Source organism: Suncus etruscus, chromosome 20, assembly GCF_024139225.1.
Source record: "Suncus etruscus isolate mSunEtr1 chromosome 20, mSunEtr1.pri.cur, whole genome shotgun sequence".
Classification (NCBI taxonomy): Eukaryota; Metazoa; Chordata; class Mammalia; order Eulipotyphla; family Soricidae; genus Suncus; species Suncus etruscus.
In genome coordinates this window covers 37386743-37530921 of record NC_064867.1, presented here as the reverse complement: position 1 = coordinate 37530921, position 144179 = coordinate 37386743, and the positions used below count along the sequence as shown (strand labels likewise).

The following is a 144179-nucleotide window of genomic DNA, read 5'->3' as shown; positions in this document are numbered from 1 at the left end:
AAGAAAGTCTCTGGGGGTGGCACAGGGAGGACCCACATGCATCAGCCATGTGCCATCTACATGGGAAGACCTGCATGCAATAGCCATGTGGTGTTAAATCCATGTGATATGTGAGGCCAGAGCAACTGAACACTTTTTGGGGAAGGATTCTGAACCCTCTGTCCCTGGTTGCTGCTGGGCTGTGAATAACTTTTGAGAAAGAAATGAGGGCCTGAGTCTTTTTCCACTCAGCTTCCAGGAAAGCTGCTCTCTGCCTGTGGAGCTGTTTCCAAGCCAATTTCCATTAAAATCCCCCCTCGGCCCACGCAGGACCCTTAGTCTCAGCTCCAGCTCGGCTTCTTGCTTGAGGAAGAAACCAGCAACTCTGCCCTCTTCTCTAGGAAGCAAACTGGGAACAGGATATGCTTGGCTGGAACCCTGGGGCTCTGGGCCCCGCACTCAGGGGCTTCCCAAGGCCAGGACAGCCTCTCCCTGGGCCCTTCCCAAAACTCTGGGTCCTGCCTGTCCATGATCTCTTGGAAGCTGACAGTTGTGTGTTCTTGGGGCATATCTGGTAATATTCGGGACTATGCCTGGCTCTGTGCTCAGGGGTCACACGACAGCACTTCGGGGACTAGAAGTGGTGCAAAGGATCAAATCAGCATCAGCCACATACAAAGCAAGTGATGTTGAGGACCTAAGACCAGGGACCCAGTGCAGGAGGGGAGCTGGTTATGTCTGATCTGATTCATGTGTGATTCATGAATGAACCACAAGGTCAGCTACAGAGTGGCTCTGAGGAGTGCTAAGAGGGAAGGTGAGGACAGAGAAGGCCAGAAAAGGGAAGGAAGGAGTGGAGTGGGAAAGAAGAGTTGGGGGCGGGGGGTGAGGAGGTTAGGGGAGAGAAAGAAGGGAGGGCTGGCAAAAAGGGGAAAAGAAGAGGAGGAGAGGGAAGGAGGAGGGAGGAGGAAAACTGGGGAAGAAAGAGGGAGGAGAGGAAGGTGGAGGAGAGGGGAGGGGAGCAGGGGAAGGAAAAAAGAGGGGAGGAAGAAGGAGGAGGAGAAGGGAGGGGGGAGGAAAAGGGCTAAGGATGGGGTCCCAGGTGGGGTTTTGCTGCTCTCTCCACATGGGTGCATTCTGGGATGTGGCACCAACCTAAACAACAGCACCCGATGTTCCCCAGCTTTTCATTACTGTTCAACTCTGTCTCCACAGATGCCCAAGAAATGACACCTGAATTTGAGTGACCTGAAACCCCAAAGCTCTGGGTTCTTTTCTGAGGGGGAGTCCCAAGTCTTCAACCAGAGAAAGAGCCAAGAGAGATGATAATACAGTGTGTAGGGTACTTGCCTTGCACACAGCTGACCCAAGTTCAATACCTGGCATCCTATAGTCTCCCAAGTCTTCTAGAAGCAATTCCTGAGTGCAGAGCCAGGAGTAAGCCCTGAGAATCTCTAAGTGTGGATACACCCCAAAGTACCAAAAAAAAACTTAAAACCAAGTGCTTGGACATCCAGTGTGTCCCCATGTGTGCTGAGCATGGTCCCCGAGTCCATACCATAGACTGCATGCTGGGACCACAGATAGACATGGGTGGAACTTGTAGGCAACTTAGTGCTGGGGTGGGATGGGGTGTAAGAGATGCAGGAAAAGAGGCTTCATCATAGACTGAAAGTAAAAGCAAACCCAAGATGGGAAATACAAGTTGACATTCCAGAACCTGGAGTAACAGCTCTGGGCTCAGGACTTGTGGTCAGTATAAGTGGGGGGCCCAGTTCCATCCCTGGTACCACACGGGACTCTTGCACTGATCGATCTGGTCCAAGTATCTGTTTGCTTCTCATGGCCAACTCCCACAAAAAAAGTAAAATCCTAAAAGTTTCAAACATCTAGAAGAAATACAAAAAAAAAAAATTGTATGACTTTAAAGTCATCAAAATGTGAAGCTAGCTCTAGTTGTTCCTTTCTTGTTTTGTTTTGTGTTTTGGTTTTGGGCCACACCCAGTGACGCCCAGAGTTTACTCCTGGCTCTGTGCTCAGAAATTGCTCCTGGCCTGGGGAACCATATGGGGATATTAGGGGATCGACCTCAGGTCCATCCTAGGTCAGCTGCGTACAAGGCGAAATGCCCTACCGATGTGCCACCTACTCCATCCCCTCTGGTTGTTCTTGTTTTTTCCGATGTGTTCCAATTCTCTGTGGTATGAAACAATACCTTACTGTTTCAATTTACATCATCAATCATTTATGATGATTAATGAGATGTGGAACATTTTTTTCATGTGCCTTTTGGCTATCTGTATTTCTTCTTGGAGGAAATGTTCATTTCTTCTCCCCATTTTTGGATAGGGTTAGATGTTTTTCTTGTTAAATTCTACCAATGCTTTGTATATATATAATCTCTTAGTAGGTGGGTTTGGGGTGAATAGTTTTTCCCCTACAGTGGGCAGACTTTGTATTCTACTCACCATTTCCTGAGAGGTGCAGAAGCTTCATATTTGTATGCAGTCCCATTTATTTTTCTTTGTTTTCACTTGCTTTCATCCTTGATGATGCCCGTTAGTTTTCAATGTCAGGAGAGTTCTGCCTACATTTTCCTCTCTGTACCTTAATATCAAGGTCTTTAATCATTCGGATTTGACTTTTGTACATGGTGTTAAAGAGAGGTCTGGAGCCCGAGAGATAGCATGGAGGTAGAAGCATTTGCCTTGCATGCAGAAGGATGGTGGTTCAAATCCAGCATCCCATATGGTCCCCCACGTCTGCCAGGAGCGATTTCCTGAGTGGAGAGTCAGAAGTAATCCCTGAGCGCTGCCGGGTGTGACCCAAAAACCAAAAACCGAAACCAACCCCCCCCCTCCAAAATAAGAGAGAGAGGAGTCTAAATTCACTTTTTTTAAAATTATCTTTATTTAAACACCGTGATCACAAATTATCTAGAGTTCACTTTTCACAGGTAGTTAGCCAATTTTTCAGCACCACTTGTTGAAGAGACTTTCCTTGCTCCACTTCATATTTCTTGCCCTTTTATCACTACTCTCTCCCCAGCTCTCTCTCTAACACACACACACACACAAGAGAGAAACAAACACACTATGTGTGTGTGTCTTTCTTTCTCCCTCAACCCCTTTTAACAAGAGATTTCTTAGCCCCTACACTTGTTATGAGTGTATCAGTTCCTAACACTCTGACTTTAGGGTCGGTCTCAAAATCTTCAAATCTATTCCATTGATCTGAGGGTCTGTCTTTCTTCCAATGCCATGCTGTTTTAATGACTATTGCTTTTTAGTACAATTTAAAGTTGAGGATGGTGATCCTCTCATATTATTTTTCCTAAGGGTTGCTCTAGCTATTCATGAAGGTTTATTATTCCATATGAATTTCAGGAGTGTTTGATCTATTTCTTTGAAAAAATGTCATGAATACCCATAGAGAGGTTACATTAAGTCTATACAACGCTTTGGGAAATATTGCCATTTTAATTATGTTAATTCTCCCAATCCAAGAACTAGTGCTGACATGGATGCAGGGAGAAAAAGACTCTCATTTGCTGTTGGTGGGCATGTGCAGCCTTTTTGGAAAATAATATGGATCTTCCTCAAAAAAATTAGAAATATATATATATTTCTATATATATAATATATATATTAGAAAATATAACTCAGAAATACTACTCCTAAGAATATACCCTAGGAGGCCAAAAATACAATGCAGAAAAGTCCTCTGCATTCCTATGTTTATCACAGAACTATTCCCAATATCCAGAATCTAGAAACAACCCAAGTGCCCAAGAACAAATGAGTGGATAAAGAAACTGTGGTACATCTACACAATGGAATACTACAAAGCTATTAGGAAGAATGATGTCATGACATTTGCTTGTATATGGGTTGATATGAAGAGCATTATACAGAGTGAAATGAGTCAGAGGGAAGGGATAGACAGAGAATGATCACATTTACTTGTGGGATATATAAGAAAAAAGATAGTATTGTAATAGTATCCAGCGACAAGAGAAATGAGGTTGGTAGGAAGCTTGAAACAAATAGCAGGGGAGTGCATTTTACACCTTCAGCAATCACAGTGTCTAAAAGAAAAAATAAAAGGAGAGAGAGAGAGGGAGAGAGAGAGGAGAGGGAGAGAGAGAGAGAGAGAGAGAGAGAGAGAGAGAGAGAGAAGAAAAATGTCTGCCCTAGAGTCAAGCAGCGTGGAGAAGGATAGGGAAACTGGGGGCATTATTAGTGGGAAATATGCAGTGTTGTACATTGTATGATTGAAACTCAATCATTAACAACTTTGCAATTGTGAAAGAAAACAACTGTATTTTGAATAATCTTGTAACCGTGGTGTTTAAATAAAGTAATTAATTAAAATTATTTAATCATTGCTAAACAAGTAGGTTGTTGAGAGTATATTTAAAACAGTCATATTCAACATTTAGCTTGTTTGAATTTTGCCCCCCCCTTTTTTTCTTTTTTCTTTTTTCTTTTTCTTTCCTTCTAACAGAACCACATAACTTGAACCATCTTGTTCTGTCTCACAAATTGGAGGAGAAATAATGGAGGATACCAAGACCAAACAGTCGTTTGAACATGGAGTAGAAATCAAAATTGATAAGACTTGAACACCAAATCCAAAGCCAACAACAACAAAATCGAATTCCAATCTACAACAAGCTAGACACAGAGGGGACCACTTATACTAGCAGCCTGGGGGGCAAAGGAGGGGGATATGGGTTGCATGTTGGGAACATAGGTGGAGGGAGGACAACATTGGATGGTGGGAATGCCCCTAATACAATGTCACTATGTACCTAAAATATTACTGTGGAAGATTTGTAATCCACTGTGGTCAAAATAAAAATTATTTTAAAAATAATCATCTAACCAAAATTTGGGGCCAGCGTAATAGTTCAATGGATTGAACATTGGCTTTGCATTCAGCAGACCCAACTTCAATCCCCCGCATCCCATATGTTTTCCCAAGCACCAACAGGAGTAACTTCTGAGTGCAGAGCCAGGAGTAATCCTTGAGCACCACCAGGTTTGACCCAAAACAATAAACAAAATGATAAAGTAGCCAATATTTATGGAACAAGAAGTGATGAAGCACTGGCCATTAACTGTCCTTTAACTGGGATCCTCCAAATCAAATTGCTCTGCTTCTTTTTTCATTATGATGACCATAAACAAGGTGCAGAGGGGAGCAAGCAGCTTTCCCAGAACCAAGAAATCAAAACATGTGCAGGCATCATGCTCAAAGAAGAGCATCAACAAGTCAATGGACCAGTCAACTTCTGAAAAAAGTCACACTCTTCAAGAATCACTGCTCCACCAGTGAAGAATAATTGAATTGAACGATAGTGAATAAAGATCACATAAAAATACTAAATAGGATAAATGGCCCAGCTCCTCTGCCAACCTCATAAAAGTAGTCATGTCCAAACTGATCCCTCTGTGGCATTCTCAGAAAGGAGGGCAACATGAATTGCATGAGCTACAGCAGCCCAGTTCCCCGTCCTATACCCTCTGACATAAACGGTCCAGCTCCATGACTTAACCTTATCAAACTGTCAAGCCACCAAGTTTCATATCTATAAATTCTGGACACCTCAATATTTTATAGTAGCGTCAGCTCAGTAGCATCACAGGAAATCTGATGGGGAAAGTTGCTCAGTAGTCTAACCCACTCAATGAGCCTAAACAGGAACTCAGGAGGCTCACCTAGAACCAACCACAGTCCAGAAAATTCTGAGACACTGACGTTAGTAACACCATGGAGAGATTGTCTTCATCATTCCAGATTGTCCCTGGTTGAGCTAAGTTTTGATCATTCCTTTTGCCTTTGTGCTGTAGCCAACAAGGTGAAGCAAATTTGTGTCTGCATGGAAACAACCTAGGGTGGTGGGTGGGTGACTGGTAAAGGGAAGGTTCATACTGGTGGTGGGATTGATGTTTGACCATTTGATGTCTGAAATTATTGCATTATGAATAATTCGGTAGATAAATATTATGATAAAAAATTATTAGGAAAATGATAATTGGGAAAAGTATAGTAAAAATACAGAATAGCAAAGACTAAAAAATTAACTAGCAATGAACATTGGCTTTGCACTCAGCAGACAGACCCAGGAGAGGTGAAACTAGGACCTGGAATGGGGTAGAATACTTGTCTTGCACATGGTTGACTCAATCCCAGGTATCCCCTATAATTCCCTGAGCCCTACCCAGAGTGACTCCTGAGTGCAGAGTCATTCTCACAACTCGGGGAGCAAAGGTACAGAGCTCTGGAGAATGGTTGTATGTTGTATTAATATAAAATATAGAATCCTAGTAGTGTTGGGGTGAGGCCTCCCTCGACTTGGCCCTGCGCCTATAGGCCCTTCGATCAGCAGGTCTGAAGGCACAGGAAAAATGCAGAGAGTTTCACAAACAGTCAGGTGAAGTGTCAGGAGTCAATGAACTTTATTACATGACCCTAGCCGCCATGTGCATTTCCCCACATGGCTTCTATGCTAAGCTTTTTTAAGCAACCTCCTTCAACTGTCCTCCATCCATCCATGCTGTGTCTCTCCTTTCTCCTCCCTCCAGCTAGCCCTATTATCCTCTACCCCAAATAGCAGTCCTTTCCAGGTGTGGGTGGGTATGACCATCCAGGTGGGATAAACAGGAAGTTGGGAAGGAGTAACAGCTGTATGATTCTAAGTACATTGCATCCTGTCATTCCCCCCATTCTTCTATGAATTTACCCAAAACAAACCAAAAATCACACGTTCACAAAGAAACTCAGACAATAAAGGTGCTTTCATCTTATTTATCAAATCCCCAAACAAGAACCATCCCCATGTGCATCCAGAGGAGAATGGATAAGTCTGGGACATTTCCAATGATAGATAGTAATCGGGGATCACTGAATACCAGCAAGAGCACATGCTTCATATGTATGAGGTCCCGGGTTCGATCCTGGCACCGTAAAGAATAAAACAGGTCACAATAGAGGAGAATTTACTCACAAGAGCCAAGCGGAAGAAAGCACATGTATGTGGGGGGTGGGGTCAAATAGAACACCTGAAGATGGCTAAGGCCAAGAAGGGAATACTGGCATATGCCACAGAACAGGTGAGCCTAGTTGATGTATGCAGGAAGTGAGGTGTTGCATTTTACAGGGAGCGTGGATGCAGTGGAAGCCTTAGACATACACCTCAGAGAGGAAAACAGGCTGTGTGTTTATTGGGAGATGATGAGAAGAATGTTCTGGAAATGGATCATGTGATGTCACATGTACTTTTTTTAAAAAAAAATGGCTCAAATGGACATTTGGCTTAAAAAAGAAAGGACCTTAAATAGTAATTGTATAATGTCCCCATGGGCGAGAGCAACAGTACATGGGTAGGGGGCACTTGCCTTCCATGAAGACAACCCAGGTTCAATCCCCGGGGAATAATTCCTGAATACAGAACCAAAAGCAATCCTTGAACACCAAAATTCTATTTAATGCAGAAATTTTAGAGTATTCAGAAAATACAAAGAAAAACCATCACTCATAAGTTCTCCCAGTCTGAAGTCTACCAGCAATTCTGCTTTTTTGTTGTTGGTGGTGGTGGTGTTTGTTGTTGTCATTGTTGTTTTGTTGTTGTTTTGGGGGGGTGGTTTTTGGGGTTACTCCTGGCTCTGCACTCAGAAATCACTCCTGGCAGGCATGGGGGACCAAATAGGATGACAGAATTCAAACCACCATAAGTCCTGGATTGGCTGCATGCAAGACTTTTTTTACTGCTGTGCTATCTCTCTGGCCCCAATTTTGCAGGGTTTTTTGTTTGTTTGTTTGTTTTGTTTTTTTCGGGCCACACCCGTTTGATGCTCAGGGGTTACTCCTGGCTAAGCACTCAGAAATTGCCCCTGGCTTGGGGGAACCATATGGGCGCCGGAGGATCGAACCAGGGTCCTTCCTTGGCTAGTGCTTGCAAGGCAGACACCTTACCTCTAGCACCACCTCGCCGGCCCCTTGTGTTTTTTTATATACAGAAAAATCTCTTCTTATCTGAAAATACTGACACAGAGAACTGAAACCTTCTGGATTTTTACATCTTATATATCTGAGAAGTGCAGCCCATGGAACCAGTAACAGCCTCGGGTTCTGTGCTTTGCCTCATTAACTCTCTGTGACCTGGGAATACTCTGTCATCTGCTTGGGGGTGGAGGCATTGCTTGAATAGAGGCCATGGACTGACAGGACTGAATCTTCATGAAGCTTCATCCAAATCACCTCCCACTGGACTCCTCAGAACAGATGTGAGTCCTAACACAGCCATGAGCTCTGAGCGTGAGAGGGCCTGGGGGACTCCTTGCCAGGCACCTCCTTGGGAGGGGGCAATAACCAGAAACCAGGGTGCCTGGTCCAGCTGCTAGACCCTCCAGCTGCATTCACAGGGAAAAAGGAAAGGGAAGAGGTTATGAGGGTACATACTGGGGCTGGAGTGTGACTAATACATAGCTCGCAAAGCTAAGACAGAGACCTTACCTTTCCCAGAGCAAATGCAAATCAACCATGTGCAGAGCAACCGTTTGCAAAGAAACTGGTTATAGGTTGATCTCCTCTGCCCCCAGAAAGTGAGATTCCCAAAGGGCAGGCAGAGCTTGGGACTGGTCTACAGGGCCAGCAGGAAGACAGAGCCTCATCAGGCAAGGGCAGGCTCTCACCACAGGTTGGGGCCCATTAGGATGATGTTGTTGGGTTTCCTGAATGCCCAAGTAGATGGAGCCTACTAAGGGATGCCCAGAAACTCAGGGGGTTCACCGTTCTTCCCAGGCTAGTCTGTGCCTCCAAGCCTGAGCATAAGAGTAGCTGCTCTGGAGCTCAGTTTGGGAGAGGGGAGGTTTTTCCTGAGGATATTGGAGAGTGGGTAAATGGGAGAGGGCAGGTAGGAGGGTGAGAGAGGGGAGCAGTGTCCATAGAATGCTACTTCCAGATCTTTCCATCACCTCTGCAGTGCCATTTTCCAGCATAAGAAACATGAGCTAGAGTTGCAAGAAGGAAGTGCAGTGGCCATCATTCAGGTCATCACTGTGGTGCTGACGATTTCCCCAGAAAGCAGAGTCGGGTCTGCGTGGACAGCATGGGACCCACATCAAGCATGACAGGGGACCATGGGGTTCAGGAAGTGTCAGTGATGCATGCCCTTCTGGGGACACAGGCGCCATTTGCCTCCTGGCCCAGACAGACACGTTGGCGGGGAATGAGGTGGGTAAGGTCACTGCAAGCTCCAGGTCATGTTGCTTTGTCATCTGTGTGCCAAGGTCTGACTCATGGCGAGGACGTAAAAGATGTCATGACTAGGGGCCAGACCTGAAGAAGGCAGAGCACCTGCGCCCCAGAGATAGTGGGATGGGGGGGAGGAAGGGAGGCACACATGGGTATAGAGATGGGGTGCCTGTGGGATACAGAGCTGGGTGGGGGTATGTAGTGTGTAGGGTGGGTGAGGAGTTTGTGATGATCTGTGAATGTGGGACCAGGTAGGGGCTTGATGAGGTGAGTGGAGCTGGATGGAGGTCTGTGGGGGTGAGTGGGGGGTCTTGTACTCTAAGACTCAGTGTGTCCCTGATCAGCCAACCCAACCTCCTTCCTGGACACCTTGATCCTGGCACATGCCCCCACCTGTTCCTCATTTTTGCTCTTTCCACCTTTGGTGGAAATGGCCAGAAATGGTGCCCACACCTCACAGACACAGTTAGTGGCACTTCCCAACGACTGTCCTGGGCCTGCTCCCCTGGTCTTGAAGGCACTCATCACAGCGTGGGCTACTCAGTCATGGCTGCTGCTTGGGTCAGTGACCTCAAGGAACTGCACAGCTATCCGTGCTGTGACAAGAGACAGCTCCTCACTTGCAGGGTTCTAGAACCTTCTGAGAAGTCTGGATACTTCACAGGAACATGGAAATGCGCAGCTGAGAGACTTTAACACCAGCTTTCTGGGACTCCACACCAGCAACTGGATTTGGCTCAGAAAGGAACCTTCCAGAAAGCCCTGCAAACTCACTGCTTTGTGCTCGCCACTCATCTCTGAGAGAAAGGAAGCTTCTCCTTCATACGCTATCACTCCTCTGAGGATTGCCTCCATAGGACTCTGCTCTCCTCCATGGCCACAATTGCACTGACAGTGAACTTACCCCCGGACTGAAACCCAGAGAGGCCTCAGTCATGTTCCATCTCTCAGACTGTAGAAAAGTGGAGCACTCATGGGCCAAACCTCAGGTCTGTTGGAAGTGTGGGATCTCAGGCAAGTGATTCAAGAGTGGACGTGGGACCAATGGTTCTCGGGGGGCTGCTGACCCCTAGACTTACTGACCCTAGATCTCTTCTGTACACTAAGTTCGGCCTCGGAGCCAGTTCCCCACCCCTACTGCTTCCTATTGACAAGAGGGAGACAGGGTTACTCCTGGCTCTTGGCTCAGAAATTACTTCTGGTAGGCTCAGGGGAGCATGTGGGTGACAGGAATCTAACCCGGGTCTGCTGTGTGCAAAGCAAATGTCCTCCCTGTCCTGCTATTATGGGTCCTTAGGTCTCTCTCTATTCTATATTGAATTATTCCAAGAAATAAATAAGCCAGTTCAAAAGCAGAAAAACAAACAAAGTGGATTTCACTCTCTTCAATGCTCTTCTACATACTTGTGGGGAGCCTCACCAACTAGTTAGGGAAGAAGATAGGATAGGAATGCCAACTGGAAAAGAAGCAAAACTCTTATGTTTATGGGTGTCATGGAAATACCCACAGAAAACATAAACGACTCCACCTCCAAAACCTAAAGAAATGAGTTCGGTTTGACAAGATGCCAAACCAACATACAAAAACGTGTTGTATTTCTACAGATAATGAGTTCGAAGAAGTAGAAATGAAGAAAGTGCCATTCACAATCACATCTCATAAAGGCTCAAATACCTGAGAGAAAGTCAGTAACTCAAAATGGGACAGATCAGTACACAAAACCCAGGAACATGGGGAGGTGTCACAGATGGGGAAATAAAAAAACAAACGAACACAGAGCAAGTTCTTTGTTTTGGTTTTTGGCCACATCTGGTGGTGCTCAGGGGTTACTCATGGCTGGATCTATGTTCAGAAATCACTCCTGGCAGGTTCAGGGAACCATAGGGATGGTATGGATGCAGTAATGAACCCAGATTCATCCCAGGTCAGCAGTGTGCAAGGCAAATACCCTACCTCTGTGCTATCGCTCTGGCCCCCCACAGCAGTTTCTTTCAACGTCAGGGCTTGACAAATGCAATGCAAACCCTACCAAAACACCAATGTGGAAGGAAATAGAACAATAATTCTAAACATTTGTAAGGAACAGCAAAAAGTCACAGCCACAGCAATCTTAAGAAACAAAGGGAGAAGAAATGTAGGGATCTCCCTCCTGGAAACTGGAAAGCAGCTGTGATTAAAACAGCATGGAACAGAAATAGATGCAGACCACTGCAATGAACTTAAGTGCCTCCAAATAAATTTACACATACATGGATAAGAAAATCCCCAAATAGTGCCGGAAAACTGGACAGCTCTATGGAAAAAGACAAGAACAATTTGACATTTGTGTACAAGCCCTAACTTAACGGTGTCGATGGCTTGGATATTAGTTTAAAGATGTCTCTGGGGTCTTCACCTCAATTGCAAAGAAACCAAAAATAAAAATTCACAAAGAAAAAGACAGCATCCAACTATCCAAAGCTTTTGGATAGTGAAGGAAGCCAGCATAAAATTAAAAGGGCTCTAATGAATGATCTTTATACATCAAGTTTCAAACAAAAGATTTAAGATCTAGCATGCAGGGGCTAAAGAGATAGCATAGCAGTAGGGCGTTTGCCTTGCATATAGCTTTTCAGGATGGATGGTGGTTCGAATCCCAGCATCCCATATGGTCTCCCAAGCCTGCCAGGTGTGATTTCTGAGTGCAGAGGAAGGAGTAACCCCTGAGCGCTGCTGGGTGTGACCCAAAAAACAAACAAACAAAAAACAAAGATCTAATATGCAAAAAGGACTCCCACAACTTAACAGCTCCGCTGGGTGTGGCCCAAAACCAATCAATCAATCAAAAAATAAAGTTTAATATTTAAAAAATAAAATGGGTGGAGCAATAGCACAGGGGATAGGGTGTTTGCCTTACATGAAATCAACTCAGTTTCAATCCCCAGGATACCAATATGATCCTAAGCCCTGCCAGGTTTGATTCCTAATTACAGAACTAGCAGTCAGCTATGAGCAAAGCTGGGTGTAGCCATCAAACCAAACAAACAAACAAACAAACAAAAAATAACAGCAGCAGTGCATGATCCAGCAATAGAAGCCCCCGGAAATGGCCTGAGAATCTGCATTCACAGGTTACACTCTGGTGCTCACAGCACTTCACTTTTGTAGCCAAGACACAGGCTTGGGCGAGGCCAATCTTGGGGTGATGTTGCTCTCTGGAAGATTCCTCCATGGTTAAAAAATGATGAAGTCTTGGAGCCCGAGAGATAGCATGGAGGTAGGGCATTTGCCTTGCATGCAGAAGAATGGTGGTTTGAATTCTGGCATCCCATATGGTCCCCCGAGCTTGTCAGGAGCAAATTCTGAGAGTAGAGCCAGGAGTAACCCCTGAGCGCTGCCAAGTGTGACCCAAAACAAAACAAAGAAACAAAAAATGGTGAAGTCTTTCTTGACTTTGGCCCAACTTAGATGGGTGAAGCCTCATCCCCCACCCATATTTCCTAGGTAACTTGACCTTACCTGCAAGACCCCGCCCATTCCTGGGAGGGGTCTTGGAAAAGGTAGATAAGCCTTTGAGCCAGGGGATTAGGGGCTTCTGCCCTGCTGGGCTCTCTGGCTTTTGGGTCGTTGCCTGATTTGGTCTTTGACCAGCATGGAGGTCAAAGGGAGATGGCTGAAAGGAGTTAAGACGCAGGGCTAGCTAAGAATGGCTGAATGCTTGAAAGGTTATGAGATAGGCCACACACATATGGTGAATAGGGTATGAATAAAGCTGATGCTTCCTGATGCCTGCCTGTGAGTGAGTTCAATGCCTGTCGCTTTCCTGGACCCCAGACCCACCGGTTCATGGGGGATGAAGCCACATGGCCGGGGCCTAAAGACAAAGGCCTCCATCCACCTCCATCCTTCACCATCCATCGCCATCCAGATCCACCACCATCCTTAATTATTTAACACAACAGATGGGGTCTAAAATGATTCCACCAGGTAAACTGAGTCAAGAAAGACTATCACTGGACAGCCCCTCTGAATCTGAGTAACCAAAGTCAGGAAATAGAGTTGACACATCATGGAATTCAAAGTTCTGAAAGCTCTGGATACACAGCTGATGGCACATGAACCCTAAACATTTGGGGATAGCTGAGTGTCTGGTCTGGCCATCAGGTTCTGTCTCACAGTGGTGGCCTGGCCCAGTCCTGGTTTTCCAGCCCCTGGTCCCCTGCTGGGCTGTCACACCATGGTAGCTCTGGTACATGCAGATCACAGAAGAGGGGCAAAACAGAGAACCATCTGGATCATTGCTCAGCCCTGGGAGCACCTCTCCTAATAAAATCCAGCCCAATGCCCTGCCCAGGGCTAAGAGAGAGAGACAGGATAATGATTCTGGAAGGTGTCCATCCTGCCAAACACCAGAGGGGTTCACTTAACAAGCCCAAGGAGGCTTTGATCTGGCTATCTCATTGGCTCCAAGTTCTGAAGGCTTCTGTGCATGTGAAATCTGACGTGGGACTAAAGCAAAAAACAATTATTTCTATTTTAAAAACCAGTTCCACTGTTCTCTTTCGTCCTCCTGTCCATGGGTGGAAGTCGCCTCTAATCTGGCTGGTGACATTTTTCCGGAGATTGCTCAGGTTTTTACTGACAAGGGGAGGGAGCTGCATAGTTTTCTGCCTCCCAGGGCAAGCAGGGTGACTTCCGCCTTTCAGTGTCACCCACACATCTCCCATCGCCCTAGCACTTTGGAAGGTCACTCAGCAGCCAGACCAGCGAGGATCTGCTGAGTCCTTAAATGACAAAGAGCCGCACAAAGACACAGCCGAGTGATGGGTGGGAGATGGCAGCTTAGCCTACGTGTCCAAGTCAAGGGGCTCCCACCCTGTCACCCACAGAACATCTACTGCACTTTTACCTTGTTCCCCTGAGGCATGCTCAAGATTGCACCAATGGCTGCAAAATTGAACCCTGTTTTCTTGGGACCTGGGTAGCAACCCCAAGAGAGATTCTCTGACAGCATCCCCTGGGTCAAGGGACAGGCCTGCTGGGGGTCCTCTGGAAGCACCCCTGATGCCAGGATGGGAAGATTATATGACAGGGACCCCTGGTACCTGAATGGAGGGCAATGCTGTGGAAGAGTCCTCTAATAGCACCCCCATGTGCTGTACCCAAAGGTAGGGCCACCTTGGAGCAGCCAGTGTGACTCTGAACAAAATGAACCCCCAGTAACCTGAAATCCCCACAGCATGAACAGTGGCACCTGTGTCCAGAGTTCAGGCTGCAAGGGAGTCAGGGACTGAAGCCGGTAATATGTGGCTGGATTGGGTGGGTCTTAGGGCAATAGCAGATTTGGAGGTGAGACCTTGGATGGGATGGGGCGAGGCATGGAGGGGACTAGCATTAGGAATGGGCCAGATGTGTTGAAATGAGAGACAGGACACCACTGAACTCAGCCCTCGAGTGTTGGGAAGAAGGGACCGAATAATTTGTATATAAGCCATGGGCTCAGGCTATGGGGGAGTGAGTGGGCATTCCAGGGAGCTCCAAGATGGACAGTCTGAGAATCGGGGCACACAGGGCAGCCCGCAGTGATGGGGTGCTGTCTGCCGGATGCATTACTTTCCTTTTTCAAAGCCAAAAGCACAAGAGCTGGTTTCTTAAGGTCAAGAAAGATGTCCTCAAATGCATCAAAACATTGTCAGCCAGCCAGCCAGCAAGAGCCAGCCACAGCAGGCTGAGAGGTCTGCAACGCACACACAACCCACTTCCTGGGGCCCCTCACGAGGGCCAGCAGCTTCCCTGGCTCTGCAGGGACCTGGATGGAGGGTTGTTGTCAGAGAGACAGGGGTCTGCTGGGCAGATTTTGGGAAGGGATTGAGCTCAGATTAGAGCAGGGAGACCCCGGTTGTCTTCTCAAGTCTGGCCAAGTTCTATCTCTGTGATTTGAATTGGCAGACACTAGATTCATTTGATGGGTTTGGCACTGGGCATACAATGAAGTTGATGACTGAAGTCAGGGCTGTGGTGGGTTCTTTGTGATCCCATCACTTGGGGAGCAGCCCCCTTACCAGGCTAGTAGGAGATGGACAGGTGGTCAGATGGATGGATGGATGGATGCATAGGTGGACAGGTGTGAGGGTACAAATGTGGATAGCTGCATGCATGGGTGGGTGGACATGTAGATTGAATAATGCATGCATGAGTCGTAGATGGATATGTGGGTGGTTTTGTGAAGGGATGAATGGATAGATAGAGATGTGGAGATAAAAGTAGGTGGGGGAATGAATACACAGGCAACTAGATGAATACATGATACACGAATTAATGAAGAGATAGCCTAATGATACTGTTCAGCTTGTCAAAGGTGAATTTCCTTTCCATGATGAAAAATCCATTCCAGATGCCCTATGCTGTGGCCACTGGGGTCTGTTCTTCCTCAATGTTTTCATCCTGTTCTGTGGCCACATCCTGGGCGCAAAATCAAGACCCGTTTAATAGCCATCATGGCTGTACTCCCCAGTCTTGCTCTGCTTCTGCTGGAGGGAAGAAAGCTCTTTCTGGCTTGGCTTCTCCATCCTTCACCACTAGCCAATCAAGCCCAGACTGCTGCAAAATTACTTTTGGAAAATTGATCCAAAAGGAAGGAGAAAATGCGTGTGCCCTTAGCTACCAGACTGGCCTGCCTGGCCGCAGGGGAAAGTGGGGCTGCTCACCTCGCAAAGGGGGCCATGACCAATGGTTCTGCCTGGCCGGCACTCACCGCCCAACCAGAACCTCCCCCTGAGCTTGACTTTTCTCTGAAATATCTGTCTTGGTTTACTTGTGCGCTTTTGCCTTTACTGGTGGGGAAGTTGGGTTGTTTTTCTTATTAATTTCCAAGAGCCCCTTTCTAATTCTCTATCGGTGGCACTTTTGGGTGCTGAAGGAGAAAGAGATGAAAGATGTGTGGGGCTAGAGAAATAGCACAGCAGTAGGGTGTTTGCCTTGGAAGCAGCTGACCCAGGACCAAATCCTGGCATCCCATATGGTCCACCGTGCCTTCCAGGAGCGATTTCTGAACAGAGAACCAGGAGTGACCCTGAGCACTGCCAGGTGTGGCTCCAAAACCCAAAAACTAAAAAAAGGAAAGAAAGAAAGAAAGAAAGAAAGAAAGAAAGAAAGAAAGAAAGGAAGAAAGAAAGAAAGAAAGGAAGGAAGGAAGGAAGGAAGGAAGGAAGGAAGGAAGGAAGGAAGGAAGGAAGGAAGTAAGTAGGAAGGAAGGAAGGAAGGAAGGAAGGAAGGAAGGAAGGAAGGAAGGAAGGAAGGAAGGAAGGAAGGAAGGAAGGAAGGAGTGAGGTAGGAAGGGAGGGAAGGAGTGAGGAAGGAAGGAGGGAGGGAGGGAGGGAGGGAAGGAGGAAGGGACGGAAGGAGTGAGGAAGGAAGGAAAGAAGGAAGGAAGGAAGGAAGGAAGGAAGGAAGGAAGGAAGGAAGGAAGGAAGGAAGGAAGGAAGGAAGGAAGGAAGGAAGGAAGGAAGGAAGGAAGGAAGGAAGGAAGGAAGGATGGAAGGAAGGAAAGTAGAAGTCAGTCTAAAATCTTCAGTGAGGAGGGGCAGAAAGGTAGGTGGGCAAGCGGTGAAAAGAACAGCAACTGAAGGACACCCCCCTTGGCATGGTGCATGGGGTGGGAGAGAAAGGAAATGGGGAGATCCTCGGGCAGCCAGAGACAGCCCTCTCCCAATAAGACTGGCTCTAAAATAAGGGGGAAGGAGACAAAGCTTCTGAGGATAGAGAGAGGGAGCAGCCATGAACATTTAGGATGCATTGAAAAGGTACAAAAATTTACCAGGAATGTGACCATATAGTCTGCAGAATGAAAAAAAATCTTCTCTAGGAGGCCAGAGTTGTAGCATTGTGGTAGGGCATTTGCCTTACACACAGCAGACCTAGGATGGACAGTGACTTGAATCCCAGCATCCCACATGGTCCTTGGAGCCTGCCAGGTGTGATTTCTGAGTGCAGAGCCAGGAGAAACCCCTGAGCACCGAAAAAAATGAAAACAAACAAATTCTATAGTAATTTCAGTTACCTCACTGCTACCAGTTCTGCAAGTTGACATAGTTGATCATAATAACAGTTGTTTCCAGATAAGTGGGAGCAAAACGAAAAGAAAAAAGAAGAAAAACAATAAAACATTTCAAAAGAAAAGAAGGAAGAAAGAAAAAACATTTTAAAAATGAAAGAAAGAAATTGATTGACAAGCAAATTTGTGAAAATTACATTAAGTCATTGTCAGAAGGTTTAGTAAGTTTTCTTGCTCGCTGACCAATCTGTGACTTCTGTTACACTTAATGTATTTCTGAACATTAGGTGGCTTCAGATATATATTCGTCTCAAAATTGGAATTAAACAAAAATGGAGTTGTCACAGCTTTGGTACAGGAAGTTTAAGCGCGATTGCTGATACTGCAACTTTTGTGGGGTGTGCTTTTTTGGCTTCCAGGGCTTCTGGAAGTATGAGGAAGTGGGAGGGTGCCTAAACTCACTCCAAAAATGTCCTGTTGATCTCAGCCCAAATACTGGCAAACCTGGAGTCGTGGATAGATTGATGTCTCTGCAGAGTCATGGAGGAATGATGAAGCAGGGCCATGCAATGTATGAGTTTTAAAATTGGACAGTTTTATTAATCATGTTTCCCTTTGTTGGTTGGTACCAAATTAAAGTACCATATGATATTTTGACAACAATAACCATCACTGTTGGTGCGGTCTGTCTGATGGGACATCCTCGTGTGTATTCAGTGGACTACACTTTGATGGGTCGCCCAAGTCATCCAAAGATGACTGACTTATCCAGGTCAACTGGATGGAACTCCAATTTCTGTTCAGACCATGCTCTCATACAGGTTTCAACTGTTGTTGTTTTTTTTTTTTTTTCTTACTTTTTCATTTTATTCTTTTGCCACATTTAGTGGCATTTAGCATGGGGCTAATCTCTGCTGTTTAAAATGTTTAAAAAAGAACAATAGGGTCTGCAAAGCAAGGGAAAAACAACACTATTCTTTCTTACAGATCATATGAAAGCCACTTAGGATGATGAAACTAAGATGATTAGGTCTAGCTCCCTCTGTTCTTCCCTCCCTCCCTGTTTCTTCCCTCCTTCTCTCTTTCCTTCCTCCCTCCCTCCTTCTTTCTTTGCTGCCTTCCTTCCCTTTTTTTCTCTTTCAATACCTCCTTCTTCTTCCTTCCTTTTCCCTCCTTCCTTCCTCTTTCCCTCCCTCCTTTCTTCATTTGTTCCTTCTTTCCTCTTTTCTTCCCTACTTCCTTCATTCCCTCCCTCCCCCCTCTACCCTGGCCCTGCCCTCCCTCCTTCCTCTTCCTTACTTCCTTTCCTTCCTCTCTCCTTCCTCTTCCTCCCTTTCTCCCTTCCTACACCTCTCTTTCCCTTCTTCCTCCTCCCTCCCTCCTTCTTCCATTTTATTCTTTTTTCCTCCCCTCCATTTCTTCCTTCATTTCCTTTCTTCTTCCATCCCTCCCCCCAAAATAAAAATAAATAAATAAGATTATTAGGTCTAAATATACCAAAGTCATCCCAGTAATACCACAAGCAGGCAAAACATGAGTGGCCATTTTAAAAACCATGAGCCAGGGTCATAATAAAGGAAAATGGCTGAGAAAAAGATGCTGACAAGACAGATGGTAGCGTACATGCTAAGAAGCTTAAGAGTAGATCCCATTTGTGGGGAGCAATGCCTTGGCCCTCTGATCTGCACCTCCTCCTGCAGTGTGGAACTCACAGAGTCCAGCACAATCATTCGAGAGCAGGGATGGCCGAAAACCATGTGACAGTTTTGAGGAGAGATATGATGAGAAGCTTGTCTTCCCAGCAATGGGAAGCAGCAAGCTATGGAAATGATGGGAAAAGGATCCCAAAGGGAAATACTATCGCCTGGTCCCGATTTGTAAGACCTTCATAAGAGAAGGTTCTAGAAACACAACCGAAAGCAAACAGGAAGCAGAAAATGTTGATGGCACATGTTGGGCTGGACAGAGCAACTCTCTAGTCCTGGGCTAGCATCAAGGCAGCAGAAGAAAATCTGCGGGGGGGACAGTGGTCAGGTAGAGGCACGCCTCACCCCTGCTGCTTGCCAGAGCTGGGCTGGCTAGGCCAGAGCTCCAAATAACCCTGAGCTTAACTCTCTTACACTTGTCACATCTCAGGGCTCTGGTCACATGTGATTTCCAACTCCCAGACAGAAATGCAGCCTTTCTGTCACTGGTGGACACTTCGAGATAGTTTCCTGGGAATCATGAGCAAAGGGACCCAATAAGAAGACAAAGCAACACAAAAACAAATAATTCAGAGAAAAGCAAAGCTCGGGACCCGGATAAATACAGCATGAACTCATCGGACACCAGAAAAACTCCCAGGGTCCGGTAATACTTTATGTTTTGCCTATTGGCAAACACATAAAACTCCCACTAATGTCTGCCTGGCAAGATCAAGGGGTACCAACAAATTCCACCCTGCTCTAGGAGATGAAATCAAGCACAATCAGAACACAGAAGACAGCTCAAAGGGTTGGCATGAATGAGCCCCTGTTCCGTCCTGTACCTCATGGTCCCCCCAAACACCACTAGCTTTGCCAGGCTCTGGTACCACTATATAACTGGGCCAAGTACTTCAGGAAGTGGTTCTTGGGTTTCCAGGGCACTATACAGGGGGCACTTACCTTACTCAAAAAAAAGGAAAAAGATGAAAATGAATAGTTGGTAGACAAGTTGGTAGAGGGGCCGGAGAGTTAGCATGGCGGTAGAGCGTTTGCCTTGCATGCAGAAGGACAGTGGTTTGAACCCCAGCATCCCATATGGTCCCCTGAGCCTGCCAGGAGTGATTTCTGAGCATAGAGCCAGGAGGAACCCCTGAGCGCTGCCGGGTGTGACCCCGCCCCCCCCAAAAAAGAGTTGGTAGAGATAGGCCAAGTTGCTGGTGCACAGGATCTCTTACTCCCTGTGCTGCAGGGTTTATGCAGAATATTCCCTACCACAGGAGCATTTATGACCACTTGGAACAGAGCGGTTCACGGCAGTGATGACAACAACAGTAAAGAAATGAAAACAGCAGCTCCATTAGACTTCACAAGCATGACCCTGATAAAGAGAGCGAGTCTCTAGGGAATATATGTTATGAAATTCCAACGAGGTAAAGTTCAGAAAGACAGCAGGGGGCAAAGGAATATGACCCTAAGTGCAAGGAAGACTCAGAACTGAACCCTTGAGACCAGAGGTGGAAAGGGAGGAAAGGGAACTGGGGGTTGAGGATAGGAAGATAGGAGGGGAGAGGGAAAGAGTGGAGAGAAAAGGAGAGAGGAAGAGAGGAGATTGAGAGGAGAGGAAGGAAGGAAAGGATGAATATAGGGGAAGGGAAGGGAAGGGAAGGGAGGGGAGGGAGGTGGGAAGAGGAAAGAAGAAGAGATGAATGGAGGGGAGAGAGGGGAGAAGGAGGAGACAGGGAAGAAATAATGGAGATAGGAGAGGAGAGGGATGAGAGAGAGAGGAAGAAGAGAGCGGGAAAGAGAAGAAAGAGTGGGCCAAGGGATCATATCAGAGAAAAGAGACGAGGGTAGAGAGAGAGAAGAGGGAGGGAGGGAGGGAAGGGGGAAGGAGAGAAGGAGAGAGGGGGTAGAAAAAAGGAAAGGGGAGAGAGGAGAAAAGGAAAAGGGGGAGAGGAGAGAGGGAGGGAGAGGAGCGAGTTAGAGGAAGAAAGAAATGGAGGGGAAAGAGAAAGGGAGTCAGTGAGAGGGGAAGAGAGAGCATGCTTCAGCACCCAGATGCCCAGAGTAGAGGTCGCATGTAGTTCACAGCAGTGGCTGCTTACATGTGCAAGGCCCTGGGTTCTGTCCCCACTACCCCCCTCCCACAGACAGCACAAATACATACCCACAGTCACACACACATGTCCCAAACAGGACAGAAGCTACTATCCAAGGCCACCAAGAAGAGAGCCCTGTGGCCTTGGGCCTCAAGTATCTCCATGGCTGCCTCCACAGGGAAGAAGAAACAGGATGCAAAGTGCCAACATCTTTGCACTTTGGCTTTGAGGCAGCTCAGTGCTGTGACTAGCCGGTGCTCACCTGAACTGCTAATGCCCTTGAGGCGAGCCACAGACCAAAGAGCATTGCAGGGTAAAAGAACGTCACAAAACCCAGAGGCCTACGTGAGTGGATTTATTGTAAAATTAGAAAGCGGTATTCAGGCTGAAAATCAGCTCAAGAGAGGCAATTAGGGAATGTTGCATCAAAATAACAGATGGGCATTTATACAAGGATCTACATGGATATCCAAATATACCACTCAACACAAATACCATTTAGTGATTTTGGGGGAGTGCTACACCCAGTGATACCCAGGGCTTACTCTTGGTTTAGCACTCATGAATCACTCCTATTGAACTCGAGGGACTGTGTGGCCTATGGGACATAGTTTCCCTCTTGGGGGGACAGAGTGGTCTATGGGGTGGTGGGAATCAAACCTGAGTTAGCCATTTGGAAGACAAACACCCTACTCACTGTACTATTTTTGCAGCCCTCATTATCAGTGATTTTTAATGGCAATTGCATTAAAAATAAAACTTTAAAAACTTCATTAAGTTGGGGCCGGGATGATAGAACAGAAAATAGGGCACTTGCTTTGCACACAACAGAACCTGGTTCCGTCCCTGGCATCCCAAATGATCCCTGAGCCTACCAGCAGTGATCGGTGAGCACAGAACCAGGAATAAGATCTGAGCATCACTGGATGTACTCCTCTCTGCACCCATAAAAGAGGGATGGAGTGATAGTACAGTAGGTAGAGCACTTGTCTTCCATGCAGCCAACCTAAGATTGATCCCTGACTTTTATATGATCCCCCCAAGCCTGTCAGGAATGATTCCTGAGCACAGAGCCAGGAGTAACCCTTGAGTGCTGCCAGGTATGGCCCCCAAATAACAACAAAATCAACTAATATATGTCCTCAGCAAAACTACTGTAAAAATGATTCGCCATCGTCATTTTTTCTTTTGTTCTCTTGTGTTTTGGTTTTGGAGCCACATCCGGTAGCACTCGGGAGTTACTCTTGGCTCTGTGCTCAGAAATCACTCCTGGCAGACTTGGAGAACCCTACTGCTGTGTTATCACTCCGACCCAAGCCATTGTCACTTCTATTCAAAGTTTTGAATACTACAAATGAAGCCAATATAGGGAACTCAATGAAAATGGTAAAGGAAGACATAAAACCCACTAAAGAGACTTTGAGCAGAAATGAAGGGAAAAACCTATTTCACACTGTGTTTTCATCAGTGGATGGAGCGGAAGAAGATTCCTGCTGGTCACACTCATGGCTCGCCACCACCCCCAAACTGCCAACACACTGTGACTATCCCCTACAGGAGTGCTGGCTTGGGCCAAAGAGCCAATAACTCAGAGTCCAGAGGTGAGGTGTCAGAATATATCTACACTACAGAACAATCAGCTCTGAGCAAAGAAGACAGACTGCAATAATTCATCTTTAAAATATGCTGTTAAGGAGGCAGACACTGGGGAAGGGACCTGAGGACATGGTGGAGGGAGGTGGCAATGGGAGAGGGACTGCTCTGTTGGCTTAGAACCCTAATATGGACACAGTTATAAACCCCAGTGCCTTAATAAAAAACACTTTTTTAAAAGCTAATATCAGATGGGAGATTGGAATGGTCCCTCTGCATGAATATGATGTCATGCTTTACTCCTGAGACTATAGTGAATCTTTTCTTTTATTTAAATATCCCATTATATCTGTTTTTAAAATTTAAAGAAAAAAAAGAACAACAGATGATCTCATCCTTTTGTTTTCTTTTGTTTCGGGTCACAACAGCAGTGCTTAGGGTTTACTCCTGACTCTGTGCGAAGAAATCGCCCCTGGCAGGCTGGAGGGACCTTATGGGATGCCAGGAATTGAACCCGGATCAGCTGTGTTCAAGGCAGATGCCCTACCGTTGTGCTATCTCTCCGGCCCATGATCTTGTCCTTCTGAAGGTAATCATAGGCAGTGAGTAATGGGCACCCTGAAAGTGAGGTTTCCTGGCTCATATTGCAGCAGACCTCCCTCATCCTCCAATATGCATTAAAGAAGCCAGTGGGTACCAAGGTACCCCAAGGTACAAAGGTGAGAAACTCAGTGAGCAGGAAGGAAAAGGCAGAAGGTTGAACCCCTGAGTGGACAGGTACCAACAGAACCCACATGCGTGCCCAGAATGTGAAAGCAGCCACAACTCACCCAGAACACCTCTCTCTCTCTCTCTCTCTCTCTCTCTCTCTCTCTCTCTCTCTCTCTCTCTCTCTCTCTCTCTGTCTCTCTCTCTGTCTCTCTGTCTCTCTCTCTCTCTCTCTCTCTCTCTGTCTCTCTCTCTCTCTCTCTCCCCTCCACAGGGTCTGAACTCATGAGCTGGCCATGGCCACCCCCCTCTTCATCTTTTCTGCCTGCTGCTCAGACTTCTTCCTCCCCCAGTGGTTCACGACATCCAAGGGTCAGGGATTCTCTGAGAGAGGGGTGTGGCCTGAATGCACCCCCATTGCCACCCCTGGAGTCTGGCACTGAGCATGGCTTATTCCTCAGCCTGGTGGTCCTCATAAGCAGCCAAGAAGCAGGGTTTGAGTCAGAGAGTCCTAGACTCCATCTCTTTGCACCTCCAACTTCTTGCCTTCTGCTCTGCTCTGTGGGAGCCTGGAGCAACATCACCCCCCAGACCCAGAGACCTGGGATAGCGCATATATGAAACATGTGGATTGATTCCACATGTTGTTAGGCATGATGCAGAGATAGGTGCAGCCAGACAAGTGCTGATGCCTAAAATATCATTTTTGGAGATTTTAGACTCCACCCTACTGGCCCAGACTGCCAGCTCTCATAGGCCCCAGGAGGGCACAGAACTGTCTCTTCATTTGAAACTACACTGCTAATATGTAGTACTTAATGCTTAGTAGATGTTCAATGAACATTGCTGAATAAATGAGTGAGTTATCATTAGCAACAGGATGGGGTCACAGAAACTCTTGCAAGAATTTCTGGGATTTCTGAAGAGAATTCTGGGGGGAAAAAAAACAAGTCTCTGAAATCCTCAAGAGATGGATTTCCAGGACTGGAAGATTGTTGGCCAGGAAGATTCCCAGAGGTTGGGACCCAACAGAGGCCAAGTCGGGAATGGCCTTGGTGCCTACATGGGGATGTGGGACATTATTCACATCACAGGCTAGAGTTGGCCTAGCATCACCCATGAGAGGGTCTGGGCAGCTTGACTGGCAAACCCAACCCTTACAAAGCATCTCCACTAGAACTAGTGGGCACCTCAGGATAAGAAAAGAATTGTCTTTTAATTTACAGAGTCTACCACAGTGGGGTGGCCCAATAAACTGCTGCTGTCTCATTTGATTTTATGGAGATGCTCTTACTAAACTTGCCAGGTCTATGAGAGCCAATCCCTTCCGCTTCATTTTGCAGTTATGGGAGCTGAGAAAGAGAACAGGCAGTGGGTACCAAGAATTCCACCTAGGACAGAGTCAGGAATAGAACAATCCCCACTTGTCATCCCCATATCTAGTCTTAGTACTGAAAAGGCTAGGTGCCATGGCACTTTTGAAGCAGGCACAGGCAAGTGTTCTAGCAGCTAAGAAAGAGGTCCTATAGACAGGACCTAGAGAGGAAACCTAGAGAGGAAACTTTCTGGGTGAGGGGAAGAGCCCAGCCTCCAGCTGAGTCACAGCATGGGAGGGACCACAGGAGGGAACAGTCTGACCTGGCAGAGTCCTCATCCCTTTACTTTAGTGGACAATGTGATGCTCATATCAAACTTATGGAACATCCCAGAGTCTGGGGACACTGATTTAAGTTGAGATTTAAGTTGACAGGGATCCAGGTGGGAAAGCCCGAAATGCCTAATGGTTTCCATATCAACAGAACCCCACTGCTAACAACAGGCTTTAGGTTTGCTCCCTAAAATAAACTGAGCTTTGGTTCTTAGGGAATGGGAAAGATACCCTTTCCTGGGAGAATTTTTTAATTATTTTTTATTGAATTTTTTATTGAATTTTTTTTTTTTTTTTTTTTTTTTTTTTTGGTTTTTGGGCCACACCCGGTAACGCTCAGGGGTTACTCCTGGCTATGCGCTCAGAAGTCGCTCCTGGCTTGGGGGACCATATGGGACGCCGGGGGATCGAACCGCGGTCCGTCTCCTAGGCTAGCGCAGGTAAGGCAGGCACCTTACCTCCAGCGCCACCGCCCGGCCCCCTTATTGAATTTTTATATATTGAGATATAAAGTTGTTGATGGTTGAGGTTTAATTCTAGAATGTTCCAAAATCTATCACTTCACAAGTACACATTTTCCACTAATAATTTTCCCAGTTTCCATCTTCCCTCCCTGCAGCCTGCTGTTCCTCCTCCTCCTCTCCCTCCTCTTCCTCTTCCTCTGCTTCCTCCTCCTCTTCTTCCTCCTTCTCCTCTTCTTCCTCCTTTTTCACTTTCTCTTCTTCCTCCTCCTCCTTTTTCTTCTTCTTCTTCTTCTTCTCTTCCTCCTCCTCCTTTTTTTCTCCTCCTCCTCCTCCTCCTTCTTCTCTCCTCTCTCCTCTCCATAGTTTCTTTATCTGATCATCTATTCTTGGACACTTGGGTTATTTCTAGATGCTGGCTACTAAGGAACATGGGGTACAATTATCTTTTTTTAATTTTGTTTGTTTGACTACACTGCAACTAAATGGGTGACCCAGAGTGAGCCCAACAACTAAAAAGATGTGTAAGCAACAGGTTCAGGAGTACCAGATCTGACCAGCTTCAATATATGAGCAACACAATTCGAGTGTGACCCCAGGTAGTCATGTGAGCACAACAGAGCCCCATCAGAAGAGCAGGAGAATGGTGAAGTGGGGCATACAAAACAAGAGCTCAGTAAGCAGGATTCATCTTCGCTACTGTTGGCCATGAGGTCCCACAGGTGGGCCAGGCCATTGGTCATTATTGTCGCCACCCTTACAGAAGGTCAGTGCCCTCTGTCATCAGAGAGCTCGATAATCTCCACTCCAGCTGGGTCATCTGGAAACTTGGAAAAACTATTATCTGCAGGGACCAAAGAGATAACATGGAGGTAGGGTGTTTGCCTTGCATGCAGAAGGATGGTGGTTCAAATCTCGGTATCCCATATGGTCCCAGAGCTTGCCAGGAGTAACCCCTGAGCGCTGCTGGGTGTGACCCAAAAACAAAAAACAACAACAAAAACCTATTATCTGCAGGAACAGCACTATATATATAAGGTCAGCCTCTGCAAGCAAGAGGTCTGGGTGGAGAGAAGGCACCACAGCACCAACTGAGTAGGCCCAGTCTCTAGGTCCAGATCACAGGAACCTTCTCTGATTGTGGCAGGCCCAGTCCCTGCCCTGTCGGAAGGCCCAGTGTTCTGCCCACCCACATCCACTGCCATTTGACTTTGAAAAGCCCAGAGGTGGGGCCGGGAAGGTGGCGCTACAGGTAAGGTGTCTGCCTTGCAAGCACTAGCGTAGGCGGACCGCGGTTTGATTCCCCCGGCATCCCATATGACCCCCCCAAGCCAGGAGCGATTTCTGAGCACATTGCCAGGAGTAACCCCTGAGCGTCAAACGAGTGTCCCCCCCCCCAAAAAAAAAGCCTAGAGGGGCAAGAGAGAAAGCACAGTGGTAGGGCATTTGCCCTGCACGCAGCCAATCCAGGATGAATGGTGGTTGGAATCCTGGCATCCCATATGGTCCCCCAAGCCTGCCAGGAGTGATTTCTGAGTGCAGAGGCATGAGTAACCAGTGTGACCCCAAAATCACCATACACACACTTACACACAAAGCCCAGGGGCCAGAGTGAAAGTATAACAAAGTGGGCATTTACTTTGCACATGGCTGACCTGAGTTCAATGTACAGCATCCCATATAGTCCCCTGAGCCAGCCAAGATTGATTCCTGAGCATAGAGCCAGGAGTAAGTCCTGAATACCACTGAGCATGGTCCCCAAACCAAAAAAAAAAAAAATCAATCAATAAAATAAAACAAAACAAAATAATTATGCCCAGCACCACAACCAATTCCGGAGAAGGCACTGCCAGACTGAACCAAGGTGGGCGATGCCATGGTGCTTCATCATCCTAATGATACAGCAGTGAGAATGCACAGACAAGTGTGTGGCCACCCAGTAACCCCAAAGTTGACAGCACTAACGGCCCAAGAAGAACTTAGAAAATTAGATGATGACGTTGTGCCAATGTCCACTAAACTCAATACAATACACAAAACACAACAGCACAGAAGGTCCAACTAGCCCCTAATGGTGCAAATCCTCAGGTTATAACTGTGGTGCCATGATTGTGAGATATATGTTTAGCAAGTAATATAAATTATTCTGTGCTTGCCGAGGGGGCGCGTTGAAGGAGTGGGAGATTTGAGACACTGGTGGAGAGAAGGTCACACTGGTGGTGTGTGGATTGGTTTTGGAATATTGATTGCCTGAAAGAAACTGTATTATGAAAATACTGTAAGTCACAGCGTTGAAATAAACTTTCAAACAGACAATAAAAAAAGGTAGGAGGCCCAATTTTTACCTACATGACATCTGCATAGTGCCGCAAGCACCCTGTGCCAAGAACAGCTCCTGAGAAATATGAAACACACACACACACACACACACACACACACACACGGAGTCCAGTGAAATTTGGGTCTCTGTGGACAGAGAGCAGGATCTGTTTTGATGTCGCTTCTTTCTTTTACATCAACACCCCATTTACACAGGTCCTGAAAGGTTGCTTTCCAAGAGGTCAGCATGAGCCAATACTAGTTGCAGTCCTGCCTTGCCACATCCAATTTTTGAAGGTCTGGGGCTGTGCGGGGTGGATGGGAGTTCTTCACCAGGGCAGTTCCTTGCCTTCTGCTCCTGTGGGGGCATCCCAGTGATATCTGGGCCTGGTGGAACAAGCCATAGCTGGAGGCCAGGCACGGAGCTGAGGGGCACATCCACAAGGTGCCAGTGAGGATGGCAAGTAGCTTTTTGTTTTTGTTTTTTTGGGCCACACCCGGCGATGCTCAGGGATTACTCCTGGCTGTCTGCTCAGAAATAGCTCCTGGCAGGCACGGGGAACCGTATGGGACACCGGGATTTGAACCAACCACCTTTGGTCCTGGATCGGCTGTTGCAAGGCAAACACTTCTGTGCTATCTCTCCGGGCCCAGCAAGTAGCTTTTCCTGCATTCAGATGGGACAGCTCCTTCCCCTGAGACCTGCCAATAATGAGAGTAAGTAGGGTGTAAGTGGAAAGGTGAAGGTGGGGTGGGTTGCAGATATGGAGCCTCTGGCCGAGTTCTTCAACACAGGAACTAAGGTCCCAGCAGTCACCAAAATCATAGCCAGAGAGAATGTGCAAAGCTGCTTATTGATTGATTGACGGGTCCCCAACTTCAATGGGCTAATTTATAACCATGTGAGCTCTGAAGGCATGAGGAAATGGAATAAAATTGTTGACTGATTAGTTTTTTCTTTTTTGGTTGCTGAAGCAACATTGGCACTAAAGCATGAGCCATTGCTGGATTACTGGTCTCAGCCTCATCAATATTCATACTCCATCCTACGGTGTGTTGTGATGATGGGATTATTGGATTATTCCCTACTTGGTATTCCTCCTCTACCCTAGGGTGTGCCCTGGTTCTTGTGAATAAAAGCTTGGGCTTGAAGAAGGAAGGGGCTCATTCTTTGCTCTTCTTCCACTAAGCTGCCTTCCTTCTTAGGAGCAGAAGGTTTGTGTGGTAAGATGCTTGAGTGTTGGATTTCTTGAACCCATTCTTGTACCTTTTCACTGTGTGGATTATTTCCTGCATCAATTGTTTGCTTCCAGACCTACATCTCACCAGATCCTCATTTTGGAGACCAGAGCAAGGATTATAAGACCAATATTTAGCTTTTTCAGGTGGGTAAATTCATTGCTAGGAACTAGGGTAAAAGAAATAATCCTTTCCTACCTTAATGGTGCATTATAAGCTTAGGAGGGCCCTGCCTCGAGTTTCCTTTGGTTCTTTTCTCAGCCAACTCTGACAAGATGCCCAATTCACAACCCCAGGACAGTCATGATCTGTTTAGGAATTCAGAATACACACTAAAAAGGGAAGCATTTGTGCTCAGCAACGCACTCATTCAGAGCCAACATGGATGATGCGAGTTCCAGCTGTGCCTTGGCCCATGTAGAAGCTCTGGGGGCCATGCAGAGCCCTAAACTCAAGACTAAAAGGAGGACCAAGAGCAAAATAGCACAATGAAATCAAGACTTTTGGAACTGAAGCATATCTAGCTGCGAAAGCTGGCAGATCCCTTGAAGAGTTTGGGACCCAGTCTTCCACCTAGAGATCAAGAAAACCTGATTCTTACTTGCCAGTGTCCCATAACTTGGGTAGTATATTATGACATCCTGACTTGTGGTCCAGGGTCCCTTTACTGAAACCTCCTTCCACAATAGGAGTTAGTTGGATGGCTACTATCATGTACAGCGATGAGGGAAAAAGAGCAAATCACAGTGAGATGACCCTTTGCACTTTGTATGGAATAGTTTCCATACATCAGGGGCATGAGAGGAAACTTGGCAAAATTATAGAGAAAAGGGAAGCTGGTGAGGATGAGTAGGATGGGAAGCTGGTGTCACCAGACTGGATATTCCTCAAACACTAAAAAATGGAGGTTCCAGGGGCCAGAGCAATGGTGCAGCGGTAGGGTGTTTGCCTTGCATGCGACTGACCTGGGATGGACCACGGTTCGATTCCCTGGTGTCCCATATCGTCCCCCAAGCCAGGAGCAATTTCTGAGTGCAGAGCCCTGAGTGTCACCGGGTGTACCCCCCCCACACCCCCCAAAAAAAGACGACAGGAATCTGGGGCCCTGACAGCAGCTCAAAGGGCTGAACTCATGCTTCACAGGCAGAAGGCCCAAGTTCAATTCCCACCATCGCAGGATCCCTGGAGCACTTCTGGGAGAGCTCCTGAGCACCATGCTGGGAGAACTCCCTAAACACTGCTAGGTGTGACCCCCATCCCCAGACAACAACAAAAAGCCTGCAGGAATCTGAGTTAGACAAAGCCCAAGATTCAGACAATGCCCACAGACTATGTCTGAAGAATTCAGTGCTTGGCTGGGACTGCCAAGCCAGTGAGACACTCCTTAATGGCTCATGATACCAAAGTCCCAAAGAACATCATCATCTTGGTTACATGGCCCTGGTTCTTGTCCCCATTCCCTTGCTCCCCAGACTGCTGGTACAGAGAGAGCACAAACAGACTAGGGGCACCAGAGTCTGTTTTTTGGGGAGTTCCCTGCCTGCTGCTGGTTCCTATGGTCATCCTTGGCCTCAGTGGGTTGTTCCCCCTTACCCCCACTTGAGGTTTTTCAGAGAGCAAGCTGGAAGGTCTGAGCAACAGAAAGAGTCTGGGACTCCCAATCCGAGGGAAAGGCAAACTGCCTGCAAAGTTTCAGCAGGAGACGGGAGCCAGGAAAATAGGATCTGGTGTAAAATGACACAAGCAGAAACAGAGCCCATCTTAAGAGTTCAACCTCCTGATTTGGAGGCCTCAGGACTGTCTCTGTGCCTAACCCAGGAAATGTGTTTTGTGTCTGCACGCCCACAGCACACCTGACAGCATTCTCACAGGACGTGCTTAAAATACAAAGAATGACAATCATCCTAAACTCCTAAACCCAGAGAATACACTGTGGGGTACTTACTTTTTTTTTTCTTCAATAAAAACATAAGAATTGGGATTTTATTATAGACAGACATGTGCAATCTTCTCTTGGGTTGTTTTTGTTTGGGGAACTCACCCAACAGTACTCAGGGGTTATTCATGGTTTGGTGGTCACTTTGAGATCACTTCTGGAGGGGCTCGAGGGACCATATGAGATGCCAGAGATCGAACCCAGCTCAGCTGTTTGCAAAGTAAATGACCTACCCGCTGTACTGTCGCTCTGGCCTCAGACATGTGCAATTTTTTGTTTGCTTTATTATCAATATTTATCCGATTGTCAGGTGTATGCAGTCTTCCAAAATTCTTTTATTTTGTTATTCTTATTGCTGTTGTTTATTAATGTCTTTATTTATACAATTTGATCACAAACATGATTGTAGTTGGGTTTCAGTCATAAAAAGAACACCCCCCTTCACCAGTGCAACATTCCCATCACCAATGCCCCAAATCTCCCACCTCCTTACCTCCCCCCACTCCCCGCCTGTACTCGAGACAGGCTTTCTAGCTCCCTCATTCATTCACATTGTTATGCTAGTTGTTAGTGTATTTATTTCTCCAACTGCACTCGCCACTCTTTGTGGTGAGTTTCATATCGTGAGCTGGACCTTCCAGCCTTCATCTCTATTATCTGAGTTATTATAAAAATGTCTTTTTTCTTAAAATCCATAGATGAGTGATACTATTCTATATGTCTCTCTCTCTCTCTCTGACTTATTTCACTCAGCATGAGTCCATGTTCATCCATGTATAGGAAAATTTCATGACTTCATCTCTCCTGACAGCTACATAATATTCCATTGTGTAGGAACCGGAGTGGTGGCGCTAGAGGTAAGGCGTCTGTCTTGCAAGCGCTAGCCTAGGAAGAATCAAGGTTCAATCCCCCCGGCGTCCCATATGGTCCCCCCAAGCCAGGAGCAATTTCTGAGCACATAGCCAGAAGTAACCCCTGAGCGTCAAATGGGTGTGGCCCCCCCCCCCAAAAAAAAAACCCAAAATATATTTTTTAAAAATTCCATTGTGCATATATACCAGTTTCTTTAGCCATTCATCTGCTGAAGGGCTTCTTGGTTATTTCCAAAGTCTGGCTATTGTAAATAGTGCTGCAATGAATATTGGTGCGAGGAACGAATTTTTGTGTTCCTAGTATATCCCTAGCAGGATCATATGGGAGTTCAATTTCCAGTATTTTTTTAGGAATCTCCATATTGTTTTCCATCAAGGCTGGACTAGACGGCATTCTCACCAGCAATGAATGAAAGTTCCTTTCTCTCCACATCCCTGCCAGCACCTATTGTTCTTGTTCTTTGTGATGTGTGCCAGTCTCTGTGGTGTGAGATGATACCTCATAGTTGTTTTGATTTGCATCTCCCTGATGATTAGTGATGTGGAGCATTTTTTCATGTGCCTTTTGGCCATTTGTATTTCTTCTTTGTCAATGTCTGTTCATTCCCCCCCCCCCCCCCATTTTTTGATGGGATTAGATGTTTTTTTTTCTTGTAAAGTTCTGTCAGTGCCTTGTATATTTTGGATACTAGCCCCTTATCTGATGGGTATTGGGTGAATAATTTCTCCCATTCAGTGGGTGGCTCTTGTAACGTAGGCTTTATTTCCTTTGAGGTGCAGAAGCTTCTCAACTTAATATCTTCCCATCTGTTTATCTCTGCTTCCACTTGTTAGTCTTCCAAAATTATTTAAGCAGCTTTGAAAAACATCCTCATCCTCATGGAACCCACTTACCAAACCCTTCCACTTGGGGAGATGCTGACATTTTTGTTATTTTACAGTTTAAATAACAAGGCAAGTTCTACTTATCAAAACAAAGTAAAAAAGGGACCGATTTTGCTTTTTCTGGTGAGGGATGAAGAGCTTTTAAAAACAGGCAAAAGTGTTTAAATAAGAAACTGGCCGTTGGGAGTCAAGGGAGGGAACCCCGAGACATAGGCCATGGAGGTGGCCAGCAGGAGCCTGAGAGATGAGGCACAGAGATGGTCACCAGAGACAAGAGCCACGGAAGCTGGTGAGCTCTACCCTTGTTGTGCAGGCAGCCTGGCATGAACTCCAGGGTGCTAACGTGAAACAAGATAGCTGTAAGCCTTGCCTGAAACTACGGTCTGGGGTGAGGGGGTTCTAGTCAAGTCATTACCACTAGACACCTGAACCTGGTGACAGTACGCAGGCTCTTTGGCCTGTAACTTCAATATTCGAGCATGTTCCTTCTCCAACCCCCTTTGATCTGAGGTCTTGACAAGTTGGCACAGTAGCTGAATGAAATCTTCCTCTTTGCCTGCATTTCCCAAATGTTCATGTCCCATCCGAGGTGCCACTCTTTTTGCTCAGTGCAACACTTCCAATCCAAGTCTCTAGTTTGTTTGTTTTTTTTTTTTTGGGGGGGGTGTAAAGGGAAGATCACATCTGGCAGTGCTCAGGGGTCCATATGGGATGCTGGGATTCAAACCACTGTCCATCCTGGATTGGCTATGTGCAAGGCAAACATAATATAGCTGTGCAATCTCTCTGGCCCCCATCCAGTTTCTTTGTTTTTTTATTTTTACTGACCATCAGTTTGAAAAGCATAAAGGATAACCCTCTACTAGAATTTTATTACCTGGTCTCCTCTCTATTCAACTATTTTTATTAAGGGTTGATGTCCTTACACCACCACACATGGGACTGACCGAGAGATAAACCTAACTTATGACTGGACAATACCAGAAGTCACATGTCTAAGCATAGAGAACATTAAATCATTTTTACTTTTTGGCCTTCTTTCCCTTTTGTGCTGCTGTGATGACTGGCGTCCATACTTGGGTTATGATGCCAGGGTTCCCAAATGACACTGCCAATTTGTACTCCTGTCATCTTTGGGCATATGGTGAGGTGTTGGGGATTAAACTTGGGGCCTCTCCTCTGTAAGGGAGGAGCTCAACCACTAACCCATCCTCCCCAAATAAGCAACTTTCTTCCTTTTACTGCCAAGTAGATATGGATGGGCTCATGCTGCAATATTGAAGAGTTCTGTATTGAAAAGTGTTTTGTACACCATGATAAAAGCATGTGCTGTTTTCAAATCTGTCAGGTAGGCTTGGTTGAGTCTCAGAAAAGTTCTGGCCTGTCCAGCTCGTGTAAGTTAGAAGTCACGGGGATGAAAGTAGGAAGTTAGGGGATTTACAGGGACCCAACTGCACAAGTTGGCTGCAGCATATTGGATGCCACACTGAGAGGCCTTCAGGAGTCACTTCCAGCAGGGCTTCTGGGAGACCATGCTTTGCTAGGGATTGAATACGGAGCCCCACCTTCAAATTGAGCTCCAGTGGTAGCATCTGGCCCCCTTGGGGACACTCTGGAGGAGCCAGAGAAAGCCTCAAAGACTGAGCCTTTGCTCAGAAGGTGTGGGGTAAATGGGGCTCAGCCCAAGAACATGATTGGGTCCTGGCGAGGTAGGCAGATGCCTGACAGAAGGTCTGGGATGGGCAAGTGCTGGCAGGAGTCTGATTGGGCATCTGCAAGCAGGGAAGGGACAGGGGAATTGGGCACACAAGCTGGCACCCAGACCAGTGGCAGCATGGTCAGAAGACAGGAGATCAACATTAAGGCCTGTGAACGAAAACAAAGAAGATCCCATGTCTTGGGTGATAGAGCCAAGGCAGGGAGTGGGGAGGTGGGATGGAAAGACTTCCAGGCAGCATTTTAGGATAAAAACATGTACATGAAAGTCATGTTTCTCATGTAAGGAAGTACTCTTGTCCGGGTAAGGGGTTCTGTCTACCTATACAGAGACAAGCATGCTCACAAGCCACAAAGTTGCTCCTGGCACCGAAAGTACCTGTCATGGTACCTCTCACTCGAGCTCTCTGAACTGAGAGCCACTTCCTCCAGAGCAGTGACCTTGGTGAGCAAGGAGAGAGGATGCCGGAACCTTCTGAAATTCCTTCCACTCACCCACATCATTATCTCTGTGAGACTGTGTGCAGGTCAGAAGAATGAAGAATGGTCAGTTGTGAGGCCATTTTCACTACCAGGTAGATTTTGGAGTCCAAAGATTGGTCCAATCCTGGGTCCCTGTTTATCCCAAGTTACTCATTTGCAAGTGGACTCAGAAATACTTTCTGAGCTGGGAAGATGATCCGAGGAAGAGAGCTAGGGATCTGCATGAGGGAGCCACACGCCTGGTCCCTGGCACTACATGTCCCATGCCAGCATCATCAGGCTTGGCCCACAGCTAACAAATCCCTCTTGTCCATGTGCAGATGCTGGATGTGTTCTGAATACCAACATGCAGAGCTCAAAATCTGTCCTTGAGGTCTTACCTTGAGGTCTCTAATATCAGCAGTGGTGACATTTTGCACTATAGAATTGTGGGATGCTATGGACTAAGTTGCGTCCACTGCACCCCCATTCCCAGGTTGTAGCCTAATGTTCCAATCCTTGAGAAGATGACAGCATTTGGGGATGGGGTCTTTATAGGATTCATTATAGTAAAAATGAGACAGGAGCACTGGGAATGCATGGAGGGAATATGGGCCTCGAAGGAAAGTGCCTGGCCACAGCTGGTTTTGAACTTCCAGCCTCTGACATGAGGAAGTACATTTTGTCTGGACTTCGGGTGTTGGAGTCCCAGTGTTCCTCAGATTGACTGGGCTGTAGGCTACCTCTGCCCACTGTGCCATCCTGCCCCCTGCTGTAACATGTTTCCTTTGCCAAATGTGCTGAGAACCAAGTCCCCCCACCCCAGGGATAATCAAATGCTTCCGACACACCATCTCGGGGCTCAGCCCCCTAGGAACACCTTCTGTGACTATGAGAACAGTATCTCCTTTTACAGTTTGACAAAGGATTTGAGGTGTCTAACAACACAAGCAGCTTCCACTGCGGAGGGACTTCTGGCATCTTAGGGACGCGAATGTCGCTTGGCCCTGTCTTGCTCACTGCTACTCACTTCATTCCTATCAGAGACTTTGAGAGCCAGTGAGAGTGGATGGCTTCATTCCTTAATGCACTGCTCAGGCTTTCTGGCTGATGAAATGCCGGTGGTAGCTCAGGGGACCTGGAGAGAAAACAAGCCAATAGGCCATTTAAGTGTGATCTCAAGCGCTGATGTCGTAGTCATGAGACTCCTGGACCCCTGGACCCCACATCACGCAGAAACCCCGAGGCAGAGCCAGTCAATGAGACATCCTTGGGGGTCACAGCTGTTACTGGCACATGGCATAACCTTGTCCCTTCGCCATTGCTGTGGTGTCTGGTGCCATCTGGGAGGGAACAGAGACAACCTCTGAGAAACTAGGGAGCAGAACTCTGGAAGGAAACGTGGGACCCTGCATAGCCTCATTTTCAACATCCCTGTTGGCCTACAAACGCATAGTTTGTTCTCAGTGGCGAGGCACAGGAGGAGGCCTTGAAGGCTGTAAAGCCATCGGCGACTCATTTACAAATGCTATTTATTGAAGTCTTTCTGTTCCAACAGCTGGGACTCAGCGTTAAAGATATAACAGACCCGAATGGAAAGGACTCACAAAAAGTCAACAATGGCAGTTCTTTCTCCAGACTCTGAGACAACATCCAAGTTACTGTCGGGGACTCTCAGTCCCAAGCAAAACCTGTTCCAGGGAGTGGGTGAGACATGGTCACCGTCTGACTGCCATGCAGGGCACTGACCCCCAGGATGGGGGACTTACTGGGGAGCAGCAGCCTCCCTGTCCAGCATACAGACTCTCAGCCCTTCGCTGCTGTCAGGGAGAGGCAGAGAAACCTTTCTTGAAGTTGGTTACTCCAGGAAAAAGAAGGACAATGACTATTTACTACCATAGGCATGAAAAGGGCTCGGTCACATGTTTGTAGTCTATCTTCTAGCTAGCATGCCTGTCCACAGGCTCTTGGAGAGTTTCCTGGGGAAGTAGAGAGAGAGTGAGTATCGGACAACTGTGGCATTTGGAGCCAGGCATCTTCCCTGATATGAAGTCCAGGGATGGCCAGACCCTCTGGGCATGGGTGGAAGTGGCTAATTTCTGTTCCGCTTATTCCTGGGCTCCATCTCCGAACTGTCGGTGGTCCTCACACGCCGGTGGTGTCTTGGACTCTGGTCTGGATCCTGCATATCATTTCTGAAAACACACATACAAAAGAAGACAGCAGTGTGTTAACAAATGCTGCCCATTTGCATGCCTCCTTCTGGGACTCTGAGTCACAAACCCATTCACTGAGACCCAGAAATCTTTCCCTTGGTGCCATATTGCTGCCCTGTTGTCACCGCTGTTGCTTTTATTCACTATGACCACACGTTAGCATCTCGGGGAGAGGAGGTGAGAGCCAGAAACTGAGACTCTTCTTCCGAAGCGAGAGCTAGTCGCTCCCACTCAGCGATAATTCCAGCCTCCTAAAAGGCGAGGGCTGGACAGCAGAAGTGTGACTTTCTGATTCTTTTTTCCTGAGCACCAAAGCAGTGAGACAACCCAAAGTCCAAAGTGTAAATAAATCCACATACACTGTATTTCCAAGTCTGGGTAGGTGGGTATGAAGCAGGGTCAACACACAAATCTGTAAACCAAGACAGTCACGAGGAAGAAAATCATGGAGTTGGGTGGCTTCTTGCCTTGTGGTCTCTCTGGCCACCAAAGCAAAACCGCTCTCTATTTACCAGTTCAAATCACAACCAGTGGGAAGGATCCAGTGAGAGACTAAAGTACCTATAAGCTATAGTCTAGGTGAACTTTTACATGTCAAATGGATAAGTGAAAAGGAAAGAGGAAGCTGGGGAATGCCTTTATTTTGGGTATAAGCAGCTTTGTTTTCCAACACAAAAGAAAGTGAGCCCCTGCCAAGAGAACTGGGCCTCAAAGACAACAAAGAATGCTTGATGGTAGAAGCAGGTGCAGGAACTGTGGAGGACACTCAGTTCAGGGGGTAAGCAACTCACAAAGGGGTGTAAGAGTCAGGCACAAAACACTTCTGCTGAGTCCCTTCCCCAGGAAGCAGGAAGTTCACTGGCCATTAGAGCAGACAGACGAATAATTCAGTAATGAGGATGTAAGCAGTCTCAGGTTGGGAAGAGGGATATGGAGGACTCCTAGGGAAGCACAGTCCACAGTATGTGCTGATGTGGGAGGTTAAGACAACAGTCCCCCAGAGGGCCTGCAGCACTGGCCTGTGATGAGTGGTAGAAGTGGTTGGATTCAGAGATGAAAAGACAGACGTGTTAGGGATACAGGCAGGCAGGCAGAGATGGCTGGAAGGGTAGAAGGGAAATGGGAACAAAACCAGGAGCACTGCTGGCCCTGCCCCACAGTCTGGTCCCACATATGCACAAGGTGGAAACAAGTCAGGCTGTGGACTCACAGTCCAGCCCAGCTCTGTGGCTGATGTGGATGGCAATGCCAACTGGGGGGAAGCTAGAGAGCCAGGACAATTTACCAAACCTTACAGCTCCAAATTCTCATTAAAAATAGTGACTAAAATTCCTGTTCAACTCTGGAAAACTAAGGATTAGGTAACACGAAAAAGATGAAAATACCTACTTGATGGCTATGACTCAGAAAAGAATGGGACAGCGATGACAATTTGTTTCTCAAAGACACAGAAATACTTTTATGTTCTTAGTATTCCTAAAATAACAAATAATGGCACAAGGGGGTAGGGATAAAGAACAGTTAGCACAGTCTCTTCTGGTTTGATAACATTTTGTCTTGTTATTTATTTATTTTTGGAGGGGACCAGTGGTGGGTAGGACCATCCCTGTTGGTGTTCAGAGATAATTCTTAGGCTCTTCACTCAGGGATTACTCCTGGCAGGTTTGGGACCATATGGGATGTCAAGGATCGAACCAGGATCTACATGCAAGCAAATGCCCTGCCCACTGTCCTATGACTCCAACCCCTACTACTGTTTCTCTATAAGTGAAGCCCCACTAAGAAGAACAGTCTTTGGCTTTGTCCACAATGACGGAAACCTCTTTGGTGGAAAACAGTCCAACAGAAGGGAGAGCCATTACGCCATATGGTAAGCTGGCCCTGATTTCCCTCGAGAAGAGCAGCATGAAATGAATCTCAGAAAAATGCGGAAAGGACACGAAGTGCCAGAACCTGAACCCAGGTCCAGAATGTAGAGAGGCTTCCTTTCAGGGGTTTGGGGAAGGAGGCTCACGGGACAGGAGATGACACAGACTATAGGGACATCAAAGGGACAGGCAGAACACTAGAGTAGGAACTGTGACAACAGGACTGATCATAGCTCCTTGTTGTGTGTTCCAGCACTTTCCTCAGGGCACTGCTGGCCTTTCACAGGAAGGCATATGATCCCTTGCAACCATCTCCATCTCAATCTTGTCTAACACAGCTACAGCTACCACAGCTCCCAGAGGGAGAGAAAGGACAGGTTACTTGGTAGAAGTAACAAAGGGCAAAGGCATGTGGGTGGTGAGCAGAAATGCCAGTGGTCACCCCTGGCCACTAAGAGAGGTGCTAGGGTGGGACAAACAGCAACAGTAGATACAAGAGGCTACCGATGCAAATCATCATGTTCCCTCCACATCTACAGATCCTAAGCACAAGGCTGGGTAGACCCAAGACATTGCAACCAACCCAATCTAGCCAGTTTTGATGCCTGTTAACTTAAGGCCAAGCATCTCTCATCTCAAGCCCTATAGGACTGTGCTTTACAAGTGACGGAGGGGGTGGCTCATGGATTCTACCTCCACTGACACTGAGACAAGACAGCAGGGCTCGAGAAGGCAGCATCCTTCACTTGCCAAGCTGCAATGGCACCATTTTCTTCCTGATTGTGGTCTGTTCTTGTAAATAGATATTGTAGCTCAAACAGTCAGAGGAATAAATACCTAGACATGAAAAGCCCAAGGCCAGTCCGGAGACACACGTTTCTTCCTGTCTATAAAAACGCTGCTTTATATGGAACGCCGCCAGGCCAACAGAACCTCTCAACTGTTCATAGGATTAGAGGTGCATGTGGGAATGGAAATAGAATGTTCAGAGACCAACTTCTCAAATGTACAACACCAAGCCCACAAAACAGGCTTCCAAGCCTAAAAGGTGTTCATGAGGAAGTCAGTCAAAGACCCACCACGGGTCCACAGAGGGGCCACTAATGGGCAATGCATCAGTGGACGCTAGTGGATGTGGTTGCCACTCTAATGGCAGCTGTGGGCCCAGTGAGTAGCAGCAAGAGGCAACCAGCTCTAACCAGCAATGGATGGAGACACAACTTGGCTCTTGGGGGCTCTGGTAGAATCACACCCAGCAGCCAGATATGAGCCGTGGGGCTATGACCTGCTTGTGTCCTTCTTAGACAATAAAGGTGGGCCCAGGTGAAAGCTAACGTGTTTGTTCTGTGATGCTCTAACACAGAGATTGTTTTCTTTTTGGTTTGGGGGTCACACCTTCATCCTGGGAATGCTTCAATGCCCTCATCAGTTGATGGTGGAACCTCAGAACTGAGAAGGAGTTTTAAACAATTCTTGAAGTGGGGGTAAAGTCTCAGAAGCAGGAAAGTTGCAGAGCAGCTCTCAGGTGATCAGGGAAGCCAAAGGGAACCAATGTGGCCTATTGTATCGTTCTGCGAGCAAGTGGGGTGCATGGGGGGGCAAGTCCTATCCTCCTGTTCCACCAGTGGGCCTAGACCAGATGGCCTGCAGCAGACTGATCCAACACAAACTCTGTAGCAGAATTATCTCCATGTGAGAATCTCACATTTCTTTGTGCACATTCAGACTGTACTCAGCGCATCTCAGGATGGGAACATCTAGGAAAGGATGAAAAGTCTCCTAAAATCAACCACTCTCTCGTGACAGCAAAGTGTGGGCCCCAAACCAGGTGAAACTTGTAAGCTGATGCCCAAGGTCCAACTATAAAATGCCCATCAAAACACTCCGTCCTTGGAAAAAGAACTCTGACGAGTACACAGGGATCTTATCGCAGTGCGAAGAAACACATGTTGGCAATCTTTATACATTAATGTGCCTGGATTCTTACTGTCTGGGAAACAGAAATAGTGTTTGGTCCTAACACTATTTGGGATGAGGATTTCTTTTTTTCTTTTTGGTTTTTGGGCCACACCTGGTGACACTCAGGGGTTCCTCCTGGCTATGCGCTCAGAAATCGCTCGTGGCTTGGGGGACCATATGAAACACTGGGGGATCAAACCATGGTCCATCCTAGGTTAGCACGGGCAAAGCAAACACTTTACCGCTTGCACCACCACTCCCACCTCTGGGATGAGGATTTCCGGACTGATTATGAAAACTCACCTATGTGCCGCTTCCCAGGCCTCCTCCTGTTCCAGAAGGTCTCTTATGATGTCTGAGCTGGAACTGAAAAGAAATGCAGATCAATACCACCACACAAGAAGCAGGTCCCTCAGAGGCCTTTATTCTGTAGGAAATAAATAACTTTTCAGTGACAGAAGTGAAGACAGCAGACATGGATTGCGGAATGGCGGGTCATGCGTTCCACAATCCCCAGAGAGGGAGAGGGATCCCCATAGTCCCTGTCCGGGTAGGACAAGAGATGCTGGTCCGGCAGCAATTCCAACGCAGGAAATAATCCACACAGGGTTCGGAAGGAATGGAGGTCAGGAACTAACACCGCAAGCTGTTCAACCACAAGCCAGTCACTCCACCACATGGAACCAAGAGCCAAGATGGCAGCAGCCCCTCCAGGCCACCTGAGTAGACTTTATTGGAAAAAAAAAAAAAAACAAAGCCCAGCCCCAAGGGTAAAAAGGCCAGATGAGGAAGCAATGGGGAAACATCTTTTTAACCAAAAAACCAAGGAACCAATCAAGAGACATCTAATTAAAAGGCAATATGAGGACCAATCCAAAGGCCTCTACCAACAATGGATAACTTGTGGGAGTGAGAAGGGGGGTAGGGAAGGGCAGTGGTCATGGATGAATCAATAGTAAAGTCACACAGGGAAACTTTGGCGGTGATGGTATTTCTTCACCTTCACTGTGGGGATGTTCTTAGAGCCATGCACACAAGTCAAAATCAGAACTGCGTTTCTTTTTAATTTGTGGTTTACTATGCATCCATTTCAGTAAGGCAGTTAAAAACTACTATACATTAGCAATTGTTGTGTATGTAAATATTTTGGGGGATTACTATGTTACTCACCCTAAACTGATTGGTGATTGTGCCCTACCCTAGGGTGTGACCTGGCATTCTGCCCCCACCCTAGGGTAGGACCTGATTCTGCTTCCACCATGGGTTGGTATCTGATCCCACCATTGGGTGGTACCTGACTCTGGGGGATAAAAACAAGGGTCTGTGGAAGGCCGGGGCTTTTTGGCTGGAACCGAAGCTGAGTCTCTGGACTTCAGTCTTGTCCACCGAATAAAGCGAATATTTCCACGAGCCTGACTGTCTGCGAGCTGTTTACCCGCCGTTTCACCTCAGAACCATCGGCTAGACAGGGTGGCAGACAGGTGCTCCGAGCTGGAAGAGAAAGGCCTCATCCTCCATCCCTCCATCAGTCAACCTCTTCAGGGGCTGACTTGCTACAAGCAATAATAGAATAATACCATTCATGCTTGAAGAGAAGCCATCAAAATAAAATCTGGATCTAAAGAGAACATGGTTGCGAGAAATCTCCAACTGCCTATGGCAACTCAAAGTCAAATTGTGTTTTCAAAACCCTCAACAGTGAGGAGAGTCAGAAGAAAGACCAAGCCACAGAATGGGCTTTTAGTCCCTTTGGGACAAAGTGAAGTGTGATGGGATCAACCTCAGCTATTCTAGGAAGTAATGGGAAACACCGACACGCAGGGCAGATATGGAAATGGAAGGCACTGTGACTCGCTCAACAGAAAAGACTGCATTACAGGTAAAGAGTCATGGGTAGTGAATTCTAGTGTCACTTGCCTTTGATGACCGAACAAAAATGACTACAGGATCCCAGTATGGTTTAGCATCAAAGGGGTGACTTTCAGGGCCCCCCACCCATGAAGAAGTGTAGCAGGGTATCTTCGGTGAAGGTCCCAGTATTTTTAGGGTCTGTGACCTGAGACATACATGATGCTATGGCATCCCATATGGGTCCCCCAGGCCTGCCAGGAGTGATTCCTGAGTGCAGAGCCAGGAGTAGAGCCCCCAAACCAAATAAATTAATTAAAGTTAAATACTCAGGAGAAAAATGACTAGCCCTGGAATTCCCACTCTCTGCTCAAGAGACTATTTAGGAAGCCCAGATTAGATTTTTAGACCAGGGGTGTACTTTCCCATGACACTGCTCTCTCTCCGTCATTCTCAGATCCTATTTCATCATGCCACATACTATGTATGGGTAGAGACAAACTCTATGTCCTTCCATCTAGAACTTGTAGCATCTTTTTGTTGTGGTTTGTTTTGCTTCGGGGCTACACCTAGCAATGCTCAGCTATCATTCTGGATCTGAACTAAGGAATCACTCCTAGAAGGCTTGGGGAGGACAATACAGGGTGCCGGGGATCAAACCCAGATTAGCCAAATGCAAGACAAACAGGGTCCTCGCTGCACTATCTCTCCAGGCCCTGAATTGTGGCATCTTTGTTTATTCCAGGGGCCCAGGTTTAGAGCTGCGGCTGAAAGGTGTGGATGGAATACAGACCATCCAAGGTGTGAGGTCAGGGGAGCTGGGTGAAGTGAATAGACATCCCTCTGTGAGGCATGAGCCAGACACCGCCTCAATCCAGGCACCAAAAAATTTCAGTTTTAATATCTACCGTGGGAGCTTTTTCCTTTGCTTCCAGCAGGAAGAAAACACAAGTGGGATAAGCCCTGGCGGCTTCAGATGGACTCTAGTGCAGTATATGATAATCACAACCTCCTAACATCAAAATCAGTCCCAATAAATCATCCCATGACACTTCTCAGTTGCCATGACAACCCATGAAAGGGGCCAAAGGCAGCCAGGACCCCCTGATAAATGCAACCATTTGGGGAGAAGGGTGGGAGCGGACAGGAAAGGCAGTCTGGAAAAACATTTTGTTTTCAACAAAAGACAAAACAAGGCCAGCGAGGTGACCCCTCCAAATCCCAACTGCCCGTGCAAATGAGTCTTTGTTAAACTTTCTCACAATTGAGAGCCAGGCACCTTAGCTGTTGCCTCCTTTTGGGGGTGCAAAAGGATCCCATCCAAGTGGCACTCAGGAGGTCCAGGAGCTCCACTGGCAATTCTCAGTGAGGCCAGTGGTTCCCTGAAAGTTCCCAATGAAGCAACATTGTTCAGACTTCACAGTATGGGGATGCCCGGGCCCCCCAGCAGGACTCAGGCGATGTGGTACCAAATCAGACTCAGACTGGGCTGAGGCTACACGTGTGTCCTCACCACTGTACTCTCTCTCCTAGCCCCCAATACCTTATTTTATATCTTTGGGATTTGGGGCCACATGGTTCTCAGGGTTTACTCCTGGCTGTTTTCAGGGGACCATGTGGTATTAGGAACTGATCCCACATAGGCCTCAGCAAGACCAACATCTTAACTCCTATTTCTCCCACTGGTGCAAATGGGTTTGTGATTTTCATCTCACAAACATTTCATTCATTTTCTTTTTTTTTGGGGGGGGGGGCCACACCCGTTTGATGCTCAGGGGTTACTCCTGGCTAAAGCGCTCAGATATTGCCCCTGACTTGGGGGGACCATATGGGACGCCGGCGGGGATGGAACCGGGGTCCTTCCTTGGCTAGCACTTGCAAGGCAGACACCTTACCTCTAGCGCCACCTCGCTGGCCCCTTCATTTCATTTTCCTTAGGAGTTACACATGTGTTTGTTTCTGGGCCATACCTGGCAGTGCTCAGGCTTACTCCTCAACAGTGCTGGGTATGGGACATGCATTGGTTGCTTATAAATCATGCCCCTTACCTACTATCTCCCAGGCCCCTCTATACCTTTTAAAGCAAACACTTGCTCTAAATACCTTATTTTTTGTTCTATAAGATGCACCTGACTATAAGGTGTGCATAGAGAGGAGAAAAACAAAACAAAAAAATAAAAGTTGCAGCAGCAATCGAATAATCTTAAAAGCTCTGTGATGGAGAAAATGCTTGTATTATGTAGTATGCCTGCGCAATAAAGGCAGGGGCGTAACAATTCCCCCCATCTTTTGGGGGGAAAATCAGTGCGTCTTGCGGTATGAAAAATACGGTAATTCATGTTCTACATAAATTCCTTTTTGGGGAGGCACAAAATCAGAGGACAGGATTTGTACACGTCTGTGCCCCAGCACTTCACACTTTTATCAAAACTACCCAGAAAAATAAAAACACCCAGAAGAAAATCCAACCACACTTCAGTGTCACATCAGAGTTAGGGTTCAGGCCTTAAGAGGAAAACCTTAGGAGAGTGATTTCATCTTTCCAAGTCTCAACCATCTCACCTGTGACCTCAGAGTTGTGGGGATATTCTAGAATCTGGAATGTCTGGACCACAGCTCTGCATGTAGCAAGTGATGAATAAATGATCAATAAATGGCTGCCCCATCTGCATGGCATATAGATAGTCTGCATCACTTAAAGAATTACCTCAGCACTAGGCGTCAGTCAGGCCATGACTGAGGGCTCCTATCTTAATCTCTGGTTTCCCCTGTTTCTATGACACCAGTGCAAATTCATCACAATCTGTTATTTATCCAGCATGGCAGGTACATGAGGTACTGTGGAGCAGGAAATACATGAGCATCTCTGAAATCCAGTGGGTAAAAGATTATCTACAAACAGAATTTTGTTTCCTCCCTCGGATTCCCATTTCTTCTCCTAACAGTGGCATTTATTTGCACCTGGCCAAGAGCATCCAACTTGAAAAACAAAGCAAGCTTCCTAAAGGAGGGCAGATGAAGAATGCCTAACTAACAGCGCCAGACAATGGTACTTAAGTAAACGCTGCCAGCTGCCAGGAGTCCTTCCACTAACCTGTTTCCACTTGTCTGTTCTGTAGAGCTTTTATGCCAAATCCTTTGCACAAGTCAGAAGAGTAAACATCCTAGGTGCAAAAATATCTCTCTGGGTGACGTAAGCTAAATTAGCAGCACTCAGCTCTGTGGGTGTAGCCCCCGTTAGGCACGCTCGCTTTCACTCACAGAAGCACCAAAGCTCCGACAAGACTCAAAGAAATAACAGGGATCCAGTGCTGTCTCCACAAGGGGTGCTAAAACATAAAATACTGCCTGCCCTCCCCCGGAACATATTAATGAGTGTCTACACAGGCAAGGAGCAGGCCCCCCCAATGGAGTCAAAGGGTCACAACTTCGGGTAGGAGAAAAGGCTTTCGTCAGAGAATGATTACTTACCAAATAATGTGAGAATTGGACCCAAATGGCACACTGGAGCATGTTCTCTATTCCTTAACAGGACAAGACCCTTATAATTTATCTCATGGAGCAGGAAAGAGAGAACTGGGAAATCAGGGAACAAAGGCAGCCCTGGAGGCAAAGGATAGCTGCAAAGGACCCAACTACACAGGACAGTGTCTTCAGAAAAGGGACGGTGTCCCCTGGAGCCTGGCCCAATCCTTCCTTGGACACTGGATCTCAGTTCAGGGGCACCTGAGGGATATCTGTGAAAAATGCAAAAGACACAGGAGAACTATTTCATGACCCCCAATTTTATCTAGAAACTTTGGACAACCAAAGTTGTTTGATTTACAATCAAAACAAGATGAAGCATTTAGCTTTTTGGAGGTGTTTTACAGTTCATTAAATGTTGATTTTTTTTTAAACCTAAAACAGTGTTTAAATAATGAAAGAAAAAAAGAAAACAAACTTGTGTTTAAAATAAACTATAAAAAAGCCTAAAACAAAATATAAAGCACTATTAGTAGAAAAATAGGCAATATTAAATTCAATGAATGCCAAACTCTTGAACAAACTTTCCAATAGCTTAAGACCTTTTTATTTTTCATTCAAAGCAATTTCTGAATTCTGCTAAAAATTTTCTTACAGATTTAGGTTACAGTTCAGTTACTTTGATACTGTTTGTGGGTCAGAAATAAAGGATGTGTCTGATCCTCTTTTCTGCATTAACCAATTTCATTAGTCTAGATTAATACTGATGTCTTGCTGATTTCTAATGTGTAAAGGATAGGGTGGCTATTCTTTTTGTGTTCAGAAGGAATAATAAATTCATATAAATAAAAAATCAAAATTTATCTAATGGGGTCAGAGAGATAATACAGCAAGTAAAGTGCTTGTCTCATATAGGCAGCCAATTCCAATTCAATCCCTGGCACTACCAATAGTCTCCTGCGCACAGCCTGAGTGATCCCTGAGCACTGTCAGGTGTGAACCAAAACTCAAGAGAAAAAAAAAACAACTTATCTAGTGAGAAGTCTTCACTTTTCTGCCTCGAGCCAACTCATCCCAGTTGCCATCACATAATCACTTAATAGTCTGTGGATCATTCTTTTAGTGGGTCTTGATACAAAACCCACATAAGACTGGGGCCGGAGAGATAGCACAGTGCTAGGGCATTTGCCTTGCATGTGGCCGACGCAGAAGAGGAGGGACTTAGTTTGATTCCCAGAATCCCATATAGTCCCCCAGTCTGCTAGGGGTAATTTTTGAGTGAAGAGTCACGAGTAACCCTTGGGCACCACTGGGTGTGGCCCAACAACCAACCAATCAATCAATCAATAAAGTAAAAAAAAAAACCCACACAGATTAAAGGATTATTCTCTCCTACCCATCCCCACATTTAGAAAAAAAATAATATCCTTATCTATACTGTATGTGTCATTTTCTTTTTTCAATTTTTGAGTCATACCCCCAAAATCGAACTTATCCCAGACTTACCCAGGGACTAACCTCTGGCTTTATGTCAGGGATCACTTTTGGCAAGTACAGTGGACCATATGGGGGCTAATGGAATCTAGGGATCAAACCTCCATAGCTGTTAAGGCAAGCACATTCCTACTCTACTATCCACTCCAGACTCTGCAATTTGTTTGCAAAAGTACTTTCTATATTAGCACAAAAGAGCTGTCTCCCACCCTCATTTTTTAACGTGGGCTGCATTTCATTGTGTGGATATAGCCACTACCCTGTGGATGATGTGCTTGAATAGTTCAGTCTTTTGTTACTATCGAAATGCTATGCATTTATGAATCAGGGACAGGTCATTTTGCCTGCGTGAAGAATGAGCCAAGGACATAGTCATCAGGAGGTTATGCAAAAGGAAGAATAATCATGCTCTTGGTTTCTCTCATCAGATTCCTCTCTTTGGGAACTGTACCCCGCCATCCTCCCACAAGTGAAAAATGAGGGTAAATGCTTCCCCACAGCTCCCGGCAGAGCCAGTCAGCAGAGGGGAAGGAATCTGCCTCCCACAGGTAAGAAGTGAACTGAATTGGCATTCCTCTTTGAGCAAATGGGTCTCTGACTTTTGTTCTAATATAACAAACAATTACTCTAGAATTTTGTTTGTTTGTTTTTGGGCCACACCCGGCAATGCTCAGGGGTTATCCTGGCTGTCTGCTCAGAAATAGCTCCTGGCAGGCACGGGGGACCATATGGGACACCGGGATTCGAACCAACCACCTTTGGTCCTGGATCGGCTGCTTGCAAGGCAAATGCCGCTGTGCTATCTCTCCGGGCCCACTCTAGAATATTTTTAAAAGATTCCAAAATCCTATAAGGTTAAGAAATGATTGCAGAAGACAGAGCAAATAGTCCAGTGGGGAGGGCCCTTGCCTTGCAGGCAGCCAACCTGGGTTTGATCCCAGGCATCACATGGCTCCTGAGCACTGCCAGGAGTAATTCCCAACTGTAGAGACAGGAATAAGACAGAGTGATTCTAAAACAGAGGGGTGGGAGGAATGGAAAGGGAAGTCTACAACCTGTCTTTCATTGTCAACAAACATCTCTAAGTTCTAGCAGAACTTGGCACACAGAATGAAATGTTAGACTCACTGGTCTGAAATGCATGAGAAAGAAATGCCCTCCAAACCATTTTTTTGGGGGAGAGGGCATAAAAAAACATATTGCAGGGGGCCGGAGAGATAGCATGGAGGTAAAAGCGTTTGCCTTGCATGCAGAAGGACGATGGTTCGAATCCTGGCATCCCATATGGTCCCCTGAGCCTGCCAGGAGTGATTTCTGAGCGTAGGGCCAGGAGTAACCTCTGAGCGCTGTTGGGTGTGACCCCCAACAAAAACTAACAAAAAAAATCATTACAGGGCTGGAGCAGTGGCACAGAGGTAGGGCGTTTGCCTTGTACATGGCTGACCTAGGACAGACCTTGGTTCGATCCCCTGGTGATTTCTGAGTGCATAGCCAGGAGTTACCCCTGACCATCACCGGGTGTGGCCCAAAACGCCCCCCCCCCCCAAAAAAAAGAAAAAATATCATATTACTTTTTTTAACCGTACATTGCAATGTTCAGCTATGCGTTTAAATTTTTAAAATTTGTACTGGTGTCCATATTCCCAACTGCTAGCTGGTAATAAAAAGGCTCTAATACAGTTTCCAAGATTGGGCCAGAGTAAGGCACTCATGAATTCTGGAAGGCATCTCTGACGGACTGTGGCAAAATCACCCTAAGAACACATCTATCATGCTTGAATGCCTGGATCCCTCTGATGTACAGAACAAGGCGCCCCACTTAGGTGGTAAAAAAAAAAAATCAATAGTCAGCAGAGTCAGCGTTCCAGGCTCCAGGTTGGGAGAGCTGCGTAGGAGCAGAGAACTGAGCTGACACCTATTAACACAGCAGGGCCCCTGCTTGGTCTTCTGGAATCAGGCAATGTGGGTGAGCTGTAAGCACTTCCGTCCCCATGATGGAGATATGGTCTGGCCAGGACACATGACCGGATGACCATGAGACATCCATGCAACCTCAGTACATCTCTGCAAGACCAGGAGGATTCCTGAAACCACAGAGCCCTGGACAAGGGGGATATGACCCCACCTTGGGGTTTTGGGGGGCTCTGCTATGGGGGAGTAAGGGCATCAACAAGCACATTTTGCCATCATTATATAAGGTCATTAATCTCAGTGGCCCCACCAGCTCTTCAACAGTAGAGGGTAAAAGGGAGGGCTTGGCAAACATGGGGTGTGGGAGCCCCTCTCTGTCCTTTGGCAAAGCCTGGGACTGTGAGGGGCCTCTACAGCACATGGTTGATTAGTCTGGTCCTGATGTCGTCACCTTTGTCAGGGCTGATCCTGGCAGTGAGATATATTCAGTCAGCACAGCAAGGCCAGTAGGGCAGCGAGAAGGCCCTGGAGCCCCTGGAAGAGATGCAAAATAGCTACTAGCCCCGAAAAAGTGCTTTCCAGAGGTCCCCATGGGTGGAGCTCCAAGGGTACACAATGATAGACCTGATCTAAAGGCCTGTCTATGGTCTCCCTCTGGACTATCCAAAGTAGCCACTTCCTCCCAACCCATTGAGAGACAGACAGACAGACTAGAGAAAGAAAGAGACACAGAGAGAGAGAGAGAAAGAGAGAGAGAGAGAGAGAGAGAGAGAGAGAGAGAAAGAGAGAGAGAGAGAGAGAGAGAGAGAGAACACTTGTGCCAGGGAAGCTGGTCTCTGAGAGGTACTGGGGTTTTCCCTCCCCATCTCTAACCGGCCACCACCTAGATATGGGAGGCCACCCAAGGAAAATGGACCCCCTCACCACCTCCCTGGGCCCAGCTATCATTTTCTTTACCAATTAATCACAGCCAGAAATCCTTGCTCTGGAAAACTGTCTAGTATCAACAGATTTGCCTTTAATAATTTAACATTTTAAAATCATCTCACAAGTACAAATTCTGATGACCCCTCTACCTGTCACCTATTCGGCAGAACCAACGCCGGCACACACAAAATGGGCATCTCCAAGTCATGAGAGGAGCTGCAGGCAACACATATTCCCACAGATGTGTCTCATGGACAAATAGACTTACTCCCAATGCAATGAGCAAAATCAGAACATTGACTATTGCTAAAAGAAGACGATCAAATTTAGAGCCCAGAATCAAATGTCTCCAAGGGCCGGAGCGATAGAAAGTCGTCTGCCTTGCACCGGCCAACATAGGATGAACCCCAGTTCCAATCCCGGCATCCCAAATAGTCCCCTGAGCCTGCCAGGAGTGACTTCTGAGCAAAGAGCCAGGAGTAACTCCGGAGCATCATCGGGTATGACCCCCCCCCCCAAAAAAAAAAAAAACAACCAAAAAGAAAATCTCCAGTTCTGCCAAAACAATATCCCTCTTTTGAAGTTCTTTTACCTAAAACCAAAGTGCACGGATACTTTTCAGAAATGATTAGTTAATAATAATGATCTAAAAGCTCTTCCCAGCAGAAGCTCGATAATTATTCATCACTTAGGACAGAGCTACTTCTTAAGGGTCAGAAGCAAAAGCATCTTCTCTTTTAACTTAGCTTGCAATAAAAGTAGTTTCCTGGGCTCAAAAGAATTGGGGAAACAAAAGCTCTCTCTATTCTTCGAGGGAACAATAGATTAATTTACAGACATGTGGACAAGACTCTGAGACTAGCAAGAAACTGGACAAAAATCTAAAAATTGTTATCAACATATCTATCATCTGTTTCCAGGCTGGTAAGAGGCAATCAGCAGAAAATTCATAACAATTCCTATTCGAAGAAGCATTTCTTTCCGAGTTAAACTGCAAGTGAGCAACACAAGCAATAAGTAATCCGATATAAGGATTAGAAGCCTTAAAATAAGGCTGCTTAATTGTTAGCCCTATCATGTAAGTCTGACTAGCTCCAATACAAAAAAAAAAAAAAAAATTGATCTCTTTCTGTAGCACCTGCAGTAAGATCTAAACGGCAAAGGGCTATTTGCTCGCCTCCTCTGGCATCTGAGGCACAAACTAAAGCAACTAAAGGGGGAATAAACAGGCACCTGATTTGTACAAGGCTGTATACGGGGTAGCAAGGAGCAGAGCTGAGGCTTAGGCACCAGCAACGCATCCAGCTGAGGCCAAACTCAATGAATTTTTAATGGAATGGATCAGTCCAGGCTTAACTTTCTGTAGCAAAATTAAGGACCAAAAAAAAAAAAAAAAGATAAGAAATGTGCTCTGATAAAGCTTACCAATAGGAATGAAGGAACGCATTTATGATATGTTCAGAGTCCAGTTGTCTAATATTACTGGAAAATAAATCCAATTGTCATGGCTCTCTACAACAGGAGAATAATAATCATCTACTTATCCCAGGCTCTCACATCTGTACTTGCCCTTCCATTGGCCCAGCTGATCTGAGATAGAGTTTTGTAAGCTTTACAGAGATATGGAAATAGACCTCAAAGAACCAACTAAATCCACTCATTGCAGACCTGGGTGCAAAGCTACCTCCTGCTGCCTGACGTTTCTGATTTCTGTTAATATTTTTTTCCCCACAAGTCAGTAATTCCAACTTCCTGCTGACTCGTCCTCCCAATAGTCAGTTCTTTCAGCTAACACATCCTCCTGACAGTTGGCTCGGTGGCTCTTCCTGTGGGCACCTCCTCCCAAAATTCAGTTCTTCCTGAGTCACCAAGGACTGTCCAGGACCAACCAGGACTCTACAAGAATTCATTTTATCTCACTCGTCCTTTAGCTAGAAATTCTAGCTCTTTATTTCAAAGGAATAGACAAGATCTTATAAACTTTATTTTATTAAAAAATGAAGAATTTTATTTATTTATTTATTTATATATTTATTTATTTATTTTTGGTTTGAGGGCCACACCTGTTGGTGCTCAGGGGTTACTCCTGGTAGGCTTGGTGGGGGGGGGGATTATATGGGATGCCAAGGATCGAACCTGGGTCCATCCCAGGTCAGCTGCGTGCAAGGCAAATGCCTTACCGCTGTGCTATCGCTCCGGTCCCATCTCTTTTAAATTTTAAATCCTAAGAGTGACAAAATAGTAAGAGGGGAAAGGGAAGGGATATTAAAAAAAAATTAGGAAATTTTAATTTTAACAACACATTTAGTATTTACAATGTTGAAAATGTGTACATGTATTTCCCTCCCTCTCCACCCCGTCCTGGGATAAAAATCAGGGCCTGACGTGCAAATCAAAACCTCTCCCAAGGATTCACCCCCAAACCAACAGCACCTTCTCATGCAGATCTTAGACAGGAGAAGAAGTGCCACCATTTCCCACAGCAAGCTAAGCAAATCCCACTTAAAGGCCTCTGAACCAGTGTTTCTAAAGTATTCGAGCCAACTCAGTCATTTTTTTCCTTGTTAAAACTTCAATGAGAACCAATCCAAACACCCACCTGCCATTAGCCAGTGAGTAAATAAAATGTCTACCCACACCTCAGAATGATGATCAGCAGCATAAAGACAGACAGTGTGGAAACGCAATGCACTATGAATGATCAGGCTTCAATACAGTGCTGGGGAGGGGACAGGGGGGCACATACAGCCTGTCATGTAGCCCTTAGCAGATTCCCAGCAAACCAATCTACAGACAGATGAATACTTATGGAAAGATGTGAGGGTTTCAACCAGGGAGGAAGGCAGGGGTCATGCTTTACACGGTGTGAAGGGACCCTAAGTTGGAAAGTTAGCCTGTCTTGGTCAGCACAGGGAAAAAAAAAGGATTTAAACGATTCTCCCAGGTCAAGTTTCTCACCTGTTGCAGGAATCCGATTCTGGGGACGAAGGAGCTGTGTCCTGAATGTCAGAGCAGCTGGAAGACTCTTCATCTGCCTCGGAAGGCTCCGGGCACTTTGAGGAGCCCTGCTGAGACTGCGAAAAGTGGCCAACCACCAATGGCAGAGTTGAGATTTTGGTCATCTTCTCCTCCAGTCCTGAAAAGGAAGAAATGCAAGTAAAAGAAACATCTGAGTTAGACTCCTTGGGGTCACGGAGCCAACTTAATGGCACAGCCCCGAGGCCCCCACCCCCAAACCTGCACCCCTATCCTGACCCCCACCCACCTACCTAACCCAAGGGCCAACCTGTAGCCTCTGCATACTTACTTCAACAACATTTATCATTGCTGTTTTAAGTAAAACAGACATTTATGCAATGTTTTTTTCTAGAACTACTAAATGTGCGCAACTGTAATGCCTCCTCCACGCATTTCTAGACTTTCATTTCTTAATTTCAAAAACTTCCCGGGCCAGAGAGATGGCATGGAGGTAGGGTGTTTGGCCTTGCATGGGGAAGGACGGTGGTTCGAATCCTGGCATCCCATCTGGTCCCCCGAGCCAGGAATGATCCCCGAACGCTGCCAGGTGTGACCCGAAAATCAAAAAATAAGAAAAGAAACCAAACTTCCTTGAAAACCAGGAGTGAGGAAAACCTTGTAATTAAAAAAAAGTTTTCCCCAGAGAGAATGGACAGTTGAGTTGTCAGGACCACACTCAGCATAGTGGTGATACTAGAAACTTCTCATTGTAACTAGATGCTCTAAACTCTGGCACCATTTCTCCAGGCCCCCGAACTGTTTCATTCCAGTAGAAAAAAAGAATTCTTGAACTATTTCCGAACTTAACTATTTTAGACTAGAAGACCCTAACGTACACAAGAAGCATTATGAGGAGATTAAAGTTCCAATGAGAAGAGAACCCTAGCATCGACTCACCCCCTATAGGAGGGTTCCACCAGAGCCAGGTCCTAAATCTCTTTAGTGGTCACCAACATCCACCATGGAAAGAGAAGGTTCATCAGACACCAGTCCATGCCCTTCAGTCAACCTGTGTTTTGTGTCACAGCATCCTTTGGCCTCTCCTGAGATCTCTCACTGCAGATTAAGTCCCTAAATGCTACAGAGAGGCAATCCCAGTGTCTGCCGGAGTGTGACTTGCCAGCAAGGTCAGCACTTGGTGAATCTGAGCACAGAAAGCAATATCCACCAAGGATGCTTCCTAGCTCACTCTCCCTACAGCTGTTTCCAGCTGTTCTGCTGGGCTCCAACTTGCCTGGCCTGGAGTTCCAGGGACTAGTGAGGCATGTCATGGCAGAGACACTGCTCAGGGAGTGTTCATGAAGGGACATGGGCCTGTGAGCAAAGAACACTATAAAGAACTTCCCTGGCTTTGACATTTAGAGGGGGAAAAAAAAATACAAAGAGAACAAGACAAATCTTAAATAAAAAATTCCAAGTCTGCAGAGTCAAGATTTTCCCAGAAATAACCTTTTGCAAAAACTGAAGAACAGCATAGAATGTGTTGTACCTGACCTCTCTCTGTTTCCACAGCTGGTGCTTCCTCACTTTGTGATGGTTTCTGACTTCTGCCACTCTCACACCAACTTCTGTCAGATCAAAGAGTCACCATCTGGGGGCACCAAGAAGCACCCCTCAGACTGGCCTGCAAACTCTGAAATGCCCAGTTCCAAAGAGAGCACAAAAGCCAGGGCACTGCTTTCTTCTCAGTTAGAGAACAGGCAACTCGTGCACTGCTATGAACAAGCTTCTCAAGAACAATAACTATGGAGCTGGAATGATGGCGCAGCAGTAGGGCCTTGCAAACGGTTGACCCAGGATGGACTGCGTGCTTTGATCCCCCGAAATCCCATATGGTCCCCCCCACCAAGCCAGAAGTGATTTCTGAGTGCCCAGCCAGGAGTAACCACTGAGCATCACTGGGTGTGCCCCCACCCCAAAAAATAATAATCATACTGTCTGGGGGCCAGAGAGATAGTTCAGTAGGAAGGGTGTTTGCCTTGTACTGTCAACCTGGACTCCAACTTCTGTATCACATATGGTCCTCCAAGTTCAAAGTATGATCCCTGAGCACAAAGTTAGGAGTAAAAGCTCTGAGCATCATCAAGTGTGGCCCCCAAACAAAAACTAAACAAATAAAAAAAAAAACCCTCACTGGCTGTATTTGATATATAAACCCACCTTATCAGTCTGTGCCAGCCAGCGTGGCTTCTTTCATACTCCCTACCCTTGCAGACATGTGCATTCAAACACAGATTGTAACCAGCAGTAATCACCTCTGAAGCTCAGGGAGCAAAAGTCATGCTCACACATATATATTAAGATATAATAGGGGCCGGAGTGATAGCATAGTGGCAAGGTGTTTTGCCTTGCATGCAGCGGATCTGGGACAGACCCGGGGTTCAATTCCTGGCATCGCATATGGTTCCCTGACCATTGCCAGGAGCGATTTCTGAGCTCAGAGCCTGGAATAACCCCTGAGCAATGCTGGGTTTGGCCCAAAAAAGCAAAAAAAAAACAAAAAACAAAAAAAAAACAAACAAAAAAAAACAAGAATATAATAGACCCTGATCAGTCAGTCATCTTCAAGACAGTTCCAATCAATAACTAAAAATGTTTTCCAGAGGGAGATATCAACTCCATTTTCTTTCAAGTTAAATTATTTTCTAAGAATATACTTTAAGGACTGCATAAATTTAACATTGAAGTTTAAATTGTTCACTAAGATCATGAAGTCTCCTCATGTCGAAAACTCATGAAGCAATGATTAACACCTCGAGAAATCAGCACCAAAGCAATACAATTCCTGAAAGAATAAAATACTTTGGAACCAAGCTGCCCAAGAAGGTAAAAGATTTATGCAGAGAAAACTATTGTGAAATAAGTTAAAGACATGAATAGATGGAAGATATTCTATATTCAAGGAATAGAAGAGTTAATAGTAAGATGTCAAAACTAGGCTAGAGAGACAGTATAATCGATAAAGCTCTTGCCTTGTAGGCAGCTGACTGAGATCCAATCCCCAGTGCTGAATATGATTGACTGAGCACCAAACTAGAAGGCCTGAGTACAGCTAGAGATAGCCAAAAATAACAAAATAAAAGATGCCAAAACTACCGAAAATAATAAAGTTTAAAGTGATCCCAATGGCATCATTTCCTACAGAAACATGAATTTTTATTTGAGAATTCACATGGAATTACCAACAAGTCCAAATAGTCAAAACCATCTTCAAGAGAAGAATAAATTGGAGGACTATTTTCCAACTTGAAAATTTACTACAAGTGCATATGATTAAAACAGCAATATCAGCAGAAAGATATCCAGAGAGAGCAACTGAATAAAATAATACAGAAATAAACCCTCATCTGCATGGTCAATTCTATTTTTCTGAGGCAGGGAGGCACACTTGGTAATGCTCACGAATTACTTCTGGTGATGCTCAAGGGACCATATGGGATGTTGAGGATTAAACTCAGGTCATCATGTGCAAGGCAAAAGCCTTACCCACTGTCCTAATATTCTAGCCCTTCTGCCTGGTCAACTGACTTCCAACATGGGGGAAGAAAAATCTTCTACCCAAATTTGAGGGAACTAGGTCATAGATATGCTAAAGAATCAAGCTGGACCTTTTACTAATACCATAGACAACAATGAACTTGAAATCATCTAAAGACTTAAACATAACAGCTAAAATAAGAAAACTCTGTGTTGGAAACTCAGAAAATAATCTCCATAATGTTGACTTGGCAACAACTATATAAATCTAACATCAAGAGGTAACAAAAGAAAGCAATGAAAAACTGAACTTCCTCTCCTTCCCGGGAGCAGGGAGTCTAGCAGGAGGGGGTTTGGCAGGCCACCGCCATGCCGGAGGCCTTCTTAACCAGGCCTAGTGGGGGTGCGGGACTTGGGTAACCCCAGAACCCCTCTACCACCTTGCTCCAGATCTCCAGGGCTTCCCCGGGCCACATGCCTGGGCAAGCCGGTGAGTTGGGCCCCTTGGTGGAGCTTGAAGGTACCCTAGGCTTTCCCCCATTATCCATTCAGCTCCTTAGGGAGGGTCTGGGTGGGGCCCTGAACTTCTGGCCCCCTAGCTTCTTGAAGTCACTGGTAATCTCTGTCCAGTCTATATTTTCAAAAATGTTTCAAAAGAAACATTAATAGTACTTACTATCATTGAATTATGTTTTTATGTATTCAGAATATCCATTTTGTACTCTGCCCTTTTGCATACCCCTTCATAAGATCATATTTCTCTTTAACTTCCTTAACTCCTATCATCATTACTCCTCATTTACCCTTTCTAACTTAAGTACTGTAGAGTCCTAAGTCACAGATCAAAGTGGTGCCCTGGAGTTAACACCCACCCAACTTTTTAAAAGGCATAAAAAGGACACTTATGTCTCTTCAACATTTTATGGGTATTTTCTTTGATGGCTATAACTTTTGCTGAATATTTTCTTATACAGTGATGATTTCCCCCCCCCCCCCCATGTTTTTTATCTTCTCTTTGTGAACTGCTCAATATGAAATTTGGTGTGAAAGAATCCCTCAGTTAATGCTTATGTTTGAACCAAGTCATGGGTATTGTTGGAAATGTCCTTATGCCCCCATATATCTGATAGCACCACGTGGCTTTATTTCTTGTTTGCTTAGACACTAAAATGGGAAAATACTATACATACCAATAAGTTCTTATCTAATAGAGATGGGAACACACAAATCTTGTAGTGCAATGAGACCTTACACCCTGAACATTGACATAAAGACCTGGTACAGGCCTCAGAAGAATGGGCATTCTCCATTCAACCCTGATCTAGAGAAGACATCTACAAAACATCCAAGGTTGTATATAACATCACCTGGAGGCATTCCTCTACCAGGGAAGACCCTACAGCTGCTCTGACATCGATCTACTCAAAAAAGACTTCCCTTAACACTAAGAAGACTTAACAAAAACAATGACCTGCTTACTGGACAGGGCTTGCTGTATTGCCCCTTAATTGTGAGGTTTGTCTATAACATCACCTGGAAGCAATCCTCTACCACGGAAGAGCCTACCACTGCTCAGACATCGTCCTGCTGAAAAGAGACTTCCCTTAACAATGAGAAGACTTAACAATGACCTGCTTACAGGACAGGGCTTCCTGCATTGCCCTTTCATGGTGAGGTGAAACGAGAAGACACTCCACATCATGACTTCAATTTAGGATATGCAGATTGCAGAATCTTTAATACAGAAACATGATACCAACAACAGAGACTGTGTGAAAAGTGTGTTGGCACTACGAACAATGTCTTGGATCGGACGATAACTTGCCTGAAGCCTAGAGTTGGTCTTATGCCAGGAAACTTGAGGTGTAGGACCTCTTTGTATTTAGGCCAAGGTTATTCCTTTCCATGCCTCTCATATTTTGGTGAGCCTATGCAAACAACAATTGCCACTCTAACACCGTTTTTACTGTGCTCCTTTGACTCTAATCCTTAAAATGCACCCACTTAAAATTTGAGGTTAAATGCACCCAATTAAATTTTGAGGTTAACTTAAGCTAATATAATATGCATGTACATGAAAATGTAAAAAATACTATGCCTCTAATGTTTAAGGAGTTACGTAAGTTTTATGGCTTTAGATTGCCTTGTGTGCTGTTAAGAAATATTATAATGTGCTACAATCTGGGGACTTGAGGGACAAAGTAATTGTACATGGATTCTGTTTTATTTATCTTAACGTTCTTTGGCTGAAAGTTCAAAGTTAAAATATCAGCAAGGGGACTTCTGAGAATTATGTTATGGCTGATTGTCCTTCCACTGTAACTATATCTTGTCCTCTTTCTTTGCATCTTTTGTTCTCATAATTAAAAATAAAAAATTAAAAAAAAATGAAAACAATAAAAAAAAAAAACTGAACTTCACTAAAATTAAGTACTTTCACCCATCTAAGGATACCGTCAAGAAAGCAAAGACAATTTAGAAAATCTTTACAAATATATCTAAATCTTAAGTATCAAATGGGTTTTACATCCAGGATGTCTATAAAATGCCTAAAACTAAACAAATAGCCAAATAAAATTTGAGTAAAAAGAACTAGACAACCTTCAAAATCCAACTGAAGCAAACCCCCTGTAACAGTCACAACAGAAAATAGGAAAGAACAGCTCGAACCCCAAAGGACAGCCCTCCGTGCCTGTCAGCAGCACTTCAGCTAAACACCAGAGTACCAGATGAGACAAGATGAAGGCAGACCAGCCTGGTCAAGAATGATGCAAGGCAGGGGCTGATGGATCCTGGGATCTCAGAAGGGTAATCACAGGGTCATCATGAGTAGAAATCAAAACTACAGAGAACAGGGTCTCAGACAGACACGCAAACACAAGCATTCATGGCAGCACTTCTCAAGGGCATCCAAAAGTGAAAGAACCCAAGAGTTAGGAAGAGGTGGGACACCCAGATGGCAAGGGGCCACAGAGAGAAATTAAATTTTGACATGTTTGAGAAACATGGGGACTGGAAAGTACCAGGCTTAAAGCAAGGAGGACAATTAAATATTGTCTAAATATTCTAGAGACCAGCTATAGCTCAGATAGATCATCTCGTAAGTCAGTCTGTGGGCATTGTGTAGATCACCAAAGGATGATGGGAAGAGGAAAGAGAGTGAGATGACTGTTACATCATGTTGGCTGAAATCAATGAAGAAATTTTGGGTACAGAAAATGGTGATGATACACAACATTATGAACAAATTTAATGCCGAAGTTTATGATTGACTGAAATGGCCTTATGTACTATTCTATCACAATGAGGAGAAATGTGTCGTTTTCTTGTGCACACAAAAAGCAAATTGTGATTGTTTTGTTTGCCGGTCCAAAGCCCCAGCAATAGAACATCCATTCACAGTTAAAAATGGGTCAAAATCAAGGGTTAAGCATGGACATACCAAGTATACCAGCTTTAAGAGTTTTCAGGCCTGTATTGCATCCAACAATATATACCAGTGTTCGAGAGTAAAAATAATGGACGTCCTTTGTAAGTTAATCGAGATTCTGCAATAATAAATCCTCTATCTAAAATAACCACCCTCTGGCTTAAACAGATTAAGACACATCTGACTTATCTGTTTAACTGGAAAAAGACAGATTTTAAAGAGAGATTCTCAGGATATCTTCCCCAGTCCTCTTTCTCAGTTCATAAATCTAGCTTACACTCATCAACGATTGGGTATTAAAAAAAAAGACTTTTTCACCTCAAATAAATCATGACACAATAGTAAACTCCCTGGATTTACCCTCTATCATTATTCTGAGGGAGAAGGAGTTTGGGGCAACTCAACAATACTCAGGTAGTGTGGCCTTTATTTCAACACTAAGCCCAGCGATGTAATGCTGCTAGGAATCAAATCTCGGCCTGTATGCCAGGCCCTCCAGCACTCTGAGATATCTATCTCTTTGTGCATTATTTTCTCTGGGTACCCAAAATAATTATTTTTAATATGAATACATCTCTGCCCTTGAATCTCTCACCTGAGAAGACAGGAGACCGCTTTCCTGTACATTCCTCTTCTTTCTTCGCTGTTTTTTTAGGGGATGACGGCCTGCCAGTTTTCTTGTATCCTTTTTTGGCTTGATCCACTAGTCGCTGAAATTCATTCTGATGTTTTTTACCTAAAAAATGTAAAAAGAGCTTCGTAAAGTCAGGCTAAGGAAAGGTGAACCAAGTGTCAGGGTACTGGCCCTGCATGGGCAAAGCCAGAGGGAATCGGGGCTGAAACTCTGGCCTGAGCTTCCCACACATTTTCCTCCCTGAATCCAGAAGGCTTTTGAGGGAATATGAAATATTTCTTTCAAATATCTCAAGACACATCTAAAGTCTTGTCACAAAATGGGAACAAGATACTTTTATGGTTTTCTAAACTGCTGATTTAAAAAAATTTTTTTTTAAATTTGGTACACCATGATTTCCAATACTGGTAATAACAGGGTTCCTCCCACCACCAACTTGGTAATAAGCTCTGTTCCAGAGATCAATTCTCAAGTGCCGCTGCCTCTGGTCATTTGTTATTCCCCTACTACGTTTCTTTTGGGGACACATCCAGTAGTGCTCAGGGTTACTCCTGGCTCTGCACTCGGGAATCACTCTTAGAGGGCTCAGGAGACCATATTGGATTGGACCATACTGAACATCATATTGGTGTTCCTATAGGAATGACTGCATCAAACAAATGAAGTTGTCCAGAAACGCAAAGCACTTGCTCCATTTTGTGTTTCTTGTCACTTTATCAAAGATTAACTGATTGTATGTCTGGGGAACATTCTCTGAATATTCAAGTCTATTCCACTGATATGACATACTAACACAAAAACACAATACAAAAATGTCTTCTGTACGTCTGTATTCATTGCAGTGTTATTTACAATACTCAGATTCTGGAAACAATCAAGATGTCCTTCAACAGATGAATGGCTAAAGAAGCTGTGGTACATATACACAATGGAATATTATGCAGCCGTCAGGAGAGATGAAGTCATGAAATTTTCCTATACATGGATGGATATGGAACCAATTATGCTGAGTAAAATAAGTCAGAGGGGGAGAGATAGACATAGAATAGTCTTACTCATCTGTGGAATTTAAGAAAAATAAAAGACATTATTGTAATAACACCCAGAGACAACAGAGACGAAAGCTAGAAGGACCGGCCCACGATATGAAGAGTGCAGTTAAGAGAAATAACTACACTAACAACTATCATGACAATAGTAGAGAATGAAAGAAACAGAATGTCTGTCTCGAAGACAGAGGAAGGAAGGAGGAGGGAGATGTGGGGGGGACTTGGTGGTGGGAATGTTGCATTGGTGAAGTGGGGGTGTTCTTTTTTATGACTGTAATCCAACTACAAACATGTTTGTAATCATGGCGCTTAAATAAAGATATTACTTTAAAAAAAAAAAAGCACATTACTGACACTGTGACTTTTTAGCTTTCAGGCCTCCTGGAAGAAGAAGGATGCACAGAGAGGGTAGCCACACTTGATGATATCACCAAAAAGCTTTGGTGTTATTAGCCCAATACTGGTGTACTTGAAATTTGGTCAGATTGGTGTCTCCAAAGAAAATTGTAGAAGGATGGTAAAACAGGGCCACTGGCAAAATGGGAGTTCTGGGTGATGGGATGCAGCAAGCTTGGTTTTGGCAGAGTAAGGGCTTGGCCTGCCCACTTCTCCCAAGATTGCCAGTTTCCTTCTGCATGGCTGGTATACCCATGGTTTTTCATGGCTTGTTTGACATCTCATTTGAGAAAAGTTTCAGTCTATGAAGCTGGCCTGCTGTGAACATCTTTACTCTTTTTAAAGTGTGCTGGTCTTATGAAGCTCATCACACAGAGTGATGAGTGCTGTTGGAGAGATGACTACACTGAAAACTATCATAACAATGTGAATGAATGAGGGAAGTAGAAAGCCTGTCTCGAGTACAGGTGTAGGGGGTGGGGAGGAGGGAGATCTGGGAAATTGGTGGTGGGAATGTTGCACTGGTGAAGGGGGGTGTTCTTTACATGACTGTAATCATACAACTATAATCATGTTTGTAATCACGGTGTTTAAATAAAGATAATTATAAAAAATAAATAAATAAATAAAGTGTGCTGGTCTTAACAACATGAGAAATCAGAAGTAGGAAGGAAGCTGGGCTGTGTAAACTAAGGCTGTCCATTTCCAGTGCAGCCTCCTGTCCATGTGAGTCTCTTTAACTTTCCAAATTCCTCCATCAATCCTTCGTACATTAGGAGCTTAGAACTACCCTGACCTTATTTTTACTATTATTACAGATTCAGCAATCTTTGAGGCTCTGCCTCCTGGTCCCTGTAGAGGGTTCAACTTAGAGTAGCAGCCAGTTATGGGACTCACGTAACCCTCTTGTGATCTGAAGCTGGTTCAGATAGCCAAGGACACATGGGCACACGCAATCAAGTGCTCAAATATGCCATGGGTTCTATGAAGTTACTTAGTAGTAGAACAAGGCAGAGCACATGTGTCAGTGTGAGGCCTGAGTTCTATTCCAGAACTGTACAGCCCTTCACCAAGACTCTAGATACGGCCTCTTATTAAATGCATATTAGATTGAGTCAGTAGATGGCTGCAGTCTGAAGAGGTCATCAATGTTTTTCCCTTGCTGACGAATGCTAGGAGAGCTGGGAAAGGACAGACTGGTTCCGTGGAAAACTGCACATCTTAGAGTGCGCCTTCTAACCAGGATTTGGGCCTTCTCTGCTGGGAGCAACATTACCGCTCTATTAGGTAGCTGATGACCATGGAAATGCATTCTTGTTGGTGGATGTGCGAAGTCCCAACTGGGGTACATTCAGTTTCCTCAGTCTTGCCTCTAATCGCACATTTGTTTCAATGTTCTCCATATATGTGATAGTTGTCTTGATAATCAGGAAAAATAGCTCCCAACCAATTCCAATGTAGAGATGTGCAAGGCAAGAGATAGAAACTCCAAGTGAAACAAACATGCTAGCTTGCAAAGCATCTAGTAAACCTTCTGTTCTGTTTTGTTTTGTTTTGTTTGATCTGCTTTGGGGTCACCTAGCGATGCTCGCTCAGGGCTTACGCCGGGCTCTGCACTCTGATCACTCTTGACAGGCTCAGGGAATCACATGGATTAAACCCAGGTTGACTGGCACACAAGGCAAGTGCTCTTCCCACTGCACTCTCTCTCCCCTGTAAGAAGGGTTCTATTATCTGTCTCTCTCCCCTAGGTGATGTCAATCAATAAGGTTCCCTCCAGTTTCATTCAAGGCATGGCAACCTGCATGATTTTGTCTTCCTTATCGTGTTCCAGTGTGCCCATGGACCAGTGTCTTTATACTCTTGGACGCTGAGATGTTCCCAGATATTGGCTGTTGTCCAGCTGTCCAGATCTTGTCCTGGGACCAAGTCTGTATAGAAAGACTTTATGTTTCAACTCCTCCAATCCAAGAGCCAGAGGAACTAAAAACAATGGAGTCCAGATCTAGGCCACTGGGCACACAGGTGTAGACTTGAAATGACTGATAGGGCTGGAAGATGCCTAAAAAGGGGCAGGGAATCCTTTGTATGTGGAAGCCTGGGTTCAAACCCCCCAAATCACAAGTCTTATCTTCCAAACATAATTTTTGATCATGAAAAAAACTCTCACGAAAGAAATTTGCAAAAAGCATCTTATTAGCAGTAAATGCACCTTAATAATTTTCTCTTCTGAAGAAAAAAACAAAATCCCAAACGTTCCATGTTTACGAGATCTAATATTCTCAATTTTACAGCAAAAGCAATGATTTCTGTTCATCTCCTCACCTCAAAGCAGATGGACGCTACATCTGGGAAGGGAGAAGACAAATCTGAAACCTCAGTTCTGCTGCATCTATTGCTAGAATTCACCTCTTAAGACTGCATGGTGGAGAGCAGCTGAACAAATGCACATCAAAGTAGTTTTGTTTTGCTTTGTTTGATCTGCTTTGGGGTCACCTAGCGATGCTCAGGGCTTATACCGGACTCTGCACTCAGATCACTCTTGACAGGCTCAGGGAACCACATGGATTAAACATGTTTCTTGCAATCTGGAATATGGACTCATCCTTGTATCTCTGGAACCAGCCCCACAATCACCTATGCCTTTGGGACCATCGCCACAACCTACTGCCTGGCCTCCCTTTGGAGGGGAGACTCAGCCCTTACCACACGTCAGGGCAGATTCTTTCTTTCCATCACAGAACAAGTTGGAACCAGTGATCCCCTCAGTCAAATCTCATGGAATTCTTCATGAACCCAATGACATGTACAAGTAGCTAAAAGCGATCAGAAATAAAGCAACAATGCAAGTGGGAACCCCTGGTGCCATTTTGGAACATGGCGTCTATTCACCTTTTTTGCCTCACTGATGTGCCCACTCAGCTGCACTGGCACTCTGCAAGCAGCCTTAGTTCTCCCTGACACATGGGGTCTGGCCTCCATGGAGTGAGCAACACAGTTCTTACCACAGTGAACAGCTACCCCCATCTTTCCGTCTGGATCCCATCATGAAGATGGCCTCAAAGATCCCAACCATACCCAGTGGCTGGGAACCCAACAACTCCCTATCTCGGCACCATTTCCTGCAGCTCCGGTGTCCCTGGGATGTGCTGTGACGTGAGCATGTGTGTATTCAGACAATACAAAGCAAGTCGCTGCTCTTTACTTAATGCAACTGGGGAAGCAGCTGAGAAAACGCCAACACCATTAAAAACAGATAGAGGAGACCGACTAAGAGGTTCCATCAGACTGGCTGGACAGCTTAATGGAGTGCATTGGGCAACAGATCTATAATCAGCAATAAGGAAAGAAGCAGAGTGGGAAAGATGAAGAAGTTCTTGTCCAAGAGCAATGCAGAGATGAGGTGGTGCACCATGTGGTGCCAACATGGGCAAAGGAAGGAACTCAGGGATAGGGAAAAGTCAGAGGTGCCAGGAACAGATGAGGGAGAGAAAGAAAAGTCTTAGGAAAAAAATGGAGGCAGGGTGCTTTTCAGGTAGACCTTTTGGAAACCAAGTTTCCCCAGCACTAACTTTTATTACTCTTTTTTCTTTCACTAAAAAAAATGTTGGAAAATCGTTTTTTCTGATGTGGAAGACATGTGGTTGGAAGGGAGATTTTGAGCATCATTTGAAAATACGTCACCAGCACCTTTAAAAATATAAAAAGGAGGGGCCCCAGCGATAGCACAGAGGTGGGGCATTTGCCTTGTATGTAGACAAGATCCCCAGCATCCCATATGGTTCCCCAAGCCTGCCAGGAGCAATTTCTGAGCATAGAGCCAGGAGTAACCCCTGAGCGGTGCCAGGTGTGGCCCCAAAACAAAACAAAACAAAAAGTAAAAACTTTACTATATGCTTTCAAATTCCATTTTAACTGACTTTTCTGAAATACCTTGGTCAAGTTTTGATGTAAGGAACAATATGCAAGGCTATCTAAGAAGTCTATTAAAAGGAACTTGCTACTTTTCAATTAGCAAAATGAGGATAGATATTTTTCCTAAATATGAACCCAAACTGTTTGCTAATACTGTAAAGGTAGAAATCAATATGAGAGGGGCCGGAGAGATAGCATGGAGGTAAGGTGTTTGCCTCTCATGCAGAAGGTCAGTGGTTCAAATCCCAGCATCCCATATGGTCCCCCAAGCCTGCCACGAGCAACTTCAGAGCATAGAGCCAGGAGTACAACCTGAGTGCTGTCGGGTGTAACCCAAAAACCAAAAACCAAAAAAATAAAAAATCAATATGAGAATCAGATCCTAAACATTGGGGCAGGAGCAATAGAATAGTACAGCAGAGAGAGCACTTGCCTTTTACACCATCATTCAGGGCTCAATCCTCAGTACCCCCATACAGTCCCCAGAGTCCACTAGGAGCGATCCCTACGTGCAGAGTCAGGAGTAGTAACCCCAGAGCACCGCTGGTATGGACCCAAAACCAAAAAAGAAAAAATAGATCCCGGACAGTAAAGAAAGGCTTGAGAAATAGGACGGTAGGTAGGGCACATTCCTTCTTGCAAGCAAAAATGCCAGATTTGATTTTTGGAACTCCATATGGTCCTGAGCACACTTCAGGAATGACCTCTGAGCAGTCAAGAGTAAGTCCTGAATACCACAAGGTGTGGCTCCAACTTATGATTTCTTTTTGTCTGTTTGTCTTAGGGCCACCCCAGTAGTGCTCACAGGACCATATGGGATGCCGGGGATCAAACCTGGTTTGGCAAGCACAAGGTCTGCTGGACTATCTCTCAGGTCCAGGGCTTTTTAATGCCCCTTCCCCAATGCCTGGAATGGGGTCCAGAGGCAATATGCAGGGATCAACCCTTGCTTGCTTGAAGAATGGAACCACTAGTTTTCTTTCTGCTTTCCACCTTACAGTAAGTCTCCACTCCACAGACCACCTGACTTATAAGTACAGATGAAGATGTGGGTTGACCTGGAGTCCCTCAGTCACTTCCCACCACATTGAGAATCGTACTTCTCGCCAGCCCCGGGGGCCCCAGCTGCTCCTCATTGGGTTTCTCCTGCAGGGCCCCTTCAGGGATGTGCCCTAGCCTGAAAATGTCTTTCCCTAGTGCTCTGAAAGCTATCTATTTTATTGGATTTTACCTATGACTCAACTCAAATGTCAACTTTCTCCAGAAGTCTTTTGTCAGTGACCTTATCTGAGGCATCTATAATTTCTACCAAATTACTGTTTTATTCTTATAATTGCATTAGCTACCCCTAAATCGTGGCATTATAACTTGCTGATTGATTGTTATTCCTCTGCTATTAGGGCAGAAGCTCCAAGAGAAGGAGATAGATCTGGCTTATCAGTGCTTTCTCGGTGCACTGAACAGTGGCTGTCATATGAGGGATAGCTGCAGAATTAACGAGTGGCCGGATGAAAACACAAAGGAGAAGATTAAACTGTTAAGAAAAGCTTTGCCTGTTCTGAGTAAGTAAGTGGGTATCGTGTAGAAAAGCCCACGGTGAGCTGCTCCTAACAGCTGATTGTCCATTGCAGCTTTCTGGGTTTTTTTTTTTGGTTTTGGTTTTGGTTTTGGTTTGGGGGCCGTAACTGAGAGGTTACTCCTGGCGCTACACTCAGAAATCACTCTTGGCAGGCTTGGGGAACCATAGGGGATGCTAGGCATTGAACCCCGGTCAGCAGCATACAAGGCAAACACCCTACCCACCCTATCGCTCTGACCCCTTCACTACAGCTTTTGGTTTTCCTGGTAGAAATAGAACCACCTTTGCCAAGGCAGAAACCCGGAGTTTCCCAGGTTATCTGTTGTGGCCAGCAGATAAGGAGAACCCTCTGCAGTCTGCTGAGAGGCTTCTGGAATATTCCATACTCTCAATGAAGAAATTGTACCAAGATGGCTGGAGCGGAAAACCTCAGCTAACAGCCATCTGTTTCCACCCTGGTACTTTCCCACATCTGCAAGCAAAGTTCCAAAGGACTGATCTGTTCGTTTCTTTTCTTTCGGGAAATCTTAGCTATCAACCCATTTTCAGAAGACTGCTCGAGACCAGGAGAAATAGGCACCAGCACGAAAGGAAGTGTCTATGAGGTGGGGCTACGGGAGAGCACCACCCCTGAAGCTGGGGCTGACTCTGCTGATGGTACTCCTGACACCCCTCACTCCTCCCAAGGTTCTGGGTCCAGGGCAGAGCTTTGAGTTCACATCACAAGATCAGGCATCTTAGGTAGAGTTCCGGGGTCTGCACTTCCAGTATATGTAGCAACTCAACTGAGATTTCCTGCCTTCCTGTCTTTTCTATGAGAAAGCGAGAAGGCAGGATCAGGCAGAGGGAAAGTCTCTCTCTTAATTAGAGTCGGTGGCCCCGTTCCTTTGAAAAGTGAAGTATATAGAAGATGAACAAGAACGCTTGCAATATGCCTGGATTCCAGCAGCCTGTCTCCACGGAAAGTCTGATGGAAAATACAATGCCAGCATTTCCTCTTCATCCCCTCACTGACCCAGGCAAACCGATGAATCCTGATGATGTAGAAGAGGAGGAGAAAAGTAGAGATCGAGAAAAGTTTACTTGGGGAAGAAAATTCTGTGAGTTTTATTGGGAAGGTGAAAGTCTGGACTCCATAGGGTCCTGGAGAATAGCTTTAGGTGGTAAGATCAGCATGCTGGAACAGTCTTGGGGCCTAACCCAATCTGACAAAGATCCAGGTAGAGAGACTTCGAGGCAGACCACGGGTCTCTAGAAATGCCACATTTCCCCATGAGTAGGATTTTGCTACATGAAATCCTGGGCCAATCTATACGAACACATTAACAATCGATTCGACAGTAACAACTGTGTCTGTTCTATCAGAAACAAATCAATGTTCCTTCTTTCACTTACCCTTTTGAAAACGCTAGTGTGAAATGGTGGTTTGTGTGTTCTACAATACCCAGAGAGAGAGAGAGGGATTCCCAGGCTCCAAGTCCAGGTAGGACAAGAGACGCAAGGTCCAGAAGCAATTCCAATACAGAAAATAATCCACACAGAATTGGGAAGAAATAGCAGGCCAGAAACTCGCACCACAAGCTTTTCACCCACAAGTGAGTTGCTCCACCACATGGAACTAAGAGCCAAGATGGCAGCTCCCCTCCAGACCACTTGAGTAGCCTTTATTGGGATAAACAAAGCTCATCCCCAAGGGAAGGGGAAAGAGCCAGAGGAAGAGGCAATGGGGAAACATTTTTTTTAACATGTAAACCAAAGGAACCAATTAAGAGGAATCTAATTAAAAGGCAATAAAAGGACAATCCAAAGGCCTCTACCAACACACTAGAGTACTACTTCAAAATTGCACTCTGGGCCTATCCATTTCTGAGTTTCCAGTTCCTAAACTAATGTGGGGCACATATTACATATATAAAAACTCAGAACACTTAGATGGAATGTACGGCTGAGACAAAGATGAAAAAGCTCAAAACAAAGCAGAAGGCGCAGAAGAGATGGCATGGAGGTAAAGCATTTGCCTTGCATGCAGAAGGATGGTGGTTCGAATCCCAGCATCCCATATGGTCCCCTGAGCCTGCCAGGGGCGATTTCTGAGCGTAGTGCCAGGAGTAACCCGAGTACTGCCGGGTGTGACCCAAAAACCCTAAAAAAAAAAAAAAATAGCAGAAGAAACTTTATTTCATCCAAGTGACTGGAGGGAAACAGGCAGCATCCAACGTGGTGGGGGAAACAGCAGCCAAGCCTGACAGGGAGGAGGTGAGAGAGGGGCAGTCTGAGAGAAGGTTCTGGAAAAGAAGTGAAAGGAGGGCAAGTGGCCCTCAGAAAAGAGAGGCTTGAAATGAAGACTTGCCCAGTTCAGAAGATAATTTTCTGCTCTGAATATCAATGAAACTGAAGGGTCAAGAATGAATGCAAGGGGTCAGAGAGATAGCATGAAGTTAGGGCATTTTCCTTACATGCAGAAGGACAGCAGTTCAAATCCCAGCATCCCATATGGTCACCCGAGCCTGCCAGGAGCAATTTCTGAGTGTAGAGCCAGGAGTAACCCCTGAGCGCTGCCTGGGGTGACCCAAAAACAAATAAACAAAAAAAGAATGAATGCAAGATAAGATATGTTTAGGCTGGGTGCCACTTAGAAGATAGAACGTGCCAATGGCTGCCGCAAACACAGTGGGACAAGGAAACAAAAATCCTTCGGCCTGAAGGAGACAGGACATGATGGGGAAAATTCCTCCCACAACTGCAGGGGAAGGATAACCCCTGGACTAAAGAGAAGCAGCCAAACAGCCACCAGACAGCTCTTTCCCCGGGGATGAGCGTATTTTAGGGGCACTTGCCAGCTTCCTGCTCATGGATCCTCCCAAGCAAGGAGGGAGGAAAGACAAGATTCTGAGATGAACAAAAGTGCTGTAACACAGAGGGGGCAGGCAGAGACTCCCCCTAGTGAGGTGGCTGCAGAGAGATGGGTGGGGAGGGCCGGGAGGGCACTCCCCAGGAACTCATGCTGCTGACATCAGCGTGTTTGTCTTAGGATGTGATTTCTATGAGGTGAATTAATACTAGATAAAGAGAAAACCAAAGCAAATAAAAAGAGAATTATTAACTCTAGAAAAAGCAGAGTGTGCAGGCCGGAGGAAGAGCTGAGTAGCCAAATACTTGCCTCCCCCAAGTGCCTGCACCACAGCAAGAATGTAAGCAGCACAATACAGGGACCCAGCCCTTAGAGAGCACTGTGGCCTGGTATGCATGTCCTAATGGTGCTGACAGCCACAAAGGGAGAAGAGCAATGATGCAAACAAATACATTTGGATGTGGAGAGAAAGGAACTCTTATCCACTGCTGGTGGGAATGCCACCTAGTTCAACTTTTATGGAAAGCGATATGGAGATTCCTCCAAAAACTGGAAATCGAGCTCCCATACAATCCAGCTATACCACTCCTACGGATATACCCTAGGAACACAAAAATACAATACAAAAATCCCTTCTTTACACCTATATTCATCGCAGCACTATTTACTATAGCAAGACTCTGGAAACAACCAAGATGCCCTTCAACAGACGAATGGCTAAAGAAACTGTGGTACATATACACAATGGAATATTATGCAGCTGTCAGGAGAGATGAAGTCATGAAATTTTCCTATACATGGATGTACATGGAATCCATTATACTGAGTGAAATAAGTCAGAGAGAGAGAGAAAGACACAGAATGGTTTCACTCATCTATGGGTTTTAAGAAAAATGAAAGATATTATTGCAATAATAATTTTCAGACACAAAAGTGAAAAGAGCTGGAAGTTCCAGCTCACCTCATAAAGCTCAGCACAAAGAGTGATGAGTTTAGTTAGAGAAATAACTACATTCTGAACTTTCCTAATAATGAGAATGTATGAGGGAAATAGAAAGCCTGTCTAGAGTACAGGCATGGGTTGGGTGGTGGGACATTGGTGATGGGAATGTTGCACTGGTGATGGGTGGTGTTCTTTACATGACTGAAACCCAAACACAATCATGTATGTAATCAAGGTGTTTAAATAAAATAAAATATATTAAAAAAAAAGTAGGATATGAACCCAGAAAAACTATAAGTATAGGGTGAAGAATAATTAATTTCTGGGGCCACTGAGGTAATACAGTGGGCAGGGCACTTGCCTTACATGCAGCTAACCTAGACTCAGTCCCTGGTATCTCAGATGGTCCCCCAAGCAACACCAGGAGTGATTCCTGAGTGTAGGAATAAGCCTTGTGCAGTGCTGGTTAGAGAATCGGGGAGAAAAGAGAAGGGAGGGAAGAAGGGAGAAAAGGTGGGAAGGGAGGGAGAGAAAGAGGGGGGAATTCTACCTCTAAATTCTTACTTTTGGCTGGGCTGGGTCCCCTTATAACAGAAACAGATGCACAAGGGGAAGACACCCAGGAGAAAGGGCCTAGCTCAGAGGCAGCTTAGAGTTCTGACTTAAATAACATTATTCAACTAGATGTCCAACAACAGACAAGAGGACCAGGAAGATGTGGTACAAATATATAATGAAATACTGCATAGTTGTAAGGAATGATGCAATTTGCAGCAACAGGGATGCAATAGAAGATATTATGTTAAATGAAACAAACTAGAAGAAAGATCAGTACAAAATAGTATCACTTATATGTGGTATTTAGAATAACTGCATAAAGAAACAGAATGGTCTAAATGGTATTGGTCACAAACACCATTGGTTCCAGAGCATCGAGAGAAGGAAAGAAGCTGAGCAGAAGAGGAGAACCATAAAAGTTTATATTCTCTTTCATACTTCAAAGAGAACTGCAGCAACTGATACAGCTGTTTAGACTGAGCAGATGTCCAAATAACTGCTCTCTATTGATGTCTATAATGTTCTAATGATTTTAGACACAGAAACAGGTGCAGAATGCATCTGAAAGCCATGGATTCCGACTACAGTGCTCATTATAAGAATGTCTTAATTTTAATATGTCTATAATGACTCTAATTTTTGCTCACAGTGGTCCTTTGAGATATAAATTGGTCGCCCTCGTTTCACATTACAGTGTTACAGAATATAAGACTCCAAATATTATAGCATCAGTATGATAATACCTTGACAAATATTTTTTTTGTTTGTTTTTGTTTTTGGGCCACACCCGGCGGTGCTCAGGGGTTACTCCTGGCTGTCTGCTCAGAAATAGCTCCTGGCAGGCACGGGGGACCCTATGGGACACCGGGATTCGAACCAACCACCTTTGGTCCTGGATCGGCTGCTTGCAAGGCAAACGCCGCTGTGCTATCTCTCCAGGCCCAACAAATATTCTAATCTATTCATTTCCCATTTGATTATGCCTGCTAATACAATCTAATGTTTAGGTCCACAGATATCACTGGAATAGGCAACTGCATGCCAGACTCCTGCCACAGTGCTCATTATGTTTTGCAATTTATTTTCAAGTCAAGCTAAGTTTACTATCATGTCATAACGCCCATGTTTTCAGTTTGTGTTCAGAAAAGGAACCTGGATGCTCAAGACCCGTTAGAGGAATATTCATGATGTAGAGTCCTTTTACAGTGCTCATCACCATATTACTTAGTATTCTAGACTTGGAAAGTATGATTGTTTTAAGAATGTTCTATGCACAATCTAACCCACGAAGCCTTTTCTCAGCAAAATGTATCCTCACCAGTGATGATTTGCCTAGGAATTGGAAAATCTTTCCAAGTGACATGCCGGCTTTATATTTTTTAAACGCTCTGACCTGTCCCACCTGGGTCAGTTTTTCAATCGCAACCTATGGATGGATCTTCATAGTCTACGTCTGTATGTGTGTGAGTGGTGTGTGGTAGCTACCCCTATGTCTCTCTATATTGTACATAATGTCTGTCTATGTTGTATATAGTCCTTCCCCGTTATATATAAGCCTTCCTTTTCCCCTCTCCTCTGCTCACAACTTTACAAATCCTTTTCTGTCCTTTTGCTGTCTCACCCAATGTATTATTTTTCCCTATTTAACCCTTTTTACCCTCAGTTCTTAACTCCTCAGGATCCAAAGCATTTCCCCCACCCCACCCCAGCCCACTGCCAGCCAGCACCCAAAGCAAAATGGCAGCCTCCCAGCCCGCCTTACTTTGGCCAGGGAAGAAGCTGCCAGTGCTGCTGCTGATTTGCTCTCAGTGGCCTTTTGTCTCCTATCTCCCTTCGCTGTGAACAATTGCTCGCTACCAGATTCAGCTTTTGAGAGACACTCGGCTTAAGGACATTTCCTGATCTGTGACTCTGGGAGCCATTTTTTTTTTTTTTTTTCAGAACCCAAAAGACCACATCACAGGCTGAAGATTTGCTCTGGATTTTATTCCCCTCACCCCCAGACTATTTCAAAAGACTTAAAGATGTGTCTATTTCCTTAGATATATTTCTTTAATAGGTATAATTCTTATTTTGTATTTCCTTACGTAGCTGTAGTTTTTCCCCACCCCCTTTTTCGATTTATGTAGTAGGAAATTCTAGTAGATAAGTTTCTCTTGGATTCTGAGTTCATGTTAGACCCAGGTTATAGGGATTGTTTAGCTTGTTATTTTTACCCCCATCTGCACCAGTATAGTATCCCTGTGGCATTTTTCCTTTTTTTGCATAGGACCATTAAAATGGGGAGATCTTACATATAGAAAGAAGTTCTAATAGGAATAAGAATGCCTCATTTTTAATTTCACCCTGAACATTTGTCATAGTGACATTGACTTAGGCTTCAGTTGATCAGACTTCAATCATTCAGCCTCAAACCTTGGATCCCATCTTTGGAACTGGCATGGTTTTGTTTTGTTTTGTTTTGTTTTGTTTTGTTTTGTTTTTGGGCCATACCCGTTTGATGCTCAGGGGTTACTCCTGGCTAAGCACTCAGAAATTGCCTCTGGCTTGGGGGGACCATATGGAACGCCAGGGGATCGAACCGCGGTCCTTCCTTGGCTAGCGCTTGCAAGGCAGACACCTTAACTCTAGCGCCACCTCACCAGCTCCGGAACTGGCATGGTTTTCTGCACCAGCATCAGGAATCAAATTTCAACCAGGGAAGGTCCTATTACTATGCCAGCACCAACTTGCTCTAGGGTGGATTCATATGAAATCCCAATGACTTGGAAATACCAACAACTTGCTTTCAGGGAGGGTTTTCCTAACTGTAAGATGAAACCAGAAGACACTTCATGACACCCTGACTTTGCTGTGATTGAGAATTTTTCCTGGGACCATGAAGAAAGACTTTGGAGTTAGACAACTTAGTATGCCTAGAGCCTGTAGTTGCTCCAATGGCAGGATGGTTCATGGGTAGGTAGGGACACCCTGTTTTGAAGCCAAAGGTTTCATCTTTCTATTTTCCCTAACTTTTGCTGCACCTATGCAAAAAACTGCCACACCTTTTTTTATCTTTTATATAGGGCTCCCACCTATTTCATAGAACCTTGGGGCACGAATTACTTTGCTTTACCACATATTTCTGTCTTTTTCTATAAAATTAAGAAGGGGGGCCGGAGAGATAACATGGAGGTAAGGCGTTTGCCTTTCATGCAGAAGGTCATTGGTTCGAATCCCGGCATCCCATATGGTCCCCGAGCCTGCCAGGAGCAATTTCTGAGCATAGAGCCAGGAGAAACCCCTGAGCACTGCCAGGTGTGACCTAAAAACCACAAAAAATAAAAAAAAAAAAAAAAGAAGGGGGGAAAAGGGTGGGGGCCAGGGGCCAAGTGGTCTCAGGTGTATTGGTGGAGATAAAAAAAAAAGGTCAGAACAAAATAACCAAGCAAGTCAACAACAATAGAATCAAGAGGCACAAGTTATTAAAATCTAAACTTAAAATAGATTTGTTATATTGGCAGGCCAGGGAGCAAAGGGTGGTGGTACAGGATGCACTCTGAAAATAATGGTGGAGAGAGGTCAACATTGATGGTGGGATTGGCCCTAATTCATTGCGTGTCTGAAATCCAAGTATGAATGACTTTGTAAATCAAAATGGTTTCAATAAAATAAAATTTAAAAATATTAAAATTAAAATTAAAACAATTAAAAATAAAAGGTAGATCCTGGAACCAGAGAGAAAATATATAGATTAAGGTACTTGCTTTGCACACGGCCAAGTAAGGTTCAAACCCCACCACCATATATGGTCTCCAAGCCCTGAACGCTTCATAAATTACTTAAAATGATAAAACTGCAACCTGAGCTCTTGACAAAAGAAGAAAACATAGCACAACTTACGGTATTTGCTGTGGATCTCATCTATTTCCTTTTCTGTCTGGTGCTTCGTGAAAACCATTATCTGGAACCATACCAAAAAGTCTTCATTAAATCCCCCCCCCCCAAAAAATATGATGGAAACAGAAACTATCACTACAAATTTCTAACTTTTGAAAGTGGGTGCTTAAATGAGGAAAGAAATCTTAGTCTCTTATACAGACTCTGTACCTCCCCCCCAAATTACATCATTACTGAATATATCATATTCAGTACATTTTTCTCATTTAGAAAACGTTGACCTCCCCCTTAAAACATATAAAGTATTAAGACCATGATCCATTAAAGTTCCTATTTCAACATCAAATCTTAACATCCATGAAGAGCCAGGTAAGAGGAGAAGCAGTAAGGGTAGAGAGATATTTATCAGACCATTTCCGTGGCAGAATCTCTGTCTGCTTCTCTCTCTTTCTTGCAGCCTGACTCCTCCAACTCTACCAGGAAACGCTGAGTGAAAGGGCAAATAGCATTCATACTAAGCTAACAGTTCCTCTTTCTAAAATTTTTAGATAGGGGCTGGAATGTTAGCAAAGCGAGTAAGGCATTTGCCTTGCATGCTGCCAACCTGGGACAGACCTGGGTTCGATTCCCCACCACCACCCCATATGGTCCCGAGCCTGCCAGGAGGGATTTCTACATAAAAAGGCAGGAGTAACCCCTGAATACTGACAGGTATGGTCCAAAAATAATACTAATAATAATAAAATAAAAATTTAGATCAAAGAGGTCAGACATCTACCCACTATGATAAACTACAAACTTACAAACTTGCTCTCTTACTATTAGCATATCACAGGTAATTTAATAAAGTCAATAAAAAAAACATCTTATTTCGCCCCTATCATCTAATTATAACTAACTTCTCTAAAGCCGTTGCTGTTATTATAGACACAGTACCAGATGGTCTAGGAAAAACTACTGGAAAGCCCAAAGCACCTCTTTCCTCCAGTGTCAAAGGACATGAGGTTATTTTCTTTCTCAGTTTAAGTTTGGGCATCAAACTATAGGAAGACAATAGTGAAAAATCTAAGGCCTTAATAAGCTCCAACAAGAATTCAATCCTCCTACACCACGAATTACTTCATTGTTCCATTGGTATAAATTAAGAGTTGCAGCGGGCCAGACCAAGGACATTGGAGATTGTGGTAGCTGAACCCTGAGTTTCACAAAGGATGAATCTGAGGGCCAAGGATGACCTAAGAGTTCATCAAGGGCAAGCAACAGAGAAAACAGCAGTGACATGGTCTTCTTGTGTCACACACACAGGCTTTACCCACAAGCCTTCACTCCTCTGGATTATTCTCTGTGGACCAGATGGACACAGGATCCAATCCTGGGCTGCATATAAGCTGCGTAGATGGCAATATGCAATGGCAATGGGAGGCTCAAGTCGCCCAGAGAAGACACTGGAAACTAGGGAGCTGTAACTTTAGGAGGCTTTAAATTCAGTGTCTGAACGAGACCATCAACATACGCTTTCGTTGAGCCTGCTGGCTTCCAGACGCATCCTAGTCTTCTCCATATTTTCGATTTCTTGAGCTATTTCAGCAGCTGTTGAAAGAAGAGCCGAGATTAATTAATCACACACTTTGGCTTTTAGTGGTGTGGGTATGAGAGCTGTTAACTCTGACATGAAAGAGGTACACTCCCTGTCTCAAATGGGCGATTTTTCTGAAAGTGTCGCTTTTTCTAAATAAAAGGTTAAGTAATAAGTCGACAGAATTAAAAACACATGCAAATGCAATTTGAAACAACCAGTAAAGTCCAGTGAGGGCACTTCGCTCTTGGCTGAGTGGACAGGTCAAAAGACCCATCTCAATGGAGCACGCCAATCAATTTATGAGTTTAAGTTCAAGCCTCATGAAAGAGCAAAACTTCAATGCACTGAATACACTGTATGTAGTTCAAGGAGAGTGTGACAGCAGGAAAACTATGTTCATTCCAGAACTTTCGACCACAGCTGAAGTATGTAATCACACATATTAAGGAAACTCAGAGCCAAGTTTCTCAACTTTGTCCTCAATGTGGCCCCCTTCCACCATGCTTCCTTCCCGTGGCTACCTGGTTCTACCAGCTGGACCCTCCATCTTGTGCTGAGGGACCCCCACATATGTAATTTATCTGTGGTCCTCACTATTTTGGTTGAGAGATGACATTCAAGAATCATGTAGAAACTCCTTTAAAAAAAAAAACAACACAAATAGTGTGAAATTTGTGCACACCTTTCTGCCTCTGAAAAGGCACCTATGAAAATCTAAAATTCTGATACGAAATGGTGACAAACTGAGCATTTCATCATCCAGATTGGTGGTAAGGAAAGGATTACCTGTTCCTACCTCTAAATACAGTGCTGAAGAAAAAGCAAGGAGCTTAGACTAAAGAATGGAGAGGAAAGGGGAGGGAAAGGGAGGGAAATAGAGGAGTGGAGAGGGGAGTAGAGAAGGAAGGAAGAAAAGGAGGGAGGGAGGGAGGGAGGGAGGGAGGGAGGGAGGGAGGGAGGGAGGGAGGGAGGGAGGGAGGGAGGGAGAAAGGGAAGGAGGGTGGGAAGGAGGAAGGAGAAAGAGAGGGAAGGAGAAAGAGAGGGAGGGAGGGAAGGAAGGAAGGAAAGAAGAAAGGAAGGAAGGGAGGGAGGGAGGGAGGGAGGGAGGGAGGGAGGGAGGGAGGAAGAAAGGAAGGAGGGAGGGAGGGAGGGAGGGAGGGAGGGAGGGAGGGAGGGAGGGAGGGAGGGAGGAAGAAAGGAAGGAAGGAAGGAAGGAAGGAAGGAAGGAAGGAAGGAAGGAAGGAAGGAAGGAAGGAAGGAAGGAAGGAAGGAAGGAAGGAAGGAAGGAAGGAAGGAAGGAAGGAAGGACTCAATAATACAGCAGGGAAGACATTTGCCTTGAACACAGATAACTAGAGTTCAATCTTCAGTTCAATATGGTTCTCTGAGCCTGGCCAGGAGTAATTCCTGAGTGCAGAGACAGAAGTAACCCCTGAGCATAGCTGGATGTGGCCCCAAAATAAAATAACTTCCCCTCCCCCGCCAAAAACACCCTGAATTCAGAAAGTGAATCCCATCAAAGGGAAATTATACCTCAATTAACACAACATACAAAAAATGCTGAGGAATACAAAGTCAATATATAAAACTCAACTGTATTTTTATATGCCAGCAACAAATAAATACTGACATTTTAAGTATAAAGAATATCAAAGACCTATGACTAAGTCTTTAAAAACAAACCTTCATCCTAAAACTATAAAGCAGGATTGCTAGACATGAAAAACAACTGGAGGAATAAAACCAAATTAATAGATGAAAAGATTCTAATATTGCAGTTATCAACTTTCCTAAATGGATGCAATACGTCCAGTAAAAATTCAAGCAGGTTTTTTGGTTCCTGATGGAAATTTACAGACTTACCCTGCAATTTATATAGAAATGCAAAGGGCCTAGAAAAACAAGATATGTCAATGAAAGAGCTGACAGAACTAGACAGAAAGACCTATCATAAATTACAAAGGATTTAAGACAGAGCAAGGCAGGCATGACGATAATTGAATGACTCAGTGGAACCAAACAGCATTCAGACCTGCACCTACACTGTTAGGAGATTCTTGCACTAGACCAATACAATTCTCTGTAGGAAGAGATATCGTTTTTCAATAAATAGAACTGCATAAACTATCCGGAGGAAGAAATGAAAAGTTCTTTGCCCCCTACCTCACATCATATACTAAACACAATTCTAGATAAATCACTCTCAATCATGGTCTACAAGCAAAACCAATAGGACTTGAGAGAAAGCAAAAAAAAAAAAAAAAAAAAAATCTTCCTGGGGCCGGAGAGATAGCATGGAGGTAAGGCGTTTGCCTTTCATGCAGAAGGTCATTGGTTCAAATCCTGGCATCCCATATGGTCCCCTGTGCCTGCCAGGAGCGATTTCTGAGCGTGGAGCCAGGAGTAACCCCTGAGCACTGCCGGGAGTGACCCAAAAACCAAAAAAAAAAAAAAATTAAAAAAAAAAATCTTCCTATCCTGATAGGTAATGACAGAGAATGGAAATAAAAAGCACTTATCTACAACCAGAACTACAGCAGACTAAATGGATTATATGGCAAAAAAAGAACTTGACTTTTCAAATGAAGTCACTGCAAGGTGAAATGAAAGAGAAGAAATATACATCTGTCCAGCAAAGTCTGTATCTAGAAAAGTTTTTGTATTTCCATAAATAAGTAAGAAAACAACAGATTCACTGCAGAGAAAAACTGGGCATAAGAATTGTGAACCTCACAAAACAGGCCATTCAGAGGGGCAATAAGTACATGAAAATGTGAATATTTTAAGTCATTAGGGAAATGCAAGTTAAAGCTCAAACGAGACACATATGGGGGTCTATTAGATGATCAAAATGGAAAGTGGGCAATACTGATATTGTCAAGAATGTAGAAAACTAGGATATCGGTAACCTCTAATACTGTGTAAATTGCTACTGAGTTTTTTGGGGGGATCCCTCCATTGGCAAATTGACAAAAATTCTAAGCCTAGGTAGATGTATCCCAAAATATGTAAGCCTATAGGCACCAAGAGACAAACAAAAGATTCCTCATAACAGCCAAAGAATAGAAATATACATATATTCATCAGCACTAAGTGGGTAGAATAAAATAGCTAAACAATGGCATACTCCAGAACAAAGAGAAACAAAAAAATCAGAGCTGCACACACACCAAAAAATGGATCGATCTTACATTATATAAAGATACACAGCTGGGGCCGGGCGGTGGCGCTGGAGGTAAGGTGCCTGCCTTGCCTGCGCTAGCCTAGGACGGACCGCGGTTCGATTCCCCGGCGCCCCATATGGTCCCCCAAGAAGCCAGGAGCAACTTCTGAGCGCATAGCCAGGAGTAACCCCTGAGCGTCACAGGGTGCGGCCCAAAAACAAAAAAAAAAAAAAAAGATACACAGCTGTTTACTCTTCGTTCATATAAAGATCATACAGAGGTTAACACAAATGGAATGAACCAGTGTTAAAGACAGTGGTGATCTGTGAAAATGAAGGCTTGAGGGCTGGGAGAGGGGAGAAGGGAGAACAGGGGCTTGTGGGGGCTGGTGGCCACTGAAGGGACAAATTATTGAATAGTGTGCAGAGAATAACAACATTCTTATAAAACAATGACCAAGGACATGTGTTTGTATACTTTCCAGGATATTAAACTGGATATTGAAATCAATTCACCATTTATTCCTCTCAAGTATCATGAGCTGTGGAACATAAAACCCTTATTTCAGCTCATTCTTCAAGGCCATGTTCTCCCTGGAATACATATCTTGCTAGCTTGTTTATGTCTCTTTGCTTGTTTGTTCTTCCAAGCTCATTTTCTCTCTTTCTCCCCCTACACTCCTCCCCAATATCTTTCTAAGTGAGTTATGTTCAAAAGAACTATCTTTAAAAAAAAAAATAACTTAAGTTTATGGATGAGAAAAATCAAGATACACAAAATATATGTAATTTGTTCCAGTTCATCCAGTCATAATGAAACCGGGGTTTTTAACATGTTCCCTACCACTATGTCTGGAAAACTCTTAAGAACCTGGCTAAAAGAAGAGCAGGGCTACCACAGCACATCCTGGGCACTTTTGAAGAAACATATGGCACAATTTATCTACTATCAAAAATGTAGTTATCACTGTTTTCCTATGGTCCTTAGTCCTTGAGCTACACACTTTGCTTTACCTCGGAAGACAAGGCTGACTCACTATTTGAATGACTTTACCTGATTTAGGGTGCAAAGCGTCACATTGGGCGTTGTACATGTGTACAAATTCTTGGTGCCTTTTAATGAGCTGCTGCTTACTTCCTTGAACAGATAGGCCATGCTGCTTCAGCTTTCTCCTCAAGTCGCGATCTGACAGCAAGTTATAGACGGTTTTGGGCAGCGGCTTCCTCTTGTGAGCAGAACTAAAAAGGAAAAACAAAGAGATCATCACAGAGGGCTATTATAAATTACCGTGTGTTTTCCAAGTACCACAGATTTATCATCTGGCTCAATCCCAGGGTGACTTGGAGAAGAGGAGAACCATAAAGATAAAGTGGGGATGAGGAGAGCAGCATTGCAAATCAAGTTGAAAGAGCTAAACATGATGCACTGAGGTGCTGGTACATATTCAGACAGAGGGACCTATGTGTTGGCCAATGGTGGAAAATGGGGTCACAAAGACCTGGCCCCAAAAACATGTACACTTGGGTTCAAGTCAGTGGTTATGAATAAGACACCATAAGAGCCTCACCAGAATTACATTCCTGTTAATCGGATTATTTGACTCTCCACCTCTTTAAAGCATGTCTCTCTACAACTTGATCATGGCTTCCAGGCAACATCTCTATAAAAACTAGCTGCTTCATAGCGCCTGAGTGATAGGACAGCAGGCACTTGTCTTGCACACCGTCAGAATTGATTCCCTCATACCCCAGATGATTGCAAGAGAGACCCCCCAGTTGAATGCCAAGAGTGTATTTCCTAAGTGCAGAACCAGGAGTCACCCTGAGCACTGCCAGGTGTGGCCCTTACCATCCTCCCCCCCACAAAAAAAAAATCCCAAAATAAACAGAAGATTTGTCTCTAATAATTTTACAAAGTTCTCTGGAGAGTTAAGCTTCGGGTTTAAGAATAACATTATGAGATGCTCGCTTCGGCAGCACATCTACTAAAACTGGAACGATACAGAGGAGATTAGCATGGCCCCTGTGCAAGGATGACACGCAAATTCGTGAAGCGTTCCATATTTTTCACTATGTGCCTCAAATATTACTGCGAAAGAACTGTAATTCACTTCGACCACAATAAAAAAAATTTTTAAAGAAAAAGCAAAAAAAGAATACTATCTTGAGGAGCTTCTCTAGAAATAAAGTCCTGAACCATAAACAAAACTGCCCACTTGAACTTACGGCAATTATTTAGCCGAAACACCAGACGGCAGGGAATGGAAGACTGTTGGAAGAGTTCGCTCTACCCCTGAACAGCATCAGGGAGAAAAAGAGCTCAGAACGAAATGGGAACAAAGTCTTTTGCAGCACCATCGTCAAAGAACAAACAAGAAACCACAGAAGTTCCTGCCAAGGAACTGTATTAGCAGAGACAAACACTGCACAAATGAAGCATCACAGCGACCACCTAAGTTTTCATTCCAAATGCTTAATGAATAGAGTCATAAACATTGCAATGCACTTTTCTATCTAATGCAGCCCTCGTAATGGCTTGCTCCTACTGGCTTCTCAGGACACTCCAGCGGCCTCCTGACTAAAACTATAGACAAGAATCCCAGAGATCTGAGGGCCGCAGAACAGGAGGTGCTGGATGAATGGGAGCATATTAATATGCATGAATCAATTTGATAGTTAAAAGGTTTATCCAAGATTTTACAAAAAAAGTGGCTTACACAGAATGAGCTCCCACCAAACTTGAGCTTAGCTCAGAATCATCTGGAATTTATTACCAAATCTTCAATCCCATGGGCCCGGAGAGATAGCACAGCGGCGTTTGCCTTGCAAGGCAGCCGATCCAGGACCAAAGGTGGTTGGTTCGAATCCTGATGTCCCATATGGTCCCCCGTGCCTGCCAGGAGCTATTTCTGAGCAGACAGCCAGGAGTAACCCCTGAGCACCGCCGGGTGTGACCAAAAACAAAAACAAAAAAACCAAATCTTCAATCCCTTCTCTATCTACCCATAACTCTGACTCAGCACTGATTCAACTCAACAGCAAAGCAACAACAGTCTATCTACCATAACAAGGAACCAGCAGGCAAACGTGATGCAACTCAGAGATATATTACCTCTTGCCATCCAGAAACACTCAACAGTTCTTTATTAACCAAACAGTACATATACCATTCCAGGCTAGATTATTTCTTCTTTTTCTGCCTTGTCAATAATCTAAAAGCCAGAGATAACTGCTTTAGCTGCTGAAAGACCTTCAGACCCTCACAGATTCCATTTTTCTGAAAATTACTCTTTCTCAGAATGACAGCCCATTAGATTCCAGAAGAGACTGATAAGATTATAGCCAAGTAAATCGCAGTAGGCGGCAAAAAGGAAAAGCATTTTGTAGTTTATACAAGCACACTGTGAAGGGAAAGTCATTAAAGTTTGTATCTAAAACATTTATCATATCTGGTGTAGATGATTAAACTTCTGGCTATGAAACTCGAATGGGAATCTCTAGGAGTCCCCAAGATCTGTCATAAAAAGCACCACCGGAAACTGGAGAGCTAGGACAAGGGTTAAAGACAATTGTTAAAGATCCCGGTTCGACACTAGCACAGCATAAGGAATGAGCCAGAAGAAAGCCCTGAGCATCACCGGGTGTGGCCCAAGTCCAACGCCCCTAAAAAAAAAAAAAAAAACCACCCTATACTACTACTAGAAATTAACCGTTTTATCAAATTTAAATGATGAAGAGAGAAATGTTCCACTAAACACGATGGTGACACTGATTTTTTTTCCTATAACCTAAGGGAGGTGAGGGGGAAAAAAATGTGTTCAAGGGTTCTCAGAACCAGTCTGGAGAGAAAAGCAAAGGCAGAGAATTTGAATTGACCAGTGAGAGGGCGCAGAGTGGGTGGGATGCTCTCCATTGAAAGATGGGCAGGTGGCCGGAGCGATGGCACAGCAGTAGGGCCTTTGCCTTGCAAGCGGCTGACCTAGGACAGACTGAAGTTCGATCCCCGGCGCCCCATATGGTCCCCCATTCTTCCAGGAGCAATTTCTGAGGGCATAGCCAGGAGTAACCCCTGAGCGTCACCAGGTGTGCACCCCCCCCCCAAAAATAAAAACTGAAAAAAAAGAAAAGAAAGATGGCGGGCAGTTGTCAGTGTGGAGTGCTTCGTGCTAGCCTCTCATGGGGCTAAAACTCACAAAGGAAAAGTCCAGAGAGAGAAAGAGAAAGTCAATGTTTCCTTTGAGTTTTCCAAGACGTGAGGTATAAGGACAAAAAGGGGTTTGGGATCAAATTAATTTGGGAATAACTGGATTTAGACCTAACAGTTATTTTTGAGGCAGAATTAACTTCTCAGAGCCTTCCCCAAAGTGAAACCAATGTACAGTGCTTCTAACTGTACTGCATAACCACTGAATGGAGGCAACACTCAGTGCAACTGCAATATTCCATACAACCCTAGTACTTCATGGAATCACAGTATTCCAAAGAACTATAGTACTGATGGCAGTACTCCAAGGAACCCCAGTACTCCACGGGACATAGTATATCTCAGTATAAACTGGCGAGAGCCAAATATGAAAGCTCCATCTGAAATAGCGTAGAATAAATTGCACAAAATAAAAACAGAAAGCAGGGGCCGGAGCGATGGCGCAAGCGGTGAGGCATTTGCCTTGCACATGCTAACCTAGGATGGACCACAGTTTGATTTCCCGAGTCGCATATGGTCCCCCAAACCAGGAGCGCATAGTAACTCCTGAGCATCACTGGTGTGGCCCAAAAAAACAAACAACAAAAACCCCTAATTTAGGTGCTGGGGAGATGGCTCAGAGGATTGCAGAACTTGCTTTGCTCAAGGGAACCCAGGGCATGACTTCCAATGTATCATGGTTCTCCAAGCACCTAGCGAAAAGTAATTCTTGACTACTGCCCATTGGGACCAAAACAAAACAATTGTGTTCTAAGTCACAACTTTCTCATTAAGGTAAATCTTCCCGGCAGCTCAAATACTCAAATACTAATTTGCACTCGGCTTTGTGGGTGGAAAAGTCTCTCTCACCAGCAACTCTCTCTGATTTGTAATGGGTCTTATATGCACTGAGAATGTATTGTGTCTCCTAAGTGAAATATTGGAGCAGGTTATCTTAGGATATTTCTGAGGGTCTCTTTTTTTGGAGGGGGAAGAATTTGTGCCAGAGGAAAGAGGGGAGAAATAGCCAGTGGCCAGGAGGAGTGAAAGGCAACGTCCCCCGGAGCCACCCCTGAAGCCACCTGGCAGCTCCGTGACTTGCCTACCTTCGAAGGCTTTCCTTCTTCTCTCCACGGGACAGACAGCAATCTAAGTGCTTGTTAATGTGATTCTCCGGGATGCTAACCCCACAAACAGGACAATCCACTGCATTGTTTAAGAAGAGAAAAAGAAAGTGTATTATCTGCAGAAAGGGGGAAGGACCTGGAACATTGGTGGGAATGCTGCACCGGTGAAGGGGTGGGTGGGTGTTCTTTACGTGACTAAGACCCAACTACAATCATATTTGTAATCAAGGTGTTTAAATAAAGATATTCATTTAAAAAAAGAATATCTCAAAAAATTATATGTCATATTTATATTTATATGTCATTTATAATTCATATAAATTAAAAAAAAAAAAAGAACTGGAACATGACCTGGAACCTTTTAGCCATTAAGATCTGAAAATTGAACCCCTGAGGGCTGCAGATACCACAGCTGTAGGGTATTTGCCTTGCATTCTGCCAAGTCCCAGCATCCCATATGGTCCCCCAGCCTATTTGGGGCGATTTCTGAGTGCAGAGCCAGGAGTAACCCCTGGGTGCCGCTGGATGTGTCCCAGAAACCAATCAATCAATAAATAAATAAAGTTAAAAAAAAAAAAAAAGAAAACTGAAACCCCAACCTTTGCCAGCCACACTTAAAAAGTCAGGAAGAGGGGCCAGAGAGAGAGAGAGCACAGCGGTAGGGCATTTGCCTTGTAAACCCCTTAGCCAGGAGTGATTTCTGAGCACACAGACAGGAGTAACCCCTGAGCATTGCCAGGTGTGACCCAAAAACCAAAATAAATAAATAAGTCAGGAAGAAAAGAATGACCATGAATACATGGGACATGGCAGTCTGTCACTGGGCAAGGTGACACAGGGAGGCCATCAGAACAAAGACTGCGCCGGAAACCTGGAAACGCAGCATTAGGTAAAGGCTTTGCTCAAGTCCTCTCTCCCTGGGTGACTCCGAACTAAAAAACTGATCTCTCAGTTCCCTAAGGGGGCACAGCAAAGTATAAACACCACCAAGTATGAACTTGCTTGCTGAGCTAGCTGCATTCTTGCAACTGCTGGCCTGAATTGGAAAAAAAGGGCCTGATCACTTGCTGGGAGTTGTGTTGATGGAGAAGTCCCACAGGCTAGAACCCGTGTCCTACCTCTGGGGCTGGGTTTTGGGGCGGACGTGGAAGGTGTCTCGGGCCCTTTGGCAGCTGAAGAAGCTGGTGCTAGCCTCTCCACGGAGGCCGATTCTTTGGTCCTAACTGATGCATGTGCCTCTTTCCAGGGACTGGATTTGCTTTCTTTCGCTTTCACCAACAGCTCGGCCGCAGAACCGCCGGTTTCTCTCATCAGGAAATTGTCCAGTGTCCTGCCCGCCTGCTTTAGGGATGGTTTGGGGGCCACTGGCGTGTCCACTCTAGCCACAAGCTTCTTAGAAGAAGAGGAGGCAGGAGAGATGGGCGGAGACTCTAAAGCAAACTGCAACACACGGTTCCTTGAAGCACAAGAGACAAACACTGAGGGTTTCGGGTGATGGACGGTGAATACACTCGTCCCTGTGAAATACAGAGATTTCCCATCTAAGGGCCAAAGCGTTCTTTTAGAATAAAATACACTGCAATATATCTAGCTGAAGAAAGCAGATTGTCGTCTCTAAGAGAAAACTACGGGACTTAGGATTCTAGCAAAATGGCCAAAGCTGGTAGGAAACTGCAAGCTTGAGTCATTGGAAAATATAGACAAACCAGCATTGTAGCTGTTGGTAAGCACGGTCTGTCCCCAACACAGACTGGGATTCCTAAAAGGAGAAACTCAGATGACTACCCCAGTCTCAGCCCTCAGAGTTTTCCCTGGAATCATCCAAAGATGGGTATATTGAGCTGAAACTGAACCAGGAACCAGAACTCACACTGAGCAGAGAGAGATGAGATCAGCATCTGGGCTGGAGGGGCTGAGGTGTTGGGGAGCAGGGGCTAGACGGAGACAGGCACAGAAAGGGACCCGCAAGGTCTGCTTACAAACTCTCATCAAACTGAACAAGGACACAGGGTGCAAGTCGGAAGAGGTGCTGGGACTGAGATCCCTAAAACCGGGGCTGGAAACCCACAAAGGCCATGCTCTAGAATAGAAACAAACTGAAGACCAGACCTTAAGCTAAATCGGGCCTGGACAGAACAGAAAGAAGGAAAGAGGTGACATTTTAATTGCCTATAAACTAAAATTCAACATTCTTTAACAGAAGAGAAATCACCATCACTATAGCATTTCGAATCCACACAATGGTCCAAACATTCATTTACAAATGACTAGGCATGCAAAGAAGCAAGGAAAAAGGAACCATCCATCAAGAAATAAAAGTCAATGGAAGCCAAGTCTGAGGTGGTATCAGAAGCAGGAGAAAATAAGGACTTTAAAAAAAAAAAAAAAAAGTAACAATAACAACAAAATTATAATGTTAAAGAAAAAATACTAAGAAGAGACAAGTGAGTTTTTAAAAGGCGATGTAAAATAAAACTTAATTTAAACCCATCTCCAAAATAGTCAAAAATAGAAACCTAGGCATAGGGGTGGAGAGAGAGAAAGAGAGAGAGAGAGAGAGAGAGAGAAAGAGAGAGAGAGAGAGAGAGAAAGAGAGAGAGAGAAAGAGAGAGAAAACAGTTCCTAGTAAAGGCAGTGAAACCTTGATAACAAAACAGGCATTATAGGAAAAGAAAAATATAACTCAATAATACCTCCTAGATACAAAACCCTAAATGAAATACTTATAAATCTTAAAAGATGAATCTCTAATATGACCACCCAAGATGTATTCCAGGAATACACATAATTAATTCACCACATTAGCAAAATCAAAGAATAAAACACCTCACTAGATGACCTTTCATAGAATTCAATACTCATAATAAAACCCAGAAAACCCAGTATAAAAGGAAAGCTCTTGCCAAACCATGCTCATTAGATTGCAAATAAGGCCACTGGTTCCACCTCCATCAACTTTTTTCCAATTGTTCTGGGGGTCCCAGCTCCTATGGTGAGCCCCCAAACCCATCACACATGTTTATGGGCCAAAGGGTGGCATAGCAGTAAGGCCAGAGGGCCAGGATGCACCATGCAGTTTACATCTTGGCACCACGGGGTACCTGGAGGATACTGGGGGCAGCCTTGAGTTCACTAGGCTTGCTGTACCAATGCTCAGCAGGGCCTCAGTCAGCACTGCAAGTCTTGGGGCTACAGCTGGCAGTGCTCAGGAGATATAGCATGGAGATAGCATGGAGGTAAGCCATTTGCCTTGTATGCAGGAGGACAGTGGTTTGAATCCCGGCATCCCATATGGTCCCCGAGCCTGCCAGGAGCGATTTCTGAGCATAGAGCCAGGAGGAACCCCTGAGCACTGCCGGGTATGACCCCCCCCCCCAAAATAAATAAATAAAAGAATCATTCCTAGTGGCGACCATATGAGATGCCAGGGATGGAACCCAGCTCAGCCTCGTACCAGACCAGTGTCCTAAGCATTGTGCTATCATTCCCTCCTAGGCCTACTATATATGACCATATCATATATAATTTTTATATATATCACAGGAACAATGAAATTTGATCTTTTTAAATATAGTACTGGCACAAAAAACTATGCCAAGGACACAAAGATCCTTACTTTGTACTTCAATATTAACGGTGCATCGAGCTGTGTGTAGAAGCTCAGACTGTAACGATTCGAGAAGAAAACAAGAAAAATGGCTTTTGATAAATCTTTTAGATAGGTACCATTTCTTGGGCAGCATTCAAAAGAAAAGAGCAGGGCCCATGGGGGGTCAAAGAGGCTTGGAAGTAGATTTACAAGTTAAAACATGGGGCTGGAATAATGGCACAATGGGTAGAGCTTTTGCCTTGCACACAATCAACTGGGATTCGATCACTGGCATCCAATATGGTCTCCTGAGGCTTCCAGAAGTGATTCCTGAGTTGAGAACTAGGAATTACCCCTGTGCACAGCCAGGTGTGGGCCAAAAACAAACAAAAAAGTGAAAACATCTCCACACCCACCATCTCCTAGGAGAAAAGTGGTCCAGCTCCACTACTAAGTTCCAAAGGAACATGATGCCATTAACTCTTTCCAGGTAGAGTGGTCCAGGTGAAAAACTCTGGGGCCTTGTTGGAATGGGGTGTGGGCAGATTTTCCTTTCTTCCTATAGCCACAGCAGCCCAGTGCCACACCCGACACCCTCCAACAGAAATGGCCCAGCTCCACAACTGATTTATCAAATTGTCAAACCATCAAACCTATTCCAGATCTATAGATCTTGAACCCCTTGGCCACATGTAACTGTGGAATACCTCAAAAAGTTTCATAGTGGCATCAGCCCATAGAATCAGAACCAAGCTGATGGGAAGGTTCCAACCTCAATGAGCCTAAACAATAAAATTATAGACGGCTCAAGGAACACCAACCACAGCCAGTAAATCCTCAATGACTTTTATTATTTCTTTAATTTGTTTTTTGGGCCACACCTAGTGGCCCTTAGGGTTACTCCTGGCTCTGCGCTCAGAACTCACGCCTGGCAGGATCAGCGGACAAGGAATATTGGGTATCAAACCTGGATCAAAGTCCCTACATACTATGCTATCCCCAAATGTTTGTGGGGTTTAGTTTTGTTTGGGGGCCACACCGGCAGGATACCCCTAGCTCTGTACTCAGGAATCATTCCTGGCAGACTGGGAGGGACTATATGGCATGCCAGAGATCGAACCCAGGTTCACTGATTGCAAGGCAAATGCCCTAGCCACTGTACTATCACTCCAGTCCGTCCCCTAAATCCTCAATATCACTTCGTAACACTATGAAGAGATATAAGAATTAATTCAAACTGACTCTGATTGATCAAATTGACTCTTGAAAATCGCATTTGCTTTTGTAGAGTAAGAATATGAAGTAAATTTGCTTGTGCTTGCAAAGGGGTAGACCAGGGAGGTGAGTGGGAAAATGGAGTCACTGATGGAGGGAAGGTTACACTGGTGGTAATATTGATGTTTGACCATTTATTGTCTGAACCACTGTATTATGAACAACATTGTAAATACATAGTTATAATAAAAAATAAAATCAGGGGCCGGAGAGATAGCATGGAGGTAAGGCGTTTGCCTTTCATGCAGAAGGTCATCGGTTCGAATCCCGGCGTCCCATATGGTCCCCCGTGCCTGCCAGGAGCAATTTCTGAGCATGGAGCCAGGAGTAACCCCTGAGCACTGCCGGGTATGACCCAAAAACCAAAACAAAACAAAACAAAAAACAAAAAAACAAAAAATAAAATCAATAAAAGTGGAACATTTGTTCATCAGAGTAAATATACCCTTTAGAAATGATGGGGCCGGAGAGATAGCATGGAGGTAAGGCGTTTCTGTGGCATGCAAAAGGACAGTAGTTCAAATCCCAGCATCCCATATGATCCCCCAAGCCTGCCATTCTGAGCGTAGAGCTAGGAGTAACCCCTGAACACAGCCGGCTGTGACACCCCACCACCACCACCCCAAAAAATAAAAAAGAAAGAAATGAAGAGGCAAGCCAAGATCAGGGAAAAAACATACAACACATGTATTTGACCAAAATACAAAAAAGAAATCACAAGTCAAGAAGAAAATGAATAATAATTAAAAAAAACAAAAACTGGATAGGAACCTGAAACCAATACTTTACCAAAAATACAAGAATTAATTAGGCATGAAAAGGGCTAGAGCCATAATACAGGAAGTAGGGCACTTGCCTTGTATCCTGCCAAATCCCATATTGTACCTCAAGCACAGACAGGTATGATCCCTGAATACAGACCCAGGAAAAAGCCCTGAGCACTGCCACGCATGGTCCAAAAACAAGTAAACTATGAAGAGGTACGTTTTGCCAACAAAAAACACAGGTATTTTTTAAGTTTTGGTTGCTAAAAATTTTTATTAATATCTTTATTTAAACATCTTGATTACAGAGATGATTGTAGTTGGGTTTCAGTCATGTAAAGAACATCTCCCTTCCCTGGTGCAACATTCCCATCACCAAGTTCCCAAATCTCCCTCCTCCCTACCCACCCCTGCCTGTACTCTAGACTGGCTTTCTGCTTCCCTCATTCCTTCACATTGTTATGATAGTTCTCAGTGTAGTTATTTCTCTAACTACACTCACCACTCTTTGTGGTGAGCTTCATGTCGTGAGCTGGACCTTCCAGCCTTCCTCTCTTTTGTCTCTGAGAATTATTGCAAAAATGTCTTACTTTTCTTAAAACCCACAGACGAGTGAGACTATTCTGCGTCTACCTCTCTCCCTCTGACTTATTTCACTAAGCATAATAGATTTCATGTACATCTGTGTATAGGAAAATTTCATGACTTCATCTCTCCCGATGACTGCATAATATTCCACTGTGTATATGTACCACAGTTTCTTTAGCCATTCATCTGTTGAAGGGCATCTTGGTTGCTTCCAGTTTGACTATTGTAAATAGCGCTGCAATGAATATAGGTGCGAGGAAGGGATTTTTGTATTGTATTTTGTGTTCCTAGGGATATATCAGTCACCCAGAAAAACTCCTAAAACAGGAAGACTAACAGCACCAAATACTGGCCCAGAAATGTGAACCAGTGACTCTCCCACATGGTCAAGGCTGATGTCAAACCCATTAAACTACTTTCAACACTTTCCACAGCCTTCCTCAAAAGCCAGCAATTCCGTTCCAGCACCCCAAAGAAAGAAAACAGACCTACCGAGGGTCACATGACCATTTTTATCTTATCTTATCATTTTAGCCATGAAACTATCCAAACTTGTTAATCAACCAAAAGATAAGCAAACAGTATATGGATCATATTATCTGGTAATAAAAATGGATGAAAACTGATAGAAGCAATAAGAGGCAATAAGAGAAAAATAGGTGAAGCAAAAGCAATACAAGCATTCTCTCTGAAGAGCAATAGTACATAAAAGTCGGGCACTTTCCTTGCACAAGGTCAAGCTGGGTTTGATCCCTGTTACCCCATATTCTTCCCCCGAACAACTGCAGGAATAATTCCTGAGTGCAGAGATAGGAGTTATGTCTTGAGCACCACCATGTATAGTCCAAATAATCAAAACAAACTCTCACTAATCAAAAAAGGCTAAAATTATATGGGACTGCCAAAAGTAAAAATTCAGAAGCAACTGGAAAGTTCCAGCTTTGTTAGAGAGGTGGAATTTGTTTCACCAGTCTGGAAACTTCCTTGAAAGCCACCAGCATACTCATGAATCTTGTGGAACACAGACATTACTTCTTCTAGAACTAACAATACAGACCAATCGACACAAAAGCTTTCTCACAGCAGTGATAGAGCCAGTATCGACAAAAACAATCCAAGTACCTGTAACAGAAAACTGAAGGAAAATAGTCCCATATCAGTCCCTGAAATAGTGTTTTATAGAGAAGGATGCAATACTTACTGTGATGGTAGATTGTTGACGATAGATTACTTGATCGGCTAACAACTCCATTAAATACTCAAAATCCCTAGGAAATTAGCTACCTCACTGGGTAGGAAAGAAAAGCAGTGATATATATATATATATATATATATATATATATATATATATATAGTTCTGCCTTGGTTTTATGTAAATCCACGCATGTTCTCACATGTTCTGTTGACACCAAGATAACATAGATTCATTCACACAGTCATCTGAAAACTTTGACCCTTCAGTAAGTTTTGGATTTTGGGCCACACTCAGGGGGCACTCAGGGGTTACTCCCTGAGCACTCAGAAATCCTGGCAGAATCAGGGGACCACATGGGATGCTAGAAATTGAAACCTGGGTCCATCCCAGGTTGGCTGCGTCCAAGGCAAATGCCCTACTGCTGTGCTATCACTCCGACCCTGACCCTTCAGTAACTTTTATTTATTTCTCTCATAGGGGCCACCCTTTCTGGTACTTGGGTTCCGCAGTGCTTAAAGCTAAGACCAAATTCAGTACCTCACATGTGTTCTATCATCAAAGCTACATACATCCCAGGTCTCTGCTTAAACCTTTCTAAATATGCCCAGATCTAGTTGTTTATTTCAATAAAGCTCAGTTTAATATGATAATATATGAAATATATATGTATATCACATATGTATGATATCATATGTGATATGATAATTTTAGTTTTTTAATTACACACCCGAATCATAATTTCCCTCCTTCCCTCCCCTGTCGTTGCTATGATGTCCAGCCACCCAGACTTTAGTACCTCACTGAGGTGGTCACTGGGAATTGTGCACTTGCTTATGATGCTCACAACACACTTCTGGCTGAGGTGCCTGACAGGGGTCACACACTAGGCTGTGACGCACTGTCACCAGGAATCACAAATGGCAGCGCTGGTGGAATCATTTTGGAATATGGGATGGAGCTAAGGATACAACTCAGACCTCACACAACACACTCTACCGCTGAACCAGGTCCAACATGGCTAAACAAACAATAGGGATTAAGGAACAAGTGCATGTGGAGAGGAACCAACTGCACACAAACTGAGGTTGACATGAGGAGATAAGAGGTATGAGGGGGCTTTATTCTGTGAACTTTCCCACAATCCAAAGTCTCCAACTAAAAGCTAGTGGGAAGAAACATGTTGATGACCTTGAGAAAATAAAACTACACAACTCTCTTTTCCATTCCAGGTTCTGGGGTTGGCACTAGGAGCTAAGAAAGTATCACAGGACAAGTATTAATTGTCCAACTGGTGGAGAAAAATAACATCTCCCTACCCCAGGATGTGCTTTTCAGCTACGTGTTGGCTGATGAAGCTGGTTTTAATTTATTCTGACTTCGAAGCATGATGTGACAGCTGCACCATTGCAACAATCAAAATATGCCACATAGTAAAATGAGGACCCATTCATGTCTTCATGTGCTGGCATCTCTGGGCAGGAAATGAGCTTCAACTGTTACAGGACAAGGTGAGGGGAAGGGTATGAGCCAAGCTTGAAGGTCAGGGCAGAAAATGGGCCCTGGACAACTTCAGGAGCATTGAGGAGCTTAAGCCAACAGGGTCCTTGAATGTTTGGCTGTGGTGGAAGAGACACTTGTTGAAAACTATATTAATTATTCAGTTCTGGATGGAGGTAGATGATGGTGAGGCCTTTCTCTGCTGGTCTGGGCCACTTGCCTGCATCCCCTACCAGTCGGGGGGTCCGCAGATTCCAGGGTAACAGCGAGGGAATGATCCACAGGCAGTCAGGTTTCAGGAGATATCAACTTTATTAAGGCCCTAGCCACCATGTGTGGCTCCTAAGCTTTTAACCTTTTAAGCAGGCTCCTTTCAGCTGCCCTGACATCTCAACTTGTTTCTGCCATGTCTCCTCCTGCTTTTCCCTGAATCTCTCGCTGAATCCTCTCTCAATTCCTCTGTCTGAATCCCACTTCTGTCCCTGAAGCAACCCCTTTGTTCTTCCAAAGACCTCTCCCAGAAATGTGCAGGTCTTACCATCAGGTAAGGTTACACAGGAAGAACGGGGCATGGGGTGACGACACTAACTGAAATTGACCCAAATTCCCTTACTTTAGGGTCTGTCATTCCAGCTTGGCTCTACCCATACATTCCCCTAACTATCTTTGAAGTGCTTCTGGAAATGGATCACCTGTCCACACTAGCTTCCATGACTTCTCTTCCCTGCCCCTGGAATCCCTCTATCCTTCCTATGGTGGTGAACCCTTTCCTAAGAAGGCAGCTCCTACTGGACATGGCCCAAAGGACACTGCCTCACTTAGAGCAGAGCCCAGCCTCAGTGATGACAGTCCCCAAAGTAAGGAATGGGTTCGCCTACTAGGTTTCACCCTGGGTGATGAGAACAATGACCCATCTGTGGAACAGAAGGGGGTGACGGTAGCCTGGGAAATCAGAATTTGGTTTTTGATGACATTATTTCATCAATTTTGTTTGTTTTGGTTTTGAGGCCATACCTGATGATGCTCAGGGGTTACTCCTGGCTCTGTGCTCAGGAATCATTCCTGGCAGGTCTCATGGGACCACATGTGGTGCTGGGGACTGAACCAGGATAGGCAATGTACAGGCAAATGCCCTTCCCATTGTACTATCACTTGAGTCCAAGTAATGATTTGAAGAAGCTCAAGCAAAGAATGGACTCATGAAGCTAAGTTCTGAGAAGGATCTAGCACAGCATTCCTCTGCTGCCTCTGGCCATGGCCCCTTCCACTTCGCTTCCTTCTTGCAGTTCCAATCCAATAGTTTGCCCACCAGTCTCCTGTTGTGGCCCCCTACCCTATTCATGAGATTTTTCACCTGTGACACATACACGCCCTGGACTAATACGGGCCAAATGGTCCCCAGTTGAGAAATGTTGATCTAGTCAAATACATAAATTTGGAAACCATGAATATACAAAAAATGTATTTAAAATCTTGAGATTTAACAACTCCTGTTTTAAAAATGAGCTCTGAAAATATAAGTGATTCTGAAATTGCTGCTAAGAGTCAACTTCAATGGCTGAATTATTAATATAGTTCCATCACTACTCTGAATCATGTTACAGTGACTTGGTATGAATATACCTAACAACATTCATCATAGATACCCCGACATTTTGTAGATGATGTATAGACTGTGACTCAGGAGGCAGTAGAATAATCTTCCCCACCTGTGAACTCACAGTCGCCTCATCTCTGCCACAGAGATAAGAGTATGGCCAACATCACTGGGATCAACTCAACAGCACACAGTTGGCTGATCTAAACACACACATTTTAACTGACAGAGTCTGGAGTGAAACCAGGTCTGCAGCAAAAGCTGAAATCTCTGGACTGGACAACACAAACTGGGAAGAAGTCCCAGCCAATGTTGTATTGCTCTGCTCTGTCCTGAACAAAGCCCACGCAATGAAAACCGAGCACAGACTCTTCAGGCACCAACCATACAATAGGCCGGCTCAGGGTAAAGAAAAGTGATATTTGTCCGAAGACAGAGACACAGCTTCAGTATGCTCTGCAAGATGCTCAGAACTGGTTCCAGATGTGGGAGAGGCCAAAGGGGCCAGGATGTTCCTCACTCACCATACTTGATAGGGCTGGGGTGAAGCCTGGCCCCCCCATCCAAGTCCAATGTCAGTATGCTTAAAACAATGCCATTGCAAACAGTGAATTCTATGTCACATATTATTTGTGAAGTGCTATAACAGGGATTAACTATTACAATTCTCACCTAAAGATTTAATTTCATTTCAAGTCTTAAAAATCATATATGTATTTATTTGTTTCTGGGCCATACCCAATGGTGCTCAGGGCTTATTCATGGCTCCGCACTTAGGGATCACTCCTGGTAGGGCTTAGTGGACCATATGGATGTTGGGTGTGTCAAATCAAATTTTGGTCAATCTTGTGCAAAGCAAGTGCCCTATAAGATGTATTCTCTTTCTAGACCCTCTGTTGAACTTCTCAAACTGAGAATAACTACCTGCAGAAATAGGCATACCTCAGTGGTAGACAAATCAAAGTAGAAATGATGCTCTAAATTCACCATTTGTGAGAGAGAAAGAGAGAGAGAGAGAGAGAGAGAGAGAAAGAGAAAGAGAACAAGCACTGTAGGTTGGCTACTGTACAACAGAAACAATATTCCTTTGCCTAGGCATCCCATTTAGAAAAGAATGACAACTTAGAATAGCCTGTGTAAATCTTATACAACAATTTAAAAAAAATATTTTAATTTAAACTCATTTAAGAAAGCACTAGGTCTTTAAAAATAAGAGGTAAAAATTTGAAAACGTAAGATCTGAATGTCAACCTTGTATCTGAAAAACCTTGGGAATTATTTCCAGCAGCCATAACCTTTTTATTGCCATTTTATTAATCAGTTTAGAATATTCAAGCTTTAAATGTCATAATGTAATAAAATGGCAAAGACAGATGGGAAAGACGGGGAAAAATGAAATCTTACAAACAATAAAAAATTATCTTTCATTCTAATCATGAAATTAAAACTTCCTCCATCATCCATCTGAAACCAGATTTCAAACAAGTGATGACACGGATGATTTTGAATTGCTTTGTTTGCCTATTAATTTTGAAAGGAGATACCACAGCAGTTTAGATGTGGCAACTATCCAGAAACGCTTACTGTCGGACTATTCCAAGAAGAATGGCAATTCCAAGAAGGGAGATGGTAGAGCGCAAGATAAATCTGTGAAGAATGCCTTCTCATCCCTCACTCCCACCATGGCTGAGTCACTCACCATAAGTCTGACCCTCCTGGGAGGGAGGTAGAAGGGGGAGTTCAACCATTCATTCCCAGGCTTCCTGGAGATTACCCCAAAGTCTACGAACCCAACAATTCTGTCCTTTGGGAGATTTTTTGGGGAGCCAATTCACTTTTAGTTAGAGCTAAAGATAAAAGGAGGCCTAAGGCTGGGTATGTGGCACAGCCATAGATTTGTAAAGCTACTAAAAGAGCTATCTTTATATTTTCAGGAACAACGCAAAATACGTCTATGAATATTCTAACAAGATTGGAAGTCAAGAGCATTGTACCTCAAGCACTAAACACAGAACTTCCTAATCACTGTTCCCTCTTCCCTTGTGTGATGAAAACCAAAAATAATTCAAGATGTTGTTCTATAAAGCATTCCTTTTCATATCTCTTTGGACAATCAAGCTTTCACCCTCGAGCAGTTGATGGTGAAGAAACAAAACAAGCATTTCTCTGATTTACAAAAGTGCCACTTGGCTAGTTCTGGGATGGCACTGAATGCATGCAGAATACAGCAGATTGAGTTAATATATTACCAGGCAGCAGGCACAGGTTAGTATACATGCATAATGCCCAGTTCCCCCCGAGAGGCTGGAGACACTGACAGTTCCAGAGCAGATGCTCCCAGTCAACCCAAATGTCTTTCTTCAACAGAAAGAACCAACAAGGTACCTCGAATGAAAATGGCTGATTTTAGAGCTGTGGTAGGAGAAATGGAGAATGAAGCCAGAGTATATTTGCAGTACACAGAAGTGAGTGAATGATCAAATCTACATGTAACTCATTTCTTGTAGAGGAAACTCTCTGAAAAGTTGGGAAGCAACCTCAACAACCAGTGCGTCTTCTTTGCATGATTCACAGCTGTTGTCAAATCCCCTTTTCATCCCACCCAATAGGCAACTCCATTCCCTCACCCCAAAAGTAGAGAGAGTAAAGAGGGAACACATGTAAAATACAAACATATTAGGGGTTAGTCACAGAATCCAATCATACCGTGCAAAGTTCAAGCTTTTTACCAGTTCATCTAATATGCGATTATTCTTCAGGTCTGGCTCGGTGACGGTCTAGAAAAAAAGAAACAACAGATGAAAAAAAGGTCAGAAAAAATAATTAATATGTCACGCTCTGGCTTTTGAAAATGAGTCCCCCTTCTTCCTGAGTATCCCCGCAAAGTCTTCTCTCATACTAACAAAGAACAAGCTTCTCAGCTGCTGAGGTTGAGGGAAGTGACATAACACCCTGCACATTCCTCTGAGCCAAAAATCCAACATGTACATCGTGATCTTTCAAGTCCCAGCACTTACTTCTTCAAAGTTACCCCTAAGAAGAAGAGGGCAGCTTCCTAAGGGACAATATGGGGAGGGGTCTTAGGGGCTCCAGGCCAAGGTAAAACTAGGCTGGTCTTCAGAAGGAGGAAGGATCTAGAAGTGACTTACCATGAAAGCCACAAACGTATCAATGTGATGAAAGCACCCAGAAAAAGTTATGAAGTCAGTGATAAGGAGCTAATGCTCCAAAGCTAAAGGAATCAGTCCTCACATGGGAGTGTCACACAGCAGTCAAAGAAGGAACAGTGTCCTGTCACCAGCAGGAGGCAGGCATGGTGCCCACCTACCAGGGTCAGAGCAGACCAGAGAAAGTCAACCCTGCAGTTGTAGGCAAGCTGTCCAGAGAGGGTAATATCTCTCCTCAGCTCAGGGACAATTGGGGAGGGCTTGCTTAAAAGTAGAACACCAGAGAGGTGCTAAGCAATTATTTCTGTGGAGGATGTGGTCGGCCACATAGGAAGCAGCCACTGTCTCAAGCCTTCCATTTCTTTTACTAGATCTTCTTTCCTTCCCCTATTTGTCCAGTGTCTGCTATTTAAAATGCTTCTTCAAAAGCCACAATAATAAATTTATTGGTTCTTTCCTCTGATGTCTAGTATGACTAGTTGGGCTACATTCAGCCTATAAGCCATATATATGCCTTTTGCCTTCTCCAAAATTACTCAGATTAGTTCACTCTTCAAGCCCATTTTTTTTCCCTCCATCGTATTTTGCTTGCTTGTTTCTATGTCTCAGTTTTTTTCCTCTCTGGAGAAGTTCGTGTTCTCACTTGAATACATATTTCCTCTCATTCTCTCCTAAGTAAATTTTGTTCAATAAAAAAATTCCTGCTTCACTAGAAAAAAAGAAAAATTACAAAAATCAGATTTTTAGAAAAAGCATTTGCAAATGAAAAATCCTTTTAACAACAAAAATCTACCATAGAAAATCCAGCAGAGATGAGATTTCTTACCCAATTATGAAAAAAAGATAAAAAAAAAATGAGGCATCAGTATAATAGATTTCTATATTCTGACCTAAAATCAATTGTACTGCCCAAACTAACAAATCCTAAAGTATATTTAGGCTCTCAGAACCCTAACGAAAACTTGACCCAAGTCCTAGTCGCCCATATATGTGTCCCATACGTCCTTTCTAACTTGTTCTCTCTGTAGTTTAATACAACTATTATTTTTCTTCCCATGGGAGTCTATATATTGCCCAAAGGAAAAACAACGGCATCAATTACTAAGCAAACAAAAAATGAAAATGGAAAAAAACTCACCACACAACAAGTTGGACACTGTGTTTTATAGGACAAAAATTTTCTTATGCAGAGAGAACAGTCTGCAAAATATAAAGACAACACAATTAGTTATAACAATTAGTTATCACAGAACTAGGATAGAAATTTAAGTCCTAACAAAATCTGAGCTAAGGCTTCGAACACTTTTGTCATCTAAGTTATATCAATACTTACACTCTTAAATTTCTAACATCTCCACTCTCCCTATGCACACTTGCTGATGGGATTCAACCATGTTTTTTGGGGGAAGGAAGTGCATCAAGTTATCACCATGATCTTGAGTCTCTAGGATGGCACCACTCTCATCATCGCCATCTGTACAATGTGGGTGTACAACCACCAAACTTTCTGGAACAGACATGGCAGCATAGAAGGCCAAAGGGCCAAAGTACATGCTCTGCATACAGGGTTCTGGGTTCAAACCCAAACCAGGAATTTCTACAGAATAATTCGACAAGTGATGCCCCATTACTGAACAAGAGACAAGGTGGTGGGCACTGCACAAGGAGCAATACAGAAGGGAAAATTGCTGACCTCAAGGAACTAGCAGAGGAGTGCCATTCGGTAGTGATGTAGCCTCATGCTTTAAGCAGGAAATGGTCAGGAACTACATTCCCCAAGACCCAAAACGTGCAGTGACCCAAAACTCAAAAAATAGAAGGGATTACAGAAATAGGACCTAAGAAGTAGTTAATGTACTAGTGACCCAAATTCAGCCCAGAGAAGTGCTTTTTGTTCAAAAGACTAAGTCGGGCGACAGACTGGCTTCCAAAATGACCTCCAGAAGGATGCTAGGTTGGAATCTGGGTTTAGGACTGGTGACTGCAGAAGCAGCAGGGGTACAGCACTGGCTCTGGGGGACAGCCAGGACATTGTGTCTCATCAGACAGAGCAGGTAAGAGAGGAAATCCATGAGCTCCTAAGAGGCTTCTGAACCCACCATGAAACTGGTGCTTCTATTCAAGAGCCCAATTTGGACTCAGAATGCAGAGGGGTTAGGGAGAACAGATTCATTGCTAGCTACACAGAAAAACATTGAGATAAAGGTAGTTTCCGAAACATTCATGCCTTGGAAGAGAAATTTCCAGATTCAAAGAGGACACAGCATTTTACTACTAGCTTTGAAAAACCAAGAGCCTCACGTAGCAACCATCCGAAGCAAATTTCTAAACTCTTAAACCAATCCTATACTCTTATTTTTGAGTTTTGGGTCTTGGAGTCACATCTGGTGGTACTGGGGGCTCCCAGTTCAATGCTCGGAAGATACTCTTGATGGTGACATTGGTGGTATAGGGTGGGGATGGTTGGAGTAATACATAAGGGCCCATGTATGCAAGACTGATACAAGGCATGTATTCTACAGTTTGGTGCTCAGCCTCATTTCCAGATTTCAGTATTTTTCCTATCTATAAAATAATGCCAGCAGGAAACGAACACCTGAGATCATATTTAACTTCAGTGAATCGCCAAACTAATCTATACAAGTTAAAAAAAAATGATATTCAAAATTGGATCATGTTTTAACACACACACACACACACACACGCACACGCACGCACGCATGCACACCATATATGCTTGAGTCCCTTCAGCTGTCATTCTGGCCCAGCTTGTGCCTCATCTGCAGGCCCGTAAGAGAAAGGAGCCTAAAATTCCCCCTAAATTCTGGTTGCTTTGTGCCTGAACTGTCTGAGGCCTTGGATTTTATCACCAATGGCACCAAATACAATAAAATGATCCTGATAATCACCAAAATTAATGCAGAAAAGCCAGTGTGCAGTAAAAGAAAAAGGAGGGCCTGAAAAGCTGATATAGAGGGCCCATTTCTTCCTCCCCCCCAGATGTGGCATGGAGAGTGACTTAGTCAACCATTTTCTGGCACCTAAAACACTCGCCACATTTCTGCCTTGCAGAACAGACAGAGCTGTGTGCCTCTCTGTCTGTGCACGTCAGCCCTATCTTACTTTCCAGCGCTGCCTCTTAAGAAAATAAAAGAAAATACATTGATTACTTGCCCCCAAAGAATCTTGCATTGCCTCTTAATCTACCAAAGGTCAGTAAATGGAATGGTTCATATTTCACTGTTATATAAAGTGAAACTAAATTGCTTTTTATTTCCAACACAAGTCTCAATTAATTTTTGTGAGTCAAATCTACAAAAGGCAAAAAAGAAAAATGATTGCAAGGTTTCCCTAAAAGAGTGGTGATTTAACCGGTATCTTCAAGCCAGTGACTTCATCAGGGAGTCTATGATAAAAGCCTTCTCCATTAGCCAGGTAAAAAATTGTGCACATGCACTCCAGCCTAAGGCCTATCTAGTGTCATGGAACCTGTGACCACAGGTCTCAGGAGAAAAGACCCCCCCAAGTCAGGATTGGGGGGTCAATCACTAAGTCAATGACCATTATGCAATGTATCCTTCTTTGATGGCCCTTTACATAACGACTGATGCCTGTGATGACCAAACAGGAAAACCATTTGAATTCAGCTCTTCCCTAAACTGCCAGGATACAAGTCTGTAGAAGGAAAGTTCCTGCCTCTTCTAAACCACTGAAGTACTATCAAAGGAGATGGGGTCCGGGCTTCTGGCTCAGCAGCAGCAGGACAAGCCATCCTCAGACTTCTAGTTCACTGCTTCTCGACTAGTACACACCAAGACCCCTTGAAACCATGCATCCTTCCTGTGGTACCTCTGGCCCCCTTAGAATACTAAAAGGGGTCACATGGAATCCAGTTGAGAACAGCTTGGTCTATACAATCAAGTTCCCTTTGGGACAGATAGTACAAGATGGAGGCACATATGAAAACCATGCAAAGGAAAACCTCTTCAAAAGTGATGCTGGGAACCTGGCCAGCTATGTGCAAGAAACTGAATTTTGACCATGCACAGAGGTCAAATCAAAATGAATTAAAGACCTTGATATCAGAACTGAAACCGTAAGATATAAGAAATTGTAGGTAGAATTCTCCATGACCCTGAAGCTAAAAGTATCTTCAAGGATGAAACCACTAACCAAACAAGTAAAAGCAAAGATAAACAAATGAGACTACATTCAATTCAGAAACTTCTACACCTCAAAGGAAATTAGAACCAGAATAAAAGATTGACAACAGATTGGGAGAAACTAGTCACCCAATACCGATCTGATAAGGGGTTAATATCTAAGATATTAAGGCAATAGTAGAGCTTAATCTGAAAAAAATCTAACCCCATTCAAAAAGGGAAGAAGAGATGAACAGACATTTCCTCAAAGAAGAAATATAGATGGCCGGGGCCGGAGAGATAGCATGGAGGTAAGGCGTTTGCCTTTCATGCAGGAGGTCATCGGTTCGAATCCCGGCGCCCCATATGGTCCCCTGTGCCTGCCAGGAGCAATTTCTGAGCCTGGAGCCAGGAATAACCCCTGAGCACTGCCAGGTGTGACCCAAAAACCAAAAAAAAAAAAAGAAATATAGATGGCCAAAAAGCACATGAAAAATGTTCTACATCATTAATCATCAGGGAAATGCAAATCAAAACAATAATAAGATATCATTTCACACTAGTGAGACTGACTCACATCAAGAACAAGAACAACATCCAGACATACAATCAATTAATCTTTGATAAAGGGGCAAGAAATGCAAACTGGAGCAAGGAAAAGCCTCTTCAACAAGTGGTTCTGGGACAACTGGTCAGCCACATGCAAAAAAGCAAATCTGGACTTCCATCTAACACCAAAGGTGCACAAAGGTCAAATCCAAATGGATTAAAGACCTTGATATTAGACCTGCAACCATAGGTATATAGAAGAGCATGTAGATAAAACACACCATCACATTGAAACTAAAGGCATCTTCAAGGAGGAAACACCACTGTCCAAATAAGTGGAAGCAGAGATAAACAGATGGGACTATATTAAACTGAGAAGATTCTGTACCTCAAAGGAAATGGTAATGAGGATACAAACGCCACTCACAGAATGGGAGAAATTATTCACCCAATATCCATCAGATAAGGGGCTAATATATAAGATATACAAGGTACTGACAGAACTTAATAAGAAAAAAAAATCTAACCTCATCAAAAAATGGGGAGAAGGAATGAACAGACAATTCCTCAAAGAAGAAATACAAATAGCCAAATGGGACATGAATCAATGTTCCACATCAATAATCCTAAGGGAGATGCAATTCAAAAACAACACTGAGGGACTATTTCACACCAAAGGAACTGGAACACATCACAAAGAATAAGAACAATCAGTGCTGGTGGGATGGAGAGAAAGGAACTCTCTTTCTCTGCTAGTGGGACTTTGTGGAAAACAATATGGAGATTCCTCCAAAAGCTGGAAATTGAGCTCCCATATAATCCAGCTATACCACTCCTAGGGATAAACCCTATGAACACGAAAACACAATACAAAAATGCCTCTGCACACTTATATACATTGAAGCTATTTACAATTGCCAGAATCTGGCAATAATCCAGATGCCCAACAACAGATGAGTGGCTAAAGAAACTGTGGTACATATACACAATGGAATACTATGCAGCTGCCAGAAGAAATGAGGTCATGAAACTTTCTTATACATGGATGGACATGGAATCTATTATGCTGAGTAAAATAAGTCAGAAGGAAAGAGACAGACTCAGCCTAGTCTCTCATCTATGGGTTTTAGGAAAAGTAAAAGACATTGTTGTAATAATACAAGAGACAATACAAATGAGGGCTGGAAGATCCGGCCCACAATATGAAGCTTGCCACAAAGAGTGGTGAGTTCAGTTAGAGAAATAACTATACTGACAACAATGGTAGTGAGTGAGAGAAATAGAATGCCTGTCTTGAATGCAGGCAAGGGGTGAGGGAGAAGGGAGATGGAGGGTATTGGTGGTGGGAATGTTGCAGTGGTGAAAAGGGGGTATTCTTTATATATACATATAACTGAAACCCAACCACAAACATGCTTGTAGTCATGGTGCTTAAATAAAGATAGGCATATAAAAAACGAACAAGAAAATCAGTGTTGGCAAGGATACAGGGAAAAAGGGACTCTTGTTGACTCATGGAAATGTATTTTTTTGTTTTTTGTTTTTTGTTTTTGGGCCACACCCTGTGACGCTCAGGGGTTACTTCTGGCTATGCGCTCAGAAGTTGCTCCTGGCTTCTTGGGGGACCATATGGGACGCCGGGGGATCGAACCGCGGTCCATCCTAGGCTAGCGCAGGCAAGGCAGGCACCTTACCTCCAGCGCCACCGCCCGGCCCCGTCTCATGGAAATGTAGACTTGTTCAGCCTTTTGGGAAAACACTATGGTCATTTCTCAAAAAAACCTGAGCTCCCATATGACCCAGTAATACCACTCCTGGACATATGCCTGCGGAACCCAAAAGCACAATGCAGAAAAGGTGTCTGCACACCTATGTTATAATGGTAGAACTATTCACAATAGCCAGAATCTGGAAACAACCCAAATGCCTGAGAACAGAGGAGTGGCTAAAGAAACTGTGGTATGTCTACACAATGGAATACTAGACAACTGTTAGGGAAAATGAAGTCATGAAATTTGCCTCTATGTGGATGGATATTGATAGCATTAATGTTGAGCAAAATGAGTCAGAGGGATAGACACAGACATAGAAAGATCATAGTCATTTGTGAGATAAAGAAAAACAGTACTAGGACTGGAGTGATAGAAGAGCAGTAGAGTGTTTGCTTTGCACGCGGCTGACCCGGGACAGACCCAGATTCAATTCCCAGCATCCCATATGGTCCCTCCAGCCTGCCAGGAGTGATTTCTGAGCACAGAGCTAGGAGTAACCCCTGAGCACCCTCACCAGGTATAGTTCAAAAGTAATTTAACAAAAAGTACAGTAATAATACCAAGACAGTAAGAAATGAGGACCAGGAGGTTGCCACAAAGAGTAGGAAATGCAGTGAGAGCACAGAAGGGACTCCTATGACAATGGTTGATAATGGTCCCTTCTGGACAAAACTGGGACCTGAGAGTAGGTAAAATGATATGCATGATATACCTTCAGTAACCAAAATGCAAACTAGTGTTTAAAAAGGGAAAAAGGGAAATGTGTGCACATGTATACATGTACATGAGAGACAGAGACAGAGACAGAGAGAGAGAGAGAGAGAGAGAGAGAGAGAGAGAGAGAGAGAGAGAGAGAGAGAGAGAGAGAGAGAGAAAGAGAAGAAATGTCTGGCAGGGGGTAGGACAATGAAGAGGACAGGAGGGAAACTGAGGATATTGATGCAAGGAAAGTATATTAGTGAAGGGATAGGTATTGGACATTTATATAATCAAGAACAACTTTGTAAGTACATCTCACAGTGATTAAAAATAATTTGGGGGGGAGGGAACTGGAATGATAGCGCAGCAGAAGGGCATTTGCCTTGCACATTGCTGACCCAGGATGAGCCTGGTTTGATCCCCGGAGTCTATCCATAGAGTCCCCAAAGCAAGGAGTGATTTCTGAGCGCATAGCCAGGAGTAACCCCTGAGCGTCACCAAAAACAAAACAAAACAAAAAAATTTTTTTTTAAATGGCTAGACCTAAATACCCAAACCAAAGTCAACGACAATAGAATCAAGAGACCCAAACTATAATAAGCTATACACAAAAGGGACCTGTTACCTGTTACACTAGCTGTCCAGAGGGGCTAAGAGTGGAGATATGGAATGCATGCTAGGGACAGTGGCAGAGAGAGGTCAACACTGATGGCGTGAATGGCCTTAATTCACTGTAACTGTGTACCTGAAATACAACTGTGAAAGACTTGTAGTTCACATTGGTCTCAGTAAAAATTAAAATAATAATATTTTAAACTTGAAATAAAAGAAAGACATGCAAATGGAAGTGGTATGGGGGACAGGGAGCCCAGGGAGACAAGGCAGGAAGTCAAGGTCAGAGAAAGGTGAAGGGACTCTTCCTGGGCTGGCGATACCCAGACTGGGCAACATAGCCTCCCATCACCCAAGGGTGGGACATCACGCTGAAGTTAACCAGTGGGCTAACAGGGGCCTCGATGCAATTGGGGTGTTAGGGGGGCAATTCCTATTTGTCACTAAAAGAAGGCAGACTTCCTGAGGAGCGCTGAGAAAGGGGCAGCAGGATGAATAAGCCAGGCCACAGGGGTACCCACCAAGAAGCCATGACATGCTCATGGGAGACAGAGCAAACCCCTTGGGAGAGCAGTGGGGTAAGAGGACACAGGTGGCATGAGTGGGTTGGAGGACCTTCCTAAACCTACAATATAGGAATGCATGAGACACCTCACTTGAAAACTCAAAATTCTCAACTGTCATGGAAAAGAATGCAATAATGATATGGGAAGAGCAACAAATATAGGAAATATACATATATTTAAAATCACATGTTTCAGAACTGAAAAATATCTGCCTCACAGCCTACTGCTCTGGCCGAGTAATGCGGGTGGGAGTCTCTATGGCTATACCTAGTGATGCTGGGACCCTAGAACTTTTGAGCTTTTAAGCTCCCCCCTCAACCCCAGCAGCTGAACTGTGAAAATCACTATGGGTTCAAAAAAAGATCTGCTCAAGCATTAAGGTCCAACGGGTAAACTCAAAGACTATTTGAAAATAAATTTGAAAAGAAAACAAAGAATAGGAAGTTTAAAGGGCTGCCGAGGACCATCACAGACGCTAGTATTTGCACATGAGAATCTCAGAAAGGAAGAGAGAAGGGGGACAGAAAGCTTCTTTGAGGAGCATGAGAGCACCAGCCCTGCAAGCATAAGGTCATGAGTTCAATCCTGGTAGAGGCCACATATGTCAGCCAGGGACACTATCAAAAGGGGTGAGCAGAGGCCAGAGAGATAGCATGGAGGTAGCAAGGTATTGCCTTGCATGCAGAAGGACCATGGTTCGAATCCCAGCATCCCATATGGTCCCTCGAGCCTGCCTGGAGTGATTTCTGAGCTAGAGCCAGGAGTAACCCCTGAGCTCTGCTAGGTGTGACCCAAAAAAACCCAAAAATAAAATTAAATTAAATTAAAATAAAATTAAAAAAAAAGAAAAGGGAGTGAGCACTGCCACCTTGTGAGCAAAGCCGGCGATGAACATTGCTAGGAATGGCTGGAGTGTAAAAATCAGGAGTAACTGCTGAGCATTGCCCAGTATGGCCCCTGACCTCCCCCTCCCAAAAAAAAAAAAAATAAACAAACATAAACTTATAAAAATAGAAATGATCCCAAATTAAGCATTATGGGGAATGTAAGCAGAAAGGCACCTCAATGCCTGGAGATAAATCTCAAATAAAGGGTAAAGAAGATCTAACATAAATGGTGGCTGGAAGTGAGGATACAGCACTGAAACAGGGTTAATATTTATCGGACATAATCCCGCAGATTGAAATAGCCGACCCTCAACAGAAAAAAAAAGCACAAAGTAAACAGCAAAGCACATTAGAGATGTCTGAAAAATAGTGACCAAAAAAATAAAGAAGTGTGAACAGCTGCTAAGAAAAAAAGGACACTCGGGGCTGGAGAGAGAGCATGGAGATAAGGCATTTGCCTTGCATGCAGAAGGACAGGGGTTTGAATCCCGGCATCCCTTGTGGTCCCCTGTGCCTGCCAGGGGCGATTTCTGAGCATAGAGCCAGGAGTAACCCCCGAGCGCTGCTGGGTGTGACCCCCCCGCCAAAATAAATTAGTTAAAAAAAATGAAAAAAGGACACTGCACGTGTCCTTAAAGGACAGCTTTTCTTTCAGTAGAAATATCTCCCAACTTTATTACAAGTAGCATAGTCTGCAAAAGAATATATAAATGATTGACAATGAATGAATATGAACATATGAATGAGTGTCCTCAAATGCAAAAGGATAAATATGAGCCTTCTTTCCACAATAAAAGGCAAGACTAAATTTTCTTTGAGCAAGAATGTATTTGAAGACAACATTCAACATGACAGAGAACTTGTTAGAAATTCTTTGGAGTTATCTTTGTTTTGGGTTTTGTTGTGTTGTTGTTGTTTTCAAATAATATCTTTATTTAAGCCCCATGATTACAAACATGTTTGTGGTTGGGTTTCAGTCATAAAAAGAACCCCCTCTTCACCAGTGCAACCTTCCCACCACTAATGTCCCTCATCTCCATCCTCCCTGTTGTATTAAATAATTAATTATGGTGCTGGATTATGTTGCAAGTCAGCCCCTGAAGAGGTTGACTGATGGAGGGATGGAGGATGAGGCCTTTCTCTTCCAGCTCGGAGCACGAGTCTGCCACCCTGTCTAGCCGACGGTTCTGAGGTGAAACGGCGGGTAAACAGCTCGCAGACGTCAGGCTCGTGGAAATATTAGCTTTATTCGGTGGACAAGACTGAAGTCCAAAGACTCAGCCTCAGTTCCAGCAAAAAGCCCCGAGCCTTCCATAGACCCTTGTTTTTATCCCCCAGAATCATGTACCACCCAATGGTGGGATCAGATACCAACCAATGGTGGAAGCAGAATCAGGTACTACCCTAGGGTGGGGGCAGAACGCCAGGTCACACCCTAAGGTAGGGCACAATCACCAATCAGTTTAGGATGAGTAACATAGTAATCCCCCAAAATATTTACATACACAACACTCCCCACTGCCGGCCTGTATTTGAGACAAGCATTCTACCTAAAGGACAACTTTAAGGAAGAAGCCACCCTGGGTTCACCAGAACTGAGTCAGAAAAGAAAAGAAGAGCATTCCAGAAGACAGACCCATTCTGTCTTATGGGGGCTTGGGGCCACAGCTAGTAGTGCTGCTTGGGGCTGTCTCCTCTTGGTGCTGAGGGACCAGATGGCACTAGGGACTTACGAGGGTTAGAGCCTCACCTCTGGTCCCAAGAAGTGTTACCCATGATTCTACACCATATTTATCCAGGTACTTAAGCATTCAGAAACGATTGACGGATTTTCTTTTTTTTTTTTTTTTTTTTTGGTTTTTGGGCCACACCCGGTGACGCTCAGGGGTTACTCCTGGCTATGCGCTCAGAAGTCGCTCCTGGCTTGGGGGACCATATGGGACACCGGGGGATCGAACCGCGGTCCGTCTCCTAGGCTAGCGCAGGTAAGGCAGGCACCTTACCTCCAGCGCCACCGCCCGGCCCCTTGACGGATTTTCTTTGCCCAAGCAAAGCTGAGAAATCCTCAGAAGCAACAAGCTAGGGAGAAACAAAGTGTAAGGCAAAGCGGAGATGCACTAGAAAGACCAATTTGAGGTGTATGAAACAGACTGTGCACATTTGAATCTCTGTCACTGGCTGCTTACAGCAAGTAAAGCTAATAAGTCAAGCATAGAAAAGGGTAAATACGGGGCCGGAGAGATAGCCCAGTGGAAGGGCGATTGCCTTGCATGCAGCCGTTCCAGGAAGGACGGTGGTTCGAATCCCGGCATCCCATATGGTCACCCTTTGTGCCTGCCAGGAGAGATTTCTGAGCACAGAGCCAGGAGTAACCCCTGAGCACCGCCTGGGTGTGGCCCAACCCCCCCCCCAAAAAAAAACAGGGTAAATATTTTTAATGTTCAACCATTCTTGAAAGAACCAGAAGTGAAGCTGGGGAGATGGCTAGGGGGTCAAGTGCTCAGGACTCAGCATTAATGGGGTGGCTCTGAGGGTCCCTTGCCACTGCAGAATCAGCCAAGAGCATAGCCTCATAGCCTCAAGACTGGGCACTAAACCGCCCCCCTCCTTACTGACCATTTATCTACCTCCAAGAGTGCCACCCCTGCCTTCTTGAGCACCACTAGAGGACTGCAAAAAAATAAAATAGGGGGGCCAGAGAAATAGCACAGCAGTAAGGCGTTTGCCTTGCATGCAGAAGGACAGTGGTTCGAATCTTGACATCCCATAGGGTGCCCCGAGCCTGCTGGTGGCGATTTCTGAGCATAGAGCCAGGAGTAAACCCTGAGCGCTGCTGGGTGTGACCCAAACCCCCCCCCCAAATAAATAAAAATAAAATAGAAAGAATGAGGAGACTATGAGCAAGAACAAGCAAAAAGAGGCAGTGTGGCAGACCCATGACCCATGTGTCTGCCTACTGCTACATCCATGAGGTAAGATGGCTTTCAAGGACAGCTGAAAACTAAAGTCCTCATCTGAGCCAATGAGTTTTAGTGACAATGTAAGCCACTGGAGTTTTTATTACTTTGGGAGGGGGGCAATGATGGCACTAGGTCCAGTCTCATCCATGCCACAGTTGGGTCTCAACTCTGGCTCAGATGGTCTGTGTGTCCTTAGAGCAACTTAGTGCACCCCCAAGGCAGGAAGGAGAACTAGGACGAATTCAGGGGACAACACACAACCTGGGTGCTCTGCTGCTCCAGCCACAACCCTGACCCCTCGCAGCCATCCACCCAAGGACAAAGTCCTCACTTGAGTTTACATCCGAACAAGCACTGAGCAAACCTGACTGCCCAGTACGAAGCACTCAGAAGTCAGCCTCTGTGTGTTTGGGTCACTGCCATGCCGCTCTCTTCAGTTACCAAAGGGTGGAGGATGTCTCCAAACTTTCCATTAACTTTTATTTATTTTATTTTGGTTTGGGGGCCACACCCTAGGGTGCTCGGGGGTTTACTCCTGGCTCAGCACTCAGAAATCACTACTGGCAGGCTCGAGGGACCATATGGGATGCCGGGGATTGACCCGGGTCAACTATTCTTCCTCCCATTAACTTTTAAGGAGGGCAGGAAGGGCTGTAGCCTAGAAATCCCAAATATGTAGTGTTCGTTCCTGAGTAAGGCCAAACTCCCACCCAAGTGCCTTCAAGCTACAGTGCAAGATGTGGAAACTGGGCTGTAAGAGCACAGCACATCTATACAGGAGCCTTTCTGTCCCATACAACAAGTGAGGGGACCCTTCATAGAACTCACAGGCTCAGGAGTCTCCCAAGGGGATTTCTCAACCTTGAATCTTGGCACCAAGGAAGAGGTGAATTAATTCCATATTGTCCTGTTAAAAACAACATGCTGAAACATGACATCTGAAAGTGTCTGGCAACTGAAGAGCCAAAATCCTGACTGCTATAAATGCCAGAAAAGGCACAGAAATGAGCACAAGAAACAGAAGGCAGAGAACACAGAAGTCGGTGTGAAAATCCCAGAGCACAGGAAATGGTGAAAAACTCCCCAACGGAGCTCAAGATGAAGGATCTAAAGCTAAGGAACAAATACATGCATCTAAATTTTGCTGATAAACAGTCTTATAAGAACTCACTTCTTTCTGCTCGTAGAAACAATCCATACTTACAGTTATGGGAACACTGGGGAATCATCATGGCGATGTTGAAATATTCAAAGCAAATTCCACAGCGCAGTAAGTCATCAATTGTCTGAAACACAAGAATGCGCATACATCAGAAAGACACCAAAACTGGGGCATCTACCAGAAAAGTCTTTCCTTACTCCCTAGAAATATGTAACTTGGGGCCAGAACAATAGAGCAGCAGTAGGGCATTTGCCTTGCACATTGCTGACCCAGAATGGACCTCGGTTTGATTCCCAGAGTTCCATATGGTCCCCCAAGCCAGGTGTGACTTCTGAGTGCAGAGCCAGGAGTAACCTCTGAGCGTCAACCAGATGGTCCTCTGAGCCCACCAGGAGTGATTCCTAAGCACTGCCAAGTGTGCCAAGAGAGATAGCATGGAGGTAGGGCATTTGCCTTGCATGCAGGGCGGTGGTTCAAATCCTGACATCCCATATGGTCCCCTGAGCCTGCCAGGAGCTATTTCTGAGCGCTGCCAGGAGTAATCCCTGAGTGCTGCCAGGTGTGACCCAAAAACCAAAACAAAAAAAAAAAAAAAAAAACTTAAATCATTTAGGAATAAGATAGAAAAAAGCCTTAGGACATGGAAAAATATTCCATGGTCATGAATTGGAAGGATCAATATAGATTCAATGCAATCTCCATCCAGCTTCAGACAAGTCTTCAAGGGCGTAGAAAAGTCAGTAATGGGCCCGGAGAGATAGCACAGCGGTGTTTGCCTTGCAAGCAGCCGATCCAGGACCAAAGGTGGTTGGTTCGAATCCCTGTGTCCCATATGGTCCCTGTGCCTGCCAGGAGTTATTTCTGAGCAGACAGCCAGGAGTAACCCCTGAGCAATGCTGGGTGTGGCCCAAAAACCAAAAAAAAAAAAAAAAAAGTCAGTAATAAAGTTGGTATGTAATCAGGAGAGATTACAAACAGCCAAAATCATATTGAAAAGTAAGAAGCTGGCAAGTATCTCATTACCCAATTTATAACTGTATTATAAAGTTATAGCAATCACAAATCGCCTGGTACTGGAATAAAGATAGACTCTTCTGACCAGTGGGTCAGAAGCAAATATACAAGACTAAAACCCCTCTTTTATGGACAATTAATTTTCAACAAAGAAGCTGAGAACATGAAATGGAGTAAAGATGGCCTCTTTAACTAAACAGGAAAGCTGGATAATCACATGTAAAAAAAAGCTATATCTATATCTCAAACCTTACACAAAAGTCAATTCCAAGTGGATCAAAGACCTTGAGATCTGACCAGAAACTATGAAGTACACTGAGGAAAATATAAACAAAAAGTGTTGAGATGTAGACCTCAAACAATTCTTCAATGCTATGATGCCAGAAAAAAAACAAGCAGCTTTGCAGACTCCAGAACTCATGGGCGAGAAAGATGGTACAGAGTTAGTTAAGGCTCTGGCCTTGGAGTCTGCTCTTTGGAAACCCAGTTCAAATCCTGGCACCACTTATGGCCAGGAACCACTCAGGAATAGGCCCCATACCCCTCACCTTAGCCCCACTCAGCCTTCAAGCAAAGCTGGATAAAGTCCCAAGCTCCAAAAGCAAAACTCTGGAACCCACACATCCTTGACCAGTTCAAATCTTCACAACAACCCATTAAAAAAAGTGAAATTCTCAGCACATTAAAGTATTCTGACAATAATATTAGTCAATATTAATATTAATAATATTAGCTCACTAAATGCTTTTAGAAAGCTTCAATAAACAGGTAAGATTTTTTTTTTTTTTTTGGTTTTTGGGCCACACCCAGCATTGCTCAGGGATTATTCCTGGCTGTCTGCTCAGAAATAGCTCCTGGCAGGCACGGAGGACCATATGGGACACCGGGATTCGAACCAACCACCTTAGGTTCTGGATAGGCTGCTTGCAAGGCAAACACCGCTGTGCTATCTCTCCGGGCCCAACAGGTAAGAATTTTGTGTCATTTGGTTTGTCTGTTGGTTTGGCCACCCCCAGCTGCACTCAGGGGTTCTCTTGGCTCTGCACTCAAGCAAGAAATGACTTCCTGTGGCAGGTTTGGGGAACCACATCTGCTAATTGGGGTGAGAACGATAGCACAGCAGGTTGGGCATTTGCTGTGCTATCACTCTGGTTCCAAGTAGCAGATAAGTTCAGAGCACCAATCTGCCAAGAACTGTTTGTTCACCTAATGTGTGAGTGAGACAGGCCAAACCTATCACCCGATGATTTTCTTCCAAAGTGTGAAAAGCAGCCAAGGGGTGCTCCATTTTCCCTCCATCCTTCCTCCAGGGCAAACTCTTGGTATGGGGGCAGTGCTCAAGTGCCCCCAGCTAAATGGATCCTTAAGACACTGTACTTACCTTCACCTGTCCCTATTTCCTTCACCTAATTTCAGGGTCTGGCCTAGAAGTTAGTGAGGGGGGACAAGTAGCCGACATGCCAAAGTTGATATAGAAGGGTGGAGGAGGAGCAGGGGGAAAAAATGCAATTTTGGGGGGGCTAGAGAGATAGCACAGCTGGGTAGGGCTTTGGCCTTGCATGCTGCTGACCAGAGATGGACGTGGGTTTGATTCCCAGCATCTTATATGGCCCCCCCGAGCCTGCCAGGAGCCATTTCTGAGCGTGCATAGTCAGGAGGATCCCCAGTGCGCCTCCCAAAAAACACTCCCCCCCCAAAAAATGCAATTTTGTCCAGGATCAGAAATGAAAATCAGGGCCCTGGGCCTAATCTGGTTGCTTCTTCGGGGCTCACTGCTGCTGCTGCTGCTGCTGATCCAGAGTTGTTTGCAAAGAGACACATAGCACAAGACATGTTACATGCTAAGGACATGCTAAGTGCATGCTAAGTGCACGCATGAAAGGGGCGGGGCATGCTTCCTAGGCCCAGGGCGGCTTCCGCCTCGTCCTGTCGCTTCTGGGAGACCATGACGGGCGCCCACCAAGCTCCCGAGCATGCTCACCTTCATCACGGCCAGGCCCGGGGGCCACCGAGACTCGACCAAGGCGTCCATGGTCCCTCCAGGGCACAGAGGGGCGATTGCAGGCCAGCTCCAAAATCCCCGCGCTGCTCCGCTAGCGTCATCCGGTCGCGACGCTCCCGCGCCCCTTTCCCCGGAGCGGAGCATGCCGGGAGTTGTAGTCCAGCGCTGATGCCGAGAGTTGTAGTCCAGACGCAGTATGTACAGGGAACCTCCCTGCGAGCCGCTCCAATGACGTCAACATAATGCGACGCTCTCACGCCCCCACCAACCCGGAGCGGAGCATGCTGGGAATTGTAGTCTTTTGCCGCTGCCGGGAGTTGTAGTCCAGATGCAGTGGGAGGGGCAGCCAGTAGATTATGCGCAGCGCCAACTCTGTCCTTCACTGCTGCCGGGAGTTGTAGTCCAGGCGCCTTGTTTTGATTTCCTCCCCGCTTCTGCGCATGCGTCAGGTTCTGCTAGTCTTTCTAGGTCAGGGAAGGTGCAAATTTTCTTGGTCCAGTTGGGTAGGTATCCAGAAAAGACCAACAGGACGTTTGGATTTTATTTATATATTTATTTATTCATTCATTTATTTGTTTATTTATTTATTTATTTACAATAGCCAGACTCTGGAAACAACCAAGTTGCCCTTCCACAGAGCAATGGCTAAAGAAACTGTGGTCTACTCCAAAGATATACCCTAGGAACACAAAAACGAAATACAAAAATCCCTTCCTCACACCTATATATATTCATTACAGCACTATTTACAATAGCCAATCTTGGAAACAACCAATATGCTCTTCCACAGATGAATGGCTAAAGAAACTGTGGCTCATATACCCAATGGAATTTTATGCAGCCGTCAGGGAGAGATGAAGTCAGGAAATTCTCCTACATGTGGATGAACATGGAATCTATGGTGCTGAGTGAAATAAGTCAGAGAGAGAGAGAGATGGACGCAGAATAGTCTCACTCATCTAGAGTTTAAAACAAAAAGAAAAAGTAAAGACATTATTGTAATAATCCCAGAGACAATTAGAGTTAATGGCCCAAAGGACCGGCTCACAATATGCAGCTCACCACAAAGAGTGGTGAATGTCGAAAGGGAAATAACTACACTAACAACTAGCATGACTATGTTAATAAATGAGAGAAGTAGAATGCCTGTCTCAAGGGGGAGGAGAGAGATCAGGGCCATTGGTGGTGGGAATGTTGCACTGGTGAAGGGGGTGTTCTGTTTATGATTGAAACCCAACTACAATCATGCTTGTAATTATGTTGCTTAAATAAAGATTTTATTTTAAACAAAGAAAGAAAAAGAAAAGATTGACAGGAATCAAATCTTATGCAGGCCTTTGCCTCTCTCTGGTTGCTATAATGATCTGTCATCTCTGTGCAAAAAAAAAATAAAGGTCTCCCATTCTTTCATTCATTCTGTCCCACCCCATACAAGGGAGAGCTCTATGTGCTATTTATTATCAGTGAACACAAAAGCTTCTGTTCAAAAACCTGCATAGCGTTCCTCTGGCTCCCACAATGATTAGAGAACCAAATAGAACTTCTAATTTAAAATAGAAGCCTTTAAAAAAAATAAACTTTTGGATTAAAGTAAACTTTAGAGCTATGTTGTAAGGAAATGTTCTTTGTCTACATGCAGTTAATATAGCAGGCTGATTGTCGGGTGAGAGATGCATGGTAGGAAAGATCACTGAGGACTCAGAAGCCAGAGATTCAGTGAAGATAGGCAGAGGGGGTGAAGGCTTTTCTTCAGAGATAACGACAGCTACTTTGGGTGTTATTTCCAGATATCTTCCATGCAGAGCCAAGCACAAATAGGGTTTTCTTGCACAAATCAAGTATTGTATTAAGTGCATGCCTCTGTCCACTTGAGACTTGCCCTTCATCAAGGAAAATTTATCTCAGAGCTTCAAGGACCAGCTATGGCGCCGTGCTTGCTTTTTTTCAAGATGAAAGTCTAAATAGAGTCAGATAACAGATGAGAAGCATGAAGGCAGATTCCAGAGTTACTCTCCCACCACAAGTGAAATCAATATGCAAAATATACTCAGGCACTACAGAATCTTCGGTCCAAGATTCCAGACCTTCTAAGTGGTCAGATATTTTGCTAGAAGGCTGCTAGCAGCTCATTCGTGTACTCACCTAGGAACTGGATGAATTACTGACCTCACTCTACCCAGTCTGCAGGCTCAGTTCTGTCCTTGCCCACACCCCGTGTTGTGAATTCACCTGCAGAACTCTCTGCAACCTTTTTTCCAGATGTTTTATGCACCCCTTTACTGTACAGATGGGTTCTGAGGTGCTTATCATTGATGGCAGGACCTTGAGTTTCCCATAAAGCAGCCACAGGGATATCACTCTTGTCACCTAACAGATGACCATGATAAAGGCTCCACACTCTCTGCCTGTCTCCACTGAATCTCTGGCCTCTGAGTCCTCTTTCCCAGCCTATACCTTTCAGCAGACAATCACTATGCTATTACCTGCATTTAGACGAAGAACATTTGCTTACAACATAGCTGACATTTAACAGGTTTGTATAACATTCATTGTTCTATGGCCCTAGTTTAGACCTAGTCCAATCAAAGGAGGCAGGAGAAGTTCCCAGATGAGCTAAGGAAGGACAGAAACCAGCTATCTGTCAGTGGTCAGCATCATGGCAGGCCATTCTCTAAGATAATCTTCCCAATGATGCACATGGGCTATCCTCAGAAGAGACCCATGGAAAAAAAGAATTTCCCCATGATACACTTGAGAGCAGAGAAGCAAAGGGACTCAACAAGGGCAGCATAGTTTGTCCAGGGTCAAGTCCAACCTCTGAGACTTCCAGAGAAGCTCAGAGGGAAGTTGGTGGTTTGTCTCAACCAATCATAGATGGTCAAGCAATGGATCTCAGGCTGAGCCTGGGGGAGTGGAATGGACCAGCCCAGTTCTAGGTTCTGAGATAGGAGTGACTTTAATTGGTCCTGGGGTCCATCTTCTGGGAATCCTGCCTCCATTCTGGGCTATGCACTGTATGATGCATATTACGATTAATAGAATATTAATATTAAATAATCAATATATCAATTAGATATAATTAAGTATATCATATATGATTCTATATTGTAATTAATATAATAATAGCATACAGTAATTAACTCAAAACAAAGGTGTTCCCCCAACTTCTCCCTTCCTTAAACCTCTTTCTTTGGTATATAAAAGCCCACCTGGATAGTTGGATAGGTACTTCTCTCTCTTTCTCTCCCTTTCTCTCTTTCTCGTTCCCTCTCTCTCTCTCTTCCCTCTCCTGATGAATTGGGTATTGATTTTAATAAAGAAAGAGCAGTTTTTGGTTTAGCACACTCAGAGAGGACCCCAAGGCAATAAACAAACTGACACCTTGGCTCTCCCCTGACTGGGTTGGTTTATTAATTCTTTGCAACTGCCTTTCCTCAGACCCATCCAACTTCAGGGTATAAGTGTTGTGTGTGTGGGGGGGAGTGGTAATTTCACAATGTGTGATTTATTTTACACGCCACCAGCTGAACAAAATGAAGCACAGACTGCTTCATTGGAACCCATTCCATGCCTTTCATCGAACCCCACACCAGCAGGTCCAGAGAGCCCAGCTTGAAATCTCCCCATCCTGGCAGCCTTGAAATACAGTTCCAACTCTCCAAGCTACCACTAGCACAGACCTTCTTGTGTGAAACCCACAAAGAGAGTGTCCTTCCTTATCCAGGACCAGAAACAAATGTCCTATGTTTGCAGGGCGTCTGGCAAACTTCCCCTGGCATGGAGCCCCTCAGAGTGCCCTGGTGGCAGATCACACTCGGGTACCCCAGTGAACAAGTCTAGCTAAACCTTTGACAAGGTTCTTTAGTGTATGTATGTCCCAAATACAGTGCGTGACCTACTTAGAAAAAAAAAAAACTTGTCACTGCTTGTCTGAGATGCAAATTTAACTGTATTCTTTTGTGTCCCTGACACTTCTGCTCCTGGATGCATTTTCCTAGATAAGTGGGGGCATAGGGAGAGTGGGGACAGCTTGAACCTTTTACCCAGCATCCCTTTCCATTTCTTTCTTCTGAACCCCTCTCATTCTAGCCATGGGAGAAAGAGGGAGGTCGTGCTGAGTTCATCCTCACTTCTCCATCTTTGCCACCAGTTTATTGCTTCTCCCTATGACTCTGCCAAGCATTGGACCCCAAAGATAAATCCCTGGGAGGGGCCTGGAGCTAGACCATGATAAGGAGTCATATTAAGGACCTGAAAAGTGGCACGAAAGCCACAGATTGTGAGGTCATGAACTGCTCGGCAGGGTGATGAGTGAATGCTGTGTCTCAGCCAAGCTGACCATGTGCCAAGGCCAAGGCCAGCTGTGACATGAAGCCACATGAAATTCCATGGAATCCATGTCCATTGTGCACAATCTGTCTCTGTCTTCACATCTGTAAAAGGGATCCAGATGATAACAGGGTATATTCGCCTTGTCAGGATTTTTGTGAGAATGCAGGAAAGCAGCTAAATATGCCTGAGATATGTGTCTGTGTGACTTCCCCTGACCATGGGACAGCCATGTTGCCTCTGCATCTCAGGGGAATGTGTCTGACAAAGCTATTCAGGATGTAGAGGCTCAACCAGTAGGGCCACTGAGAAGATGCCAAAGGGGGTGACTGGCTGACCTCTGGGTCAGAAGAACTGGCAGAATGCATGGAGGGAGACATTTCTCACACCCAGAGTCTCCTGTGGGGTTCATTTTGGGCTAGAAGCCACAGTCTTTCCCCCCCCCCCCAGGAAAGTTGCTTTTTTTTCCCCTCAGTGCCTCAGTTTCCTCTTCCAGTGGTTGGGCCATTCCTTCCTGAATGACATAAGAGGATCCTGATATGCCCCATAGAATGAGTGATTTTTCAGTACCAGGATAATCTCAAGGCTGTGATGGTTGGTGATCACTGGCTTAAGCCACTAATCAGACCAGAGAACAGGCATCCAGGGCTCTTGTTTTGAAGCTAGCTGCTGAGTTTAAATCTCATCTCCCCATAGACCAGTGCACAGATCCATATGATCTGTGATCTGTGATCTCCAAACTGCCTCCCCAACAAGAATTTGGGGATGGCAAAAATCAGGCCATCCAGTGGAAAGTGCTTGGGACACTGGACATTTATCAAGCTCTAATCACCCCCATTTCCCCGCTGCTCAAAGAGGCAAATACAGCCCGGGGTCTTGCCAAAATCAGGGACACTACCCATTGAGTCTTCACATGCAACTTCTAGCCAGTCAGATTTACAAGGAGGGCCCCAGCCAGGGAGCCCCATCAAGGCAGAGCCAGCCCCAGAAAACAAGCTGCAACTTGCGGTGAGAGATCTTGTTTGAGTACCAAGGCATTGAAGAGGAAACACTCCCCCCCATTCTGTCTTTCTTCATTCTGATTTGAATAATAGTGAAGTCAAAACACAAGTCAGGTGCTATTTTCTTCTAATATTAAGTGCAGTCTTAATTGTCCTTATGTAGAAAAAGGTCTTGTAGGGATTGAGCAATATTAGATGAAGTTTCATGTGGTGGGTGAGTTATTTAAAAACATTTTAAAACTTGATTGAGTGATTGATTGAGTGATTGATTGATTGATTGATTGATTGACTGGTTGGTTGGTTGGTTGGTTGGTTGGTTGGTTTTGGGCCACACCCAGCTGTGCTCAGGGGTTACTCCTGGCTCTGCACTCAGAAATCTCCAATCGGAGGATGAGGGACCCTATTGGATGCCGGGAATCAAGCCAGGTCCCTCCTGGGTCAGCCGCATGCAAAGCAAACGCCCCACAGCTGTGTATCTCTCCAGACCCTTAAATTTTTTTTTAATTTTCTTCTTTCCTTTATCTTTCATCTCTTTAGTTTTTCTTTCAATTCTTTTAATAACTTTGCCTTTGTTCTTCCTGAAACAACTGTATTGTGATCAATTGTGTCAACTATGTGATGTATTTTCTTTAAATAAAAAAAATGTAAAAAATATTTTTCTAAGTAAAGCAAATTTGGAAAAACTGCCTTGTTACACCAGATAAATTTCAATCACCCCCAACGAACTTCCTTATTACACATGCTATCCTAAAATTGACCACATGGGGACAGTAGCGTCTCTCAGACGTGGGCTCAAGGATGGAGAAGGACCAGAGCCAACTCCAAGTGTGAATTATTTTAATTTATCTCATTCTAACCCTATCATGGCTGTTAGTGGGCACTGACTCCCCGAGGACCACAAGCTGGGCAGATCAGGGACCAAGAAGAAAACTGTATGCCATCTCTAAGCCCCTACTATAGAGTCTGGGGGCCAGAAAGAAACAGTCACCAGGAGGGTCTTGATGTTCGACCAGTGGAATGGGGGACAGAGGGATTGGCAGTACTCTGGGGGGGTGTAGCATGCCACATTTTTGAGAGGGAGAGGAAGATGAGAACCCAACTTGTCCTTGAGGAGCTGAAATACCACTCCCTGCTCATCATGTGACTGAAGAACTGGTCCCTAACTTCTAGTTCAAAATGGTTCCTTTCCATGCCAGAGGCACCTGCTATCTGTTCTGTGGTGGGTTCATGACCAGCTCGAAACTCAAAGTTAGGTTGCTTAAAGACAGTGTGAGGGAGAGTCCTACAGCTTTTCTGCTGTTTGAAGTGCTGGGAGATGACCACAGGGGAAGAGGAGAGATGGAAGCTGTGTGTGTAGGCAGAGTACCTGGATCCAGCCCTACCTGAATCCCCTGTCTGTCTCTATCAGCCAAGGCCTCTGAGCTCCACCTGGGCTGAATTCCAGGCACTAGCCCCAGAGGAAGACAAATCCCAGGGCTTTGTTGGATCTCTAGGGGGTCTGTAAGGGTAGGAACTGCTCTCTTTATGGGTCACTGGGAAGAAGCCAGACAATCTGGGATGGGTGGGGGAGGTCAGGGGCAGGAAGAAGATAAACCAGAGAGCTGGAGGTCATTAAACACTCACCTTGTGCTTTAAGATAAAAAAAAAAAAAAAAAAAAAAACCTTCCCCTCTCTTTAGGCAGTTTATTACTCTCTAGCCAGGGGTCTCAAACTCGGGGTCCGCAGGCCGCAAATGGCCCTCCTTACAACATTTTGTGGCCCTGCCCTAGAGGAATCTTTTTTTGTTTTGTTTTGTTTTAGTTGTTTGGGTCGCACCCACCAATGTTCAAGGCTTACTACTGACTTTGCACTCAAGGATCACACTGACTTTGCCTCCTGCGGCCCCTGGGTAAATTGAGTTTGAGACCCCTGCTAGACTCTGGAGATGGTGCCTGTCTCGCACTGTGGTTTTTTTTTGTTTTTGGTTTTTGGACCACACCCGGCGATGCTCAGGGTTACTCCTGGCTGTCTGCTCAGAAATAGCTCCTGGCAGGCACGGGAGACCATATGGGACACCGGGATTCGAACCAACCACCTTTGGTCCTGGATCGGCTGCTTGCAAGGCAAATGCCGCTGTGCTATCTCTCCAGGACCTCGCACTGTGGTTTAACCCTTGCTCAGCATTTGAGCCAACCCTGTTGAAAGTAGTTGATACTGAGAAAACAGATTTTTTATTGTTATTATTTAAGCCATGGAGATGGAATCCAGGCCTCAGACATGGGACATTTGCGCTCTACCATCAACTTCCAGCTTTTCCTTTTTAAATAAGATAGGGTTTTTTTGGGGGGGGGGGGCACACCTGGCAGCACTCGGGGGTTACTTCTTGCTCTGTGCTCAAAAATTGATCCTGGCAGGCTCCGGAACTATATGGGATGCCAAGGCATAGAACTGGAGTCAGCAGTGTGCAAGGTAAACATCCCACCCATGTGCTATCACTCTGGCTCATCATTATTTATCATCATTATTGATATGTGTTTAGAAATAAGGAGGAAAGAGAATGAGGTGGCACGCAAGTTTAATAAAGCATAGGGGGGACCTGGAGACTGGAGACATAGCATGGAGGTAGGGCATTCTCCTTGCATGCAGAAGGATGGTGGTTCAAATCCCGGCATCCTATATGCCACCCCCCACCCGAGCCTGCCAGGAGCCATTTCTGAGTGTAGAGCCAGGAGTAATCCCTGAGCGCTGCCGGGTGTGAGCCCCCTCCCCCCCCAAAAAAGCATAGGCAGGGCCAGATGATAGCACAGCAGAGAGGTTTGCCTTGCATTCAGCCAACCCAGGTTTGGTCCCAGCTTCCCCTATGGTTCCCAGGGCCCTGTAAGTAGTAATTCTTGAGCGCAGAGCCAGGAGTATCCCCTGAGCATTTCTGGGCATGCCCAAGTTCAGGAGAGAGAGAGAGAGAGAGAGAGAGAGAGAGAGAGAGAGAGAGAGAGAGAGAGAAATGAGACAAATGTTCAAGAGAGAAACCAGGCTTAAAGACTGAGCCATGTTGAAGCCCATTTTATTTATTTATTTATTTATTTATTTATTTATTTATTTATTTATTTATTTTGGTTTTTGGTCACACCCAGCAGCACTCAGGGGTTACTCCTGGCTCTGTGCTCAGAAATCGCTCCTGGCAGGCTCGGGGGACCATATGGGATGCAGGAATTTGAACCACCGTCCTTCTGCATGCAAGGTAAACACCCTACCTCCACGCCATCTCTCCAACCCCTTTTCAAGCCTTTTTAGTAGTGGAAACAAGCTCAAGTTTGCATGGTCTGAAATATGCCTCACAGAAGTATCAGAGACCTACCTGAGCCCCATGGCCCCCCCTCCTGCCCTGTCCTCCCCACAGGCAGTTTCCTGTGCCCGTAAAAGTGACCTGTGCCCCAACATCACCCTTGAAGTCCTCCAAAAGAGAAGGTGAGGATAGAGGGATGACCCAGACTATCTCTGCAGCTTCTGCTCCCAGAGCTAGAAGCAACATTTGGGGTAGAAACCAGGAGGTGAGTCCAAACTCCATAAAGGAAGTACCCTTGATCTGGTGCCACTGCCAGCTGGTTTCCAAGAGGCTGCTGGCCAATGCCTGCCCTCACTGCCACAGAGGACCTGAGGCTTAGAGAGAGGATGCCGCAGCCTTATGCCTCCTGCCCAGCCTTCCTCACCCTGCTAAGTGGGGGTCTTGTGAACTCAGCAAGAGAGATGCACCTTGGGGAGGCTTTGGTTAGTGCTGGTCCCCCTTTGCCCACTTAGCCATGAGGGCCCTTTGTGGGGGCAAGGGATTGGAGTATTGTGGGCCCAGAAATCTGGGGGCCTTGTCTCTTCATATCTTGTCACACCCTAGCACCATTGTGCCTCAGTTTTCCTGCCTGTCCAGTGAATGTCCACTTGCCCACTGGGGCAAAACCAGCAGATACCAGAAGCTTGAGGCTCTGGCAGCAAGGATGCAGGCAGGACAAGGCCATGGCTCTGGGAGTCCTTGCACAAAGGGAAGCACAGAAATGGAAGCAAAGATAAACAAATGAGACTACATTAAACTGAGAAGCTTCTACACGTCAAAGGAAACAGTGACTAGGATACAAAGACTGCCATGGAATGGGAGAAACTGTTTACCCAATGTTCAACTGATAAAAGGTTAATATCAAAGATACACAAGGCACTGGAAAAACTTAGCAAAGAATATTTAACATCATACAAAGAATGGAGAGAAAAATAAACAGACATTTCCTCAAGGAAGAAATATATATGGTCAAATGGCAAATGAAAATCTTATCCACATCACTAACCAGGGAAATGAAAATCAGAACAACAATGACATATCATGTCACATCATCTCATAGAGACTAGCACATCATAAAGAACAAGAACAACCAGTGCTGACATGGATTCAGGGTGAAAAAGACTCTCATTCAGTGCTTGTGGGAATGCAGACTAGTAAAGCCTCTTTAGAAAACAATATGGATAATCCAAAAAAAAGGAAGGAAAGGGAAGGGAAGAAAAGGGAAAGAAAGAAAAGAAAGAAAGAAAGAAAGAAAGAAAGAAAGAAAGAAAGAAAGAAAGAAAGAAAGAAAGAAAGAAAGAAAGAAAGAAAGAAAGAAAGAAAGAAAGAAAGAAAGAAAGAAAGAGAGAGAGAGAAAAAGGGAGAGAAAGAAAAAGAGAGAGAAAGAAAAAGAGAAAGAAATAAAGGAAGGAAGGAAGAAAGGAAGGAAGGAAGGAGAGAAAGAGAAAAGAAAGAAAGAAAGAAAGAAAGAAAGAAAGAAAGAAAAGAAGAAAGAAAGAAAGAAAGAAAAAGAAAGAAAGAAGAAAGAAGGAAGGAAGGAAGGAAGGAAGGAAGGAAGGAAGGAAGGAAGGAAGGAAGGAAAGAAGGAAGGAAGGAAGGAGAGAGAAAGAGAAAAGAAAGAGAGAAAGAGAAAAAAGAAAGAAAAAGAGAGAGAGAGAGAGAAAGAAAGAAAGAAAGAAAGAAAGAAAGAAAGAAGAAAGAAAAAGAAAGAAAGAAAAAAGAAAGAAGAAGGAAGGAAGGAAGGAAGGAGAGAGAAAGAGAAAAAAGAAAGAGAGAGAAAGAAAGAAAGAAGGAAGGAAGGAAAGAGAGAACGAGGAAAAAGAAAGAGAGGAAGAAAGAAAAAGAAAGAGAAGAAAGAGAAAGAAAGAAAGAGAGGAAGAAAGAAAAAGAAAGAAAGAGAAGAAAGAAAGAAGGAAGGAAGGAAGGAAGAAAAAGAAAAAAGAAGAAGAAGAAGAAGAAGAAGAAGAAGAAGAAGAAGAAGAAGAAGAAGAAGAAGAAGAAGAAGAAGGAGAAGGAGAAGGAGAAGGAGAAGGAGAAGGAGAAGGAAATTGAGCTTCTAAATGATCCAGTTATACCTAGGGTATAACCCTAGGAAATCAAAAACACAATGCAAAAAAGCTTGCTGTACTCCTATGTTCATGGTAGAACTATTCACAATAGCCAAAAATATGGAACCAACCCAGTGCCCTAGAATAGATGAGTGGCTAAAGAAACTGTGATATAACTACACAATGAAATACTATGCAGCTTTTATGGAAAATGAAGTCATGAAATTTGCTTACACACGGATGTAGATGAAGAGTATTATGCTAAGTGAAATGAGTCAGAGGGGGTGGAATAGACATAGAATGACTGAACTCATTTGTGGGATGTAAGGGGGGAAAAGATAGTATGGTAATAATATCCAAATATGATAAAGGAGGGACTAGTGCATGATCCGAAGTTTGCCACAAATAGTGGAGCAGTGCAGTTAGGACAGAGAAGGGACCACCATGACAATGACATTGAAATTGAACATTCTGGAAAAGAACTGGATGCTAAAAGGAGATAAAGTAATATGCATGGTATTCCTTCATTAACAGTAGGAAAAGGAAGAGAGACAAAGACAGAGAGAAAGAAGTAAAATGTCTGCCTCGAGACTGACAGGGGAGAGGATGGGAGAGAAACTGGGAACAATGGTGGTGGAAATTTTGCTCTGGTGAAGATTAGTGTGCATTGTACAATCAATCATGAACAACTTTGTAAACAAGGACTTTAAGCAAAAATAATTTAAAAAAAGAGCAAAGATGGCACAGCGGCGTTTGCCTTGCAAGCAGCCGATCCAGGACCAAAGGTGGTTGGTTTGAATCCCAGTGTCCCATATGGTCCCCCGTGCCTGCCAGGAGCTATTTCTGAGCAGACAGCCAGGAGTGACCCCTGAGCACCGCCGGGTGTGGCCCAAAAACCAAAGAGAGCAAAGAAAGGGTGGCATGGTGGTACAGGGGTGGAGCAGGGGGCAGAGATAGATGAGACATCTCAGGTGCTTGTCAAGGCCATGAAAACCACCAACATCTGGGTACCCTGAGTCCCAGAGGTTAGTCCCAAAATTTTTCTACTTCTCACTGCAGGCAGAACAGCAGGGACTGGGGTTCAGGGATTCCCTGTGTTTCAAAGGGAAGAGCAGGGTCATGTGTCTTCTGGTGCTGGCAGGATCCTGGGAGGAAGCAATTTCTGCAATACCCAGCCAACCTGTGCACTTGCCCAAGACACTCGGAGCCCAATCCCAGGCCTTGTGGCCGTGTGTGTGTGTGTGTGTGTGTGTGTGTGTGTGTGTGTGTGTGTGTGTGTGTGTTTAGTGTCTGGCCCACTCCTGGTGCTGCTCAAGGCTGCTCTGGTGCAGTGTGGGGGATTTGAACCTGGCTTCCCCATGCAGAGCCCATTTCTTCTACCAGTTCACCCGCCCTTCATGACAAGCGCTCTTTAAAGTGGCCACTAGAAACACTTATTACTTATTATGGGTGGATGATGTGAGGGTGACTAGGACCACCTCTGGGCACCAGTGATCTCTTAAAATAGGCTTTGGGTGGCAGGGAAGGGACATCTTTTTTATTGTTTGGGGGCCACATCCAGCTGTATTCAGGGGTTATTCCTGGCTCTGCACTCAGGGATCACTCCTGGTGATGCTTGGGGACTATACGGGATGCAGGGGTCAAATCCGAGTTGGCCACATGGAAGGCAAACACTCTACTCACTATGCTATTTATTTATTTATTTATTTATTTATTTTGGTTTTGGTTTTTGGGCCACACCCGGAGGTGCTCAGGGGTCACTCCTGGCTGTCTGCTCAGAAATAGCTCCTGGCAGGCACGAGGGACCATATGGGACACCGGGATTCGAACCAACCACCTTTGGTCCTGGATCAGCTGCTTGCAAGGCAAACGCCGCTGTGCTATCTCTCCAGGCCCATTATGCTATTTATTACTCGGGCCCCTAGACACCCTTTTTAGACCTATCCTTATTTTATTTATGTATCTATTTATCTATTATTTATTTATTTTTGGTTTGGGGCCACACCCGGCAACACTCAGTGGTTAATCCTAGCTCTGCGCTCAGATATCGCTCCTGGCAGACTCGGGGGACCATCTTGAATGCTGGGATTCGAACCACCATTCTTCTGCATGCAAGGCAAATACCCTACCTCCATGCTATCTCTCCAGCCCCATTTTTAATTTTTAAGCAGCTTATTTATTTAATAATTAATTGGTTTTTGGACCTGGCGATGTTCAGGGGTTACTCCTGGCTCTGTGCTTAGAAATCACTCCTGGCAAGCTCAGGGGACCAAATGGGATGCCGGGATTTGAACTAGGTCTGTCCCGGGTTGGCTACATGCAAGGCAAATGCCCTACCACTGTGCTATCTCTCCGGCCCCTAGACTCATCTTTGATTGGATTACATGCCTCAGAGATCTCTATAGCCCATTTTCTGGAAGAATCCTTTGCTTGGTTGTGGCTGAAGAGAATTGATCAAGCTGAGGGGGTGCAGAATAGGGGGGTTCCTGGAGCAATTCTGGGCAATTGGGAGATACCAAGATCATTGAGTCTAAAGTCAACCCACAGAGCTGACAGCACCGCTGTTCAAGTTCCGTCCATGCCAAGCCAAACTGGAGCACCTCTGGGTGCGAACCACTTTGCTTCCAAAGTAGTTTGAGCTGGGCAGCTTGCAGTCCCAAAAGATCTGCCAGAGGGGCCAGAGAGATAGCATAAATGTAAGGCATTTGCCTTGCATGCAGAAGGTCTGTGGTTCGAATCCCGGCATCCCATATGGTCCCCCGAGCCTGCCAGGAGCGATTTCTGAGCGTAGAGCCAGGAGTGACCCCTGAGTGCTGTCAGGTGTGACCCAAAAACAAACAAACAAACAAAAATCTGCCAGAAAAGCAAAAAGAACTAAACCAGGGCCTTAGTGTGGTCAACACGCATTCAATCTCCAGTGTCCCATAAGGTTCTCCAAGCACTGTCAGGAGTGATTTATTTTACTTTTTATTTTTATTTTTTTTGGGGGGGGGGGTGCACACCGGGTGGCACTCAGCGGTTACTCCTGGCTCTGCACTCAGAAATCACTCCTGGCAGGCTCAGGGCACCATATGGGATGCCGGGATCGAACCCGCTTCTGTGGGTCAGCCACGTGTAAAGCCAATGCCCTTCCACTGTGCTACCACTGCCAGGAATAATTTCTGAGTGCAGAGCCAGGAGGCAAGCCTGGACACATTTGGAAGTGACCCTAAAAGAAACAAACAAACAAACAAGCTAACAAACAAAGCAAAACTGAGCTTTGGCTTTGCAGTTGGGAGGTTGAGACCTGCCTGTGAGACAGGGTCCGACACAGAGGGGTCCCTCTGTACAGTGAGATCGTTAGGAGTGTCCTGATAGGAGCTGGCCCCTTCCTGTCTGGGTTTCAGCAGTGAAGTGGGGCCAGGGAAGGGGGTGTCCCAGTGTCTTTCCAGCCGCCTGCCACTGTGGTATTTCTCTCGCCCCTGTGACCTTCTTTAACTATGCCAGTCAATGATAACCTCTATGCTTGTCACCTCTTCTGACTCAGTTTCCCTATGTGCAGAAGGGCTGTAGGGGTAACTGACCTTCCAGAATTGGTCTAAGAACAGTATGAAGGTCACAGGAAAAGGGTTTCTTCAAGGCTTGGGACAAGATTAAGCAGGATAGCCCACCTGAGGCAACCCCCAGAGGTGTGCTTTCCCCTCTGAGCAGGGGCTGGCAGCCCCTCATCATTGAAGGGATTTTATGGGGGGGGTCAAAGCTGTTCAGGGGTCCTCCTGGAGAGAAGAGGTGTTTGGCAGTGCCAACGGGCCACCAGGACCTCCCATGCACATGGCAAGAGTGTCAAGACCTGGACACAAGTTGCAGGCAGTGGCCCCATGGTCTCCCTCCAAATCCATGTGGGCCAGAGGACAAGCCATAGGCCAAGTGGACAGAAAGATGCCCCCCCCAGCCACCCCGTTCTCACACACCCAGTGCACAGGCCTGAGAAAAGTCGGAGGTCGAGCTCTTTTATTTCACAGGAGGCTCCACGACAAACCAGCAGGCACTGTCCATGTCCCCCAGAGGCTATGGCCAGGCGAGGGGGGGCAGGGGACACCGGGCACTGGACACAGGAGCCCTCACATGGGCGACCAGCAGTTTCCCGGGCAGCTCCAGCGTGTTCCTGACACGGTGGTGTTGGGGGGGGGGGCAGAGGGAAAGCAAAGGAAACAAAAAGAGACCAACCACTCAGGACTGAACCCCCCCTGGGCCAAGGCTGAGATTCCCCCTGGAGCCCTGCTGGCTATGAGACCTGCGCTTGTGGGGCTCAGATGGTGCGTGAGTAAAGGGTCACCTCCAAACCATCTCAGGTAGGCAGACCCCCTGTTCCTTCCACCTGCTCCTCTGGGCAGCTTGGGGCATGCGGAGGAGCTTGAGCTAGCTGCTGAGAAAGCCCCAAAGAACCAGGGCAGCCTTGACCAAGTGCCAGCATTATCTCTGCATAGCAGAAAAGCAGCTAAATCCCACCAGGCACCCCCTTTCTGCCTGCCCCAAGGCACACACACACACACACACACACACACACACACACACACACACACACACACACACACACCGGCAAGGTTCTGCCCTTTTCCCTTCGGGGGCTGTCCAGAGAAACAGTCGTAAGAGGAAACACATCTAGGTTGAAGTCAGGGACAGATATCCCAGGGTGAGAACCATAACACAGACCTGGGGTTCCCTCCGTGGGTACCTGCATCCGGCACCCCACCAGGATGTGCTGCACGCAGCCAAGCAGGTGAGAGAAGAGAGACCCAGCACACGAAGGGATGGCGGGTGTGTGGGAGGGAGGCTGTGGGGGACCCCCAGGGAGAAATCTGGGGTTTGTGAGGCAGGTTGCTCAGTCCTAGGGTCTCAGGGCTAAACGCAAAGACATCATGTCTCTCTCTAAGGCTGGTTTTCCCCAGCCTTGCACTTCCCTCTACTCCACTTAGTCCTGGCTTGAAAAGGCGCTTGGAGGTGAGAAATCATTAGCACAGAAAACAAGGCAAGGCAGGACCTCTAGCTCAGAGCAGCTCTTGGGGAAGGGAGAGGACAGGGGGGCCTGTCTGTGTTTGATCAGAGAAAGGTCTTCCGTGGCGCCTAGGCCCTGCCCCAACTCTAGGCCAGGAGTGAATTGTCTTTGGTCAGTTTTCGATGAACATCTTGCTGGTTCATTCCCAGAACAGACTGAACATGGTGACACAGAAAGACAAGAGGCTGGACCTCAGGGTCAGTCCAGGGTTAAGAAAATAAAGTGTTTTGTTAAAAGAAAAAGAGAAAAGAAAGAAAGAAGGAAGGAAAGAAAGGAAGGAAGAAAGAAAAGAAAGGAAGAAGGGAAGGAAGAAAAAGAAAACAAAGAGAAAAGAGAGAAAGAAGGAAAGAAACAAAGAAAAAAGAAGGAAAGAAGGAAAGAAAGGGAGGAAGGGAAGAAGGGAGGGAGGAGGGAAAGAAAGAAGAGATAGAAAGAAAAGAAAGAGGAAGGAAGGGAGGGAGGGAAGGAGGGAGGAAGGGAGGGAGGAAGAAAGAAGGAAGGAAGGAAAGGAAGGAAGGAAGGAAGGAAGGAAGAAAGAAAGAAAGAAAGGAAGGAAAGAAATAAAAGGAAGGAAGGAAGGGAGGGAGGGAAGGAAAGGAAGAAAGGAAGGAAGAAGAAAGGAAGAAAGGAAGGAAGGAAGTAGAAAGAAAGAAAGAAAGAAAGAAAGAAAGAAAAGAAAGAAGAAGAAAAGAAAGAAGGAAGGAAAAGAAAGAAAGAAAGAAAGAAAGAAAGAAAAAGAGAAAGAAAGAAAAAGAGAAAGAAAAGAAAATGCCCACAGTCAAGGAAGTGCTGGTGCAGCTTTGGGTGTGGTGAGGTGGGCAGGTAGAAACAGCACTGCCCCGTGGTCCGACCGAGGAGGATCTCCCTGGTTCCTGAGCCCCCTAACTCTCACGGCCCAGTCAGGGGCTCGGACTGGTTTTCACTCGTCTATCTACTAGGTGCGAAGACTTGGTGAGTGGCACGTGGACTGGAATTTAAGGGTACCCTTGAAAGAAAACGAGGTTCACATGTGAATAGTTACTCTCCAGCATTGAAGCAAGTACAGCGATATATAGTGGGTCAACATAGGCAGAGGGCAGGAGGTGCCAGTGCTGGGCCAGGGGTGTGTGGGGAGTGGGTGGGGGGGGGGCGGGCATGCAGAGCTGGGGGAAGAGCAGGGCAGGGCAGCACCCCTTTCCACACTGCCCTGCCCCATGGGGGTGGCTCAGAGTGGGGGGTTCTGGAGGACCATGAAGCTTCTCCAAGGGGGAACTTTTACTCAGCCAGGATGTGGTGCTAATGGCAGAGCCAAAGCTTGGCCAGAGGTGGGTGTGTATGTGTGCATAAAGAAAGGGCCAGCTGGTCAGTGTTGGGGTCCAGGTAGTGGATATGGCCACCCCATGCTTGCTTTCACACTTAGGGGGGGTGTCACAGCAGCGACAGTTGCAGGGTGTGTGGGAAACATCTGGAATACGGGCCGGGAGCATCTCTGGGCTCAAAATTATTCTGTTGTGTCTGGCCCACCCTTGGGCTGGACATGATGGATAGATGCTGGCTTCTCCCCTCTGCTGTGCAGTAGGGAGAGCTCCCAGCTCCTGGTTCTTTCCTTCCCAAAAACAGTGGGGTGACAAGGATTGGTTCTAAGCAAAACAAGACAAGTTTGCCCTGACCCCACTGGGCTCCCTTTTTCTCTATCTCTGTAGCCATTAGACCAAGTGTGAGGGGGTTTTGGAAGGTTCCTCTGGGTGTATAGTTACCTTTGAAAAGAGAACGAGGAGGCAGGAGAGGGCCAAACCCAACTGGGTCTGCCAGGAAGGAAGCATTCTCCTGCCTGGAGAGCTGTGCATAAAAGTGCCTGAAAGTTGAGGAACTGGAGGAAGAGCCCCACTTTTCCAAGGCCTGAGGAGGTTGGGAAGGGTGCTGGCTGGAAGAACTGTGGGGCCTTTGTACAGGAGAACCCCCTGCTTGCATGTGATAGCCTGGAGATACCCCCCAAGACTTGGGAGAAAGAAAGGTGTGGCACTGAAGGAAGGGAGGAAGGAACCTTGGCTCAATGGAAGGATGTCAAGGTCACACGGTCGGTCCCCTGAGAATCAGGCCCATCTGGCTCGGAAAAGGAAAGAGATCCCAAGAGGAACAGAGTTTAAAGGGTGCAGAAGACCCCCCCCACACACATTCACACACACACTTCTGGAGTGGCGCCCTGCTCCTGATTCAAGTGACCCACCCCATTTCCTGCAAAGTCGAGGCAGAGCAGGCATGGGGGTAGCGACTTCGCCTGCATTGAGTCCGCAGGAACCCCTGGACATCTGATCTGAATACTGGGGGCTCCTGCACTTCCCATGGAAGGTCACCCCCCTTAAAGGGCAGCATGGTGACTCTGAGGGCCGGGAAGTGGCTGGGACCTTCCTAGGCCGCTCGGTCCCAGGTCTGGCACAGAATAGAACGAGGAGACGAAGAGGTGGAAGGTTCTAGAAGAGGCAGCAGTTGAAGTTCTGCATGGAGCACAGAAGCGACCCCCAGAAGCCCCCTAGGTGCCAAGATATGCCCTGCCCCACACTACCTGCACCCTGGGCCATACAGTTGTGGGGCTCCCTGTCCCCTCTTCAAGCACAAATTGAGGTGACCCCCACTGGGTCACAGACCTCAGGTCTGTGCAGAAGAAGAGCCAGTGGCTAGGGTGGTCAGGATCTCTCTGGAAAGGGACATGGGGGTATCCCCCATTTCTTTCGGAGGTGGGCTGTCTGGGAAGGCCGGCGGGGTTTGCTGTTGCGTGGTTCTGCGGGGCATGGATCTATTGCTTCGCTCGCAGTGGCCATGACCGTGGGCCTCACCAGGCCACCCACAAGGAAAAGTCCCTGCAAATCCCACCGAGCCACTCAGTGGGGGGAGATAAGATGCCTGGTGGCGGGGTCTGAGGTAAATCTAAGTTTTGTAAAAAGAAAAAAAGGAGTTCCTATGTACATTTAAGTATGCGCGTATCCAGGTCTAATATATGTATAGAGATGCATAAATATATATATATATACACACACACACCTTACAGACACGCATGCGTGTGTACGCAGGACACACCGGCACCACATAGTCACGCGCACACACAACATGTGTCCCCACGCACACAACTTGTGCGTGCGCCCACTCCTGATGGAGAGAAGGTCGGCAGCAGCTATTTTTCCAGTGACCCCGCAGCCCTGCTGGCCAGATCCCAGAAAGCAGGGGTTGGGGGGGGTGGTGGCTGGGTAACCCCTCTGGAGTGGGAGACCCTTGGGGTTCACCTGGCTGACCCTGAGCTGTGAGGGGCACCGTGGACCCCAAGCTACACACAGCCCTGTGTCCACCACCCCCAGAGGCCCAGAGGAGGGCAGGGAGATGACCTGGGCACCCCCAGCCTAGGAGCAGGGCCTGCCACTGCCCCGGCCTGTCACATAGTGCCTGACTTGTCTGTGGTGCCACTGGGGAACATTTTCTCCGTGGGGGTCACGGCTGGACTGCCCACACCAGAGCTGCTGGAACTGCTGGAGCGATGTTGCACCGCAGGCTTCACAGGCCGCACCGGGGGTGGACGCAGCTGTGCCCCCGCCAGCCGGGCTGACAGCGCCGGCTTGAATGTAGTCATCATCTCAGTGGAAGAGCTGCTGCTGCGACGCATGGCGGCATCAGGGTCCCTAATGACTATGGTGTGCAGCGGGCTGCCTGGCTCTGAGCTGGCAGGGCCAGGAGGGTTCTTGAGTGGTTCCAGTGTGTCCAGCACCACATCGGGTGCTTGCTTGGCTGTGTTCTGCCTCTCCAGCTCACGTAGCTCATGCAATGCCGTGCTCATGGTCTTCTCGATGTCCTGGGGGACAGAGGGAACAGTCAGCCCAGTCTGGCCACACACACACACACACACACACACACACACAAACAGAATGACAGTAGGGTTCAGATGGAGGTGATGACCACTATCCAAAAGCTTTAACCAGGAGCTAAATGATGGCCCTCAGATCCTGGATTCGATACTTTTTACCCTGTGTGATGGTTGAGGGAAGGCACTTGCCTTTCTTGGCCCTGAGATCTTCCCCTAGAAAAGATGTATGATGACCATCACCCCCCATGCAGATGAATATAGAAAATGACATGGACCTTGTGATGTCCTAACAGGCCCCAGTGGACAGAGGTAATGATATGGGCTGACAATAACAGCCCCCAAAGCTCGTGCAAGGCTGCTGCCTGTATGCCTCAGCCAGGCTGGGAAGGTAGACAATTCCCTGCTCGCCTTTTACTGCAATGTTGGGTCCTGGGATATGAAGGGTCATGCCCAAGGATGCATGCCCCAAGAGAGCTCCATGGAGGCATCTACTGGAATGTTCACAGCAGAATATGAAACTGTTCCCTGCCTCTATTATTATAAATATCTAAGACATGGAAAAATAAAAAAAGAAAATAATCTGAGGCCTACCGCTATGGTACAGCGGTAGGGCGTTTGCCTTGCATGTGGCTGACCCAGACGGACCTCGGTTTGATCCCATCCCATCCCATATGGTCCCCCAAGCCAGGAGTGTCTTTTTCTGAGTGCATAGCCAGCAGTAGCTCCTGAGGGTCACTGGTTATGCCCCCCCCAAATCTGCCCATGTGGGCCCAGTAATGCTGTGATCATGCATGTGCAAATCTTCTGGTTGCAAAGAAAATTTCCAGCCTGTTGCACCATGAATCCCTCAATTCAAGTGGGGGTGCTAAACCAGAACTCAAGAACCCCGGGGAAAGCTCTTCTGCTACCTGCTGCTGTGAGCCATCACCATAGCTTCACCCACCTCTGCTCATTATCTGTGAAGGTGGATGAGCTCCTGACCTGCTGCCACTTAAGGCCAACAGTCAGTACCCCCCCCCCCAATGCAACCTTAGCAGAGTCCCTGGTCTCACCTACAGGTATTAGCAGAGTCCCTGTCCTTCAGGTAGGTGTGAAGGGGATAGGTAAACACATAACTGGGAGCTGTGCAATTCCTTAAACTCACAGCAGGAGGCGCTGTTCAGGTTCCTAAACTCACAGCAGGCGGTGCAATTCCTTAAATCCACAGCAGAGGGCGCTGTGGTGGTTCTTAAACCCACAGCAGGGTGCACAATGCAATTCCTTAAACCCCCAGCAGAGGGCGCTGTGCAGTTCCTTAAACTCACAGCAGGGGGCGCTGTGCAGGTCCTTAAACTGACAGCAGGGGCGCTGTGCAATTCTTTAAACTCACAGCAGGGGGCGCTGTGCAGGTTCTTAAATTCACAGCAGAGGATTCTGTGATGTCCACTGCAGAGGACAGGGTGCAAGTCCCTAAAAAAATACAGCAGAAGGCTCTGCAGCCTCTGGAAGATGCTCAGCTTCTGGAAGAGCTCTCAGCGGTGCCTGGGGAGTTGCAAGCTTTCCTTTTCTGGTCTCATCTCCTGTCTGCAAGGGGCTCTTTTCCTGCCACTTTCAGGGACCCCAGGCTCCTGCTTGCTTCATTGTCCTTGCACAGAAACTGGGGAGGGGGGCTGGCTAGTGGCTCATTGTCCCCCTAACTTCCCTGTGGCATTTTGTCCCTATCCCCAGATTAGCAGAGGGCATTTTGGAGTTTCTCTCCTAATATCTGCCAGCCAGGGGGAGAAGGAGTCTAATGGTCTCTGTTCTGCTCCCTATCTTATTCTCCATAACCCCTCTGCTGAAATCCAGACACAACTCTTGAGAGCTGAAAGGTAAAACGTTGATTAAAAGGGGGACCAGTGCCCCTGTTCCACCTATTACCCTGGCAAGGATGGGCACCAGAGAGACAGAAAGCTCAGGGCAAGCTCAGCAATGGTTTAGGCAAGAACCTTGCGTTAGTGTCCAGAGTGAGGGTGCAGCGGGGGTGCTGGGGTGGGAGCAAGGCCTCGGGTATGACCACTTCCAAGGAATGGCAAGTTCGCAAACAGAGGATCAATCTAAACCCAAAGGGACCTTTAGGGATCAAAGAATGAGGGTAACTTCATGATCTCTTTTGGGGTATCCCACACCACCAAGGACCCCTTGGAGATGCCTAATGTTGCACTGGTGAAGGTGAATGTTCTTTATATGATTGAAACCCAACTACAAGCATGTTTGTAATCAAGGTGTTTAAGTATATAAAAAATTTTAAAAATAAAACACCAAAGTAACTCTGGGGGTGTCCAGGACCCCCTTTGGGCTGCAGACACACCAGAGGGACAGCCAGCAAATTAAAAGTGTGAGTGGGCTCCACGGCATCCCTGGTGGTCATCAAGTTAGCTTTATTTATTTACTTGTTTATCTATTTGTTTGTTTATTTATTTATTGGTTTTTGGGCTACACTCAGTGACGCTCAGAGGCTATTCCCGGCTATGCATTCAGAAATTGTTCCTGATTTGGGGGACCATATGGGATGCCGGGGATTGAACCGAGGTCCATCCTGGGTCAGCCGCATGCAAGGCAAATGCCCTATCGCTACGCCACTGCTCCGGCTGCGCCACCGCTCCGGCCCCATAATGGACAGATCTTTCATTAAATGAAAACCAAACCTAGGAAGACTCAGACTATCCAGGGGGGGTCCTGTGGTACCTGAACCCAGAGCTAGGTGGGAATCTCAGCCACTGTGGGTTGCTCAGGTAGGATGTGGGAATGGACGATGAGTAAATGAATAAATGAATGAGAGGATGATGCTATCTTGGGCCCTGTAGTCTTTTTTAGGGTCCAGGCTGGCTGGGTTATATCCATACCCCCAGCTTTCCTCTGTAGGCCAGGATGGTACTAGGCTGGTACTAGAGCCCTGGCATGGTCATGCTGGGCTTGGGAGGATGAGGGGGTTTCCTAGGATGCATATCCCACCCCGCACCCCCCCAGCAGGGTTCTAGCCAGCTAGGCCTCTCCCAGGGGGGGCCTTACTTCTGCCAGGGCCTCCGCCTCCAAAGCCTTGTGGTCGCCCAGGCTGCTATGCCTGGTTGAGCTGCATGCGGGCCTTGCAGGATGGCCAATGCTGCCGGTGCTCCCAAATGTTGCCAGCCTCCGCTTCTCGGGGCTCTCCATCCGTCCCCGGCTGAGGGGGATTTTGTGGGGGCTGCTGGGGCAGGCAGCAGCCCGGGGAGGTGTGTCTATGCTGGGACCCAGACCCCGGGGTGGGCTGTGCGTGTCGCCCCCACTTCGACGCCTGGGGATGGCCGCTCCGTCTGATCGCAACCGCACTCTGCAAAGGAGCCAGGAATGAAATGGGGGCGGGGGGGACAAAAGTCAACCCTGGTCTCAGGCAGGGCCTGACACACACCCCCTTTCCCAAGCCATACCATGTAGGAAGCCACCAGCCTTGAGCTTGGGGTAGGAGCAGCTAAATGAAGCTGCAGAGGAAGGAAGGGGGCAACCAGCTGCCCAATTCTGGGTTGCCTGCTGGCCAGGCCTGTGGAGTCTTGCCCACATGCTAAAACAAAAACCAATAAGGTCTCAACTTGAGACACTTTGGTGGACACACAAACATGGGGCGAACTGAACAAGGCCTCCCCAGGGAAGTCAGCTGTCCCAGGTTTAAGAAAACATCATTTCTGTCAAAGACATCTCTGGACCCTCCAAATCTGAGTCGGGGTGCTTGTCATCCCCATGGAGGACCTCTGAGGTAAGGGGCAGGGCACTGGGATGACATCAGGAGATGACCTGACCCCCCCACATCATGTCTTAGACATGACCTCTAATCACTTTGCAGACCCATCCGCCTCTCTCGCTGTCTCGGAAGGAAGAGAAACATGTGGACAGGATGAGGTTTCCCTCCCATCTTCGGGGGCCAGCTCAGTCTCTGGGGTCCTGGAGGGGAGGCTGGAGTGGAGGGCAGGAGGGTGTGTGCAAATGACCTGGGGTTGGGCTCTGAGGAATCAGCGATGCTAAGAGCCAAGCTGAGCGCCTGTGAGTCCCAACAGGACCAAGCAGAGAAGCTGGAGAGGGGGAGTAGAGGAAGGACCAGAGGAGGCCATGAAGGAGGAAGAGGAGGGAATGGGAGGGATGAAAAGAAACCAAGGCCCTCTAGAGACTAGAATTAGGGTTTGTCCAACTGCCCCTCCTCTGTTGTCCAGATGATTATAGAGGAGCTCTTCAAAGAGGTGATAACACTCCTGCTCAAACCAGCACGGTCTGGGGATCCCTTGGTCCCTCTGGAGTTGCCCTGGTAAGGGCAGTCCATGACCAAAAACCCCAAAACCCCAAAATGTGGCATATGGAAAAATGGATTAAATTGTTAAATTGAATTAAATTGTTGTTTCCTAGCCCCTTCTTCCTTCCCTTCTGCCTCAGCTCTTTGCACACACATGGGCTCTTGTTGAGAGTCTGAACACCAACCAGACTGGTACACAGGGGTACAGAAGTGTCCCCCACCTGGTGAGGGACACAACCTTGGCAGACACAGACACACTCTGGTCTTGTGCCAGTGCCCACAGAGTGGTACCAGCTCAGTTTAAGCAGTGCCACCAGGTGGTAAGTGAGTCAGAGGCTCAGGAAGTTGGTGCAGGGAATAGAGTGAGGCGAGGAAGGTACCCGATTGAAACTCCGGGGCTCCCCCACCTTGCTACCTGGAGCCCCCCTCTTTCAAACAAAAACCCTCACTGCCTAGCTTCTGTTCTCCATGCCTCTATCCTGCTCCATCAGGACACCAGGACTGCTCTGGCACACCCACCATCATCCCACTTCCCTGCTGCCCCTCTGCCCCGAAGTCTTGGGGACCAGACAGCAGCATTCCCTACCGGCCCATCACACCCCCGAAGCCATAGTCGGGGATATGCTCCGTCGGGGACTGTAGATCATTCTTGGACGACGCCTTGTCATCCAGCAGGGGTCCGCTGCTGGCCTCACTGTCCGCCTTCTGGCTCAGGCTGTCGGAGAAGGCATCGTCCCTGGGACACAGACAGCACAGCAGGTCAGGGGAGACTGGACCGGACACCCCCAATCCACAAGGTGCCAGAGAGTTTGCTCTGCACCACTGCACATTCCCCCATTCCCATCTGCCGAGTCCCACTGTCCTGGCTGTCCTGGACACTCATGCAGCAGAGGAGGAGTTGGGGTGGTTGTCCACAGGATCCAGGGAAGTCTAGACAACAAAGGCAGAGGCCAGCATGAGGCCACTAGGATGCAACAGAGTGGACCCCAGGAAGCCTGCTGATATGTCTTATCACTGTTTTAGGGGCAAAGGGAATGAGGCCAATCTCAGGGGGCACAAAGATGGTCCCAGGGGATCTGAGGTCAAGTTTCGGGAACATAAGGTCAGTCCCAAGGGGCATGAAGATGAACCCTTGGTCAAAACCAAGGGGCATGAGGTCAGCACTGGTGTCCACTCACATGTCCTGCACCACGATGTACTGGTGGGGGATGAGACCATCCACACCATTGTGCCGGCCCTCCCACCAGTCCTCCGAGGCACGGTGGTACAGCAACAGGGATGCTCCCTTCTTGAAGGACAGCTCTCGGGGCGAACGGCCCACGTAGTCAAACTTGGCAATGGCTTCAATCTGCTCCACCTCTGCAGGACGGACAGACAGGCAGACGGGCCAGGCTGGTCTGCTTGCCCACATGACTTCCTGCAGCCACCACTGCACTCGCAGCCCATCCGGGCTCAGATTGGTACCCACTGAACTCAGGGTCTGAAAACAACTGGAGAAGCTGCCTTTCCTTCAACTTCTTAGCACATTCCTTTCCCCATTTCCTATGAACATTTATCCCCTTTGTTCTGTCTGGCCTGGATCTGCTGTGCCCGACAGGGTGCAAGTGACACCTCCCCACTCTGCCTCGGTTTACCCATCACCACAGCATCTGAAGAACTGGCATTGTTGCCCAGGGAAGGGTCCTGGAAAGAGGTCAGGGATGGGGAAACTGAGGATCTCAGATATAAACTGCTCTCAGAGATGTTTTATGGGGCTGTCCAGGGGAGTATATGGGTTTGGGGATGAACTTACATGCAAGGCAAGTGCCTACCCCTCATGCCCTACCTCAAAATATATTATTATTATTATTATTAATTATTATTGGAGTTTTGGGTCACACCCGGAGGTGCTCAGGGGTTACTCCTAGCTCTGTACTCAGAAATCACTCGTGGCAGGCTCAGGGACCCCTACGGAATGCCAGGATTAGAACCACCATCTGTCCTGGGTTGGCTGCATGCCAGGCAAACACCCTATCACTGTGCTATCGCTATGGCCCTGGTCTATGTTATTTTAACTTAAGTTGTACAGTGTAGGCATCTGACCTACTGGAAGAGTTGCCTCCTTCCCAAGCTTTCTCTTGCCCAGATCCTGTCTTTTTTTTTTTTTTTTTTTTTTTTTTTTGGTTTTTGGGCCACACCCGTGTGATGCTCAGGGGTTACTCCTGGCTATGTGCTCAGAAATCGCCCCTGGCTTGGGGGGGACCATATGGGACGCCGGGGGATCGAACCGCGGTCCTGATCCTTGGCTAGCGCTTACAAGGCAGACACCTTATCTCTAGCGCCACCTTCCCGGCCCAAAATTCTTTTTTTTTTTTTTTTTTTTTTTGTGGTTTTTGGGTCACACCCGGCAGTGCTCAGGGGTTACTCCTGGCTTCATGCTCAGAAATTGCTCCTGGCAGGCACGGGGGACCATATGGGATGCCGGGATTCGAACCGATGACCTTCTGCATGAAAGGCAAACGCCTTACCTCCATGCTATCTCTCCAGGCCCCTCAGATCCTGTCTTGCCCATTTAATGTGACCTCTCGTCTCTCCTCAGTCCTTCCCTACCCCTCAAGGCCTTTCCTCAGCCCTCCACCTCCTCTTCACAGTGGCTATCAGAGCCATGACTGTACCCGTATGTACGCATATGTATACATTTCTCAAACACATTTACTGTTGACCTCTCTATGAAATAAACAGCTCCATTAGAAAAGAAATTTGATATCACTCCCTGCTCTTCCCCAACAATTCTGGGTAAAAAGGTGCCCAATGCTTACCACAATAACAGTAGCATTAAATGTGACTAGACTTTTGTTTCTTTGTTTTAGGGCCACACCCAGTGGTGCTCAGGGGTTACTTCAAGCTCTCTGCTCAAAAATAATTCCTGGAAGGCTCAGGGAACCATATGGGATGCTGGGGATCGAATCCGGGTTGGCCACATGCAAGGCAAATGCCTACCCGCTGTGTTATCACTCCGGCCCCCAAATGTGACCGAATTTTAAAATTTTAATTAAAATACAGATTTCAAAAAAAAAAGAGTGAAATGATAGCACACTGTCTAGGTCATTTTTGCTTTGCATGTGACTGACCCAGATTTGATTGCTGGCACCCCATATGGTGGTCCATTTGTTGAACATTCTCTGGGGTGATGCTTGAAAAGTGAGCCAGGAGTAATCCCTGAGAGCAGCATCTGAGAATGAGCTCAAAAGCAAGATAAATAAAATGCAGATATTTTCAGACTAGATCAACTAACATGGTCCAACCATGTATTGGCTCTGGGAGACAGATTTCGGATGCAAGACATAAACATCGACAGTGGAAGGACCAGCTTGAGCACATGACAGAAATTGCAATCAGCACCCAAGGAGCTTCTCCCCCTTGGGCCGAGCAGCTCTGGGCATTCCTGGGCCAAGACCAGAAGACAGAGGGGATGGTCCTGAAGCCAGGGGTCCGAAAAGGCCAACATCAGGCAGCAACAGGGGTTCGAGTCCTCACACATACCTTCGTCACTTGTGTGAGGCTCCGTGCCATTGTCGTGGTCGGCCTCATCAATGGTACCTGGCTCGCTGTGTGGACTGTCACTGCAGGGAGACATGGAGGATACATTGGGGACTGTCCACTTGGTTACCACCCTGCAGGTCCCATGTGTCCCTCCCCATTGTGGGACTTGGTTTAAAGCAAGCTGCGTAACTCCATGCTTGTGCCCTGGACTTGGCCGGGTCTGGATCAGAGTCAGCAAGTCTGTGACAGTTTGTGACCCCCTCATGTTCACCAGGGTGGGGGCCACTGCCAAGGAATGGGGCAACGTGCACCGGTGAGGCCCCAAGTGTCCCCTTGACTTGATTTCTGCTCCAAGCAACCAGAGTTATTGGTATTAGGGTTTCAGAGCCTCTGCTAAGTAAGGAGGGACATGTTGATGGCTCAGTAGACATAG

At 45.6% G+C, this 144179-nt stretch overlaps 2 protein-coding genes and 1 non-coding gene across 6 annotated transcripts in view; 1 reads left to right on the top strand and 2 right to left on the bottom strand.

The window, feature by feature from the left end:
- Window positions 1-36967: 36967 nt before the first annotated feature.
- On the bottom strand, window positions 36968-116559 carry RAD18 (RAD18 E3 ubiquitin protein ligase). 2 transcript variants are annotated; one of them, XM_049766298.1, is made up of 13 exons: window positions 116385-116559; window positions 113432-113513; window positions 101179-101240; window positions 99580-99650; window positions 87487-87824; window positions 86348-86447; window positions 82113-82297; window positions 77830-77906; window positions 76320-76380; window positions 61108-61248; window positions 53546-53723; window positions 41246-41308; window positions 36968-37094 (listed from the first exon to the last, which is right to left on the bottom strand). In XM_049766298.1, the coding sequence occupies exons 1-13, from the start codon at window positions 116547-116549 to the stop codon at window positions 36992-36994; spliced, it is 1626 nt and encodes a 541-aa protein (XP_049622255.1). In that variant the 5' UTR covers window positions 116550-116559; the 3' UTR covers window positions 36968-36991. The 2 variants fall into 2 exon arrangements, with proteins under 2 accessions (XP_049622255.1, XP_049622254.1); XM_049766297.1 differs by lacking the exons at window positions 86348-86447; window positions 87487-87824 and having other exon boundaries at window positions 116385-116547.
- Window positions 83020-83126, top strand: LOC125998338 (U6 spliceosomal RNA). Its single transcript, XR_007491928.1, has one exon. It is a non-coding gene; the product is annotated as a U6 spliceosomal RNA (small nuclear RNA).
- An 18504-nt stretch (window positions 116560-135063) lies between the features above and the next one.
- Window positions 135064-144179, bottom strand: part of SRGAP3 (SLIT-ROBO Rho GTPase activating protein 3) — a 434101-nt gene continuing 424985 nt past the window's right edge. For all 3 annotated transcript variants that reach the window (XM_049766260.1, XM_049766261.1, XM_049766259.1), the window contains 5 exons: window positions 143747-143826; window positions 141403-141583; window positions 140811-140960; window positions 138979-139276; window positions 135064-135936 (listed from right to left, as the gene is read on the bottom strand). In XM_049766260.1, the coding sequence (XP_049622217.1) occupies window positions 135523-135936; window positions 138979-139276; window positions 140811-140960; window positions 141403-141583; window positions 143747-143826 (1123 nt within the window). In that variant the 3' untranslated portion in view covers window positions 135064-135522. The remainder of the gene's footprint in view (window positions 135937-138978; window positions 139277-140810; window positions 140961-141402; window positions 141584-143746; window positions 143827-144179) is intronic.

Coding starts and splice junctions, on each gene's coding strand:
- RAD18 (XM_049766298.1), bottom strand. CDS start 116,549: ATGCTCCGCTCCGGGGAAAGGGGCGCGGGAGCGTCGCGACCGGATGAC. Junction 61,249..76,319: donor TGAGATCCACAGCAAATACC/GTAAGTTGTGCT, acceptor TACATTTTTTAG/GTAAAAAACATCAGAATGAA. Junction 37,095..41,245: donor GCCTGGGAAGCGGCACATAG/GTGAGTTTTCAT, acceptor GTGTGTTTTCAG/AAATGATATGCAGGATCCAG.